We start from the raw sequence: 104107 nt of genomic DNA, 5'->3' as shown, positions 1-104107 counted from the left end.
ATCTTCGATATTCGAGCATAAAAGCACATTTGAATTTTTTAAGACCCTCGTGTGTGTGTGTGTGTGTGTGTGTGTGTGTGTGTATGTATATATATACACACACATATATATATATATATATATATATATATATGTGTGTGTGTGTTTTATTAATAAATATGTACATAGTGCCGTTATAAATTGCTTTAAGTGAAACATTAAATACATATTTTGCAAAATATAAAATATAAAACGATACAATGTGTATAAATAAATAATAATGATTTAATTAATTCATGCCAAATTTAATATAAAAAAAATAGAATGAAATCAATATCTTCGTACGATAGATTATGTAAAATTATAACTTCGTGTTTAGATTTTCTGCCAAACAAATCTCAATAATACGATATATTAAAACATATAAAAGGTAAATGATATAACTTAATTTGTTTTGAAGTCAAAAAGAACCTATAAGAAATGCGCTATAATCAATTTCCTTTAATAAATTATACAAGAAAAACAAAAGATTTAGATATACAGTAATAATATAAATAATTGTAAAATAATAAATTTTCGATCGATCACACGTGTTATATGGTTCATGCCATACATGTATGTATACAAATTTTTAGAAATTTTTTCCTCATTCGCAAGACGATAAATTGTAATATTACCAATAATCTTAATTTTATAAATTATAATTTTATAAAAGGAACAATTATATAAGAGGTTAATATTTTAAATACAGCTAAGTGACTTTATTTTTCTCATATATGATATTTGTATACATGCAGCGTTAAAGCTATTAGTGAAAATAAAAAAAAATGCCAATGAAATATGAATTTTTAATGTATAGAACATTTCCTTCATGATGAATTTAATAAAGTCACATGAATCTATTTGAAAGATTAGATGTATGTGTAGACACACACATACAATTATATTTAAATTTGTATATTTTAGAATATTTATAATATTCATGATATTCAATTGATTATAATTACTAAGGTTTAATCATTAATGCACTATTCCATGACGATTCTGTATATTTATACATATATGATATATTTCTTATTGTAATAATAATACTCAAAAAAACTTTTCATAACATAAACCTATGGAATACATGAACTTTTATTTTGATTGTATAAAAGATTTAAATAATGCAACTGCCTTGAAACTCTTTTTACAAGAAAGCAAATATATGAAGACATACTCTATCATAATTTACAATTTTATATATATGCAAACTTTTACTCATAAATTCGTTTCAGTATAATAGTGATATTAAAACAAAAATATTAAACTTTTTTAAATCAATAATACTCTTGAAGAGATAACATTTGAATATCTATGTCTTATATGATTTTTACTAATATGACAAAATATAGATGCATTTATTTTATAAATCAGTTTGTAACTCAATTCTCACACTTACAAAAACATTTAAAATGTAATTAAATATAATGTTAGTTGCAGTGTATATATAAGCACTTATCTAAAATATTTTTGTGATAAAAAAAAAATATATATATATATATATAAAAGAAATAAAACAATTTTAAATAAATCTATCGGACAAGTTCATTTAGCGCTTTGCACTTGTACAAAATATTAATGATAATATTATCATTATTACCTATGCAATAATAATAAACTGAATAATAATCGTTTAATCATCAGTACAAAAACGTAATAGATAATAACAAATGTTTGTATAATAAACGTATAAAATAATAAAACGTATAAAATATAATAAATGGCAAAATAAACATTACACCATATTTTCAAACGAAGTGATATTTACACTGATTTTATTTATTGGAAAATTATTTTTCCTTTGTAAATTTTTTAGCACGTTTTTCCATGAGCCAAAAGTAAAGAGAAGGACATAAAAAACGTAAAAGTATACCACATTTCGGGATAATCGTAGCAATAATTACATCCTTTTCTTTCTTCAATACAGCTTCCAAAACTTTTTTGGCAACATATTTAGGAGAATAACCTTGCTCGGTAGTTTGATCCATTACTACAAGCACATTACGTTTTTATACAAAGGGATAAAGCTTTCTTTATGCATTTAAACATATTTTAAATAAACAAACCTCCATACGTTTCCCCAGTTCCTGTTAAAGCATTTAATGACAAAGCAGTCTTTATATATCCAGGACTAATTACTGTAACCTTTATATTGTGTTCAGCTAATTCTGCTCTAGAGGAGTCACACCAAGCTTGTAATGCGTACTTAGATGCTGCATATGAAGACCTATTATATTATGATATTTAGCGACTATCTTAATAAAAGATACAGATGTAGACAATTATACAAACCTATGTGGTATAGAAATTTTACCCTGAACACTGCTAATACACACTATATGCCCATTTTGCTGTTGTAACATTGTTGGAAGAACAGCTAGAAAAATATATGTCGTATATTCAAATTAAATAAATTTATTGAATATATATATATATATATATATATATATAAATTTTTATGTTTACCTTTAGTTAAAGCTATTTGTGCAAAATAATTAATAAGCATCACTTTAATGTCCACATCTACATTTGTATTAATAACTTCACCTCGATATGAAATACCGGCATTATTTATCAAAATGTCAATTTTCCCATGTATTTTTAAAACTTTTGACACTTTGGATTGTAAAGAATTGATATCAGTTAAATCCAAAGATAGAATTACAGGTGGATGAGTAGGAACTGTCTGTAAAATGTACTATGGCTAATATAATGCGTGTACACGTATATGCATTGTATATCACAAAATAGAATACGATGAGCATACGCAATGTTTCTCCAATAATGTATTTTTTACTCTTTCCAACTCAGCTCCCCTCCTTGCAATTAAAATAAGTCTACAACCACAACTGTAGAATACATGAGCTAATGCTTCACCTAATCCAGAACTAGCACCTGTTATCATTACAACCTAAATGACATAATAAAATGAAAAGCACACATATGAAATAACAATATTATTTTCAAAATCTTTTCCCAAAAATTATAAAATATACTGATACCTTATTATTCAACATAGCCTTTTGTTTTCTTTGCTGTATAATGTCAAATAAATGATAAAGTAACCATGGTATAGTAATTGGGAATCCAATTAATTTAAATAGCCACCATATAATGTACCATCCTTTTAAGGTTTCTTGTTCTTTCATGATTTTAAATCAAACGTATGTTTAAAAAAAAATTAATGAAACGGCAAGTAATTATATTAAAACTTATGCGAGTACAATCTTTTTCAGTAGAAAATCCTTTTTTCGCTATTACCGTAAAATACGCGATTAAACATAACGTAACGTAACGTACAAAGTTCAGAATGCCGTTATCACGCTGCATGCATATATATATATATATATATATATATATATATATATATATACATATAAGGTTTGTATTTATATTCGTCTTTATCGACACGAACGCCACAGCACGTGATTAATTGTAATTATCTACATGTGTTACGTCATTATTAGATCATAGTATTGTATTTTTTACCGTATGTATTTAAAACAAAATAAATGTATAATGTTGATAAAAATTCTTCAAGATAAACATTATCACATAAAATGTATGTATATGTATATATATGTATATATATACATGTGTGTATGTGTATGTGTGTATACATAATATCGATTCGCGTTGAGCCACGACAATACCGTCAACCGTGAAGGTAGAACGATGCCTTAACCGTTTATTATTTTTTCGTTAACATAAATCAAAAATTAACAGATAACGTTAGAATCTACATATCTCTACATATCTCGACAAATAAAAACAAATTAGTCTTCCATAATATTTCGGCGAGTAAACATCGAAAATTCGTAAGATCAGCTGCAAACGTAAGTTGGATTAAGAATACAACGTATATGTATGTATATCTTTCACTTTATAATAAATATTTAAATATATGTGCGCGAATATAAAATACAATATAGAATATTAAATTATGTTAAAAGTTACATATAAATGAAACAACCTTTAATTTGAACTATAAAGTCTGAAGAAGAAGAAAAAAAAAAGAGAAATATATGCACTTTCTTAAGTACATATTAAAGTTAAGTTAATATTAAATAAAAAAGATTATATGGATAAACATGTAAGCTGTCTTAACGTGTGCCATTGTTAATAAGATCGAATGCAATAATTAATTGTCATCTATGAGAACGTATAAAAATATTCTCTTTATATTGATATAGCTGTAGCTCTAACAGCAGCACTCAGTAATGGATTTGGATCAGGCTCTTCCGTTAAAATATTAACTTTAGCCCATTCTCGGCGTTTGTTACTTTGACGTAATGCATCGATAACTGCTTGTACATATAGGCCGTCTTCAAATGTAGCAGCACAAAAGACGGGTTCTTTTACCCAACCTTTCTTATCTTCGACTGATTGAAAAGCTTCTCTTAATGCAGCAATCATATTTCGTAATCCTTTGATATAAGGACGTGGAATAGAATTAGAAACAGGTAGAGATAATTCTAAATCTTCGGTATCCCTATAAAGAATTTCTTCTTGTCCTCCTTTAAATCCATATAAGTCTCCATTGCAAACAAGGAGATGATTACTACCGCCGCATATTAATACTTCTTGGGAAAGTTGCCCTTGCAAGTGATTACTCAATGTGGCTGTAACCAGTGTTCCTCCGCTCAACTCGATTTGAAAAGTACAAAAATCGGGTGATGTTATATGACGTATACCATTTATATACTTTGTAGTTTGAGTAAAAGTTCGAACAACAGCATGTACTCTTATAGCACGTTGACCAACCAAATGGAATATTAAGTCTATAACATGGCTCCCTACCAGAGCCAAAATACCACCACCCATAGTATCGTCGCATAACCAGTCATAATCTGTATTAATAAATGAAAACATTAGGGAAAGTAAAGAAAAATTATATTAATTATTTGGTAAATATATCATAAAGTTAAAATAACTAACCGTTATGTAATAAACTTCCCATATGTACTCTAATTTCAATTACTGTTATTGGACCTTCTAAGTAATCTTCTTCCAAAGCTTTTTTCATGGTAACAAATGCTGGTAGAAATCTTAAACTATGATTAACTATGCTTATTAACGATGGATAATATTGAGCAGCCCTGACCATTTTTAATGCTTCACTTTGACTTAAGCCAGCAGGTTTATCGCACACTACATGTTTTCCAATGCCCAAAGCTTTGACTGCAATCTGTGCATGTAAACTTGGCGAACACATGATAAAAATTAAATCTACATCCTTTCTAAGAAGTACATCGTCTATCCGACTTGTATGAAATGGTATCTCCAGGTCCGCTGCTGCTTCCGATACTTCGGACAACGTTCTGCCCCATATAGCTTTAATTTTGAATCCCTTCTCTCTTAAAAAGGGAATAATTACTCTAACAATACTTCCTGTACCAAATACACCAATGCCAGGCAATGTCATATTCGCGTTTTTTCAACAGGATTGCCCTCTTCATTTAATCATTGTTATATTATATAAACCTAGCCAGATATTATTTAATTAATTAACAATTGCACCATTTACATACAATCATTTGTTATAAACCGTCGTATAGTTTAAATCACTCGAATCATCATGATCAGTTGTGACATTTTCTTTAACAGTGATTTAAGGCACTCTATCGGTGGGATAGCAGAATCTTTTTATATACCGACTCTTGGTATAGTACCGACTATATGATACTCGCGCTGAAATTATGATCTCTTAAAAATATACAATACATACATACGCATGTAATAGAAGAACATCACTGGTTTCAATTCTATCGAAAAACGTAATATTATAATTTTCAATTTTCAGAAAAAAATGATATATTATAAAGAAAAAAATAAAAGACTTTTTTAGTTTGATGATTTTATTTCTGAATCAACATTAGCAATCGCTAATCGATATCAAAGACCAATTGACCAATCTAATCATCGTCAGAATAAATCGATTGAATAAATTGCACGATATATAGTGTTAAATAGAAATCATAAAATTATTGCTGAAATGACATCTCTTTATCGATATTATCTGTAAAGAATTCTATAATCTTTTTTATTAAAATACTATACTATCGGACTTTTGCGAACTTGATAAGAACGTTGAGAAGGTAATAATACCAAGGTTTTGAGAATTGATTATATATCTATATAAGTTCCATAGGCTATATTAAGTTCTTTATCATCTTTTATCATGATAATATTAAGTTGTTCATTAAAGGATTGCAAGAATCAAGAGTCAATCGTCTATAGCAATCGACATTAATTTAAGCATTTTACCGCGTTGAAATTTTAAATAAAAGAAGTTTGCAATCTCGTAAAAAAGATAGTGGTGCATCGAGAAAAAAACTTAATCATTTCAAATGTGATGAATCTTACAACGTAATATTATAATTTTTATAAAATTTTGTAAATATTTAATCAATTTTTCTATACTTTTTTAAACAAAAAGTGCGCTTGATCGAACGTTTTACATATATCATCCCTGATTACGAATATGGTAAGTAGAATAGATTGAATTGCTTCATTTTGACTTGTAATTTGCCAGAATCAAATCAAATTCGTTAGAGTATTTATCTTCGATGATAGAAAGCATTGTTCGAGGTGTGAAAAATTACTTCAATTAAGGACGAATGCGCATGTACTTAAAAATTTTCTCACATATAAGACATGTCAGATGTGACATATGAGACGTGTCAGTTACGTCAACACCTCGCACCTCTGAGCTCAGGCATAGAATGCGATGTTTAGCAATGTGTCAGTTACTACTTTTTTAACATCGAACGGAAGAAGAATACGCCATAATGCGATGTGGAATCGTACAAATCGATCATTCTTTACGCGTTGGAAAATAGAACGAACGAAATATCTGTGTTTGTTGGTGAGTTAAAGTGATACCCCGTAATAAACATTGAATTTTTATTATTATATTCGAAAGACGTTATAATAATAACAATCATTCTTTGAATTTCAATCAAAGATGCATTGCCATTTTCATCATGTCTTGAAATTCCGTCGCATAAATGTTCTTATTTCCAGTAGCTGAAGAGGCACTAGGTGGTCGGCCACCATAACTTATCTCTTCCAGTCGTAGGCGCAAAGCTAGCGCTAATCTATCTCTTATGTAATAGTATGGGCCTTGATTTTTGTGTTCTTCTTGGAACCACATTATCTACACATTCGAAAGAACCCTTTTTAAATTGACGAATTTGATTGATTTGCGAGATGTAATTATCGTTAAATAAACGCTAAGCATAAGTTTACCTTGCATTTCGGATATTTATTTATTTCATCTGCAACGAGGTGATACGGAAAGGGACAAATTTGTTCGATTCGCACTATTGCAATTTTATCTTCTAATTGTTTTGTCTTACGTTCTGCAATGAGATCATAGTATATTTTTCCCGTACAAAAGAGTATTTTTTTAATGCCTTCTGGTTTGACGGAGTAATCTCTGATCATCGGTTGAAACGTTGTATCAGGGCCTATTTCCTTAAAACTCGATATCACCATGGGATGTCGAAGCAATGACTTTGGTGCCATGATTATCTGGAACAGTTGATCGATTATCATATGAACGATATATTATTTGTCACGGTAGAACTCTGAATGTAAGATCATTAACCAGTGGTTTTCTAAAAGGCATCAATATTTGCCGTCGCAAAACGTGAAATAAGTTCGCCGGTGTAGTCAAATTGCAAACGATTAAATTTGTTTCAAAAAGTTGTCGCGTCATTATTTCTTCCGGAGATTTATCTTTGGCAGCATTCGGTTCTGTTCCAGGTATGTGAATACAATCGTCGTCGCACATTTGCAAAAATCTTTCGAATCTTGCGGACGAATGTTCAGGTCCTTGACCTTCCATGCCATGTGGTAAAAGCAAGACTAGTCCCACTTGCCTACCCCATTTTGATTCGCCAGAAGATAATATACAATCTATGGTAACCTAGATAGTATTCATTGTGATTTTAGATTAATCAACCATTGTGATATATCGGGCTTATGAATTACCTGACAGGTATTACAAAAATCACCGAATTGTCCTTCCCAAAGCGTAAGCGTCTTGTGATTGTAAGCCGAGTATCCCAACTCGAAACCTTTTGCGTATAACGACAATATTAAAGGATTAATTTTCAATAAAATCATTCACGTATATTCTTACGCATGTGTATTTCATATGTCTTCCTAAATTGTTACCGCAAACCCCGTATTCCGATAATGAAGAATTTGAAACGGTATAAAGTGCTTGACCAGGGAACACATCGTTGAGAAGATTTTTATATACTTTGTCCCTCTTCTGATCATGAATAATGTGCATTCGATGGGAAAAGGTTCCGCGTTCAACGTCTTGCCCGGATAATCTTACATGATGTCCTTCTTTCAATAAACTAAGAAATGCTAAACCTTCGCCCATAGCCCAATCAATTTTTTCTTCCGACATCATCTCTCCTCGTTTTTTCATTGTCCTTAACACCTATACACGTACCAAAAGAATATATCAAAGAATATTCAAGATATTAAAGATCTAACTCATTGAAAAAAAAATTGCGCATTTCATATTACGCACCGCATTGTGTATTGTTATCCCTTCTGGAGGAGTCGATAAAGTTTTGCACATAGTTTTAATTGATTCAAAATCAATGCCTGTCTTCGGTATTTTATTTTCCGCAGATTGATTTGAAAAGAATTTGCTCCAAGGTATATCATGCCAATCCCACATGTGTATAGATTGAATGGATTGCGCTTTTTTGAATTCCGCCTCGCAATGGTCTAGGTATTTATCGATTTCCTAAAAATGAAACAAAAAAAAAAAAAAAAAAGAAAAAAAAAAGATGAGAAAGAAAACTTAAGCATCGGGAACCGTGAGATTGAACGCATTTTGACACACTTCTTTTATAAAGGTCTCTGTTATCACACCATCTTTTAATAATTTATCGCTGTAGATAGTCAGAACATTTGGATGAGCTTTTATGTTCTTATACATGATTGGCTGGGTCAACATAGGCTCGTCTAACTCATTGTGACCATATCTCCGATATCCGACAATGTCGATCATAACGTCATTATGAAATTTTGCCCTTTTAGATAAAAAATATTTCGCATAAATATTTGATATAAATAATTTTTTTATTCGAATTAGACCTTTAAAAAGATATTTACCTATATTCACTAGCAACATGACTACAATAAACTACTAAATCCGGATCGTCGGCGTGTACATGAAATACAGGTGCGTTTATGACCCTCGCTATGTCCGAGCAATGCCAACTGGATCGAGAATATCTCGGATCGGTCGTAAAACCAATCTAAAATTGTTTACGTATTGAAAGACGATGAAATTGATATCTTTTTATAACAATAATACAGTTCGACAACCTACCTGATTATTTATAATTACATGAATGACACCTCCAGTTGTGTATTCCGGTAGATTCGTTAGGTGCATCGTTTCAAAAACTACGCCCTGCCCGGCTATAGCAGCATCACCATGAACTAAGAGTGCCAATGATCTTTCACCTTGTTAACGTAAATTCAAGATTTATTTCTTGCGAATTAGAATTGTTTCTTTTTTTTTTTTTGTTTTTTTTCACGATATAGAAGAATCATATAAATTATTCGTTATTTACTTTTAGTATCTTTCTTTTCCACTTGTTCGGCTCTAATTCGACCTACTACAACGGGATCGATAGCCTCCAGGTGCGAAGGATTCGCCATAATAGAAACATGTATTTTTTTGTTACTTCTGTATGTGAATTCAATATAAATAAAAATATATAAGGCGCTCGATATAATAGAAGAAGAAGTGATCGAATCAAAATAATATTATAAAGCGCGAGACCTCTGTAACAATTTCTCAGCGTGCGTTCCAAGATGATATTTCACATCCCCAGATCCAAAGCCGTCTAGAGCTATAGGATTGAATTGAGTCAATAACTGATGGAGAGGTTTCGAACAAACATTGACTAATGTATTTAGACGACCACGATGTGCCATTCCTATCGCCACGGTCTCCACTCCTAACGGATATAAATGTTAACATTATATAAAGTAAAATTTAATTTTTGTTTAGACTTTGAGGGAGGATGTGCCTTACCTTTTTCAGCGGACGTTTCCAAACATTGCATCATCGCGGGGATGAATGCTTCGCAACCTTCCAATCCAAATCTTTTTTCGCTAGCATACTTTTTCTGTAAAAATCCTTCAAATCTCACGGCTTTCATGATATTCATCCAAATCCATTTTCTGTGCTCGGTAGATAATTCCCAGGCATTCGGTACTTCGAATTTTTCTTTTAACCAATCTAACTGAAGATAAGCATATCATCTGTGTAAAAATGTATATTTTAATTTAATTATGATTTTGATCACTTACCATAACAGGGTCATGAATATAAGTGTATTCAAGACCTAAATGTCCGCAATAAACTTTATTTAATCTCATGATGATCTCGCGTAAAGGCAAACTTTTCTTTTCTCCACCGATCATCGTCGATCTCGTCAATAAAAATTCTTTATTCATATCAGCCTCGGTAATTCCCTTTAAATATTCTCTCACCACGATCGCTGGTGGCAAATTAGCAGTTCCTTGAAGCTTAGCAGAATCTGGATTTTGAATGCCCAATGGATCCAAATCAGCTATCAAATGACCGCGTGTCTTGAAACATTGAAATGTTATAATATCGTTGCATTGTAACAAAAAATAATTCTTTCTACCTGATAAGCACGAATCGTAGAATCAATGTCCAAAGTTTTATTTATAAGGCGTTCATTTTGAGATTGATTGAAAGACGACCCGCTCGTTTTGGGTGACAATGAAACTGGTCAAATATTAAAAGTTAATTATTATAAACATATAGCTATAAACAAACGTATATGCGTATGACTATGAAAAAAATTAATAATTACTATTTTGTCCTGCCCCATTTTTCATTCGTCGTGCAGCCATTTTAGAGGTAATGGTGGCAATATTACTTTTTGGTAGAGCAGATCTGATGTTATTCTTTTGAGAATGAATTCGTTCAAAGAATTCATTCCAAGAGGAATGTACGGAGCTTTTGTCCTTCAACCAAGCATTATACATGTTTTGTAGATAATAATTACTTGACGTAGTAAGAAAAGTGTCTTCTCTTTCATTAGAACCAGCATCGTGTTTGTAACGCCCGAACCTTTTTTGACAATGTCTTATCTTTTGAGACAAACGTAATAAAAAAAATTGTACGGTCGTGTGCATCTTTGAATTTATGTAATATCTGTTTAACCCTAAAGGAATTTTAATCAAAGTGGAACGTGTACATACAATTATTTCTCTTTGAACATTTTTACAGAGTAATGTACATAAAACAATTTTTCTCTATTCATATTAAAAGTCAATTTCTTTTTGACACTTCGACTTTCTTAAATATAACGTCAATGTTAATATGATAATATGTTCGTAGCAATCTTCATACGATGAATTTCATTCTGCCAGCAATCCACATAATCGATATTCCTCGTTTTCGTAAATATCCATTATATCTTTTTCATAGTTCCGTCTGATGACAAACAAGATATTTCTATCGCTAGGATGTTCTAGTATTCGTCAGTAAAAGTACGCAGAAATATATTAATATTATCCATAAAAGGAAAAAAAACGAATAGATATAAATGTTTGACGGATTAACCTATCGTATATATGCATATATATGTAGTATGCCTTTCGATGGACAAAAAGGTGGAAGGTGCGTTGTTTATGAAAGAAAGAGCTGAGACATATATATAAAGAGAGAGAGAGAGAGAGAGAGAGAGAGAGAGAGAGAGATGCAGGATGAAGGGATGTACGTGAGAAAAAAACAACGGAGGAATAGTCCTTTTAAGTAGACCAACGAGAAGAGAAAGGGTCAGAGCTAAAAAGTCAATCTATCGTTGCGAGTGATATGCGTTAAATCTATCTTTTTACAATAAACTCTACTTTCGATTATATTTCACTTACATTCTACCATATCCCAAATATATAATCACGAAATGTGACGTACAATATCTTCAAAGGGAAATAATATATACGTATTTTTTTTTATAGTAAAAGAGCAAAAGAAAAATGTACAAATGAATGTATCATTTGTTATAATTCTTTTCAATGGAATTTATTGATTATCTCCTTAGTACGATGTTTCTTTAAAACGTTGATAAATTCTACGCAATGTCGACGCAAATAATGATCTATTGTATTTATATACATATTCATTTTTAGGGCGAGGCTTCTTCGATATTCACCGAACATAGAATCATTAGAATAAGTCCTGACAATGTCCCATCGAACAGCCAATATCCGAGGAATCATATCGTTTCACATAAAGTGAGTGTTTGTAATAAAAGTTTTACGCGAGTTGCGATAAGAAAGATCCTACATAAGTTGTTTAACTTTTCTTTGCAGTACACCTTGTGGAATTTCATCCCTAAAAATCTATTCGAACAGTTTCGGCGAATAGCAAATTTCTATTTTCTTCTTAATACAATAGTAGCATTATCGATAGAATCTCCAATTTTACCAGTGACCAGCTCATTGCCTTTAACGTTCGTCATTTTGGTGACTGCTTGCAAACAGGGATACGAAGATTATCTACGATATAGGGTAGATAAAAGCATTAATAAAAGATATGTAACAGTTATTCGCAACAAATGTGCACAGGTCGGTGTAATATCGTAGTGAAGTATAATTGCCATAATAATTTTATAACAAATATCATTAAATATCATAGGAAATTCATTGTGAACAAATAGTCGTAGGAGATATAGTGAAGGTAAGACGAGACGAAGATGTTCCCTGTGATCTTCTTCTTTTACACAGCGACGAAAGTTCTGGTTATTGTTTTGTTACTACGTCAAATCTTGATGGAGAAACAAATTTAAAGGTATTTACTTATACTTACATCGAGATATTTCAAATTACACGTTGTTCTTTAAAATGAAAAGCTTTTGTTTTACGTATTTAGTCGTTACACGTACCGAAAATCATATCCAAGATGTCCCTGCAAGAGATCGTATCGATGCAAGCGACTGTAACGTGTCAAGCTCCAATGCCAGATCTTTATAGTTTTAATGGAAAAATAGAAATAAAAAATAATTCGAACGAAGTGACGACGAGTGGATTTTTAACGATAGATAATATGTTGCTTCGTGGAGCAATATTAAAAGACATCGATAGCGTGATTGGTTGTGTCATTTACACCGGTAAAGATACAAAGTTATCGTTAAATTCGAAAACGGTACCGAATAAATTTTCAACGGTAGAAAGGTACCTAAAAGAATATAATTTTTTTCGATTCTAAGTAGATAAGTAATTTAATTGCTTTGTTATAAAAAAATGTCGTATCTTTTCGCAGATCCATCAATAAATACCTTACTGTTTTTATCATACTCCTGCTGTTTGAAATAATTATTTCAACGATTTTCAAATTCATAATAGAATCAAATTCAACGTGGGACGTCTATTTGGGGGAGAAAAGTTCCACAACCCCGTTGTCTCTTTTTATAGATTTACTCAGTTTTACCATTCTATATAATTACATCGTTCCTATATCGTTATACGTTACGATCGGTGAGACATTATGCACAATATTTCAACGTGTTATGTATATTTTCTTTTACATTGAGATCTATGTGCTTTTCAGAAATACAAAAATTTCTAGGATCTGTTTATTTCAAATGGGACATCGATCTATACGACGAAGCATCCGATCAACCAGCATTGAGCAACACGTCGGATTTAAACGAGGAACTTGGTCAGGTCGAGTATTTATTCACTGATAAAACTGGTACGCTAACTGAAAATCTGATGGTATTCAGGCGATGTTCCATCAACGGACAAGTATATATAGAAAAAGATTGTGATGGAAATCTTTATTTATTACCACCTAACGGGGACGAAAGGGAGGCTGTAAAATTACAATCGTGGCAGGCAAATATCACAATGATTACATATACATATTTAGAGAAAGTCTATAATAAATAAGAGAATGTATTAATATTACAGTCTGAAATCTGGCACTTCATGATGAGTATTTCTCTTTGCCACGTTGTTCAAATTGCACCACCAAGTCGGAAGTCAACGATTAGTATGCAACGCTTAGAGTATCGTAAGAGTTTCAGATTAAAAACGATTACCAAAGTTAATAGTTCGTTGCTTATGCATCCAGATCTTCCAGAATATCAAGTAAGATGATGATGATGATATTCAAATGTTTCTGGAAAAAAAAAAAAAAAAGAAAAAAAGAAATAACAATAATAGTTTATCGTATTGCAGGCAACATCGACGGACGAGAAAGCCTTGGTAGAAGCAAGTGCGAGATGCGGTGTTATATTTCACAAAGACACGAGGGACACAATGGAAATTAAAATAAACAATAGTATTCTTATTTTTACGAAAATGGACATATTAGAATTCAGTTCTGGTGAGTTGAAAAATTACCGTGATGATCTTCAAACCTGATAGATCGAAAACAAAGAAATTTAATTATTCACGTTCTGTTCGAACAGAAAGAAAAAGAATGTCGGTAATAGTTAAGGATACTGCGGATGATTTGTGGTTGTATTGTAAAGGTGCGGACACATCGATATTACCTTTAATTATAGAAGGAGACGTCGAAACAGCAGCTGCTCATGTAGAAGATTTCTCTATGGTACATCAATGTTCCACAAAATGATACTTATGTACTTACGTGTATTGACTAAAACGTTATGTGTTTTGCATTAGAGAGGATTGCGTACCTTGGTAGTGGCTTATAAAAAATTAACCCAAAGAGATTATACACGGTTAATACGTAATATCGAAGTTGCAAGACAAGTCATCGGACAGGATCGAGAAACGTCCATACAATGCGCCTACGAAGAAATGGAAAGTGGTCTAACTTTACTTGGAGTAACTGCGGTCGAAGATCGTCTTCAAGAAGGCGTTGAAGAAACGCTAGAGTGTCTAAAAGTAGCTGGAATAAAGGTTTATTATTTTTTAAGTAATATGCGTATAGTAAATCGTTTGGTTAACCTATTTATAATATATATATGTATATGTGTTCTATTGTGTAGGTTTGGGTACTTACCGGTGACAAAGCAGAAACAGCAGAAAATATAGCTTTCTTGTGCGGTCATTTTAAAAAGGGTACTGAGATATTACGTTTAATGACACAAACAACGAAGCAAACTTGTTTCGTTACTCTTACCAATTTCGAGTAAATATAATACCATTAGCATATATTGGGCAAATTTTCCTTCTCTTATCCGTATATCAATATAATTTTTGCGAATACGTTTTTTACAGGCGTCAAATGAAATTGGAACCTCATAAACAATATGGATTTATAATTAATGGAAGTTGTTTAAGTTTGGTTATACAAACGTATCCACAGTTGTTCAAAAAAATTGCAATGTCATGCGAGTCAGTCGTATGTTGCAGATTAACGCCTCTCCAAAAAAGCGAGGTAACGAATAAAAAAATCATTTAAATGATATAATGAAAACGAGAAGGAAATAAATCGTTATCTAACTTTTTGTAAATACACACGATTTTATTTTGAATAATAATGTCAAAATTAGTAATGAAATTGAATAACGTAGTATCTTTATAAAGTGCAATAGAAACGTGGAATCGTGTCTTTCAATAGTGGCGGGAAAATTAAATGTTACAGATCGTACAAATGATAAAAAATACAAAAGGAATAATAACCGCGGCGGTAGGTGATGGCGGGAACGACGTTTCTATGATTCAAGAAGCTCATGTCGGTTTAGGAATAATGGGTAGAGAAGGACGTCAGGCAACGATGTCATCGGATTTCGCATTTACACGATTTAAACATCTGAAGAAAGTATTTCTCGTACACGGACATTGGTACTATCGACGAATTAGCATTTTAACGCAATACTTTTTCTATAAAAATTTTGTCTTCATTACTCCACAAGTATTATTTGGTATACACAATGGTTTTTCTACTCAGGTATGTTTATTAAATCATATTAAAGTGAGAACACACACACACACACACACACACACAAGTTTTGGAAAGTATCATTGTGTTATATTTATATTAAATGTTTTTCATGTAGGGACTATATGACAGTATGTTTCTGATGTTATTCAATGCATTATTTACATCAGTTCCAATAGTTTTATTTGGATTATATGAACAGGACTATCCTTCCAATAAACTTTTAAGCAATCCATATTTATATAAGCTTCATAAAAAGAATTTTTTATTATCTTGGAAGCAATTTATATTGTGGTTCACTATGGGTAAATATTCATAACATAATATAAATAAACTGACATATACAATAAATTTCATTGCCTTGTAGGTACATGGCAAACTTGTATAATATATTTTGTAATATATTTTTATGTACATAATAATCCTATAATCTTATATGATAATACGCCAGTAGAACTCTGGTCTTATAGTACATGGATATTACATATGGCTATATTTGTCATTAATTGTCAGGTATAATTTTATTATTTTTATATTATTTTGGAACAAAATGTTGCAACGATTATATATAATTCACATGTTTTTTCTTTTTTTAAGTTATTAGTATGCAGTTCATATTGGACAGTACCATTTGTATTTATCATTATATTATCTGAATTATTCTTTTATATATTTACGTTTTCATATTCTATGACAAACGTGTAAGTATAAAAAATAAATAGTTAAGTTAATAGAAAGAGACAGTTATATTGTCAGTAAGGAAATGATTTTATATTTTAGACGATATGACGGTGATATGCTCTCTGTATTTCCCAAATTGCTATTATCAAGTACATTCTGGTTACTTACTTTTGTAATACTTGTTGTTTCATTAATTCCTGGATATTTAATTAAAATTTATGAGTCATATAGACCAAACAGAATTCTTCGTAAAAATGAAGAAACTCCAGATATTATGCATTTTGTTGATGGTGATAATGAAACAGTTACATCTTATTAACTTCAGGTAATAATATTCATTAATGTTTTATATATATATATATATACACGTTTTGAAAAAAATTTTTAAATCAAAAACAAGAGCGTCTACAGAAAGTAATTTTTTTTTATTTGTAGGATCAAAACAACAGAAATATTTTACCATAGAAGGGTAATTTAGATTTTAATAGAGACGAATAAATCAAAACTAAATGCATTATAAATGCCATTACTGTTTTCTTTATTACAGTAAAATACTCTGTAATATATTATTTATTTTTAACTTCTTTATAAATTTACAAGAATTATTAATTAATATTAGTGAATGTTTTAAAGAAATTATTTTACAAAAATATATGAAATTATTAAAAAGATATTTCAAAAATATGAAATAATTCTCACTCCTTGTCGAATGATATTATTACATGAATGGATATCTAAAAATACATTTTTATATATAAAACAAATATATTTATTTTCAAAAATGAAATATATTTGATAATCATCTGATTCATATTAAATGTCGTAAAAGAACATTTTTTTACTAGTACTTTCTAGGGTCCTTCTTGGAACAGTAATAATTATTGACTGACATTATGACTTTTCACTTAACGATTACGTGCGCTATTATTTTTGAATATCTTTTATGCAAAAAGACAAAAAAAAATCGCTAAAGTGTACTGTGAAGAGAAAACTTCGTTATGTGATGAATTGAAATTAATGCAATTATTCGTAAGTGTCGTGTATTTGCATTGGTTATAAGGATGTCAAAATAGAGAAACGAATTTCGAAATAAATATATCTTGTGCATTAAAACATGTAATTTATCAAAAAGAAATAACACAAAATATATGGTTACTTAGGACCGGCAAAGATTATGTAATCTTTTCTGAGCCACGCCCTCTGCCTATGGTCGCACGTAACACCGAAATTTGGAAAAAATGAAGCATTAAAGGAATGCTTTTCATTGAAAATTTTTAAGGATTTTATAGAATTGTTATGCAGAGACAAATAAAAGCGAAATTTTTGTCACAAACGATGAAATTAATAAGATAGAATCACTGCTGGAATTTTATTTTTATTCGATTACAATTAATAATCTGAATGCAGTTAAAAAATAAATTTTCAAGTATGATCGAATCATTGTAGAAATATATTGTATTTTGATACATTATCTAATCGAAATGAATTTATCAAGAGTATTACTTATCTAAAAAAAATGAAATCCATTTGGAATCAGCCGATAAAGATTATTCGTTATAAAATAATTTGTGGATGTATGTACATTTCATTATTACTTATTTCGTGCATTTGTATTTTTCTCGAGCTATTAAGTCTTATTTTGTGTGAATTTTACACACACACATATATTTATATATATATATGTGCGTGTGTGTGTGCGTGCGTGCGCGTGTGTGTATATGTTTGGTTCTGTGATATTGCACTATGTTAAAAATGTATTGTGACATATTAGATAACAAATATTTTCTTAATTTCATTATTCTCTATTAAATTAGAAGTGCAGACAATATTTTGTATGTATATATTTATGGTGCATCTGTATATTTTTATGATTCAACAAAATAAAAGATATTATAATTATTTATAAATATACTATCATGCATCAATACATTAACTTTTATCTACTATAACGTATATATTTATATATATTTACATGAAAATTGATTAAAAAGATATTAATTTTAAAAACTAATCGATAATTTTCTTTTAGGCATGATAAATTAAATAAACATGAGGATCACATCATGTTACTTTAAAAGGCTCATAATAACTGCATTGATAATTGCAGTAATATTTTGTATTGGTCAAGTACTTAGATCCGTGCCAGGATTTAATGATGACCTTTCAAATTATGACAAACTGTAAATAATAGTTCTTTGATAGTATTTTTTATTGGTAGAAAACTTTGTTAACGTAATTTAATATCTTAACAATGTTTCACTCGTTACTTGTTTCATTGCAGTGTGCATATGTCACAATTGATAAAAGAATCGGTTGAACAAGATACTTTGTATTTGGGGTATGTAGAATCAATTATATGATGAAAAATCAGCGTGATGAACACTATTACTGTTTAATAATAGATACTAAGTCAATTGTATTTTAGAAATGGAATTCCAGCATGTAAATTACCAGAATTAAAAGTTTCCAATCCAGAAATAATGAAATTTATACATAATGTACCTCCCATAATTTGTACACCTGAAGATTGGGTAAAAGTTGACAAAACAAGGCTTATAATCGATAAGGAAATAAAAAATAAGTATGGACGATTAATGTGTACATTTAGTGGTAATTTCAATTATTTTGAAAAGTTTAAAATAAATTGACAAAGCTTTAAATGTTTCATTAATGTGTTCTTGATTTGTATTTTTCATTTATAGAGGTAATTAGGATAGACGATTTTAATATAAAATATTCAGAACCAGTGGAAGCCGATGACTTTTATATTCCCAGATATAGTGATTTTGTAGATGTAAAATGCACTTCAGAAAGTAACAAAAAGTTGGTATAAAATAAATCATAAAACATGACAAATTACAAGACTATATTTTGTAGCTAGTTATATTAGATTGTATGATTCATTATCAATTTAATATTTATTAATATTTTAGATGGCATAGTGTCCTAGCTGGTGTGAAATTAGACTTTGAAATCAAAAGGAAGTATAGTTGGGATAATGTTCCAAATAATTCACTCAAATTAAATGTATTAATGTTTGGTTTTGATTCTTTATCTCGTAATACATTCATCCGAAAATTACCTAAAACTTATCAATATCTGAAGCACAATTTGAATACATTAGTTTTAGAAGGATATAATATAGTAGGAGATGGTACTCCGCAAGCTCTTATTCCCATTCTAACGGGAAAAATTGAACTTGAATTACCAGAGACACGTAAACGTATGGGTCAGAAAGCACAATATGTTAATATATATCCAATGGTGTGGAAAGAATATAAAGAAAAGGGATATATAACAGGATTTATGGAGGATGTTCATCATATTGGAACATTTACTTATCGTTTAAAAGGTTTTAAAGAACAACCCACCAATCATTATATGAGAACATTTTACTTGGCCGCTGAGCGGTATTTTCGTAATTACAATAAGTTTTGTATGGGAAGCATTCCACGCCACGTAGTAATGCTAAATTATATAAAAGCAATTTTCGATACTTACAAAGATGAACCTAAATTTGTATTTGGCTTTCATGGAGAATTATCTCATGATTCCTATAATGATATTGGTGCTGCGGATGAAGATTTGTACCTTTGGGTAAAACAGTTACAAGACTCTGGTCACTTGAACAATACCATTTTAATACTAATGAGTGATCATGGTCATAGATTTGCAGAAATTCGTAATACCTTGCAAGGTAAACAAGAAGAACGATTACCGTTCTTTTCTTTCACTTTCCCACCTTGGTTCAAAAAAGTACATTCACGTGCCTATGAAAATTTCTTACATAATACAAAGCATTTAACAACACCGTTTGATATACATAAAACATTACAAGCTATATTAAATTTTGAGAGTCCAAAAGAAGGAGATCGTTATCAAAGAGCTATTAATTTATTTGACAAGGTATATGTGATATATTTTACGTAATAAATATTAGTAATATTTAAGAATTGAAGAATCAACAAAAACAAAATAATAATATTTCATCCGTTATATGCATACGTCTGTAATAGATACCTTTGGAGAGAACATGCGCGGATGCATTCATAGAGCCACATTGGTGTGCTTGTCTTAGTTGGAAAGAAATAGAAGTTGATAATCCCAATGTTATTGCCGCTGCCAAATTTTTTGTTCAATTCCTTAATTCCTATACAGAGGAACATCGTGATATATGTGAAACTTTAAAGTTAAATCAAATATTGTGGTCTGCTAAACTTTTACCCACTAAAGGTATTATATATTATATGACTATTATTTTATATAAAAGAAAAATATATGCAATAATTTAATATATCTTAGGTTTATTAAATTTTCAAAAATCTGGAGATCAGGATGGCTTTGTAGCAGATCTCAGTGCAAAAACTAAGCTAACATCTGAGATATATCAGATAAAAGTAAAAACAGAACCAGGTGGTGGACTATTTGAAGCAAGCATTACTTATAACGTTAATAACAATCTTTTTAATACTAGAGTAAGTTGATTAAGTGAAACAACATTTTTGATAATCATATTTGTTACTTTTTTTCTTTCTTTCTTTCTTTCTAGATTTCTGATGTCAGTAGAATAAACAAATATGGATCCCAAGCTAGATGTGTAGAAAATTCACTATTCCATTTACGCAAATATTGTTACTGTAAAGATTAATTGTATACAGACACATATGTATGTGCATATATAATTACAATTTATTACAATTTATCACAATTAAGTACATTAGCGAAAGCTATTTATTAGATTAAAAAATTTCTACGTAAATACAAATATAGATTCTTTTAAGTAATATTTTATCTATAATATTATATCAACAAAGATTACAAAATATATTGTTTTAACAATGTCGAGTCTTTTTATAAATTTTGATTAGATGATTTTTATTGAAATATTTCATATTCTTCATCATCATGCATAATCATTAATAATTTTTGAATAATTATAATTATAAAAATTACGTTTACTTATTATTAATATATTCCATGAATAGAATCGATTATTAATTGAAAAACAATATTTCATTGTAATTTATAAATATTTTATGAAAGAGAAAAAGAAATAAATTTTTATATATGAAACGTAGCAAAAGTATCTTCGTACGTTTAGATTGGATTAGTTATGATAATATTCGTTCCGAATTCTTGAAATATAAATATAATTATTAATAAATGTGCCATGCAAATTAAATTATAAAAGCCATAAACGAAACGCATAAAATAGGGTACAAATTAGACAATGTAACTAAAGAAAACGATAATGCCATATCTAATGTAATATGACTTCTTTTATTCATATTTATTTATTTATTTATTTATTTAAAATCATAACTAATTTTAATAAATTTATCGTTAATTTGGAATTAAGTGATTGTAAATTCATAAATGATTATTATTTTTATTCGCGCAAATGATTATAATTCTATATTACAGTTTGTAGTATATAATAAGAACAAAAGGGCTAATTAAGAATATATGTACGTATTTGATAAACAATTATGGGATAAATGGACAATTAAAAATGTTATCTTTTTCCCTTTATCTTTTCTTATAAACAAGCATAAGTAAGTAATATCAATCGCAATATCCTCCAAACTGATGTAAAAATGTTGTTATTTCACGTAGATTTCCATCAATCAATAGAAATCCAACATTCTGTATATTAAAAGGATTATTACTCGGAAAGTATGCTTGATTTTTATTATCTTTTGCTGTAACTTTTAAAACTGTTGTACTGACACATAAATCATCCGAATATTTTCGTTTTTGTACTCTAAAATGGTTAATGATACGATTTAAGATTGTCCTATGGTATATGATTCTTTTAAATGAAGTAATAAACGAAAGCTGTTAAGAACCTTATAAGATCTTTATAAATTCGTTTTGTCGTATCAAGATATGGTTTCAAAGTGTCTTCATATTGGCATAAAATTCCTCCAAGAACCAACATTTGGAAAATGCAAAAGATAAATTCTTTTCTTTCATCTTCTGTATATAAATCATACTGGGTTGACTCTTCATCTAATAACATCTATGGAATATATAAAATATCTTTTAAATTAAATTTATTACATATTATTTAATATCTCTTTAATTTACCTCTCTTAACTTGTCAGAAATAAGGAAATCATTAATTTCACTATCATATCTTTTGCGAATAACACCAGAACTATTTATTATTCCATTATCTGGATTTTCCAATTTATTAAAAAAAGACATATTTATAACAGAACATGGTATTTGTTGCACATCCACAGTTGATGCAATGATTCCTAGAAAGAAAGAGAGAGAAGAAGAGAAAGAGAAATAATATAATATCAGAAAGAGATTTTAGTAGAAGGTAGCTATGATACCTTGTTTTGTCCACGAGCTTCCTCTTTTTGTTAACAAGTTTTCGGCAACAATGCTGCTTTTAAAAAAGGCCTGCGATTTAACAGCATATAGTTAATTTATATTTATAAGGAATTAAGAAAAAAGTAAGTACAACACTCAATTGCCACTATTACTACTATACCTCAGCAAATTGGTATTTATGATATAAATGAAAAGGTTCATTGAAAGAAAAATGTTGAAGAACGATATTTCCCTTTAATCCCCTATTAAAGTAAATAATATTTGTAATATTAAAACAATGAAAGTCTTTATATGAATGTTTTGATAAAATAAAAATTTATAAATATTACGACAAGAGAGATTACCATTTGTTAAATAAATTTTGCGTTTCTTTATCATTTATATTAAAGTAATTCTTATATGCAAGTGGAATGAATGTATATTGCGGAACGATATCCATTTTCAAACATCGCTTTTGTTTCCATAGAAACGCATTGTATTAAGAAAATTAAAGAATCATCTAAATCAACACTTATGTTCGAACGTTATTGATTCTGTTCAATAAATTAAAAAATTATACGATAAATATTTTAAACTATATCCATTCAGGTTTTTATATATTCCAATGATCAATATAACGCGAGAACTTCTTGAACAATATTATGGATTTCATAATGAATCTAATAATGATAGATCTTTGTCAATTCACAAATGTCTTGTTAATAATAGAAACGATTATGAAAAGGAAAATATCGACGAACAAATGATCTTAAATGAAACGGAAGAAATTGTAACGAAAGATGTGGTACTCCTCTTCCTTTGATCACTCTAATTATTTTGTCCTCATAAATTTTGCTTTAATTTAAACCTTTAATGAAAATACAAAATTCATTGATAAATCATACATCCGATTATATTATCTGCACTTTTCATACAACAATTGTAGTTATTACGCTTGTAATAGAAATGCATATGCATACGTTAACACAAAAATTATTTATTATAGCAAAGTGAGAAGAATCATAATGAGGAGGAGTCAATTGATTTATCTACACATAATTTTTGTGGATTGGATAAAGAGGAAGAAAAAGAGGATGGAAGTATAACTTCTGAATCACATGTACTGAAATCCCATTTTGCATATATTTTGAACAATGAAATGACTTTGAAGACTGATCTACATGAAAACAATGCTAATACGTCCTATGTATCTTATGGTAAATAATTAGGAAGAAATTATACAAAATTAGACAAAGTTTTATTCTTTATATTTAAAATAGTTAATTTATCTTAATTTTTTTTACATATCTTCAAGATCCTGAAGAATTATGTATTAACGAGTTGTGCCCTATACTCGCAGAAGATTTAGATACTATATCTGACATTTCTTCAGTAATAACACAAGATACACCTCAGCACTCAAAGAAAGAATATATAGATTTACTACCTATTCCTAACAAAATGTCAATTTATAATTCAACATTTGTGGATTTGTCAAATGCAAAACTTACAGTATTTCCAAATAATATAATGCAACATTTTTCAAGGATACGGGTACTGTATATGCTAAAGTTAGTTTCACCTTTTTTAATATGTTATATCAAATTGTACTACTATATATATATATATGGATTACTTACAGATGCTTTACTTAGAAAATAATGCCCTATCAGAAATTCCTGAAGAGATCTTTCCTTCTTTACAAAATCTTGAATGGCTGGATGTACGGAATAATCAATTGAAAATTTTGCCAAAAAGTATAAAATCTCATTCATCTTTACATACACTTTTATTACAAGGAAACAAAATTCAGGTTTTACCATTAGAACTATGTAAGTATGCAATATAAAAAGATAAAAGACCAATTACCTAATTATTCATATCCAAGTTTACTTGCAGTTTAAATTCTGTTCTTTTTTGCATATGAAACATATATTTATATATTTCATTCATGCATAACATAATATAAATTTGTAGGCATGGTACCAAAATTAAAAAATTTACAAGTAGCGCGTAATCCTCTTACTATGCCACCGGCAAATATCGTAGCACTTGGATGTTCTAATATCTTAAGTTTCTTAAAAAGTGAATGGAATAGATTACACCCAGATGAAGTTGGAATAATACCTGTGAAGGGTGAGAATGTGATCCTTGCTTATGCATTGCAAGTAGAAGCAAGATTCTAATATATAAATCCTGTTTTATTGTCTTAAACAGAAGCAAAGCCTAAATCGTTAACAGTTCTTAATAATGAGACAATTAATAAAAAAAAATCGGATATTTTAAAAGTTGTTAATTGCTATAGTTGCAGTGATATATCAAATAAATTTAATAAGATGTCTATGACAGAGAAAAGAAAAGCTTATAAACCAAGTAACAGGTATAATAATATAAATATGAATTTATCTAATTAATTAATTATTTTAATTATATAGATAATGATCAGTTAACATAAATAAAATATTAAAATTAATTATAACATGCGTGCTTCTATAGATGTAAGAGTAAAGGAACAAATCTTGTCAAACAAAATCAACTTTCATGGATTGATGAAATTACAGAAATGTTGAATAAAGAAGCTTATGTACTTCAAAAAATGAAGTAAGTAGTCGCCTGTATGAATTTCTAATGTATTTTATAGCCTATTTAAAATTGATACTTATCTATTTTTACAATTACAAAGTACATTGTCGTTTGTCACTCATTTTTAATTATATAGTAGCACCAATAAATATTTTAATATTGTATATATTCTTCTGCTTTTAAATAGACCAATTGTTAGTTCTATATATTGATGTTAATAACGTTTGTTTCTCTATTGTTCATACTTTATATATAGAAATAAAATAGCTCTACAAGAATGGAGAGATGATAAAAGCAGTTTCTCTAAAAGTATGGAAAAAGCTACAAAAAGAAGAGAAGGTATAACGATAAAAATGCGTGCATTTAGTTGAAGATAAAATATTTAAATATAATTAATTCATATGTTTGTTAGATGACATTCCATTTGCTATCGATAACGTTGACGACTTATATATATCTAAAGCAGAAAACAAATTGGTAAGATATTTTAATAAAATTACTCATTACATTGCGATAGAAAATTATAATAAACGATCATCTTTTAGAATGATAAAACGAATTTGCAAAGAAGAAACAAAGCAATATTTGTATCGCCTACGTAAGTATAATGACGATATAAAATAATTTTGTAAGTTGTATATCTCAAAAGTTATAAATATGATCGTATTTTTACAGTAACATAAATAAAAAGATTATAGAATTATTGGACTCATTAGCTACAATAAATACAGATGGAATTACAAGCATGACACCAACTTCCAAACAAAAGTCTTTAAATGATACAATTAAAAAGGTTTGTTAGATTATTCGTAACTCCAAATTTCATTGAAAGATTTCATAAGTAACTTGAAAAAATGATTGAAAGTTTGTACAAATATTGTTTACAGATTTGTTTTTTACAAAAAGAAATACATCATCTTCAGCGACACAATATTACCACAATGCCTTAAATCTATATTCGGAAGTATAAATCGAAATGTGAATTTTATGCGAAATTGCTTGTATGTGTATTCATATTTTATAATTTATATTTAATTAATGCACTATGATTGTAGATCTATATGTCAAATAATCTGTTATATAATATAAAATATTAATCATGAGTAATGACAATGACATATATATATATATATATATATATATATATAGTTTTTTCTTTTAACATAATAACATGCAAACAAAATAATAATTACTAGACAACTATATATCACAATTTGAAATGATGTACCTTGCATTTGTAGAACCAATTTATATTATTCATAGTACGAAATTATAAAGTAAATATCAGTAATAAAAAATACGTATGCATATCATTTATGCTTTTATAGATAGTTATAAAGAATATTGTAATATATAAATTTTAGTATACGTTAAAATAAAAAAAGCTTATAAATTTTTATGATCGATTAAACAATAAACAAGAAGTCGTAGAATAGATGCGTAAGTTATATTCGTCCTTAAGTTTAGAATATCCGCTTAAACATTTCTAATATCATTTTTAGGCTCGTATTACATTATAAAATGAATATTGTATAAAATCAATAATTTTATATCGTCAGAATAGTAACTATTTAAAACAGATTATGATCAAAATTGGTTTCAATAGATTATAAATATATCTTGAATAAGAAAATAGTTCTTAACAAGTCATAAGATTTAGACATCCATTATTGAACACACATAATGGCATTTTATCATATAACTCTTGTTTATGTACATATTAGTTGCACAAATGATTAGCTATTAATCATTACAACCATATAATATTGTACATAAGCAGAAATATTAATAATGCAAACAATTCTAAAGATTTGGAAATTTATGCTCTCCTTTACTGACTTTTACCAAGGACACTACATCCATATTTTATACAGTATTTATTTTTAATATATACATGATATATGTATTTACCATTATATTAAATAGACAGAGGAGAGTGAAATCTTATACACTGTGATATTTCTGTTATAACAATAAGTTTTTTTTTTTTGTAATATGTATGCATATTTTTTGTCTGCTATTATTCAAAGAAAAGATATGAATAGTTTATCTTTTTTTTTTTTTTTTTTTTGTTAACATCGCGTTTTTTTTTATAAATCTCTTATAAATTGGACTAAATACAACTAAAAGTTAGGCATTTTGTAAAGGAATTGTAAAGAGTGCGAAGGATTAATTTAGCATTATATAATGAAAGAAAGAAATAAAAATTATTTAATTACACTAAATACTTTTACATTCTTCTATGTATATCTCTGTTAAGACAAAGTATACGTTTTATGTTTTAATATATTTTACTCACACTACCAGAGCGTAAAAAAAAAAATGTAAAAAAGGATAAAATTTTTCTCATGTTTGAATTAAATGTATATATATATATATATACACATATATACATACGTACGTACGTACATATACACATATATATATATAAAAATCTAAAAACAGTTTTAACTTGTCGCGAAATTTTTTATGTCATAAATCCTTTCTTTGTTGAAGGTCCAAGTAAATATACTTTATTTAAAAATAATAGTTGTGTGTTCAGTCTCTGTTAGAAACTTCTACACATTGTTTTTATTCCAGGATGTTCCTCCTGTGCTGGATTCAATTCAACAAATCCTAATTTTGTATAAAATTCATTAGTTTCCTTATCTGTAGAGCACATGGTTGTATGAACCCCGAAAGATCCTATATATAAATATACAATGCATATATCATAGTCGAAAATTACTATTCTTCTTTCGAAAAGGTTCAGATAAAAAATGATTATATAGTTGTTGAAAGAGTACTTACCATTAGCTCTTAAAGCTGCTAAGACACAAGTAATCAATCTTTTAGGAATTGATTGATCTGTTACAGTAGGTAGTATTGCGCACAAAAGTTTTGACGGATGATGTCTACACAGTTGCTCTGATACATCTGGGCTAAATGTATGAAAATACTGTATTGCATCCTTTAATAAAAATTAAAATAATGGTAGATAAAAAATCATTGTATAATAATGTTAAATGTCAGCACATATATTTATTATACTATGTATAAATACCTGAATATCCTGTGGTAAATTATTCATACCATTATCTAAAGGATATTTCATTTTTAATTCGGGAATCCAAGAAACTGCCAACCTCTGGTTATAAGATTTAACGTTTAAGGCAGCTAGTGCATATCCTACTATTCCATTCTCATCTTCAACAATCATACATAATTCAGGACTTAATGTTAAAAATCCACCAACTAATCTAAAATGGTAATAATATTTTTATAAGATAAAATATTCGTTGTTTAGTAAATTAAATATTTTAATAGAAAAATTGATATTGTGCGTGTACTTGTCTGCTACAGCCGATGATCCTGTGCAATTAGAAATTTGATTGCATACTGCATAAACTGCTTCTTCATCGCTCGCTAAATAAGGCCGTATTGTATATATTTTACTACTAGGTATTTCTGGTGCTTTATAAACAAATAAATCGTTACCGCTGTCCACTGGAATTAATCTCTAAAAGCAAATATGATTATATAGTTGCATGATTACTTTATAATGATTTTATAAAACCAAATTCTACCTGTAGGTCAGCAGTAAGACCACCGCGAAAGACCCATGGTTCTTGATCACCACTCATAAATGTTTCTTTCCAACCATTTGAAAACCCTATTTTAAGGCAGAAAATGATTTTATTAGTGTACTATTAAATACATAATTTCATTCGTGCGTAATGTCTACGAACATATTGAAATGGCCTCCACTGCACTGGGCATCAATTTTGCTTATATCTATGTCATGCACAAATGGGTTTTTAGGTATGGCATTTCATTTTCTTTCCTTCAATTATCTTATTAAAATTGGCGTTGTCTAAATACAAGAAAGAAGAGGGAAAGAAACTAATGTCAATTTGAAAAATACGAATTCTCTTATGAAAATGACATTACGAGAATAGTGGTATAGTATTTAGATAAGTGCCTTTCTTTCTAATATATATGTAAAAAGGAAAAAAAAAAAAAAAAAAAAAAAAAGAGAAAAAAAAGAAAAAAAAAAAGAAAAAGGAATAAAAAGAAGATACTGTGCATGCACAGTACTATTAAACAACGAAATACTTCAAATTATTTAAAATATTTATGAGAGAGATGAAACTGCACATTTCATGTCATTTATTTATTATAAAAGAAGAAACGAAAAGTGATAGAATTATAATTGCAAAACTATTTTGCATGATCATAAACTCTTGGACCAATATATATAGTATATTTATTTAGTGAAATTATATTACTTCTCTTGCCAAATTGCACCTGAAATAAAACTCTCATTATCCTGGAAAGAATATAGTTTCTGGAACTAAGCAAAATAAGTTAGCACAGGCAACTTGGCAAAAGAAAATATTTTTCGGGCCATTTACGATTATTTATTATTAATAAAATGTTAATTGTAAAGAAAGTAGAATTACTTATTATGATAAATATAAGATAAACATTACAATTAACTTTTCTTTTCTTTTTTTTTTTTTTTCTGTCGTAACTGACCATATAAATATTATGTTTCAAGAGTTTATGAAATTTTATATATTAAAGTGTCGTTTTACTAAACATAAGGAGTTAAACATACTTTATCTGCAAAACATATTTTAGTCTTATGACATGTTTAAATCAATATAGATAAAATTCAAAACAGTTTAAAATATATAATTTTTACAATCTACTATAAAATGTTCTCTATATAATATAATAGTATACAATAAATCGTGAACACATTTAAATAGTATAAAAACACACAGTTTTGTGCGTCTAATGTAAAATTAATTAGGAACAATGGTTTGATCTATTATTTATAATGGTTGCAATAACTATCACTGACTAAAATAGATGTGCTACTTGTAATATTAATAAGTATGCTCAACTCGCATTATGGTATAATGCGTTAAGATCGCATGTCAATCGCGCATTAATGTCCTGAGACATAGGAATGCAGCTTCTACGCGCGTAATTCTTATTTATATTAAAAAATAATAATGAATGTGTCTGTATTGTGCAAAACCTTGAATATATAATAGAAAAAAATGTGATAGCGTTGCTTTCAGATTCAAGGTCTCGCCAATCGCGCGCGCAATGGTAAATTACTTAAAACTGATGAATCGCATACATGTGTAGCTTCCCTGGGTATACGTTGTCATCGTCGCTGGGAATCTGCCAAATGCTATCAACAGGACAAAAACACAGAGTGGTAGTTAGTCGGCGTATTAAAGTCGTATCATTCCTCATATATTATTATCATAGCAGAAATGTCAATATTGGAAATTATTATTATTATTTCTATATAATTGTTTAATATACTTTCTATGTTATAGAGAGTGTATATATGATAAATACGTTTCTGCTAAGTATTGTCTGTAAAAGAAAGTCAATTAATATGTTAATAGCTGGCACAAGAAGATTTCAAATCCAATATTTGTTCATCCATGAAGAAATGCTGTTGAATGGTTTCCCAGAAATACTTATCTTGTAAGTTTTTGCCGCAGTACTCGCGCAGGAAAGCCACGATATTTCTTTTTATCATTATATTCATTTGTATCATCTTTACGATTTATATTACAGCATTAGATTAAATTTAATTATGCGTGGCTGACCTAATTAAATTAATTCATTCATAAATAAGAGCTTGCTATATATGTAAACGAGAATCTATGATAAATTTTGTTTAATTTTTCACATTCAAATTTGTTTAAATTAACAGATGCATTATACGAGTAAACGTATTTATATGAATTTGATTCAAGTTTATAGCAATCTTATTTATTCAATTTCATGCAATGCCGCATGGGGTACATTCATTTCTAAAGCGCAGAAATAAATGTAAGAAATAATTTCGTGGATATGCGATCCACAGAATGCAATAATTTACCGATCATTACAGATGTCCCCAATTTTACAAACGTATAAATATTTATAGTGACATAAATCTTAAAAGTGTCTAATAATTACATTAACGTAATACACGATGATCGGGTGATATGTAAATTAATTTCAAAAAATACATCATATGTATTATGAATAATTAATTTCTATCTTCTTGAAATGTATTAAGTAAAGGTGTATAATTCAAAATATGAAATAACTCTGTCTATCATCCATCAGAGTATAACTCTGATAATATGTGATGGAACAGCACTGAAGGGTACATCAATAATTTTCGGATTTAATAAAATGTGTTTCAACAAAAATTTTTTTATACAAAAAAAAGAAAGAAAGAAAAAAAAAAAAAAGAAAGAAAAAAAAAAAAGAAAGAAAGAAGAAGAAAGAACTATTTTGAAAATTTAACATCTTTTTGCAAGGAAGACGATTATAATTGTTAATAAAATATAATAATATTTATAATTTTAATTATAAATATGTAAAAGAAATAACATAAATTGTATGAAATATAAAAAAAAAGAAAAATTTAATAAAATTTAATAAAAAATAATATAATATTATATTATTACTGTACTTACACTTTACTTAAATCCATTATTTTACTATCTATGCGTATAACATGATCTTTAATTGTAACTAAAATATTATTATTACGAGCTATAGTAACATAATTATAATGAAAGTATACCTTCCTTGTAAAAAGTTTAATTAATATAAAAGTTAAAAAAGACGCTACGCACTTACCAATATTGTAGATACATCTGTTCTGAAATACAAGTACAGATAATAAATAATAATATTTTTGAGAAAGGCCAACAACAGCATTTGTCTGCAGCTAAATAAATTATTCCATATAGCCAATATAGTTCAAGTACAGTGAGCAGTAAACTGAGAATAAAAATTTAGAATCGAATTAATATATATTAATTTAATTTTTTTTTCGTTTATAACATAAAATTACGATAAATTATTTAGAAATTAAATTACTGTACCAGCATATTAGCATTTTGAGCAGACTTTCATCATTAACGTAATACTTTGCTAATTGAAATATGGAACCACTTTCAATGCATATTTCAATGGATATTACTCATATGTATCGATTCCAAATGTTACATTGTTCTCAAAAAGAATATATTACTTTTAGAAAATTTTACGTAAAAAGATTTGATTTATAGCAGAAATAATGTAACTTACCTAACCATTTTACATAACTATTTAGCAATGATACAACTCCTCTCATGTCCCACATATATGAATATAAATCATATAATAGTTCGCGATTATTACAGTACGTAAGTCTTTGAAATAATCTGTTTACTGCATTACACATATCATTTAATTTAGCTGCACGTGCATGCCATTCTTCAATCTGAAATATATATATATATATATATATATATATATATATTAGAATCATAAAAGGAAAAAATAAAATTGTAACGAAATTAGTTTAAAATAAATTACAAACTGTGTTTGCTTACGTCAGATTGCGAAACAGCATCCTCTTCTTTTGATTTTTTCATAACAACATGAGCATTGCTCTTTAACCAGTTGAATTCTTGTAATAACTGAATACCTTGACCACCATGTTCAAACGGTAAATAGAATAAGTCACACAACAAGCATAGATCCTCTTGAGTCAATTGTTTGTCTGCATCTTTTATCGATGAAGACTCTTGATCTACATTATCAGTATTCTCATGAGTTTCACTATCATTCTCGATTATCATTTGTGTACCATTTACTGTAGGAGAAGTACCATCTACTTCTACTTGCATACCTGCGGAAGCTTCGCTACATGTCTAGGAAAAGGTGAAAAAAAACAAAATGTTAAAACGAATCTACACTTCAAAGTTTTATAAATCCATTTTAAAAGTGACTTACAGAAGTGTTTTCCACCATGATATCGTCTTCTACGTGTATTTTTATTCCATGAGCAGGAGAATCACTTGGGGTTGTGTTACAATCCATTGGCTCAACCGAAGACAAGGTCGTTGTAATTCCCTCATTTCCTACACTGGGAGATATCGTTGAAACAATAGGTTCGCTGATTACTTTGGTATCAGATACTAAAGAATTCATCATGGGTCCAGAAGATGGTTGGGCAAAGCTATCACTACTTGTAACGGTAGAGCATACTTCAGCCAATGCTTGAAGATGATTCGAATTAGTTACTGGTGTAGGAGTTGCAGGAACCGTTGTTGTTGTTGTGGATGTCAAGCTCATACAAGTATTTACAGAAGGAATAATTGGGATCGGTATTGTGGGAGCTACGCATGGCTGTGGTTTCGCGATGACGCCCCATGCTACTTTTTTCTTATTAAATTCTGACAACCATTCATTTATCGCATTTTTGAGCGCATGACGTGGATGATACATATTTGGAGATAATGTTGAAGGTACGTCTTCCCCAACAACTCCATCTTCTGTCTCTGTTTCTAATTTAATATCGGCGGATACAGTGTCGTCTATAAAATAAGATACAAGTAACATATTAATATACTCTTTAAGGTATTTAAAAAATATAATATACTGAAACGTACTCAGACTTAAATCTCTCTTCCCATCAATATTGCACCTGCTCCATTGTGCCAAAGTGTGAATAGCGACAAAATTCGCGCCATATTCACAATTTGGATTGGTCAGAACACCTCTGAGTTTAGGAATAAGATCAGGCGATCTACCTGAATACGGCCCAAGGAAAACTCTTTTTTGATCATAATCATTAGCATGCAAGTTGTCCCAAATGACAGGCGGCCTTCTGAGAACTTCTGTAATTTCTTCGATAGATTCAACCGTTAAGAGCCTTGATATTACTTTAGGACCTGTCCACATTATATCAATTTCTTGAGCTAATTTCATTCCAAGGGTATTTAAGTACTCGGAAGAGGATACATTGGGTATTGCTCGAGTTGCACAATATTGCGTTGGACATAAAAGAAAACGAGGTTGCCCAAGGTGTTGAAAAATATCATTGGTGACAGAAACCTGGATGTGTAAAAAAAAAAAAAAAAAAAAGAAGGAAAAAAAAAAGAAAAAAGAAAAAACATAAATGACATAATGAAATATATTATGGAAGTATAAAAATTTCCAATAATAGATGTAAATACTTGTGCATGCGCGAAAGATTGAAACATTTCTTTGTCTGCTTCGCTCATTTCAGGCTCTATGTCATCGAATAGTAAGGCAAATGCGGTACAACCAAATTGGCTGACTTGTTCTAATTTTCTCTTTAAGGCTGCTACTTCCTTGGCACTAGAATACGTGATATCTAATCCTGGCGATAGAGCATAATAAAACGTGATACCACATTCTCTAGCAGCTGTAATCAAACCCGTTAGATGTTCTGCTTCTTCCACCGTATACAAATCTCTCCAGTAAGCACGATGTTTATAATCGTCTTTGGGTGCATATAAATATGAATCCATTCCCCATTTTTTTAGTCTAAAAATATAAACAAGCTTATGAGTTTCTTTGCGCACATCTCGTGCATTTTAGAAACTTACTTTTGAAACAAATCCTTTCGTTGCTCCGTTGTCCATGGTCTTCCATAAAATCCTATTATAAATGAAATATAACTTAATGTACTGTATGCATGAGAAAAGAGATAAAACGAAAAAGAAGAAAAAAGAAAAAAAAAGAAAAAAAAAAAAAAAGAAACAATAAATAAATAAAAAGAAACCCATATTCACAATAACGTAAAATGACGCTTTCTTTATCAAGATACAGGTAAAGACATATCCTATTGATAAAATAAAAATAATAATTTTATATTGTTTACACACCTTCTACTACACCGCAAATGAAATTTCCATTTTTAGTGTTTAAATTTGCGGCCCCGTTTGTCTCCGCCATTGCGGATCCGATGAGGCACGTTTGTTTAGAATCGAGTTGCTAAGATGGCCGAAGGAAACTGTTAGCGAGAAAAACTCACTTTACGTTAAGTTGAGCAAATAAATAAACGATGAATTTATAGAACTTAAGGCACGTGTTAGCTGGTTGTTATTTTGACATTACTTTTTTAAGAAGATTATTGAAAAAATGAGTTCATCACATAATACACAAGAAAGAACATCTAAATTTCGTATTCCTATATGCTGCGCCCTCACTGTTCCGATCGATAATGAACGATTTTTCGATAAATCGACTCTGCAAAATAAAATATATTTTGATCTGTGGCGCCATCACAAATCCCTCATCTGTATATTAAAATATGCATGATTATCTGTATCAAGAAAATTACAGAAGAAGAACAAGTGTTATGATTAACAGTCGATTAATTTACAATTCGATTAATATCGTTATATGCAAAAAATGCAAACAGTACTTCCTCCCAGTCAAATTTTTTATCAGGTCTATGAATTATTCTGAATTTATAAATTTCGTTCATACAGCTTTTCACTTTTTTAACTATTTATATTTATTTATTTAAAAATAATTAAGCAAGTGTCTATGAATATAAATTTCTATTTAGGATCTTTAGATTCTCCATAGTTTTATTTATTTCTTTTTGCTTTACATTATTGAAGATATTATATTAACTTAATCAAATCAATATTGAATAAATAGAGTAAACGCGTTTATGAGGGATAAATCAAATACACGTAGATAAAAAAAAAAAAAAGAAGAATAACCACATGTGCGCATGCGCCAATGAAAGGTCGTTTTCCTTGGATCTTCGCGCCAAGCGCCATTGTTACGGAATTCATAGTTACGCGTCTTTCGTTGTTGTCATATTAAAATACATTTAAAGATAATTACGACGTCGGATTCTTATTATCTAAATCATTATAATATACTTCAATGTCAAAGTTGTATTTTACGATCTTTGCTCTCAGATTAACGTAATCTATTGATCAAACTTTCAAATTTGAAGTTACCTTCATATGGAAAATATTTATGATAGATCGAAACATGAATGGAACTTGAGGTATTTTTAATATAATATATCTTTCTTTGCTAATACTTATAAAGGCTTACAATTTTTTGCATTTATAATGAATTTCATACCAAAGTTGTTTCTATTTTTTTCCATAATTACTTGCAACGATCATCGGTAGATGTCGTTAGAGCTACTGTATGCGTCGTCACATGCTGCATATATATATATATGTGCGCGCCTGTTGTGTGCGTGTGTGCATATATACCTGGGTTGTATATATACAAGTATGGATAATATTTAGAGTGCACAAAAACGAAACGTTTAAAAATATCTTTTACGAAAATTTTAATAACGATAAATTTTTTTTACAGTTTATTAAGTATACCGTCATTGGATAGAAAGACAGGTTAAACATTGGAAGGATTCGTGGATCTATCATCTAATAAGGGACGTATAACATAAAATTTTATGGGTTAATAATATGACTTTGCTTCGATTATAAGATTAGCGTTTAGTAGGACAAATTTTATGATAATATCATTTAACAGTCATGTAATCAGATAATAACTTTGATAGGTTCTAGTTGAATCACCTAGTTATGAGGATGATTGATACAAAGAATATTTGATGAAATCTTTGATAAAGAAATAATGAAAAGGATCGAAGGTATATAGGATTTTAAACGTTATCGTATTAAATGAAAAAGAGGATATATCGTTGGATTAAGTATATTATGTATGATAATCGAGAGGTCAAGAGAAAAAGTGTCGAGGGGATAAAAGAAGAGAAACGAAAGAGGGTCAGAACAGTATCATATCGGAAGACAATCGAAGAAAGGAAGTATCATCTAGGAGGAGAATCGTTTTCGAGGAAAGTCGTAGTGTGGCGCCCAAATCGTTTGCAAAAGAGGGTTGTGTTTTTCGGCTGGTCGGTACGTCGTCGTTGGCGTAGAGGTGGTCGTAGAAGAGTTAAGAAGGGCGAAGGGAAGGGGCGGGTGTAGTCAGGCCGTGGTTGTTACGGCGCGAGTGGTACGGTATCAGTGCGAGGCCGGCTATCAGCCGCCTAACGTCAAAGTCAATGGTACGTTTGAACGCGTATAACGGTACCCACTGTTGCAGAGTGGGTAATCGCTCAGTGGCTCGTACCGATCGTACCGGAGCTACGTATATTCCCTTTCCGCGTTGATCAGTCCTACCGTTCAAAGGAAACGTTTTTGATCCCTCGCATCGTAGAACATTGGAAACGAAGATCCTTTTCCTACCAGAAAAACGATCGGCTTTCTGCACGCAGCAATGCGTCGTAATCAATAAGGACGATCGGCGCGCATGCATGGCATCGTCTTAGAGCGAAGGAACATATCACGCTCTCTCACATTCGTTTTACGATCGGTGCATATAAACGAGCTTTGGCCGATGGTAGGAAGGGAGGAACGGTGGATAGGTAGAAAGGTAGATGAATGAATAAGCGGTCGAATTAAAGAACGGAAACAGGTAGATGGATGGATGGATGGATGGTTGGATGGATGGATGAGAGGGTGCGAAAGTAGCTTCTTTGGCGAAACGAGTACTAGTGAGAGGGCCAAGTGAGTGAAATGCGCAGAGCGAGGTGGGATGAGAGAGAGAGAGAGAGAGAGAGAGAGAGAGAGAGAGAGAGAACGAGAGGAGATAGGGGATAGGAGATAAATAAATAAAAAGAGGCGAGGTAGAACGAACGAATATAATCGTGAATGAAACGTGTTTCGAAGACATCAATCCGAAAATATTGACGATCGGTAACTTGAACCATAATTTTCCGTGATTCGATTCGCTGTGTCGCGTTATTGCAGTGATAAATGAATGATTTTCTCCCGTCGACACTGTTACCTTTAAAAAAGCACAACGTTCCATCGTTTTGCTCAAGGAGGTAAGAGTGGAATATTGAGATTTAGGGTGTGCTCGATAATTAGAATCAATCGAATCGTCATTCTGTATCTTCGTTAGGGCGTAATTCGATGGTAAGAGAGAAAGGAAAGGAACGAGAGAACGTGAAAAATATTAAATTTATTAATTGTTATTTTTAATATATTTATATAATAAAATCAGGAAATGTAATTGCAGCAAAAGAAGAATGATCCGATTAAAGCAAATCAGACTTGACCGATATATCTAAGAAGGAATACGTCGTTTGAGTTGGAAGGGGAAAGAGGAAACTAAAAAGGAGAAGAGATAAAAGTTGGAAAAAAAGGAAACCGGACAGGATACGTGCGAAAGAATTGAAAGGAGAGAAAGAGAAAGAAGTAAAGAGGAAGTATAATTTTGAGTTCCGGTAGGCGCTCGAGCGACATCTTCTCTTATCTTGTGGAGTTTTCTAAGGAGAAAGAGAGGGTGGGCAAGAGAGAGAGAGAGAGAGAGAGAGAGAGAGAGAGAGAGAGAGAGAGAGAGAGAGAGAGAGAGACAGAGAAAGAGAGTATGAGCGAGGGAGAAGGGGCATGGAAGGATATGTTGGTTGATGATTCTCGATCGATACGCGCCACCCAACGTCTCAAAGATCTGTATCCGCCTTTTAAAGACTCAAAATCGTTCGTTTTGTAATCGTCGTTTCCTCGACGGAAGAGCGCATCGAAAATGGAGCAGGACGAATGTACGATCATGGAACGAAGAAGCACATTCGAGACGAAGGAATGAAATTAATCGCATAGGACTTACAATTAGATACTATCGTCATATAATAGTGCAAAGTAGCAATAGAGGAAGAAAAAGAAGGGGAAGAGGATAAAAAAGAAAAAAAGATAAGGGGGCAAAAGAAAATGGCATCGCTCGTCTCTCGTTTCTTTCGTAGAAGATATAGCCGTGCAATTACGCAGGATCCAATGATTTCGGCGAATGCGATAAAGCGCGGGAAGAATCGCGAGGATTCAAATAGATCGAGAGTTCTTTGATTTTCGCGAGATATCGCGTGCTGATTCGCCGAGTCGACGGAGGGTAGTGCTGGAGGTGGTGGTGGTGGTGGAGGTGGAGACGGAGGAGACGGTGGTGGTGGCGGCGTGGGCGAGGGCGAGGGCGGTGGTGGCGGTGGTGACGGTGCTGGTGGTGGTGGTGGAGGTGGTGGTGGCGGCAGCGACGGCGGTGGTGGTAGTGGTAGTAAAGAAGGTGGTGGTGGTGGTGGTGGTGGTGGTAGTGGTAGTAGTGGTTGTGCCGGTGATGGTAGCAGTCATTCGGTCGAACAAAGAGCACGAGAGCCTCGTGGCGCGAGCCGAGCCGAGCTGAGCCGAGTGAAGCCGGTGAAAGATCGGAAAGGCGGCGAGTATCGATATCGATGAGCAGACGCAATCCGTCCCGTAGGGAGCAACGGTGTGCGAACGACATTTTTTCTCGATCATCCGGATTTCATTATTACGGATAGAGCCTGAAGAAATTCATGCGCGTCAGGAAAGACGACGAGAGCGATAGGAAGCGGTTAGAGAACTATCGCCGTCCTCGCGACGACGCGCGAAGAAGAAGTACTCGCGCGAAAGGGAGGGAGGACTCGGACGACAGGATCCGTATCAATTTGCGACTGTGATTTTATAATCTTAAGGCTAAGCGTAGGAAAATCGTTCATTGTGATACTAAGCTATTACTATTAGTGAAGGTGGAAAAGGAGAAGGAGAAGGGGAAGGAAGAGGAAGACACGTGGGCTCGAAGGGAAATGGAGCAAGGTAGCGCGATGGTTATTTCGAAGGAAGAATCTCGCAAGACCGCGCAGAAATTCGTGGAAGAAGTCGATTTGACGCGACACGCAAAGAAAATTCTTACGGTTCGTGATACGATCAAGAACGAGAATATGGAAATCGCGTTCCCTTGAACGGGCACGAGGGGCTGATCGTACTTGGGCTAATCGTTCTTTTATTTTAATCCATCGATGGCCCCGATACGCATACGCGCAGGTACGTTTACAAGCCGTTTAGATTGAAAATTGGGAATAATCTCTCTGTTTGTCTGAGTTTTCTTGAAAATTCTTACGCATCGCAGGCGACTAGCAAATCGTTGTCGTCGAGCCGAAGACGAAATTTCGATCGTCGTTTGTAGCAAAAGGAAATGCGATAAGCGAGGAAGGACGGATAATTGATAGAGATAGATAGATAGATAGACCGATAGATAGATAGATAAATAGATAAATAGAGAGGGAGTAAGGGAGAATAAAGAAGAGCCAAGGAGGCTGGATAATTCGTCGTGTAGGACGGAAGATAAGAGAGTCTCGGAGCGTTCGGGAGAGCCTGGTGGCAAACTAGCGACAAAGGAGATAGGGAAGAAAGAGGAAGCTTTTGAACGGGTAAACCGTGGTACTTGTACCACCCCCTGGACACGGGGGGTGGGACAGAAATACCGTCAGCGTGGGTGTCGGTGGTGCAGGGGCGCGCCTGGCCCGTCGGCTCGCCCGCAGATTAGCACGGCGATTGTCGGGTACGTCGGGCCCATTCCGGCGTACCACCGTCAGGAGCAGCACCACCAGCAGCACCACTACCAGCAGCACCGTTCTGGCGACCTCGGGGGGCTTCGCGTCGGCGGCGGCGGTGGCCGTGGCACCGACGGGAGACCAACTCGCAGCCTCTCCCGGCTCGGCTGCCTCGCGCCGCGTCACGCCGAACGGTAACGCTGGCGTTGACGTCGCCGCCGCTCCTAGACTCGATCCTGGAACCGATCCTGGAACCGATCCTGGTACCGACGCTGGACCCGACGCCAGAATCGACGCCGGATCCGACGCCGGAACCGACGTTGGAAGCGGGACCATCTTCCAAGCTTCCTTCGGAGGAACGGCCCGCAATAAGAACAGAGCCATGTCCCTCAGAAGCCTTCAAAGGCGTGTCTCTCATCCGTAAGTAAACCGATCTTATCCGAGCTAATTTATCTACCTACCTCTCTTTAGATTCCTTTAATCGACATCTATTCTATTCTTTCTTCGGTTCTATGATTTTCCCGAGCGACGACAATACCATATCTCGATTAAATAGATGCGTTCGTCGTTGCGCATGATGAGAAGCACGTGACGTTTACGTAGTTACGTTTAGTATTCTTTTACGTTCATCTCAGCGTAGCTACATAGCGCGAACGAACGGTCATTAGGAAAGAGCCATTAATGTTTTATCTAATAGAACGGATCTCTTCGACGTTAAATTGCTTTTACTATAATGCCGAGCTAATAAATCGTAAGGATTATTAGGAAGCGCGCTATATGAAATTCGTGCGTGTTCTTTGATAATACTTGGCAGTGCAGCGAGGTGCCTGGGGACGACTCGAGAGATTAAATTCGAACGAAACGAAGACACGACAGCTGCATAGGATATATTTCTTTCGAATTAATAAATATCGAAGGAATCGTTTTTGAAAAAGCTTAGTTTCGCTTCCCTCCCGGCTCAGTCCCGTGAAGGATTATAAGAATATAGTTCGTTTATTCTTTTTTTAACCTTTGGACGCTCTCTTAGAAGGGTTTTAGGTATTAAACGATAATAATTACTACGATGTTATAATTAATAAGGAAACGATTCAACGACGATTAAGAGAGCGCTTATGGAAGCCAGAGAAGAATTCTTCAAATCGGCCGATGATTCGACACCGACCTAGTCATTGACACGCTTGACTTCTTCGGCTTTATACAAACACGTATTTTTATTCTTTGTTCTCTTTGAAATTGTCGTCATTTCCTTCATAGAACTACCTTTTATCGTCGCTCCAATAAAATCGTACCCTCAGGGTTAGCCCACATTTTGCAGCCATTGAGCTGTCATTGCTGCTGCTTTGTTGAATGAACGACCTGCTTTGTTCAAGTAGATCGAACGTTTCGGAGTAAAATGAGGCGCAAACTTTTCTACTTCGTTGTATATCAATTGTGAAGATCGCCAAGATCGAAAGTTTATCGATTTTATCGATTGAAAACGTTTCCTCATTAGCCTTCTTTAAAAAATGATACTTGTTGTTGGGAAAACTAGCCTAAGATTGACAGTAGTTCATTAAGTAGGAGAGTTTATAACGAAACTGCATTCGTCCTAACGATGGCTGCATTCGAGGGACGCAGCGCGCAGCTTAATACATTCTTAACGATGGTCACGTTTCATTTGTATTTCGTATTCAAAACATACTTAGTTTAAGAATTTTTCTTCCTTAATTTACTTCGTTAATACTCTCGTCGCACGAGTTGTTCCTACTTGGCCATAATAACGGTGATTTAACGTGATAAGGGTCAACGCAAATAGGCTGATATCGCATTATGCGATGTTAATATGCGTTTCGTTCTTTCTCGCATATTATAATAAAGTCTTGCGTCCTGCTTTCGTATTTTCGAGAAGTTTCGAAATATTTTTCAAATTAGCATCGTCATTTTTCATAGCGTTGGAAGACACGCTCAATGAGCTGGACCATCAAGCGCTACTTGTGTATCGTTAATATCTAAGACAACATGGATAGAAACGTTAGAGATGAATGGTAGGCATTACGGAGAGTCGATCAGGGAGCAATCAATAACTGACCCATATTGTACTTCTCGCTCTCGCTCTCTCTCTCTCTCTCTCTCTCTCTTCCTCTTTTCTATCTTTATTCTTCGTCCCTTTTTATTTTACTCATTATTTTTATTTACTTATATCTTGTTTATTATTTTTCGCTTTTTACAATCTCCCCCATCTCTCTCTCCCTCTATCCTATTCCCAAAGTTTTCAACTTTTCTACTGCGTTAATTCATCTCAATCATTTTTACGCATGTGGACGTAACAAACTGCAACGTATAACCTTCTCTTTCAGATATAATTGCATTAATCGTCCTTTCCTATTGGAAAACTAATCGACACTCGTAATGACATCGTATTCGTTCTTTCATAAAGCATGTTCTGACGATAATAATATCGTTTTATTTTTTTTTTTATTCCTGAATATGCCACTTTATTCGAGATAACTAATTTTATGCGGTTATTAATCCAATGTTATCCAGTCGTATGTTCTACTGATCATATTAATGAACGACTTTGAGAGAGAAATGAAATAATATAAATAAAAAGGTAAATACGAGATTTTAATGAATCTCAAGTAGAAAAAAGGAGAGAGTGAGTGAGAGGGAGAGGGAGAGAGAGAGAACGTGATATGCGCTTGGTGTTTACTATATGCGTTATTAAACTACTCGTTAATGTGTTTCGAGTGTATTAACAACATTTTCATATGTCATTTCCTGCAAGTGCCATCATATCGTTTGGCACAAGTTCAACGTCGAATTATATTTGAGTTGTACACTTATTTTCCATGATAACGCGCGCGCATGTTATAAATATTTAAATATATAAATATTTAACGCACATAGTTACATATGTAGAGACAGTCGTGTATAGTTGCTCGAAAAAGAATAGTTTATTATAGCGTAAGAATTTCTAGGAAGAGATTGATTAAATTTCAACGTTGGCTGAATGGTCCTTTTTCGAGTCGATTAAAATCGGCGACCTAGATTTTTTTGGCCGTAGCTTGTTCGTGTCTCGTAAATAGGCGGTTGAAGGCGTTTTTCGAGTGGGCATAAAAATGGTGGGAGTCATCCTAGGGGGGTGTACGAGTGGTACGGATAGCGGGGAGGAGCCTGTGGGTGAAGGGGTAACAGAAGAAGTGCTAGAGAATGGCAGCGGTTCATATCTCAGCAATCTCTGTCGAGGTTCGCATCTCGCAGCCCTCGAGGACTCTAGAATCTCTAATATTACGTTTTAACCCACATGGTAAAATCCACGTACCTATGACTTACGTCAATCAGTATTTGCGTTTACGCGATTCGAGCCGAATTACGTAGGTATCTATAAGTCTAAGAAAAATGATTATATGAAATAAACAATCGGGTCCTTTGCGTTCATCGACGATGCTACTTTTTAACATTGTGTTATTAATAGGATATAGCATTGCGAGTATTCTATTAAAAAAGTCACTGATTGTTGTATTATTGTGTTGGTAGGAATTGGCCTATTGTCGGGACTTCCGGGTGATCACCATCGCAGACTATGAGCAATAGGGTACATTAACTCTTATTCTTATTTTTTCACCTTCATTCGTTCTTTGTGCTCGAAATTTCTTTTCCTTCTTCTTCTTCTTCTTCTTCTTCTTCTTCTTCTTCTACTCTTCTACTACTACTCTTTCTTCTATTACTACCACTAACTACTACTACTGCTACTGCTACTGTTACTACTACTACTACTACTACTACTACCACCATCACCACCACTATTACTATTATATTATCATTACTATTTACTATTACTTATTCTTATTCTTATTCTGCTCCCTCTTATCTTATTTATACATATTCTTTCGTCAAGGCATTACCTGTGCGTGTTAATTAAAGAAAGCATCCATTCTTCATTTATTATTCCTCCCCTTTATCCATATTTCTTTACAAGTAATTATCCAGAAAATCGCCCTCGTAACACGATTTTTGCCTTGCATGTTTCATTACGTTTGTCTTTCACCTTGTGTCTTTTTTCCATTCTTCACCATTTCTTCTATATATCTTTCATCGCACCAAATAGTGCATCGAACTATTAGAATTAAATATTGTAGGATGCGCACTCTATTCATTACGATCGTTTTCTCATATTGCATGTCTCGACAATTGACTTTCATTATTGCTACAAAATTACGTACATTATATCTTTTTATTTGTCTAATCACGTTTTCGCTAAGGCATTAAAAACAACAAAAAAAAAAAAAAGAAAAAAAAAAGAAAAATAAAAATAAAAGCTATTAAGGTAAGTTTCACATGGCATAAATTTGTTGACGTAGTCGTTTTGCTTTTTACTCCTCCTCTTTCGTACTTAATTTCTAAATCTTTCTTTTCTTTATCTTTTTGTTGGCGTGATAAGGAGATATCTTGAGGTGAACATTTAAATCAATGCAGTGACGAATTAACAAGGGAAAGAGAAAGCGAAAAAGAATTTTGTACTAATAGGTGAAATTTCAAAGACCTAAGATATGATCGGTAAAGACGAAATTATTTCTTTGTAAATAGTAAGCGTATCTTGCTATCGTGGAAAATAATGGCTTATCGTCGTGTAACGATAACGATATCGTTATATCGTTATACATCGCGTGCATTAAAAAAAAGGAAAAAAAAAGAAAAAGAGAGAAAAGAAAAAAAGAAAAAAGATGAAAAAGGATGAGAGCAAGAGTGTGGGGCGGTGAGAAGAAGTCGAGCATCAACCGAGACAATAGATTCGTTCGTTTTGTAGTTTCAGTGCACTCCAGAGTACTCGTCGAGCCTTCGTTTACGCGGAAACGTACATATATGCACGGTAAGACTCGCTAAGTGTTTCTTTTCATACAGAGGGAGAGAAAGTGAGAGAAGATACCTCGGCCCGAGGCGGCATATTCCGTCTGGCGCGTACTACTTCATTCTCGAGGATGAACGTAAGGACAGCTCTTTTTGCTGTCTATCGTTCGCTAATGACGATTAACCCTCTTTGTAATATGTCAATACTACTTACAAAGATATCTGCGGTAACTCGTAAAAGTTTTATAAATAGTGCTATATAGAACAAAAAAGGAAAAAGATGGAGAGAAAAAAGGACGGAATCGCGATAGAACAAATAAGAAAAGAAAGTAGAATCAGTCGAGGGAGTAGGATCATTCGTAACATGTCGTTAATTGGATTCTTTTATCTTTCGTTTCTTCTTAGATCTACTTTTCCTCTTTCTAGGTCATACGTCATTATTCTTCTTTTCAAATCATTTTCATTCTCATAAAACGATGTCAATGATATATATATATATATATATATATATATATATATATATATATATATATATATACATATATACATATATATATATATATATACGCACGCAGATGTATAAATCATTAGATATAAATCATAGAAAAAATTATTTCTCTATGCAACGACGTCATCGTAAGAACGTTAAATCGTTTCCCTGTACGCTCGTTCGACCATGCAGACGGCCTCACGGGTTTCTCTTTTTCAGTTGCGTGTAGAAGCTCTCGACGCTCGAGTTGCCCTTATATATGAATATCTATATACTGGGTGATTCGACGAAACGTAGTCGAGTTAAACCAGTTTGAAATTTACATTTTCATTTGCAAGCTCGGATTTATATATTTTTTATAAATATAATTAATTTTAATTTTTTTTTTTGTTATTAATTGATTTAAAGATCTGTGCGTTTAGAAGAGATAAACAATTTTTTTTTTTTCAATACGATTAATGCCGCATTTATTAATCGGATAAAGAAAATTCACAAATTGCCATTGATATAAAGTCTTTCAAAGGGAGGAAAGTAGTCGAGATCAATGAATGAAGAAAGAGAGAGAAAAGAAATAATTTTTTTGCAAAGTGTTTCCTAATTTTCTATCGCGCCTTTTTAACTCTTTCACTGGAAGCGTTCGAAAATATTTCAAAGGCGGCTATACCAGCCGTCGTAGAAAAATACAATGGAAGTCTGGCACGCTACAATGAGCGACAACCAGTGCGCTTTCCTGGAAAGAGGGAAAAAAAGTGAGGAACAGCGAGAGCTTTCTCTTCCTTTAATCTTCACCTTGTCTGTCAAAGTCCAACGAGCGTATGCAGTAGAAGATATCTTTGCACTTAAAATCTTATATATATATATATATATATATATATCTTATATATACATATACATACAAAACTTTCTTTCGGCTGACTCTTCTGTTTTTTTTCCTTCTTTCTAACAAAAAAGTAAAAATCGAGTATTAGACGCTTTAAGTCTAACTGATAGAGCTTTAAGCGGACTGGCATATCGGTCAGTGATCACGGTCGGACAAACATCGCCATTAGGACGGCAACTCAATGACGTAAGCGAACTAAAGAACGAAGGTCGTAAGCTTTTAGCTTACCTATAGATATAAAATGTGCGAGTAGACTCGTGTGTAACAGGTACATAACAATAAATAAAAAAATTCGATTAATTTATAAAAAGAATTAAACGAACAAACTTGTAGATAATATATTCCATAGATATAGGTACACATATATATATATATACACACACACACACACACACAAATATAACAATATATTCTATTTGGGATTGGTAGATTGAGTAGACGAAAGGAAATATCTTTTTATAGGACTGGCGATCTAGAATATAGAACGACGGTAGAGAAAAGGTAGCTCGATTCTCGTGTCTTTAATAGACTCGAAAAAGGAAAAGAAAAGAATGGAGGAAAGGAAAGCTCTTCCTTCCGTACCCTAAGGAAAGAGATGGATAGATAGAGAGGAGAAAGAAAGCCTTTATCATCTTAGCGATTAGCTTTTGCTGTTTGATCGATGTCTGGTACAAGGTAACGGCAAATCGCAAATGAATCGGCGATATGTGTTCTTACGTAGATAGGGTGGAAAGAAAGAGAGCGAGAGAGAGGAGAGATAGAGATAGATAAAGAGAGAATAACCGTCGTCATTGTTGTCGTCGTCGTTCGATAGGACTGTCTTTTCCTCGGCTTTCGGCTACTCGATAAGGATCTAGGATTCGAGGCCAAGCAAGTCACTACGTCCTCGAGGCCGTCTTTGGCCATCGGCAAATTTCGAAAGGGCGCTCGACCTCGCGGAACGGGCTGAGAGCAGTCGATTTGGGTAACACGGGGGAGAAAGAGGAAAGGGGGGGAGGAGGGAGAGGGAGTATAGATAGATCGTGTGTGTTGCAAAGGGAAAGTAGTCCCATGAATACGTAGGTACGTCCTGCGGCGACGCGTATATCAAGAAGAAGCTGAATTTAAGAGCGAGCGAGAAAGATTATATATGTATATGTGTGTGTATATATATATATATATATATATATATATATGTATGTATATATATGTATATATACACACACACGTATATATCTAAAGAGAAAGAAAGAGAGAGAAAGAGGACACCTCGGACACAAAAGACCGCTTAATATCTAGGTGATTCGTATTGTAAGCGGGTTTTTAATATGGCTGCTGGCGGCGACGAGGACGACGAAGACGATGACGACGACAACGACGACGATGACGACAATGACGACGACGGAGGAGGAGGAACCACAAGGCAATGAGGATCATCGTATTGGTATACCGATCGTGCTCCATATGTTGAGGAAGGTCAAGCACCCTTCGCGCCAGACAATGAAGCACTTCGAATCTCGCACGTATCTCGATCGAACGAATATCTGTGATTCACGGCTTTACGCGGGGCTGCCTATGCAAATCCCTATACGATGTGCATGCACCTATGTTTATATGCATATTATCTGTCTATGTTGTTGCGATAGTGTATATTGGCAGTAAGGCGCGCGTGCGTGCGTGTGCGTTTGATCGTTGAGAGAGACACCTAGACGTTACGTTCTGTAGGTCAGAGGAACGTTCATATCGACCAGGTTTGCTTCGGTCATGTACCAGCGTCGTTGATTGTGATCGCGCGGAGACTCTGCGCGTCTGGTCGCGCGGCGCTTGCCCAATCCCACCCTTATACTTCCTCTGTCTCTCACTCTCTCTCTCTCTCTCTCTCTCTCTCTCTTTCTCTGTTCATCCGTCTATCCCTTTCTAATCCATCCTACACGCTATGATGCATTTTTATCTTACCTGCTGCTTTCGATCCAATCATCGAGATGTAACGATCAAAGGATCCCCTTGCACGACTCGATCGATTCGAATTCGTCGAAAATTTAATGGCATATCTCATAAGGGATGCGTATACGTTCCCCACGATTGGCGAACTCTATCCCTTTTACGAGCAAATCCTTCTTATTTTTCTCCAATCGTATTTTCAAAAATACCCCGTTCGAGATCGTGACGCGTTCGAGGCAACAAGGTCGGTGTTGGACTATTGATTTTGGGGAGGCGGAGGAGGCTCGAATCGAGTTTTCAAGGATATTATGATTGATAGAAGGCACGGGAATCAACGAGAGGGCCACACCGGGAACTAGACGAAATTTTTTCGTAAGATTTTTCGAAGGACAAACTCGCGGTACACCCCACTTTTTCCTATCCGTATTTTTTCAGAATTAGAAAATATGCAAGAAGTTCAGTTTTTTTTTTCTCGTCTTTTTTTCAATATCATTCTTCTATAATATTCATCAATGATCGTTTCAAATGTTATATTTCTTGATTGTAATTCGTTATACGCGGAAATAGGGCCTTCCATCGAGACGAGCCAGGATTCGTCAGTTGGCGCAGTAATATCATTTTCCATGTATAGTTACCCTTATAATAGCGCTACCATTCTACTTACTTGCTAGATCGTTGAAACTTTTCTGCAAATCATTCGTTACTCAAGGACGGGTACGATACTAGTCGTAGAAAATGGTGAAACGTTTGCATATAATGTGTTAATACTAAGATTTATGTGATAAAATCTGACCGTTCATAGAACAGGTAGTCAGCGTTTACCCCTCTTAAGGGCCTATAATCTTTGCAGGTTATAATCGCGCGTTAACACGAATTTAACGATTAATTTGAATAGACTTCAATGATGTATCGTTTTTTGCGATTAACGTTTCAAGATGATTAACGTCGAATAGTAATTTCTTACGATCGAATGTTAGACTACGCAACGATCGTTTTACGGAAGTAAGTAATTTGATCGTGCTTTGTTGATCGGTGTGAATGATAAGAGAAGATGATGAATAAATACATTATTAATTGATTACTTTTTCGTGTAGTTGCCATGGAATTGAAAGTCGTCATGCTGCGAAACACGAAAAACGTCCGTCGCAGAAGCTGGAAACATCATGGCCGTTTTCATTGTAAGTTGGTCAATTTTTTTTTCACTTTTTCATTGTCTATAAAAGCAACGCTGTCTTTCGTGCTTTCTCAAAAGCCAAAGCAAGAGCAAAGAGAAGAAAGATTCGTAATTTTGGAAGGATATGCTCGAACGATCAATCAAGCACGCAGATTATTGCGCTTTCTAGGGGCTCCTATCTCGAACAAGTAAAATTTGTTCATCGTATCGAGCATGCTGCTGCTTCTGCTGCTTTAATAGATCGCATATAATTATATTTTGATTGATCGAAGATTAATCGTTTATCGGCGCCGTTCGTCCGATCAATATTTTCTTAAGATTCGTTCGGTAGGTCTCTAGATGGCACGCCTTCGTTCGGCTTCGCTATTGCGATCTAAAAAGTTGCTCTCTTTGCCGTTTGATCGCGCCACTTGCACGTTTGCATTTTCAGGAAGATGATGCGTAATTATATCATCATCGAATTAAATCCTCTCGTCGATCCTTTTTATTACGCAGAAAGAAGCTTATCTCGTTATCTTTCCTTGTCGGTTCTCATCCGAAAATTTTACATCTAAATAGATATCTAGAGTATACGAGATTGTTTCTTTGGGTATTCAAGGAAAGTTCCGTTTGAAAAATCCTGAATTCGATCGGTTCAATTTGTTCTTACGACATGGACCATATTTCATTTCGAAATCTCCGTAAGGTATCGTAGGAATTAGCGCGCATTTATGATACCATTAGCTAAATTTTCCATTCGACCGAGTATTCCTCTTATATAGATTTTACCCTTCCAAGGAAATAAGATGCCGATCCAAAATCAGTTTGCAATGACGAACATCCCAAAGTCCTCGGCTTATCGCGGTCGTGTCTGACCTTAACACTGATTGGTCGATACCTGAAAATAGCCGACCCAGTCTATCCGATAATGTGTTTTATTTATAAGTCCGATTCGCGAAGGTACATGCGCAAACGAGGCCTGCATCCTTCTCTACGATTTTTCTTTTCCTTTTTTTTTTTTTTGTTCGTTTTTTGTTCGTTTTTTGTTCGATGAAACCGACATTTTCCCCGACGCGATCGAATTATAAAAACAACGGAGGAGGATAAATCTGTCCTCTTTGAATTTAATCGACATAATAAAAAGGGAAAAAAGTTAATGGAGAAGTTGAACGAAAAGTGGTGGTGCGCGGGGCTGGGAGGGAGGGGGGGGGTGGAGAACGGCGTGTTCGATAAAAAGCCGAAAAAGGGAAGAGAGAAAAGAGTCGTCCGGTCAATCCGCCTACCGTCCTTTCAGCAGAGAAGAAAAAAAAAAAGAAAAAAGGAGAAAAAGAAAAAGAAAAAAAAAGAAAGGAAAGGAACGGCAGGACAACGCCGAGAGCGCCACGAAACGGCGATGCCTAGAAGTTTGGAGGAGCGTCGAGACTAGGAGGCGTCTAGCAACCACCACTGGCCGAGTCGGAGATATCGCGCAAAGCCGTAAAGCGTCGTCGCTTGCGGTCCCTTCAAATAAAAGGCTTTCCTCGCGGTCAGCGAGAAAAAAGAGAAATGTCGGGATCATAACAGCCGTGGGAGACTTTTCTTTTCTTCTTGGTGCTTGTCGCGTTCGCGATAACGTTTGTGCTTTCCCCGAGTTTACTTGTGATCGAATCCTCTCGACGATACTATTCCATCGAATCCCTTCTCGTCTCTTTTCCCTCTCTCTCTCTCGAAAAGTCCAAAAGTCCTCCTTTCTCTCTCTCTCTCTCTCTCTCTCTCTCTCTCTGTCTGTCTCTATTTATCTATCTATCTATTTATTTGTATGGTTCTTTCTTTCTCTCGTCCCACCAACTCTCGTGTGTCATTCAAGACGTCAATGACGAGCCATTCAAAACACCGGAGAAAGTACATGGAAGGAGCATGCGAGAAGATGGCCAAAAGAGTCTAATGAGCGATAAGTCAAACACGGCCGAATGCCAAGCTTGCGCAGTCGCTGTGATCGTCTGAACCTCGATGATGCAGGAAAGTCCTCAATATGGACGAATTATTCTTTCTTTCCTTGGAATTTGAACAACTCCTCCAATGTTCGAGAATGTAAAGTGGAGGGATAAGGTATCTTTACCGTGACAAAGGTTATCTTTGGTTATGCTTTAGATATCGATCGACGGTGGAAGAGGTGAGGCGAGCTCCATCCTGAAGCATGCTTGTTTGTCAGAGCTTACGAGCTTTTCGACGGTCGATACGGAACGTAGTACAATGCAAGGTCAAAAATCGTGGAGAAAGCGAGCTGGCGATGTTCCCGGAGAAGGAAAATAAGAGGATCGACGTAAATGCAATGGAGGAAGGATCTTAAGGAAATAGACAAAAAGCAAGATGGTGGTGGTGGTGGTGGTGGTCGAGAAATTTGGCGTTGGGAAAAGGCGTGGCGGCCTATCATCTAGGTCACGTTCCTGAGCCCTGATATATCGCGCATTCCTCCTACGATTCTCCTATTGCCGATCGATTTTCTATACCGCGATCGTAATCTCGTCGACGAAAAGGAAGAGAGAAAGAGAGGAGGTGGGAGGAGGGGTAGGAAGGGTTGAGGAGAAGGATGGGGAGAGGGAGAGTGGTTCCTTTCGATCCGTCGACGCATCGATAGTCTCTTCTACTTTCTCCGAAGGAAACTGTAACGTGGGGGCGCTTAAACTATTTCTTCGAAAGGATCGATCTCTCTCTCTCTCTCTTGCTATATATATATACACACACACACATATATATATATATATATATATATACACATATATATATTTCGGAGGATGACCTTCGAGTCACATGCGCCATCGAATAAAAAATCTCAAAGTACCTCTGCTCTTCCTTCGGTCATGTCTACTTTCAACGATTTCAACTCTTTTACGAAAAAAAGAAACGAAAGCTATGCGAGTGAGTGAATTCCCGCGAAAGACGAAGAGGAAACGATGGGGGCCTCGTTTATCGACGATAAGGGATATCAATCGATATGGCGCATCGTTAAAACTTGCATCGACTAAAATCTCTCTCGCGCTCCGATTCACCCGAACTCATCGTTAATATAAATTATTGGATATATCGAAACGAAAGCTTTCCTAATGAATATACTTTCGTACGAAATCTCTTTCTTGTTACTCGTTAACTTTTTTATATTCTATATTTTCTATTGAAAAGGAAGAAATATGAAGGATCCACGATACCAACAATGTGCGATTATTATAGTATTATTTATTTTATTTATTTTTATCTTGGTTTCTTAATACCTCTAGTAAAAATCTAAGGGGAGAAAAGAGAGAGAGAGAGAGAGAGAGAGAGAGAGACTCGAAAGATTACGACTGTACGTGTAAATATATGTGTATGTGTGTGTTTGTATCTCCGTGTTAAAGAGAAAGATAAAACGGAGGTATTATTATAGGATGAAGCATTATTATTAGAAGAGCAATACCGATCGAATTTTTCTATTTTTAAGATCGATCGATAGTTCGAGAAATCGAAAGAGAACTATTCGCAGAGTAAAGAAAAAGTGTTTTAGTCTATATATACTATTGAGATTAACAGAAGCGATTTGTTGATTCCCTCAAAGTCGAACGCTGCCATTGACAAAGAAATTCATTTTCAACGCGCATGTCCAATGCCTTGACTACCAAGACGCTCTTCGCCGTTGCAAAGCATTACAGGAAAGAGAGAGAGAGAGAGAGAGAGAGAGAGAGGGAGAGAGAGGGAAAGAGAAGCACATATGTTAAACTTTTTGCCAGGATATTCGCAATAAAGTTGTCGCGATAGAAGGAGAGATACCGAGAGATAAAGAGAAAGAAAAAAAAATCTTTTCGTTTGCTACGAATCTTTGAACTTGATCGACAAATTTGAAAGAAAAAGAAGGAAAGAGAGAAAATCAGAGAGAGAGAGAGAGAGAGAGAGAGACAGAAGTAGACAATGGACGAAGGAAAATTGGTAGACAGCGAGTACGCTTCACTTATACTCCATTATCAATTAAAATCGGCTGTGCTATCGTTTAACCAGAGCTTATCTTGCATTTACCTAGTGTTCATATTTAAACGCCATTCTCTGTCCGCCTTCAAATCGGCAGAGATTGGAGAAGTTAAAGAAGAAGAAAAAAAAGTGGAAGACGAAAAAGAAATATAATTCGATATTTTTGCTACGTTCTTTCCCTAAAATCACATCCATCGAATATTATAAAGGATCGATCAGTTTTTCGATCGAAAGAGAAAGATAAAGAAATATCGATATATCAGTGAAATCCTAAAGACTGATGTTCCCATTTTTGGCTATTCTACTCTTCGTTCTTCGCTTATTTGCAACGAATTCCGCCCACATCCTCTTTGCGTGTACGTCGAAGCCACGAAGAAGACGACACTAGGAGGATCGAGTTACGTAAAGAAAGGGAAAGAGGAAGAGAGAGAGAGAGAGAGAGAGATAAACGATCGGTCGAGCGGAGCAGCGATCGATTTTCACGTCTTCGTCGAGAGAGAGAGAGAGAGAGAGAGAGAGAGAGAGAGAAAATAAACGCCTTACGTCCTTGCGGTTCGTCCATTTTCAAATCCAGTGTAATAGTAGCTCCCACTGAATATAAAATATCGTACATCGAACATCGTCAAGAACGATGATCCTTGAAAGCGAGGCAAGCATCTTGCGAATCGATTGATTCGACGAGAGAGAGAGAGAGAGAGAGTGCACAACGATAAGAGATCGAAAGAAGAGCAGGACCTCGGAGATCGATTATCATCGAATCATGACAAAATACGGCTTGGTCAGACTCGCCCTGTGGCGACCAAGGCGTTCCGTAACTTCGCAACCACCGAACAACCAGGAAAACAACCCTCTCATGTATGCAATAACTTCTTTATTATTTGTTTGCTCGTATTGAGTATCGAAAGATGCTGTTGCTGCTGCTGCTGCTGCTGCTGCCGCTGCTGCTGCTGCTGCGAAAAAAAAAATAAAGTAATACAGGAGAAAAAGCCGAAAGAACGACGTAGATAAAGCGATGAATAAAAATCGCAAATTCTATATGTGTGCTGCTTTTCATCGTCGATGCACAATAGCACGCGGCATATTCTTTAGCGCGGAACACGTTCTTCTTCAAAATGAACGCACACAATACGGGAAATATGTTCATCGCGAATTGTGATGTATCGTATGCTCTTAATAAAGCTCTCGATGTGCTCAAATCCCTGAAACCCATCCTTTATATTTGTTCAATATTTTTTCAATTTTTCATTTGTATTTTTACTTTTTTTCTTTTTTTTTTAATTCTTTTCTAACCGTTTTTACGCTTGATACAAATCGCTTGCACAAGCATTGACATTTTTCATCGTAACTCTCGTCTATATCTATTCATTCGTCCAAAAAAAGCAAGGTCGACATTTTTTTAGCGAACCATAGCCATAAAAAGTAGAATTGATATATAAATTCAATGTATAGCGTAATTTGTGCGCTTCGTTGTTGGCTTTCTATGTTTCGCAGCGTTATAACATAGGAACTCGTGCCCGAGTTCTGGTTTTTGTTCCAGCTGTTATTGCATCTAACGAGAATAAGAAAAGCAATGAAAAAGAGAAAAAGAGAGAGAGAGAGAGAGAGAGAGAGGAGCGTGCTAATAATTGCATTGTAAAGAACGGATCGAACAAGTTTTACCCCGTCGATGTCACCGTGCATTTATTTTTTTGTAGGACCATTTATGTTCGATCGAATCCTAAATAAATTATTCATCATTATTTAAGGGAATTCGTTGCTTGATCAAAGAATTTTATTATGCGAAACGAAAGTGCATCCTTACTCGCTCGTATCATGCGATTTGTCTCTTTCTCTCTTTTTTTTTCTTTTTTTTTTTCATAAAACGCGAATACATCGAAAGATGATTGCAATAGGAATATTTTCTACCGCAGGTTGCATAATTCGTATTATTTCGTTTTATCGCGGTATTAATCAAGTCAGTCTTGTCTAGAATGATCTCGCGCGTCAATGGATAGCTCAATCGGAATACGTACGAACATATGTAGGAGGATAGATCGGACAATAGTCGTCGTTATCGAAGGTAAAAGGAATAAATGGTTGAAAAAGGCAAGCAATAGATAAATATCGCCATAAATTTTGCTTTGGGATCGTGCCTAAAAAGGGAAAAGGAGAGGGGAAGGAAAAGTCCATAGGACATCTTTTGCGTTGGAGCGCAGGTGGCCAGGTTGGCAGCTGATACGAATCGATAAATATTTATATACCTTGGAGCGAGAATAGGCTTATACTCGCTGCAACGGCGTTTATCGACTTCCAAGAAAAGTGCATGACTAATCGAGTGGCCGACATTTGCCATTGCATTAGGCAAAGGGAGGATTAGAAGAAAAGAATTTATTATCAAAAAATGTATGTATCCGTATGCATTTCTTCTATACAAATTTGTAGATATTTCGATGTAGAATCTTTCTCTCTCTCTCTCTCTCTCTCTCTCTCTCTCTCTCTCTCTCTCTCTATCGTTCTTCTCCTTCGAATTTAATATCTTGGAAAGATATAACTCTAGAAAACTACAATATATATTCTGTGGAAGGTCGCGTTAAGAGGGTCAAAGAAATTGGAAAATGCATAGACTTTGTGTGTACTCGCTGACATAGTGCATCTCGATATACATATTTTAAGTACACAAATAGGAATGTCGCAATCGCCTTTCGGCAATCTCGTCGTCGGTTGCGACGTATCGATCGATACAATGGCAGGAAAACCTTCTACTTAAGTATCCAAATAGAGATTATTATATCGTAGAATCGATGTAACGAAGGACTTTACAACGTTTCTTTCTTTCTTTCTTTCGTTAAAAATGATAGACGCGAATTAGATTTTATTTCTTAAGCCATTAAGCAAGGTTAGAGACTTTTGTCGAAACGTAATATTGATACCGCATGTGTGTCGCGGCTTTCGCGAGAGCATGAGAGCTGCTACGCTTTTGTCCGTATTGATCTAGGTTTATCCTGCATTCCTCTCCACCCTTACGCCCACCCCTTTTCCTAGCACCCCCTACCAACGCAACACTCTGCACTTTCGCACCCCTTATATAGATCGTGGCCGCACGCCCGCGCGCAACGACCAAGGTTATTCCCTTTTCCTGCGATTACACGATGTAATCGAGTGACTCTTCTAGCTCCAAAATATATGCGTTCACAGAGACATATATACAAACGTACATGAATATGTATACACACACATACACACACACATATATGTATGTATGTATGTATGTACGCATGCATTTGAGCTCTGGTAACTCCTCGAGCCAAGAAGCGATTTTCCGTACAACGAGGGATCGATCATTCGGTGTTTACTATATAATCTTTATTACGCGTTAGACCACCTTGACGAATTCGATCGGTTTCTTTCTTGTCACGAAAATAAATTAGAATGATTCTTTACATGTCTTCTGAGAGTTTTGCAGGGTGCAAGTGGCTTTTGACTTTTTCATAGATTCGCGTCTTTCGTTGAGCGAACTTAGTCATTGTTAAATGAACAGGCCTAAGAAAACTTTTGTACGTTTCTTACATTCTCTCTGGAAGATGAGAAAAGAAAAAAAGAAGAAGAAAGAAAAAGGTACCTATAGAGAAATAGGCGAGTCTGACTTTTAAAAAGACTAAATCGGAAAAGGAAAATTGTTGTATACGTTTGTACGTTCCATTCTTTACATTTCGCTCGAAGGTACAGCACAGCTGGGTCTTCCACAGCATAGTCCTTATTTGTCGTACATTTTTTTCTCTCCTTCGTTTTCTCAAACGAAAAGCAAAAAGTCATTCCTTCGGTGCATTCGCTTTTTTCTTCAATCGTCGAAGACGAAAGGAAGACGAAAGAGATACGTTTTAGCGTAGGCTTTATGATAGGCTTCTACTTTTATGTTAGAAAGAAGACGAACCTTTTAATTAAACTTAGTGGGCGTGGCAGCTAGATATTACCGTAAGCGGCATCGTATAGTATTCTTGGTGTTCGTAATCGTTGACATTCTACCGCGAAGAATTGGTCTACAAAGAGATACGCGGTATCAAGGCCACGGACGTAGCGGTCGCTCGCTTCTAATCTCATTCTAACTATTCTTTTTCTCTTTCTTTTCCTTTTTTTTTTTTTCATGCTCATTGCCAAATACGATGATGAGAATTGGTTAAGATCACGTTAGAAATGAGTCGTTTTTAAATGGGACGTAAGCCTAATGTCCTTTCAAAAGGGACACACGTACTTATCACGATATATCCTTCTTTATTTAGGACATATTTGTGTTAACACACTTTTGCTTCCTAGTGATTCATGAATGACTGTCAGAGAAGAGAGAGAGAGAGAGAGAGAGAGAGAGAGTCAAAGAAAAATCGCTCTTTGACACTTTGTAGATACGTTTGCGTAGTTGCACGCGAGTTCCAACGGAGTTTGCCTACACACGAACGAGGCCTCTGTCATCGCATTCAATGCACGACCTTACCCCTGAGGAAAAAGAGGGAGAGAGAGAGAGGGAGGGAGGGAGGGAGAGAGAAAGAGAGCTTGATTAATATCTTGAGTCACGTAAGTCGTGAGACCGTACATACGCGACCGTTGGAAATTACGATTCATAGAAAAGTTAAGATTTCATCTTACAAAATGCCTTTGCTTGGCGCATATTTTTACATTGAACGAGACCCGGAAGCTATTAGAATTCAACGTTGAAGATTGGTCGTTTGAGCGTTTAGCTTAGCGAAACGGAGGCAAAGAAAAATATACACTTTTGATCGTTTTGCGAGGAGAGAAAAAAGGAAATAGAATGACGGACAAAGGAGGGCCAATTAATAATTCATGCGTACTTTCCTGCGAAAATCTTTTATAGCGAAACGTGATTTAATCGCACGTTCGTCCCTTTAACGATCTCTTTGCGTTCGGTATAATTCGGCATTGCAATGGTCGGCGACTTGGGTGGGAACGAATATATCGCTCTTTAATACAACGAAACTCTTTTTTTTTTTTTCCTTTTTCCTTTTTATTCTTTTTGTCTCCTTTAACTTTGAACTTTAATTCGATGTAGGATATTACGGTGAAATTATTTTATCGCCCGTTTTCGTTCAATGACGTCCGACCGTTGGATTCCCTCAAGAGAATCGGGAAAGGTTGCTTCAACCACGGATGACCGCAGACCTCGTAATGCCTAATTGAAAAATTGAGTTCCGAAAAAAAAGGAAAAAAAAAGAAAAAAAAAAAAAGGACTCGAACCACTGACCCGAATCTTGCATCACACGGTAGAAAATATTCGCTCGAATAAGCCTCTTTTCGAATTTATACGATAAGCTAAATAGCGTAATCGATGATATTTTCGATCATACAGGATGGACTTATTAAATGTATATGAATGATACTAGTATATCTATCGCTTGTATATAGAAAATATTTTAATAATCGCGTTTACTCGCGCTATTAACAGGCGATTCGTTTTACTCTGATTTATCGGACACGCGATACGATACCAATTAATGCCCGTACATAGCATCGCCTTGCTATAATTGACTTTTAACGTTGTTAAAATAGCAAATCGTTTCGACGATGATCTTATCTTATAAACGACGAACGTTGAAACGCGATCGTATTCTTCCCCGCCTATTTATCTATTTCATCGGTGTATTTTCTATGTGATTTTATTAATCGATCAAAAAACGTCTTTGACTTTGCGATTAAAAGTTTATATTATGGACGTGCTATTGTCGCGGTATGACGCTTTAATGATGTCACGCACGACGAATATACGTCTATATATATATATATATATATATATATATATATATATATGTATATGCACTTTTAACTTTGATCGAAGCGTTTACATTATCATCATCGAAGCTATGGTCGGTAAGAAGGGGAGCTTCCGATTTCAGCGTCATCTATCGAGGAAATCGTGCAGCTATTCTCTACGTTTATTTACCCAAACTTCTCTCTGTCGATAGGGTAGAATTTAAATCTCCGAATAAATTGAATCGGAGTTCGATGCTTTCGAAGCTATCGAATGATTACCGAGAGATCGTTTAGAATGAATAAAGAAAATAAATGATGAAGAAAGATTCGAAAGGTATGGTAGGGGCTTCTTTCGAGGTCCCTTTTCAATAAAAATCCTTTATTTTTTTTCTCGCAAAGAATCAAGTTAGGTAGAAATAAGGTGGGAAGGAAAAGGGCGACGCGTAGTGAAATGGAGAGAAACAGCTGGCCTTCTTTCGTCACGTACCCCACCATCGGATCCTCCATCCTCTCTCCCTCTCTCTCTCTCCCACCAACATCGTTGGTTCACTCTCCTTGCTAGTACGAACGATTTCGTTTCGCATTCGCGCGGAAGGACGTTTCGTGAACGAAGAAGAGCGAGGGATCGTGTCTGTCTGTCTGTCTGTCTATCTGTTGTTTATTTGCTTGCCTATCTGTCTCTTCCTCTTAGTTTTACCTTTATTTCTTTCATTCCTCTTTCCAACAACATCTAACAAAAACAGCAACTAATAACGGCAGTCCGTCGTCGGTCATCGAAGTATACACTCGTACACGCACACATACAGAGACACACTGTTCTCTCTCCAACTGGCCGGCGCTCGAAGCTCTGCGCTCAAATCCTAAGCTGCGCTCGAGCAGCGTGCGTTTCCCTGCTCCTGCGCGCGTTCTCTCTCTCTCTCGTTCTCCCTGTCTCTCTCTCTCTCTCTCTCTCTCTCTCTCTCTCTCTCCTTTCCTCTCTCCGTCGATCTAGCTCTCCTCCTGCGCTTCTCGACGCTCCAGCCAGAGTCGCGAGAGAGTCAGTCTCTCGACCGTCCGTCGGTCCCTCAGCGCGCGAGTACGTCTCGCCACCGGGAGATCACTTCCTTTATACATCCGCTTTTACACGGATCGGAGTTATTCGCCGGCTTCGAAATTGACGTGCACGTGCCCATTCTCTCTCTCTCTCTCTCTCTGTCTCTCCTCATTGAAAATTTCGCGAATTTAACGAGTTCGTGGGCACGTTTCGATACGTTCGCATTCGGTTTGTGTTCGCCTTCAACGCGAGGACACGTCGTCCAAGAACACACACGGACTCGAAGACTTACTATCGTTCTTTGGATATTTTAATCGGCACCGATCGCCAACCACTTGGATGCCACTTTGATTGGAACACCGAGGAACATCAATCTCTCGTTGTTCCTCGTAAATTCACCGATCGACAAAGTGAGATTGATTCCTTTTTATAATTTATTTTTATCTTTACCTTTATTGTACTCCCGTATAGAGACTTTTGACAGTATTTGTCGTATACACGATCAATCGGAAAATGAATTCTCCACGACGAGATTTATTCGAATCGTAAAGGAAATACCTGTATTGTATCGTAGAACGTAAACCGATAGCCAGATCGATAGTAATATTTCGTCGAAGCGAGCATATGTCGTCGTTGAATCGTTTGATCGTAGTAGAGAATCGTTGTCGCGTTAGCGCGGTAAAAGAGGGAGAACTCGCGCTCGGTCGGTCGGAGGCACCGTTTAAAGAAGAACGTTTAATTATTAAAAAGGGAAAAAGAAAAGATATATTTTAAGATAGGGACAGAGAAATGAACGCGTACGAACATAATGGCATTCTACTCAAATGCACAAGCTTAGGACGTGATTCACACGTGATTGGACGATTGGTAACACTCGGAACGTTCAGTTCGTCGAGTGAAATACAACGAAACCTTGATCGTTAAAACTAATTGACTGATACGAGCGTTCGACCGATTTGTTCTCGAGCGTAAAGGGTACGCTTGTTTCTTCATTTTTTCCTCCTCCTCCTCCTCCTCCTCCTCCTCCTCTTTTCCTTTTTATTTTCTTTTATTTCTTTTTTTTATTTATCTTCGTCTCTCTTTGTTTTCTATTTCACGGCGATTTGCGCGAGGCATTCTTTGTCAAAATAGAATTGTCGCGAGAAAGAAAATAAATATAATATTTTCACGAGGCTTCGCTTCCGTCATTTTTTTAGTCTCTCTTCGATCACATCAGCAATTTATCGTCAGCTACGGCGACTTTAGAATTCCAGCTAATTGCGAGACTAAAAAGATAATATAGCCATTGTTGACCCCTTCGTCTTGGCTTAGCCGATTCTTTCATAAGGGTACCTACCAGCAGCGGCCATTCTGAATAATGCTTTTAGACGACGTGTTAAGTTATACTACCCACGCGAACGGGTTCGCGTACGCGTCTCTCCTTACGCACCGACGATTTTTCCATGACTTTGCACAGCGATCCTCGAATCACATATACTTCCTCCTAAACATTTTTTTCTCTTCGCAAAACTCTATCAAATTTATAAATAGTCTGTGAATGACACATGTGTGTGTGTGTGTGCGCAAATATATATCTATATCTATATATATATATATACATAGATGTAGATATAGATATATATAAATCGTTATCTCGCGTAATTCTTCAAGAAAATTAATGATCGAAGACGGTGAAATTAATGTAACCTTCGTAAAAATCGTTTAATTATATTTACGATTAATCTTTTCTTTTTTTTTTTGACACAGAGACGCAATATATCCTGATATCTTACGAATCACATATCACACATTCGACACAGCTGATTAGTCTCCTTACGTACGTCACGATTATTGCAAAGATCATTTTTATTCAGTTACGATTTCAACTTTTTCTTTTTCTCCTCTTTTCTATATTATAGAAATTTCAATAGGATTGCTTATGACTTTGAAGAAATCTCAAAAGACAATTAATGCAAACTGCCTATTCCTTTTCTCTTTCGACACCTTGTAAAAACAGAAAATCGAAGATACATGACCACCGTATGTATCTATTATCAAACGGTAAAAGAAACAAACTACTCGCGAATATAGAAATTGCTTCGTCCCACGTTAGGATTATGCGAACGGTATGCCAACTAACGTAAGCCCTCGTGTAAATATTTACGTAGATATTGAGAAGCAGTTAACGGAGTTTATAAGTTGAAAAGAGATTTTTCTGGAGCAGAGATAGAAGCAGATCGTTTATATTCGTCGAGAGACTCGTTCGCGTTTACTTAAAAGGCATTCTCGGAATCGTCATCGTCGAATCACCGATTATGACCTCGGTTTTACAAGGGACAGACGTCGCTTGATTTATTTCGATACTCTTCGGTACGCTTCTTCCTTGTATACTTTCGCCTCGTGAATAATTCATTAATTAACGTTTCTGCTCTTCGCGCGCGACGAACGCTCGCTCGATGGACTAGATATACGCCCACTTTATTAAGGTTCGATCCTTTTACCAGGGAAAAAACAGGATAGAGAAAAAAGAAAAAGAAAGGGAGGAAGAGAGAGAGAACATTTTCCCACCGTCGAGAAATGAAAATTCAACAACGTCCTTGGTCGGTACTCTCAATCACTTTTTTTCTTTTATTTCTTTTTCTCTTCCCGATATAGCTCGAATCATAAAATCGTAACAATCAAGTGAACGTAATATTGACACTGCAAATAAATCGTTATACTCCTGAGAGTCATTCACGCATAAAATATCGTTTACGAGTATATGTGTATATATATATATACACACACACACACACATATATATATATATATATATATATATAAATAATGTTATGAAACATTGGCTTGTAAACGATTACCGAGGAAGCTTCTTCTTATTTGTATAGAAATAATCAATCGATATATCATAAATGAAAAAAATTACGGGTGATTGTTCATATCTCGAAAAGTGTACGACTTGCAATTGACGGAATACCCAACGTCATACATCAAATTTGGTATATTTTCGATGATCATCTAATCTTATTCTTACTATTCGTACATTTCGTTTTGCCCTTGTCTAAACGAAATTTCTTTAACGATGCAATGCCTTTTCAAAGTCCGAAAGTAGAGCAAATATTTTCTGAAAGCTAATTCAAATCTTAAATTAAATATTGATCGTGAAGACGGCGCGGTACGCTTCTATAACGGCGATGCAAGTGGCATTGCACGGATACAAAAGACGATAAGATAAAAGTTAGAAGACGGAACTGCAACCGGTGTTCTCTTCCTTCTCTCTCTCTCTCTCTCTCTCTCTCTCTCTCTCTCTCTTCCTCTCTGCTTGTTTCAAGCACATTGTTCTCTCGTTAGTTTTCGTTAACAAGCCAGTTTATATCAAAAACGTGGAACTCGAGAATGACGGGATTTAAAAGTTGTGTCGGTCATGAAACCGTGTTATCGGTTGTTATAAGGAAGGAAAAGAAAACAAAAGTACAAAAACAAAAAGAAAAAGACCCGACTACGTAATAAGAAAATAATAATGAAACGTTGAAATGTGTATTTGGTGGTAGGAAAGCGATGTTAAGGGAGAAATGTAAACGGAGAGAAAGAAAGAGGGAAAAAGAGTGGGACGGATTTAATAAGGCTACGCTCTAAGGAGGCGTTCATTTTTAATTGACGTGCTGACATTGGAACAAACACGTATTCCGCGTGCTCAGGTACCATCAGCACGTACCTAAAGGTGTGTACACGGCACGTATACATATACTTACCTATATGGATGGAGGAGAGAGAGAGAGAGAGAGAGAGAGAGAATATCATTTCTTACAGTCAGGGTCGAAAGTAGAGAAAAAGTACTCTTATAGAATGAGAATGAGTTCGAAATAGTTCCGCGATGATATATGAATAGAAATGGAAGTAAAAATAAATGGCGGCTTTCGTCGAATGGCCATCATTCTTCTCGAAGGTTAAACGCAGATACGAGGAATTTTGCTCGTCTGCGTTGTCGTCGTCGTTGTCGGCGAGTATTTAATCGACGAATTTAAGAAAAGAGCGTAAAGACGCACGCGCGCGCGTACGCGTTCAGTTAGTTGCTTTTTATTGGAGTCTCTCGACAAACGGTGTCAATTAAAATTCACGATACTCGGCCGGAAGAACTCGAAACGCACGATCTCGTACTTTTGCTCATATGTGTAATTACGAGACCTACGCACACGCGTATCCAAAACTGCATACGTAATTTCACAAGAACTCAAGAAAAAGGCAAGTCGGATCTTGAAAAACAATGCGAATTTCCATCTCATCATTTTTCTTTTAATCCGTTTCGTCGAATCTGTTTCTTTGTTTTAGATTAAAACGTGCGATTTCACGCATAGTTAATGAATATCGTCGTGGCCGTATGCAATAAAGTGAAGCTAAAGAACAAATCGAATCTTTGTTGCTTCGTATATATGAAAAGGAAACAATGGGAACGCTATTAGCTTTTCTATTTCTTCTCGAAGAGTTGACGCCTTTCCGAGACGCACGTCGACGGATCGACGATGATTAACGTTTATCGACGAAGACGACGTTAATCGATCGACGTTCGGTCCAATTTGACGTCGAACGAGAGAGAGAGAGAGAGAGAGAGAGAGAGAGAGAGAGAGAGAAACTTAGTCGTCCCATGCGAGCCACCGAACCGTAGCTAATTTAAACGAATTGCTGCATTTCAATAAGCCGCTCGTCGATGCGATTCACACATTTTTATTCTTTATCGTCGATTAATACAACATTGTTTTATTTTATCCTTCTGACAATTTTTCTCTCTTTCATTTGTAGAATACTACTTCTCAATCTCCTTAATCTTCTCAAGATATTTCACGTTAATGAGATTTTAAATTGATACTTTTCATAAACTTGCGCGAAACATCCTTCCTTTAACCATTTTTTTCTTATATTCGTTTCTAAAGATTTTTACCTGGTATTGATTGTAGAATCATAGTTAATCAATTAGCAAATGATATACTCGTTCACATTGGTAACGCGACAAAGACTGCAGTTATTATTTTATACCTGATGAAAAACAAATAGCTGCGTCATCGATGTAAACGTAACGAGAGATTAAATGCTTCGTCGACTCGCGTGATTATCCGTCCGTAAGCTACAATTTATTGTTCCTCGGAGTCGACAGTTATTTACAATGTTATTCAATTAATAAGTCGTCGAGCATATTAACGCGAATTCAAATTCCGTGTCGTTTTTTCCTGTCGAGTCTTTCTTCTTTTTTTTCCTTCGACATTTAAAATCACCCTTTTAAAAGTGGTTTCTCTCTCTCTTTTTTTTTTTTTTCTTTTTTTATAAATTCGCATTACTCTTACGTACCTATTGTCTTTCTTTTGCGAAGAACAGACGTGATATCGTGTTTCATAAAAATTTTTACGCCAGTTTATGAAATATTCATTAAGTGGATTAATTACATCACTATGAGACGCGCGAAGATCATATTTGTAAGCGATAGTTTAAGAAGCGAGTGGATGGCGTAATCGATACAATTATTAGAAATTCGTCAAAGAGAATCAATTGATGGATAAGGCGCGTTGTTTATCTCCTCATTCGTCGCGCTAATCGATCTTACCATATTCGTCGATATAAATCTTTCCTCGTATCGTTGATAAATCGATCAGGATCAATCTCTTTTTCTCTCTCTCTCTCTCTCTCTCTCTAACTTTTATACCAATTGCGTTTAGCGAAAGTTTCGTTCGGTTGTCTCTCGTTTTTTACGCTGGATTGACACGCGAGGACTGATTTAATCCTTTAACGCTATGTCATCCTTTCGAAATGTACGCTCGTTTCTTGTTTCCTTTGAAAATGAAAAGTGACGATACGTAAGAGTTATAGAATCTGCCTTGCGAAAGAGGGTTATCAACGACCTAGAGATTTGTCGCGTAGATTAAAGCTTTGCGCGAGCAGAAAGATAGATAGATAGATAGATAGATAGATAGATAGATAGATGGATGAATGGTTGGATGGAGAGATGGAGAGATAGAAAGAGAGAGCAATTTCGGGAATGAAAAAAGATAGAGCAACTTTAAATGCGGGTTTTATTATTCCGGGGGTAGAGGGGAAAGGGAGAAAGGACACAAATAAAAAGTTTATCGGTCGAAAGATAACCTCTGTTGTTCGATATTCCGTAAATGTAATCGCATTCGCGTTAAAAATAAAATTTTAATAGGCAATGTACTTTTATTTCTCTTCCTTCTTTTTACTTTTCTTTCTTTCTTTTTGTTTTTCTCTTAATTTCCTGTATGATTAAACGATCTTGAAGAAGAAGCGTTGTTACGATCGGGCAGAGAGATCAACTTGTCGAACTCTTTCTCTCTCTTTCTCTTTTGATCCCGTTGGCGACCCTGCGCTCTCGAATTCCGCAGCCCCGCCTTATTCTTCTCCGCCCTTGCACTCTACCTCGTACGACCTCGGTAAAAGCCGACGGACCAGTCGAACCTACTCATGGACCATTCTCTTCTTCGATAAATTGAAAAGTTAGCAATCGAAAGCGAACCTTGACACCTTTCTTGTTTTTTTATTTGTTTTCTTTTTTTTCTTTTTTCTCTTTTCTCTTTTTTTCCTAGCTCGCTCGTCGTTTTTCGAGGGCCTAAGCCACTCGACGAGAAAGACTCGCGGATGCTTTCTGCCTCTGGACGAGCGCGTCACCCGGTGGGGAAGCTTCTTCTTAAAATAGATTCTAGTACCGGCTAGAGGTTATTCGTTGTACATACGTTTTGGACACACACTTTAAATTTATATACAATCGTCGATGTGTGCGGCTCCAGTTGTAGATAGATATATATCTGTATACATACATACGTTCATGTATACGTACATAGATAAATGCATACATATGTACATGCGTTGGTATCTTTTGCATCGATCTTACAAGCTTTTCCTACGTAATGTATACGTAAACGTTTAGCGGCACGTCACGAAGATAGCCGAAGAAGAAATGCGTTTGCTCCTCGTGAGAGAGAGAGAGATAGAGACCTTCGAGGGTCAATTTGAAGCCTTTCGAAGAAACGAACGAACAGTCGATCGAGCCCTTATTTTCGCGATGACACACGTTCTAACTATAGATATCATCGGTCGGGCACTTAAATGTATATTATCCTGTCGCCTCTTCATGCACGTGCTTGCATCACGTATACCTGTGTGTTGGTGTCCTACTCCCACGCGACTTTTTTCTTCCTCCCCGCACGTCACGAAGTGGCAGAGCGCTCCGAAGACGCTACCTCTTTTGACGCCGCTCCCTTTGCTTTCTTTTTTCTTCTCTTTTTTATTCTTCTTCCTCCACCTCCTCCTTCTTCTCCTTTACGTTTCCTCGTTTCTTTCTTCTTTTCTTTTTTCTTTTTCTATCAAAAACGCCTCTCGTTCGCGCCGAACAAATATAAAGAAACATATAACGTGCTCCTATTCATTCGAATGCATCATCCATCATTATGCAAATGCGTAGGTCGTGTAGAAAGCGTAAATAGTATTGAAGCGTACATATATATTTAAAAAAAAAAAGAAACAGAAGTTAGTCGTAAAAATTTTATAATTATATTGGGTCGTGTTTACTTAATGAACGCGCACATCTATCTATCTATTTGTCTATCTATTTGGAAAATAAAAAACAAAAGAGAAAGAAAAAGAAGAAAGAAAGGGAAAAAAAAGGAAAAGAAAACAAATGTTTCACTGCTCAGTTAGAAATATCATTAGCGATAAGATCGTCGAATATATCAGTTAGGACCACGTGCTGGCCGTGCTAATCGTTATTCGCGACTAATATTACAAATATTTTCTTTATCGACTAATTATTTATACAACGATTATGCGTTTCAGGGAGGGCGAAGGTGGTGGTGGCGGTGGCGGTGGAGTCGGTGGCCGTTCCGTGAGTAGCACTACCGGTGGTGGTGGTGGTGGTGGTGGTGGTGGTGGTGGTGGCGGAGGAGGAGGAGGCGGTGGTGGTGGTGGCGGAGGAGGTGGCGGCGGAGGAGGTGGCGGCGGAGGCAGTGTCGGCGGCCGACGTGCACCGAGTCTACGATTGGTAAATGGAAGAGCTACCACCGGGATCAGTTTACACACCAGTAGCACAGAATCCGTACGTTCGCCTCATCACCACCTCGGTCAGCAGCAGACCGCCAATAACAACAACAACAACAACAACAACAACAACAACAACAACAACAATAACAATAACAATAACAATAACAACAACAACAACCACAATAACAACAACAACTGCCACGCCGGTAACAACCCCGCCGCGAACAATCATCCAAGACTCAACAAAGATGACAGCATCAAGATTAGCATCGAGAACACCAACACCTGTACAGACAGTCTCGTCACCGCTTTAGACGACGAGGCACTGCTAATCACTGACTTCTTGGGCGATACAGGTAACCGACCTTCTTTACTCCTGACTTTTCAATTTCTATTCTAACTTGTAACATTCTTCTTTTTTTTCTCTCTCTCTCTCTTTTTCTTTTTATTACCTTTTTATAATTCCTATACCGCATTAGGTAGAGTTGAAGTAGGTAGAGAGTAAATGAGCAGGTATATATGTACATATATATCGACGTGCTCGAGCAAGCGTGAAACTTTAAATCGGTCGTTCGGCTAACGCACGTAACGAGCCTATTATCGGCTCGTGAAATATAAAGAAGCTATAGACGCAGTTGCATATTTATTGATATTGTATACATTATCATATTGCTTCGCGTCTCTCGATGTTGCCAGGTGAAATCGCGAAATGATTAGAGGAGCGTATTAAGTCTCTCTCTCTCTCTCTCTCTCTCTCTCTCTCTCTCTCTCTCTCTCTCTCTCTCTTTCCATCATTATATCGATTTCGTAACGCTCGATGATAGAAGTAGTGGTAATATATTTATATTTTGTTTGTATAGAACGAGACAAACGCAAATGCGTGAATTAATGATCGTACAATATGATACAGAGAACGAGAGATGTTGTTTGCAGTAAAAAATAGGCAAACGGAAAATTTTATCCATTAGATGATATTCGAAAGTTTGTCTACGTTCATACATATGTAGATGGATGTGTATATACATGAACATATATATATATATATATATATATATATATGTATGTATATATGTATGTATGTATGTATGTATGATATATATGTATATATATGTAAATACAAAGTCAACGAATCGTTTCCAAAGTATCTCACGTGAGAGCACCGTAGCGCGACGATAAAAGGAATGAGGATACGATAGCGAGAGAACGATGCCACGTTTGAAGCCGGTTCCGGAACATACATATATAATATTATATAGAGAATTTATATACTTATATATCTCTATATGTAGGTATAATACAATATATAATATGGACGTGTTACTTTGAGCTCCACGTATATTATTCTTCCATTCGGTCTCGGTCATTCGTCGTCGAACGCACATCCTCGACGCGTCACGCGAGATAATCTTTGTACGTTCGTCCGTAGTCATCTTCCTTTTCGATCGCGAATGTCACGCAAGGGCGAGAAAAAGGCATGATACGTACCAACTTGAGATTTGCATGAACTTGACGCGCAAGATAAATAAGTAGAAGGCGAAGCATAATTTCTCGATAGAACCGGTCAGTGATTATGTTCCTCTTCTTTCTCTTTCTCTCGTCGTCTTCTCTTTCATCTTCTTCCTTCTCCTCTTCTTATTCCCTGCCATCGTCTTTGCCTTCTTCAGTCGAGTTTCGGTACGTCTTCGATTCTCTGTTTGCTCGAGTCTTTTCGTTCGACGCTCGCTTGCGTGCAAATGCCAAGGTAGAGAGAGAAAAAGAGTGAGAGAGAGAGAGAGAGAGAGAGAGAGAGAGCAAAACATGGAGGATTTTCCAAAGTTCCACGATAGCCAGAGTTTCATTTTAGAGGGACAGAGGACACCGTTGTTGTGCAACGGTAAAAACATATCCTTAAAGTCCGAATCTATTTCGAACGAGAACGTTTACATTTCTCGTGAGTCTTGTTCTCGAGTAAAAAGAAATATCAAATTAAACGATAAACGATCATCGATTTTGTTTTTTTTTTTCTTTTTGCAGGCAACGAGATGAATTACAAAGGCAGCGGTAAAGTCCACTTCGGAGTGGACGATGTGTCCCTCTATGGGACGCCGAAAGAGGAACCGGGCCCGGGTCTCCCGGGCCAGGAGGTTAAACAGAGCTTCCTTAAGAATCAACTTCAAGCCCTCTTTCAGCCGACGGATAACAAGCTTGCGATGAAACTCTTCGGCAGCAAGAAGGCACTTATGAAGGAAAGGATCAGGCAAAAGGCGGCGGGTCACTGGGTCATCCATCCTTGCTCCAGTTTTCGGTAAGATCAATCATTTATCATCGATCGCGCACACGTTACATATATATCAATTTACTAGGCATATATATATATATATATATATATATATATATATATCCCGATTCTTGATCATTTTCGAGAAATACCTTCGATAAGCCAAGAGAAACGATTGAATCGATTAACATTCCATGCTCCTTGTTTAGCGTGGAATATTATAAATACGTAGCGTCTTATCTCTTATGTACCCGTCATCCTTGTAATCGTCTGCTTTTTTTTTCGAATCGTTTTCACGTTGCGTAATACATCGATGATTTTTTTAATACACTCGGCGTACATAAATAGATATGTGTAAGTGTAAGAGTTACACAATAAAAACGCGTAACCTTAGGATCCTTTTTAAATTCTCGGTCTCACACGCTTTGACGGATCACGTGAGTCATTTATACCTATCAGAAAATTTATACGGTATATATTTACTTGTGTATCTCTTTGATTTAAAAGACGTATAAAATGTCAATTTCTCCTAGGCAAATAGACTAGGCAAATAGCTAAATTCATCGGAATAAGAAAGATAGTTTCAGGTAGAGGAACGAAGGAATTTACGATTCTGAAATAGGATCTAAGCTTGCGCCTACTACTAAGTCGGCGTCCTTCTAAGGTGGACGTGTCCTTTTGCCGTACACGGATAGCTCGGATTACTCATTAGCGATAAGGGACAGTTTACGAGAATCCGCTCGAATTCGTCGTCCTTCTTTCACGAATACACTGCTCGTATTATCAAACGAGCGGAATTAGCTCCGATCCAATGCCCATTCTATAATGCATGAAACAGTATACCTCGGCCCAATACGCGTTTGTCCTTCTAATTGTTTGAAATTACTTGGCGTTTCCATTCGAAATCTTGGCTAATTACCTACGCAGCGCGAACGATCTCGCTCCGTACTTTTCCTTAAGTACGCGAGTATCTACGATCCCGGTGCATCAAGATACTCTCGGTCGAGGGATAGGAGGTAGACAGGAGGAGGAAGTGGAAACTTTTTCTATGACTTCGAAACAGATGAAACTGAAACTTTTATTCGAATGGCCCTTGACGATACTCGTATCTTTTCGTAGGCAGAACTAACGAAGCTCTTTATGATATTAGAAGCACATCTGCGAACGAGAATTTTCTTCCCTCGTGGCATTCAGCCTATTCACGTTTTTCCTCGTTGTAATAAACTTTTTAACGAGGGGATAAAATAGAAAGTACGTTTAGTATAAATGGATAGAGTCGGTAAGATGCTGATATGATTTTCGTCGAATCTCTTTAAGATCCATACCTCGATTATCGATTACGGCTAAGAAATAAATAGCCGGATATATATCTATTACGCGGCGAGCATTTGGAAATCCCATGAATGTCTGCAAACTATTTTTATCCTTCCAGGAAGCAAAAGATATTAGTGCCAAGCGATTCGACATATAAAAGTGACCCTTGATCTCTAAGAAGACCAGATGTCAGTTGTTTAAAGCTTGCACTGAAAATAGTTGCTTCGATTTTGCCTTCGCTTATCGAGTACCGTTTCGGTTATTAGAATAATTTATTTCGCAGATAAATTTTATCTCACATCAATTATGTCATATTACAGAAACGAAAATCTCTCTCGATCGAAAGGCATCTGCGATTTCAGGTGTGGATTTTCTCGTTTCGCGATCCAAAGATATATAACGTTCTCCGTATACATACATAAGTAAGGTAACGTACACGTTTGGCTCTCGATCGGTCCTACTTGACTATAATTGATCGAGTCGTTATAACGCCCAGTAGACGATCAAACGTATCATGTTGCGTTAATTATCGCTATATCTCTCTCACTTCCTACGGCTTTTACTTTCAAACCGAATTTTTTTTTTTTTGTTTTTCTTTCTTTATTTTATCATTAACAGTAGAGAGATGCTCGAAGATAAGAATAAATAGAAAAAAAAAGAAGAACAGAGATTTTACGATAGATGAGTTTTATTTTAGTTGGTTAGATGGGAATGAAAAAGGTGTGAGAAATGCGGAAGGACGAATGGAGGTGTGATGAGAAGAAAGAAAAAGGAAAAAAATGAAAGAGGAGCGCGTAAAGAAGGAGGAGGAGGAGGAGGAGGAGAACAGGAAAAAATGAAACGGACAAACGTCCTCTTCTTGGTCGACATGGTAGGCGTGGGTCAGGGTCACTGGAATTAACACAGGAATAGAGACGTATTAATTAATTAAGTCATCTTAATTGCGCCCCCGGTTAAATTCATCTTCCTCTCTCGCTCACTTGTAAGCGTCCCTCCGATCTTCGCACGCCGCCCTCCATAAGACGTGCTTTCATTAATTACAATCGTACCGTGTAAAAACAGGCAAACAGGCAAAAAAGCAAGCCGATAATATGAGAAAATTCATTCGTCGTCGTCGTCGTCGTCGTCGTCGTCGGTAAGTTTTTCTCGCGGCTCGGAACCACAGCTAGAAATGTATCGTGTCAATGAAACAATCGACTCCGGTCTCCGGAAGGAACAAATTGACCTACACGATGTTCCTTCTCCTTTCCTCTCTCCCCCCGAATTGCCATCGGTGAAGCAAACGCGAGCGTCTCTTTCGCTCTCTCTCGTTTCTTTCATTTTTCCTCTTACGTTAGTCTTTTTTTTTTTACCTGCATACTTCAATGACGTCGTCTTAATGTCTCGACAATGAGAGAATATCGATTCTATGAGTATATTATGCATATATCGTACTATGACGAACATACTTATCTACGTAGATGATGTATGAAGATATACAGAGAACTAAGACATTCTATGCAAATATTTCATTCTCCTTCCATCGGACAACTCTTTTCTCGGTTGTTCAATCTTTTCGTTTCAAGTTTTAACGCTCGCAAAACTCGTTCCGTATCGTTCCTTTTTCATGCATCATTTATTACTCGACCCCGAACAATCTACGATTCAGGCTGACAATCAAGGTTGTGAAAGCTTAGAAATAAGGTATAGGGGCCCTTCGTACGAAGTCTTTCTTTCGTTTTTCCCTGTAAGCGCATGCACATCTCTCTCTCTCTCTCTCTCTCTCTCTCTCTCTCTCTCGCTTTTTTTTCTTCTTCCTCTTTTTCTTCTATTTTGTTTTATCGTCTTTTTCCCTTTGTCGTGAAAATTTTAAAAATATAAAATAGCGTCAGCGTTCCATTTTCGTTTTTTTTACGATAAAAAAGAAAGCAACCTTTGGAGAAAACAAGTGCCTACCCTGTGTAATTGACGCTCGCGAAAGGAAGCTTTAGAATTTCTAATTATCCCCAGGTAGAATATAAAAAGCATCAGGCATATATGCGTGCAAAGAGCGTGGAAATATTTTTTGTTTCAAAGGAAACAACGTCGACGGGAGGAAAGAGGGAGGATGATAAAAATAGAACGATAAAAGTCTATTCGTCGAATCTAATGATAGCCTGCTAAGAGAAGAAGGGAACGAACCGGAAACGATTAACGTTAGTTTCAACGTACGCACGCGTTGTTCCTTCGCCGTTAGAGAGGATCGAAAAGGGCGGAAGGAGGTCCGTTAATCTTGAGCTAATAAAATATTTGATGCGGCCCTCGTTCGTTACAGCAGCCTCTGGGCGGCCATGGCCCAGTGAGATTGAGCGTAGACATTGCCAGCTCACCAATACGAGAGCTCTTTCGATACTTGCATGTCCACCAACGAATACGCTTACTTACCTACATAGGTAAAGAGAGAGATGGAGAAAGGAAGAATCTGCTTCGTTCTACTACGTATATGTATAACGGTTAAAATATTATATGTACATAGGTATATAATATCTGTGTATACGAAGTGCATGGGAAACTCTCTCTCTCTCTCTCTCTCTCTTGAGATTAGATGGAGGCGGAAACTCGAAAGCGAATCATTCAGGTCGGGAAGTTGAAGCAAAAGCTCCTCCCTCTCTCGTCGGAATCAGGACGAAAGGGTATTTCCGACCTGTTCCGAAGGTTGATTCGCTAAGGTCGACCTTGCGTTCGAAGAAGTCAGGGCCACAAAGAAGAATCCGCCTTTCGCGGATTATAACCTCCATATAATAACCTGGATGCTTTGAACAAGACCAGTTTAGAAAGTGGCAGCCGCGCCTTCTTGACGGAGGCGCGACGTTTGTACGCAATATTTTATTTGGTCGTATAATTTCAACCAGATATATTTTCGTACTTCTCGAAACTTTCAGGCTCGAGGAGTTATCATTGTATATTCGCGAAAGGCAGTAGCTTGCGAGAACGTTTACGAATCGTATTATATCTTACTCGAACGCAAAAGAGAGAAAGTCGAATTTAAACTTTGGCTAGTTCTCTCTGTCATTCTCTCTCTTTCTCTCTAGTTTTGGGAAAATTTATTAAAGTCATCCGAGAAAAATTCAATAAGGAATAAAGTTATACGATCGTTAAAGCAACGTTCTGGATTTAATAGAGGAACCCCTAACAAGGCGAAAATTCAGCATTTTCGTTTATCGACGTTCGCATGCATCGAAATAACTGTTTAATCGTGAATCAATATGCAAAAGCGCGCCAAACAACAATGTGCCAGGTTTGGTAGTGTATTTGTGCGAACGCGAACGTACAAGCAAGACGCGTTGGCTCCATCAGAGAAGAGAAACGAGCTCGGAAACTTACTCGGGGATCGATCGTATCGCTTCAGGTTTGCGGCTTGACTCGATTGAACTACATTAAGCGGCGTGTGTCAACATGCTATATAGACAACTACCGCGAATAAAGATCCACCTTGGGAGCCACCTCTTTTTCTTCCTCGCGCATACGTACGTATAAATACGTATGTGTCGCATCGCATCGCATCGTATCCTATCTTATCGTATCCTATACTATCCTATCGTATCGTATTGTGTCTTGTCAGCTTGGCGTTTATGCTAAAATATTCCTCTGACTCCTTCTATTATTCAACAAGGATCGTTTTGTAATCTCGTACGATCATATTTCTTTCCACCCTTTATCTTTTTCTTTCTGAATATTTAATCTAACTCTTTGCTTCTTTCTTTCTTTCTTTCTTTCTTTCTTTCTTTCTTTCTTTCTTTCTTTCTTTCTTTCTTTCTTTCTTTCTTTCTTCCTTCCTTTCCCTCTCTCTCTCTCTCTCTCTCTTCGATTTATCTTTTTTCAAAGAATAATCCGTCAACGTATACGATGATAAATCTTTTTGTCGAAAGTATTTTATTAATAGTCGTCGTTATATATTCAACATTGACATCGTAGTTCACTCCAGTTAATTTTTCTGTCTTTAACGTTCTCCCTTTATATACTGTTACGGGTATGTTGTATTTAAAGGCGTCTGACGCATGAAAGTTTTGAAGCCGTATTAAATAGCATCGCAAAATTGGATCCACTTGATACTCCGTATAATATTCTCTGAATGTGGATTACTCCATTTTAAATTGTTGGAATCTCTCCTGGCTGTAAGGCAATACCTCCGGATCTCGGGAAAACGAGTTAAGAGGAAATAATACGTGCTTACGCCTCAATCGGCGTTTTATGTAACGCGTGCTTTTATCAATGCGCATTTGTCAAAATTGCTCACGATTTAATCGTGAGATTAAAATTCATTACGAACGTCTATATTTTCGATGAATGATTTTATGATCGATCCCAATCAACGCGTTCTTCTCCTTTACTCGAATCTTGGATCATAAAGATCAAGAGAGAGAGAGTGAGAGAGAGAGCCGGCAGTTGAAAATTGCAGAGGCCTTGTTCGGGTCTGCCCTATCATTAGGTAGTTTGCAAATTTAAACTATGGTTTCCTACTGCTGCGCGAACCCGTGCGCAGAGCCCGTTTAGTCCTCTTATGTAATAGCTGTTCACGTGATGGCTTTGATTGGATGCAAAGTTCTCGATCGGGAAAAGCGTCGAGCGAACGACGAAACAATTTTTCCCGATGGTCGAACGTTTATCTCTTTTATTTTCTACGACAAAAAATAAGAAATTTTACGATGAAATTGTTAGCTGGCTGACTGGCTGGTTGGCTGGCTAGTTAACTAGCTAGCTAGTGAACGAGCGAGCGAGCGAGCGAGCGACAAATAGCGGAAAGAATACGACGAGATACAATAAAAAGGCACGATTATTTTCACGTAGTGCAGAAATGTACGAGAGAGAGAGAGAGAGAGAGAGAAAGAGAGACTAGAATCTCTTTTCTACGTACATTTGCTCGTAACGTCTAACGAGAAGCCGATCGAAATGGCTCGTTATTGCGCCTCGTTAAATTTCCTTCCAGTTTTCGTTATGGACAAAACCACGAGGAAAATGGCACACTCCCATTAAAGGAAATAATTGATAAGGAAAAGTGATCTCGATCTTCTCCCTGCGATCATCATTTTTCATCCCTCGTAACGTTAAGCCCATTATATTTATCCGAGGCAATTGATATTTTTTTTCACAATCATTTGTTCGAAAATCGATCTTTCCTTCGAAATTCAATTGGAGTCAGATAAGTAAAACGTATACATTCGGTTAACATCGTATCGTACCTAATATGGCCGCAGCATTGTCTGGCATAGTAGAATAGCTACTAGATGTCTTAATTGACCCGAGGGAATGCGCGGGTACACGAAGCACGCGTACATGCAAACGTTGATACGAGACGCGTGTATAACGCATCTCATATATGTTCTCGTCTATCTAAAGGCAATCTCTGTTATCGTTTTAGAGAAAGAGAAACGTTTTCGTGATGACTCCATTTGACAAGATTTAGAAGGTCCAATCTTTTTCGTATCTTTCTTTCTAATAAAAATTAATAGAAAAATCGAAGGACGTTCGAGAATGGAAAAAAATTGGATTCTTTAAAAGGAGGGAAGATCGAGATCGCGCGTTCATGATATATACATATGTGTGTGTGTGCGTGCGTGCGTGCGTGCGTGTATACACACATAGACGGATCGTTCGACACAAGGGGAAACATCGACGTGTACAATAGGTGTGTACACATAACACAGGAGTACGCGAGCGATCACGTACCGACTCGGCAACGTGTCCGCACTGACACAGTAGCCTCTGGCTTAATCAGATGATTATTCTGAGATCATTCTTACAGCTGATACTAGGCCAACAGCGACTACACGGTTCCAACAGAGCTATCACACGTCGAATATTACCTATATATATATATATATATATATATATATATACATATATCTACGTACATACATAGAACGCGATTTTCCTATCTTATTCGATCTTCTTCCTTAACGCCTTTCGTTCTTCTTCTCGATAAATAGATAGGTACCTATCATTATCCGTTTAAATGTCTTTTCCAATTAATCGGATTACCCTCATAATCTGATAATAGAGTTTAGCAGAAGTCCGAGCAAACACGCAAAGAGATTAGTACCATCGTGTAGCGTCGATCTATATCCCATAAAAATATTCTCTTATCTTTAAATTTGTTTTTAACTCGATTATTTATTATAAACGATCAAATCCCATCGTAAAGATTTAACCAAATAGACGTGTAAATAGTTTAAATCGTTGAAAAGAAAAGGAAACCAAAAGTTTCGGCTTATTCTTGCGGGCTACGATACTGCTTACGCGAGAGCACGCGTGTTGAGTCTATAAAATTAATGGTCGTGCTTCTGGTTATGTCAGCATCCTCTGTCAGACAATGGACGACCCCGCGTATTGTTCGAGTACACGTGTATGCAGTCGAGTGTGGTACGGCCACTGTTTCATGGTGATCCTTGCTAATCGATGTAATGGCATACGTTGTACGTACGGAGGCGCACATACAAATTCATCTTTGAATTCATCAACGAATCTTTGTTAGTAGAACGCCTACGTTCGGTTGACAGCCTTTAACAAGACTGGCTATCTGGTTCGATGTCTCCTTAGGGCATTATCCGAAACGAATACGAGAATGTACCTACCTATTCATTATAAACCGTTCAATCGTAAATTATAATTTATGCTTTCAATTTTAATCCACGATGATAATAATAAAAACGCTTATAATTCGTATCGTTTTCAATATTTTTCTTTACATAAAAAGCGTACGAAAATAGAAGGCGTCCCTTAAAATAATCTGTTTCAGCATTACATATATATCTCCTGATATCCAGATATAGGTACGCAAGTGGGCGTATGAATTCTCATTCGGTAAAGTGCATACTAAAAAATTCATCGAGTCTCTGTACCTAACTCCGTTGCGATTTATATAAACGTGCAACCGTTAGATATACTAGCATCGATAATATGAAAAATATAATACGATGTATGGGATTTTTCTGTTTTTTTTCTTTTCTTTTTTTCGTTGCACGATGATCCTTTCGTCGAAGAGGCGCGTAAAATTTAATGAGATGGTAAAAATAAACGTGTGTTTTAAAAAAAAAAAGGAGAAGAGAAAAGAAAAAAGAGAAAAAAAAAAGGAAAAGAAAGGAGACAAGGCAAAGTAAAAAAAGTATATTCGTGAAGGCTGCGAAGCCGATAAATTGTCAGGAATTCCCGAAAGGGTCGTAGTCACAGCATCCAGGGAAGCGTGCTCGTTAGAGAGACTCATAAATTTCAAGTAAGGTATCGTTCTACGGTTAAGGCGTAATCTTTTCGGGCTTTTAGGTCAGTTTATATCACGAGAAGAATACGAGCGGAGCGTTCGCCTTCGAATACGATTAGAATAATTTTCTTCTCTTCTCTCGCAGTTCTTTTCTTTTTTTTTTTTTTCTCTCTTCTTCTTTTCCTTCTCTCATTTTGATGAGTTCTCTGACATCGTTACTTATTAAAAGAGACGGTGAAAGAGAGCGAGAGCGTTAATTAATATACATATTCACATGTACGTGCGAATATTTTTATTTGGAACGCAAGAGGTGTCGGGCACGTGCCCCAACGTTATACGCATCAACTCACGCACTCTTCATTTCACGAGTGTGTCGGCTTCAGCGAGTTGACGGAGCTCTCAAAGTTTCGAGTACTTCCAAGTGCACAAAAAAGCCGTGCACAAACTCGTCTTACCCTCTCGATGTGTTTCATAAAGGCGCACACTATTACCGTGCTTCTCTATTTTTAATTTAATTCTAGAATTAATTAGTACGTATACATATATAGATACGTACGTGTACGTATGGGTGTGTGTGTGTGCGCGTGTATGCACCTATTGTGCCTCTTCATTATCAAAACCGCAATAGATCCTCCCCGTAGAATTCGGATGATAGGACATAACCGAAAAACATTGTTCGTTTGCGAATATTACATGCGAGGGCATCCATGTATCGAGTCTTCCAACAAGCACGCCAAGAGCACGTACATACATATACCTACTCATATTGGTGCCGGTGTAGCAACGTTATTAGTTGGAAAAGTGGGCCAATGCTGTCGGTAGGACCAGAATCGAACTGATTAAAGCTGAACTTTCAGAAATTGGCTTTTATCACGAAAGAGAACAGAAAGAGAAATTCTTCTCTCTCTCTCTCTCGCTCTCTCGCTCAACAAGATCACGGCCTTCTTTCTAACTTCCTTCCTCTTCAGACTTAATCCAAACTTGGCTCGCTACTCGAGATAACCGCGAAATGAAGGGAAATGAAATAACGCTGACACCAACGATACTTATCTCTGATTTCAGATTTTACTGGGACCTCTGCATGCTCCTCCTTCTGGTTGCTAATTTGATAATTCTGCCAGTTGCCATTAGTTTTTTCAATGACGACCTAAGCACTAGGTGGATAGCCTTCAACTGCCTTTCCGACACTATATTCCTCATAGACATCGTCGTAAACTTTAGGACCGGTAAGTACCAATATCCTTTCTCCTAATGGTTATATCGACGTATCGAACTTTTCCCTCGAAGAAGTTTGACTTTTATCAATGATTTACACGTGGATGATCCGTATCGCGATAGTTGGCACGTCAAAGAGTTATCGATATCTCGAAGGGACCAGAAAAGCAAAGGAACGAGGATCGTCTTAAGCGCCACCTGCGGCTCGGGCCAAATTGAACGGGGTGGGGAGGGGGGGCTGGAAGAGGGATCTTAAGTGCAATATACAACGATGTTATTGTCTAGCAAGTCGAGAGAACGTCACTGATTCCAACTACAGCAACTCCTTGACATTTCGTTATTGCACAGGGATTAATTTGAACCACGTTCGAGTTGGTACAAGGGCGGAATTAGGTCACGAGCCTGACACCGATGGAAAACGTTACGTATGTGCACATCAAGCTGTGTACGCGCTTGGCGTCGATTCGCAATTGTTATAAATTCTTGATCCAGATTATTGTCAGAGTCCGCGTTTTCGTATCTCGTTGAGGTTATCATCGTCGGACGATCACGACGACGACGATGCCGACGACAACGACGATGATACTACTCTCAAAGGCTAATTAAATTGTTCGTAGGGTACGCGCAATCAAAGGCTCCGTTATGATTTTCAAATCGAGATCACGACGTCATTGCTTTTATTTTTCACTCGAGTGTAATTAAGGGAGAAGAAAAAGAAAAAAGTATGGAAGAAAAGCGTAGAGAGATAGAGAAAAATATAACGTGAATCGATTTCCTTCTTTATTTTTGTCATGCAGGTATAATGCAGCAAGATAACGCCGAACAAGTGATATTGGATCCCAAGTTAATCGCAAAACACTACCTCAGGACTTGGTTCTTTCTCGACCTCATCTCATCCATACCGCTAGACTATATTTTCCTCATATTTAATCAAGTAAGTAATTGGCTATTTTTAATTTACTCTCCCTCTCTCTTTCTCTTTTACGTTCGCACGTGCTGAATTAGGAATTTTCGAAGGAAGAAAAAAGAAGGATCACGATCGATGGGATTTTTAGTTTCAGGACTTCAGTGAGTCCTTCCAGATCCTGCATGCTGGACGTGCTCTCAGGATCCTCAGGCTTGCAAAACTGTTATCACTCGTTAGGTTACTACGCTTGTCAAGACTGGTGCGGTATGTCTCACAATGGGAAGAGGTCTATGTGAGTGTTTTATCGTTTATTATTATATATGGCATCTTTTCTCGATCACTTACTTTTTTATTTTATATATATACATATATATATTTTATATATATACATATATATATATATATATATATATATATATATATATATATATATATATATATATATATACACATAAGATGTCCCTTGTATAAAGTCAACGTCTCAAAATGTCGCCATTTATCAATTATAAAAAGTGACTCGATCCAAGGTAAAGTTCGTGCTCCGTTTACGTCATTACCACTTCTCGGAAATGACAATTACGAAAAGAATCGTCATCGCGTTTATAGAAGTAGAGAAGGAGAAAGGAAGGGAAAGAGGGGAAGAGAATACGAATAAGAAAGAGAGAGAGAGAGAGAGAGAGAGAGAAATTAAAATGTGACAGAAATTTTGTCGATAAATTTATTTCTTTGCAAATTCTCATTTACGATAATATAAATTATTATTTCTGTCTCTAATTCGATCGTTTTAATTTATTTTTCTTTGTTCGCCTCAATTATCACGCAGACATGAATATTTGAAATTTTTTGTCGAGATCTTATCGCCATTATTAATTTGTTATTCGAAAAACGAACTTATATTTGGATCGAGATTCCGATATTTATGAGCGACCTTACCTGATACAAGGTAACAGGTAATTTGCATAATTATGAATGATAAATGCAAGGCGAACCCGTTGGTCTCGTGTACATTTAGCTCTTTCGATAAGTATCCTTTTCTTGTTATTATTATTATTATTATTGTTATTATTATTATTACTATTATTATTATTATTATTATTACTATTATTATTATTATTATTATTATTATTATTATTGTTTCTTCGATATATATATCTCACCTAATATAATACATATATAAAGTCCAATGGATTCACCTTGCCCGAATAAGGAATTACGTTAATGAGATCGATATCGTCAGGTTGGTGAGGGACAATGTCGATTTCTCAAAAACGTCCAAAATTTAATATTATCTTATTTTTATTATTTTTTTTTCTCTTTTTTTTTTTTTTTTTTTTTTTTTTATGTAACGAATTATCTTTCTTTTTTTTTTGACATTGCTCTTTAGATAATAAATTCAACGAACGTTGAGTTTATCCATCGAATTCCAATTCGATCATAATATGATTTAGGCTTGAAAAAGAAAAATAAATAAATAAAAAATAAAGAAAAAAAAAAAGAAAAAAACAGAAAAAGAAATTGAAAAAAGAGTAATAATAATAAGAAGAAGAAGAAGAAGAAGAAGAAAATGAAGAAGAAAAAGCGCGGCATGTTTTTACCAACCTGGTAGATAAACGATCGGCAGGCAAAAACGAAGAGAGCATGTTCCGTTTTTATGGAGCTTAACATTATCCAATAATAGATAAAGATTTCAACGTCTCTTTATCATATCGTGGAAGAAAATATATAAAGTTAAAAAAAGAATTTTCATCTTATAATCGATCGTGTGAAAAACATTCGTGCGGTATCGTGTAACATACTACTAAATCGTTGATCGATTTAATATATACGTATTAATGGAGGATATATTTATGGAATTTTACGTTTTTCCTTATTGTGTTCTGCCCGTAGAGTGTACCGTGACGCAGCGAACAGACCAACGAATCAATCAGGCTTTTCGTCGAATCGGGGAGCAGTCTGTTATTTATTCTAAATGTTATTGCGCTTTCGTTTTATATTATCCTATTGCCTCCCCTCTGCTTTTACCTCTCTTTTCTCTTCTGTTCGACACTAAAATTCGCCGAGATAAGATATCGCGTTATCCTACCTCGAATTAGGTAAACGTTTTATCGACCCATTGGCTACAGTACGCTGAAATAGATCGACGAGAAATAAAAAAAAAAAAAAAAAAAAAAAAGAGAAAAAAGAAAAAGAAAACAAAAAAAAAAAGAAAAATGAAAACCTCACGATAAGAGTTAACAAACGTACTGCTTTTAGAAAGTATAAGTACATGTTAGGTGAGTCGAAAAAAATTATCAAAAAGTTTTACAATAGCGATATATAAGAATCAAAGGCAAACGACAATAGAATCAGTAATCCTTTTCGAAATAGATCGAACGTTCTTAATTTTTTTTTTTTTTTTATTTTTATTTAATTATTTATTTATTTGGTTATCTATTTATTTTTTTTTTCTTTTTTTTTTTTTTTTTTTTTTTTTTTTTTCCAAGAAAAAGACCGCCAATCGGCATAATCCTTATCGTCATTGATTCGCATACGTACAACGAGTTTATCGACATATGTATATATTAGAATATTATTTGTCATATCTACGATTCGCGCGTAAAAAAAAAAAAAAGAAACAGAAAAGAAAAAAAGAAAAAAAAAATATAAAAAAAATGAAAGTAACTCCCCCGTCATCCAGTAAGAAGCAAAGAAAAGAAAGAAGCTCGAAATATTCCTCTGTCTCTTACACGCACGCACATACACGTCGAAACCAGATAACGAGAACAATTATACAAGTCGTCCTACTCCTAGGCGCATTGCGAGAACACGTTTCCGAATGGGTTTGCAGATCCCCCTTTATCAACAGCCGGAGAGGCACTACGAGCGTCGGGCGACACCGCCCCAACCAGACCGAACCAGCAAGGTGTGCCTGCCTAGTAATCCCGAAACCAAGGCCAAATGCCCTTTCTTGATTCAAGCGTTCGTTAACTTCAAACTTAATGTTTCTACGTATAAATATATATATATATATATATATATATATATATATATATATATATATGCATATATTTATATTCGTATTTGCATATAAATATATGTATGCATATACATATGTGTGTGTATATATATATATATACATATACATATGTATACACATATATATATATAATGTATATTTTGCTAGATCGTTATTATTACAACCTTTGTTATCGTTGATTATTATCGTTTCGTTCCTATTATTATTATCGTTACTATATCGTTATTCAAAGCCCTCTTCACCTGTTACTTTTTAACGTTACGATTGCCATTGTTTAATATTGTCGTGTTTTGCTTTTCAGTTCGTTTCTTCTCCCTAATAGGGGTATATGCATAAACAATTAGTTTGCCGTGTGTTCTTTCGAATTTCGGTATTAAGACGCCTTTAGCTACGACACATCCAACTTGAAGTGTTCTTCTTTTCTTTTCTCTTTCTCTTGAAGCTCAGTAAATTCCTAATCTATTCCTGATTTGTCGAAAGGATAAGGCGTGTATTGTTTCGAAAAGAAAATAAAAAAAAATTGGATGTGTTTGGCCTAAAGACGATCGAGAACCGTGTATTCCAACGTACTGTGTCGATGTTTAACACGACTAGAGCTAGTTCCTTTGTTGAAAATCCCTGAGAACGGTTTTGGTATGACGTTTGATCTGATTTTTCTACGAATATTTTTCTTAAAATTTACGTTTCTTGCTAGGCATACATTCGAGTTTTGAATTGAAATAGTTAATACGGGGTAAACCCTGCCGAATACCGGCGAATCAAGGTCGACCATTAGCTTGACACATCTGTGATATTTAAGGAAAATGACGAATTCCATGACGATCCGCCTCATAATAATTCTTAATCGTTTACGATCTTGATTACCACCGTGTATCCTTATTTTAAGCCTGAATAATTTCACATTGACTTACTTGCGCGACAAGCGATGATAAACGTGAAGCATGTGCATTTTAAGACGAATTAAATTGGACAAGGAATCTTGAGTCTTTCGTTGTTTCTTCTTTTTTTTTTTTTGTTTCTTTCTTTCTTTCTTTTCTTTTTTTTTTTTTTTTTTTCTTTTTCCTGCAAGGGGCATCCACGTGACTTAGATACGTGTGCATGTGTTTTTTGTATCTCATAGTAAATGCATATACGGATCGAATCGCGCGATGGCTATTCTTCTTGATACATTATGATGTTAACGATGTTAAGAAGCAAAAAGGAAGAGATAGATAAAAAAGATAGGAAAAACGATACATATATATATATATATATATATATATATATATATATATATATACAGAGATGAAGAAAGAGATATATGTACATAAATATAGAGGACGGTGATAATCAGGAGTAATAATCGAGAATCGCGTGGAAGAAAAAAAAAAGGAAAAAGAGAAGAAAAAAGACAGAGATAGATAGCTAGATAGATAAAGAGAGAGAGAGAGAGAGAGAGAGAGAGAGAGAAAGAGAGAATAAGAGAAAGAGAAAGGGAAAGAGAAAAAGAAAAGGTAATCGCGATGACACCGCTTAGAGACAGACGACGAGACGCGTTATCTCGGCTCTAATAACGAAGGAAGCGATGAGAGAAAAGAATCCGAACAAAAGGAGAAAGACAATGGCTTATATTCTGGCTCCTCAATCCGTATGGTATTCGACACGGGTTACTCTAAAGAGACAAGAAAGTTGATTGGTCTGACCGTAGGTCTGCCTGTGCTGTGTGTGATTGGTGTGTGTGTTAGGTGTATATTAATCCTATTTGCCCGAGATTTTTTGGCAATGTGCCCGTGTTCAGTGTGTGTGTCCCCATTTCCATTCATTATCTCTCTATATCTCTCTTTTTCGTTTCTTTACCTTCTTTTCCATCTGTCCTTTTCGTCTTCCCTTCCCTTTCTCTCTCTCTCTCTCTCTCTCTCTCTCTCTACTCTCACACATTCTCCATATCACGTCACTCGACTTTCCGATCCGATCCAATGCCGTTCGAGCCATATGGCTGATTTCCGAGTTACGTTTTGACCCGTTGCTTGCTGTTTTCCTTCGTGTTTTTAGATGCCTGAGATAGAAAACAAGAAAATTTCTCATTATATATATATATATATATGTGTGTATATATATATCATATCTTTCCATTCGCACAATTTTCCTTTTGCCAGGATACGGAGAAAACAAGATACGCGTTCTTCGATTTTTCCTATTTTTCCTCTTAAGCTGACGTGCATATCATTTTTTTTCTCTCTCCTCTTTTTTTTTTCTTCTTTATTCTTCCTTATTCTCTCCTTACTTCTTCTCGTATCTTTCCCCGATTATCTTTTTCCTCGGGAGAAAATGAAACGATCATGTGTCCGTCTGTCCTTTCAATGTCTTTTCTTCTTTCATAGCCCAACAATAAAAAAGACATATAATCCCATATATCTGTCTCTCCTGTACGTGTTATGCTAGACGTCATATCCAATTTTACAAAATAATCGTTAGCTCTCCTTTTACTTTACGATACAGTACAATAGGTACTTAATTACTTACGTGTAGAAGAAGGTTAGAGATTTATATAAATATTACATATATTTAGTTGTAAATTGTTTATTTCATAGATCGTGAATTCGATATATATATATATATATATATATATATATATATACATTTATATATATATGTATATATATCTCCTATATACTCGTCACTGTTTATGCAACTTTTTTTTTTGAAATTCGCATGAGTTATTCTAGTAAACGCGCGCGCGTGAAGAAGATGAGTATTACGAGGTAGTAGTATTACGGTTACAAGTGCAATTTGTTGCTTGCTCATCGAACCGAGTGTTAAAACAAGCGCATCAAATGGACGCTCAAAGGCGCGAACATTAAGAGGCGATAACTCACGGGCGATGCGAAAAAATGACAGATCACATAGACGATGATTAATAGCATTCGGTCCCTTTAAGATCGTTACACGCACACACATATTAACATCGCCAGAAACGATGTGTCTGTGTGTGCGTCTACCTCGTTTGCGTGTTCGTGTATGCGTGCGCGTGCGCGTGCACGTGTGTGCGTGTGTTGTGTACGCTCTTTAACGCTAAAACTAAGAGGAAACACGTATATAAACACATTGCACGTTTGTCCATATGTCCACCACGCATGTATACACATATATGTATGTGTATGTGCGTGTATCCATTTTATTTTTATGCAACGATCCGCGCACACAGTTGCGCGCGACGACTTTCCAATCTCGCAGCCAAGATCTACATACGTAGAAAACTATGATAACGTTTTCTATACGAATCTAATAACGAGATTCGCAACGTACAAGTTGACCAAAAGCGTCAATCCAATGATTTAAGACAGTAAGTTTCTCAAGTAATTTACTTTTCTCTAAATCATTTTTCTTTATTATTTTATAGTTTCCTCCTCGTATATTCATCAACAGTGTCGTCATGGGCGAGTGGACTCTTCAATCTGAATTTTATATTATTTATTTGTTTTTTTCACGTCATTGAAATATCATCGATCGAGTATTCGTCATTCGAATGTACCATAAAAGAGAAGACACGGAATAGAGAAAAGTCGAGCGAGGATACGTCAAGCCTTTTTATTTCTTTCTTTTTCTTTTTTTTTCTTCTTATTTTGTTGTTCATTTATTTTTTCTTCTTTTTTTTTTTTTTTTCTTCTTTCTTTTTTTTCTTTTTTATTCCATTTTCTTTTTCTCTCCGTTGAAAGAATCCTAACGATGGTCAAGCGGAAATATTGTTGTGTTTTTTGCTATAATTATATTCTTATTACTAACTCATCGAAGCATAATCCAGGCTTTAATAAAGAATCGTGGCTTTAACGCTTGCGCGTCTGCTAAATCGAGAAAGCTTTTTTTTACTAACGAATGGCTTATTGGTTCTTGATTATTAATGCTGTAAATCATCAATTTTTCTCTATCTCTCTCTTTTTCTCACTACGGTCAACTTGTACCATCCATTCTTATCCACTCGCCAGAAACTATTGTTTTTGCTCGAAGATCCATCATACGCCCATCCTTCGTCCGACACGCATCTGCCATAAGCGGGATCGGTGATGTCGACCGATCGGATTAATTGATAGTAAGCGAAGAGAAAAAAAGAGATCTAGATCTAGAGAGACGAGAAGAAGCGAAAACGTAACGGCGACGATACCATCACCGTTCCAACTTCAATTTTATATTTTTCTATGCGTTTTAAGGCTGCAGCAGTGTATGAGAAGAGTATGGAGCTTTTATCAATTTTCCCTCCCTATATCGATCGTATCGTACGACGAATCGAGCAAGATAATTAAATTTCATTGGCTTCGGCCACGTTTAAATAATTATCGGGTGCTTCCAGCGCTTTGCCTAACGACGGATATTTGCGGATAACAAGAAAACGAGAAAAAAAAAAAAAAAAAAAACAAAAAAAGGAAAAAAGACAAAGAAAAAAAAAAAGAAAAATTAATGACGAAGGGATAATCCTAGTATAAAAGAAAAAGAATAATTAATTTCCAAATTTCTATCCGTAGTATCTATCACGAGCCACTCACGTGCTCTTTTACATTCGATCTTGCATCTACTTAAATACATGGAAATTTCTTTTTCTTCAATGTGAATGGAAAAAAAAAAAAAAGAAAAATAAAAAAAAAAAAACAAAAGGGATACGTTCCTTTGTCTATAAATTTGCTCCACTTGTTTTCTTTCATCTTTGCCTTGCACTTTGTCTTACACAAAAAAAAAAAGAAAAACAAAAAAAAAAAAACAAAAAAAAAACAAAATGTCTTTCGATACTAATACACCCGATCTCTTTATCCACGTCGAGTTCTTTCCTTCTTACTTTCTGACTTTCTTCTCTTCTCTTCTCTTTTCTTCTCTTCTTTTCTCTTGTTACCTTCTCTCTCTCTCTTCTAATTATACTTATCTTTCTAATTTATCTATCTATCTATCTATCTCTCTATTTCTCTTTCTCTATACACTCTCTTCTTCTTTTTCTATATAAACTTCTATTACCTGTCCTTTACTTACTATGTCTTGCTATGTCCCGGCTTTCTTTTGTTTCTAGATATTGCAGAACCTACAAAAAAAACGCACTGAGCGGAGGGGGCGCCTAAGTTCTGACAATATGAGTAAAAAGAAGTCCGGTTTCAGCAAAAGCGACCTTATTTTTAAGGTAACTCGCCCTAAAGAATGCGCGAGCTCGAGTCCATTCGATTCGTTCGCGAATCGACCTCAGATTAATTCCCGTACCCAGTTTCATGAGAGTCGATAGAACGATGTGTTCGCTTTCGTTATTTTATCAATCGACGTTACGTTTATGTATTCTACGTGGATACATACACATATACATAGATTTACGTCGAGTTACGTCGAGACTGGCGAATGAACAGGATAAGCGAGTTAGCTTTACTGCAATCGTTCCCGCCTCGAACCAATTCTCTTGTCTTTCGAATCGATGGCGTCACGCAAATATGGCGCAAAATCTCTTTTTCAATTTTCCTTTTTGTTTTTTTTTCTCTCTCTTTTTCTTTCTTTCTTTCTTTCTTTCTTTCTTTCTTTCTTTCTTTCGTTCTTTCGTTCTTTATTTCTTTCTTTCTTTCGATAAACTCTCATTTCTTTGCTGCCCAACCAAAAGCAGCAGCTATCGAGAAAAAGTACAAGAAGAGAGCCATAAAGTTACCTGCTCTGTTATATTGTACTTTGACCGTTCGAAATTTACGCCAATCTTCGGTCTATCGATTCCTTGCAAATTAGGAACGTTGGTTACGGAGGCAATGGCGGAGCTGTACGCTGATTGGCTCGTTGGTTTATACTTACAAACATTCGCTTTTACTTTCCGCCGCATTATACATTACATATTACCCGCAGCAAATATAGGCCATGCTTTGTATTACACTCACCATCGGCACCCGCCTAGCGATGAGAAAGTTATATACCTCTGTACGACCGATCGCGTTAATGCGCGCGAGTAGATAAGCAATTTTGTCTTTTGAGTTTAGACGTAGCGACGATGACGGCGACACAACGAATCCAAACGACGAGCTTGACGATGAGCAAATATGTGTGTGATTTTCGAGATTCGTTCTAAGCTCGAATTTATCCTTAAATATTATCCTCAATCTCCCATCCTCATCCCTTACGACACCACAAACGTCTTCACTTTTCTTTTTTGATTTATTTCATTCAGGTGTCCGGTTAACCAACGATATCCTTCCACGTCGATCGTCGATAGTTGCGCGTCCCTTCTCTCTCTCTTTCTCTCTCTCTCTCTTTCTTTCTCCCTTACCCCACCCTATGAGCCAAACCAAATCTCTCTCGATCGATCATAAGTCGAAAAAACTTCTACGAATTTTCCTATCGCTCCAAATCCCACCATCCTGTCCTCCAATCAAGGCACTTTCTTCAAAACGCTTTTGATCGCTAGACGGTGTGCACGATCCTTAATAACGAGTGCACGTGATTGGGCGTCCCTTCTCTGTCGCTTTCTTGCAAATCGCGCATATACAATGCCTTTTACATAAATACATACATACATATATACATAGATATCTATCTATCTACATACATACATATGCGAGGCGTATCGTTATATTATCGTTATTAGAGGAGAGAGAACCTGAAAAAAAAAAAAAATAATAAGAATGGATATCATGGAAAGGAAAGAAAATCTGAATTAGGGCGCAATGTTTGAAAGTAGAGAGCTTGCTACCCCTGCCGCTGCTCTGCGAACGATTCCTCCATCTCTCCCTCCTCCCCCACTCACGGTCCCTCATCGTCTCGCGGGAAAAACCTTTTCCTTTTTTTCCTCTCGACTGCTTTATCGGCATAAGAAAATCGCATTTTATTGATATAATCCTTCTTGTAATACGGATTGCTGTCTCTCTCTGTATGCCATTTTTCAATTGAAAAACGATGATAAAAAGAACAAAAAAAAAAAAAAAAGGAGAAAAAAAACAGACGACAAAAAGAAATAACGCTTTTCTCGCTTTCAAGCCTGGCTTTTCGCGCTTTATTGATTATCATTTTAAATCGACTGTTTGTCCAATTTTTCTTTTCACCTTTTTTTCTCTCTCTCTCTTCTCTGCTCCTTTTATCTCTCTCTCTCTCTCTCTCTCTCTCTCTCTCTTCCTATCTTTTTCTCTTTCTCTCTCTTTCTCACTATCTCTCTCTTTCTCTCTCTTATACTCTTTCCTCTTTCCTCTGTTCTTTCTCTTTTTCTTTTTTTCTAATCCGCCATCATTCTTTCTGCTTCTTTTTCATTTCTTTTTATTTTCTTCCTTTCTTTTTATCTCGCTCCATCCGATTTTCCTTCTTCTTTATTTTCTTTTTTTTCTATTTTTTTTTTTTTTTTTTTATATATTTTCTTCTCGTTGCTTAAACTGTCCAGGACGGACGGCACGTAGCCTCCACCCCCTCATCCCTACTCCAATCCCGCAAATAAATTCTTTGTTGGTCGTTTTCTCGTTGTATTTTTTAATTCGTTGCGTATCTTTCGTTCGTTTGTGTATGTTGTTGCCATATTACATGCCAGCGTTATTACTATATACAATACTGACCATCAGAACGATAATCGTTTATTTGACGTATTATCGTGAATAAACAGACGCTTTCACCTTTACAGAACTTGTGATTGTCTAGTAGAAAAGAAGGTTGATGTTGAGTTACGATACATATGTAATATATATATATATATATATATATATATATATATATATATACGTATAGAGAGAGAGAGACGTGAGTTATATATATATATACACACACACATACACGCATATATATATATATATATATATATATATATATATATGTATATGTGATTTCGTGTGCGCCCGCGCGTACGTACATATACCTATATGTTAAACGTATATTTCTTTCTTTTCTTTTTTTTTCTCTTTGTTAGTTTTCTACCACATCATCGAGAATAAATATTACGGAATTACAAGAATGTGGAGCAAAAGATATAAAACAGATGAAAACAAAAGAAAAAAAAAACACATATATATATATATACATATATATGTATGTACGTGTATAGATGGTGAGCGTGACTACTAATAAATACAACGTATGGTATATGTACTTACGTTGTTTATTGTGTTCCGTAGAGCAGGTAATGTATGGAAGTATTTGTGACTTAGAAGTGTAAGTTTCTATCACCCTGTTTTTTACTACCCGTACCCGTAGGCGTAACGACAATACGTTGACTATCAGCCATGGACTTATTACCACGATGCCCAATAGACATTAGCAAGTAATCGTAATCGTTTTTGTCGCATTATAGATTGTCAGACCAGTGCGCTTGATCCCGCTACGAGATATCGCCGGTTCCGTATTAACGAGCTTGATTCTTCGCCATTTACGTAGCTAAAGTCGATTTTGTTAATATAGCGATAGATAATAGCCAGACGGGATAAGGAGGAAGAGGGGAGTGTCGCGAGTGTTCGTTCTCTTTGGTCAATTCCAATCTTTTCTGCTCGCGTATTGTCAAAAAAAAATTATATATATATATATATGTATTATCGAGATGTACATCTAATAAATATGAAAAATAATTACGACGGACAAAGAGCGACACTCCGAGACGTACTTACGTAGAACTCGATTGATAAAAAGCAATTCGTCTTTATCCGTAACGATACTCTGTAGTTACGTCAGCCCTAGACGCGAAGTCCTCCTCGATGGTTCCTACCCACGTAACACGAAACGTTAATTAACGACATACCGAGAAATTAACGTGAACGCTACGTGGATGGATTAAAAAAGCTTTTTATGTATGTTATTTACAAAGCGCAGAGAGTTCTCTCTGTCTCTCGGAGATCTATCGCGTACGGGCAGCTTTTTTATTCGCGATAGACGAAACGGATTACGATTTTTCTTTTCAACGAAGCGCCTTTCTTTCACATCGATCGATTCGCAGTCACGCTGGAACAGAAAAGAAAAGCAAAAAAAAAAATAAATAAATAAACAAACTATATAGAGTCTCGTTGATTCATCGATTCGATATAAAAGAACGTACGATAAGTAGATCGTATATTTGTATTATTTGCTTGATATGAATTATTTGTTTTGCATTATAATAAGCTTTGATACTGATTTATGATTTTGCGACTGGACGTTTTTTATTTCTATTTTGTTTCTCCCCTTTGACATTATTCATTATCCGTTATGCTTTTTAATGTGTCATCATAATACTCTCCGTTACTCGTTCGAATGAGAACGGAGAGCTTAATGATCTACGATCTCTGCGCTTTCCTAGCTTACATATTTATTATTACGTTAGTAACTAGTCAATTCTTGTATCGAGCTAGCGATGCTCGTCGAAAGACACACACACACACGCACACACACACACGCACACACACACACACACACACACATACACATGTATTTACAAGGAAGATCGTGTCGATTGTAATCGGGCGCATAAGCGGTCTGAGAATCTTGAGCAAACATTGCAAATGATTGATATTGTTTTGTTAGAGAGCATTAGTAGAAGAAATTATTATTATTATTATCAACGTGTTAGTTGAATTATTCTCTTGTGTGCCACGTGATGCGTATCTTTTAATGTAGCATGCTTTTATTTTTAACGAGAAAACAAAAAATGTCGGTAGGGCGTGCAGCGAAAAATTCTTCAAACATAGAAAAAGATGTACTTTTTGCCTCGAATCGATGCCATTAAGGTCTGACGAATCGTTTCCAATACATCCTAGAGTATCGTCTTCAACGTCGAACTTTCAAAGCCTTTTGTCGGACCTTAATGACTAATTTTTCACGTAGAATTTATTTCCTACCTTTTTTCACATTGATCAATATGAATGAAATGATAGAGAAGAAAAAACAACAACAACAACAACAACAACAACAACAACAAAAAAACACGTATTCGAATAAATTCCAATCCTGAGACGTTCTACGTGCAACACTCGCTTGTTTGCTGTACACTACGCAAGAGAAAGGAGCTTCGTATCGATGAGAAAAGTCTTGACTACAAGAAAAGAAAAGAAAAGAAAAAAAAAGAAAAAAAAAGAAAAAAGAAAAAAAAGAACAGAAAAAAGAAGCCTGACCACTTTTCTACGTGCACGAATTGGCACGAGAATAAAGCTTTATCGTTGTTGTTGGCAGTTCCTGAATATGGCGTCGGTGTTTATGCGGATTTTTAACCTGATCTGCATGATGCTACTGATCGGCCACTGGAGTGGCTGTTTGCAATTTCTGGTACCCATGCTTCAAGGATTTCCCAGTAATTCGTGGGTCGCCATTAACGAATTGCAAGTGAGTCGTCCTAGGGTGAATTTAATCCTCCCATATATTTATTTATTCAAATATCCAAGACAATTATATCCAAGGTAGACCGATCAAATGCAAATAAAAAATGACGTGAGTAGGCAATACAGAGTCGAGTTGCCTGGAATACTTGAAGGAAAACTTTTGCAGGACTCGTTTTGGCTCGAGCAATATTCCTGGGCCCTCTTCAAAGCGATGTCGCATATGTTGTGCATAGGTTACGGCAGATTCCCTCCGCAATCGTTAACGGACATGTGGCTTACGATGCTCAGTATGATCAGCGGTGCTACTTGTTACGCGCTATTCCTGGGACACGCGACGAATCTCATTCAGTCTCTCGATTCCTCGAGAAGACAATACCGCGAAAAGGTAATTAGGTCGTTCGAATCCGTTTTATCGATTATCAAAATGGGCGCTTCGCACTCATTTTCTTCCTTTCATATAGGTGAAACAAGTGGAAGAATATATGGCCTATCGCAAACTACCGCGGGAAATGAGACAGAGAATAACCGAATACTTCGAACACCGATACCAAGGGAAATTTTTCGACGAGGAATTAATACTTGGCGAGCTGTCGGAGAAGCTAAGAGAAGTACGATAACTGTTTTCTTATTCTTTCCTTTCTTTTTGCCCCACAAAATATATCCAACGCGGAGCGTAGTCATTATATATTTCCTTATGAAATATATCTACGCGACGTAAACGTATAGATATATATATAAGGTGAATAATACAAATTTATTAACACGTATGCATTCTCATCGACTAGGATGTAATAAACTACAACTGCAGATCGCTCGTCGCCTCCGTGCCATTTTTTGCAAACGCCGATTCGAACTTCGTCTCGGATGTGGTCACCAAATTGAGATACGAGGTCTTCCAACCAGGTATCGATCGACTATTCGAACTACGACCATGACCGTTTCTCATGTATCAACCACAACCGCGAACAAACGGAGGATATTTCATCGTGACATTTTTTTTCTCTTCTTTTTCGTTTTCTTTTTTTTCTTTTTTTTTTTTTTTCTCTCTCTTTTTTTTTTTAGGTGACATCATTATAAAGGAAGGTACCATCGGCTCGAAAATGTACTTCATACAGGAGGGCATTGTCGATATAGTTATGGCGAATGGCGAAGTGGCGACTTCCTTGTCGGACGGTTCTTACTTTGGCGAAATTTGTTTGCTGACGAACGCAAGGAGAGTGGCCTCGGTCAGGGCGGAAACCTATTGCAATCTCTTCAGCCTCTCGGTGGATCATTTCAACGCCGTATTGGATCAGTATCCACTTATGCGTAGAACCATGGAGAGCGTTGCCGCCGAGAGGTATAAACTTTGGTTAGGTTTGTTCTATCGAGTTGGTGTGCTAATAGGTGTCAATCATCAATCCCACTTTCACTACTTTCTTTTCGAACATTATGTACTGTCCAATTCAATCAGTAATACTATTTCATCGTTTACCGTTCGAATCATAATCGTTTTTCTCATATATGCGTACAGCTTTTCACGGTTGATTTTTCTCTTTCCATTTTATTTATTTATTTTCTTTTTTTTTTTTTTTATCTCTTTCTTTCTCGTCGTTCTTTTCGACCTCGAAGATTTTTTTTACCTTGACTACTACTCTCTGTCTATCTATCTATCTATCTGCCCCTATATCTATTTATCCTTTGCTCTCTTTATTTTACTTTTGCTTTCTCTATATATTTTTCTTTTCGTTAGTCGTTTACTTTTACTATTTAAATTTCGTATGTGCTGTACCGAACGCGATTGCTTCTTATTTACACAAAACACTGAAAACTTTACGATATACACATTGTCAATTAATGCTATTTCTCCAATACGCTGTATATCGTTTACATTAAACAATTCGCGCAAATCTATTTGTTCGATTGATTGTAAAGAGACAGTGCAAAAAAAAAGGGGGGTGGGTGGATTTGTGATCGATTAATAACGAAAAAGCGCACTAACTTTGACGTATACAATTAAAATGAGTTGAGAGAGTTCAATGAGTATTCGCGGAACGAACAGACTTTTTCGCGATATTACATTATCATTAACGTTAATTTTGTTATTCGAACTTTACGCGACATATATACATATATATATATATATGTATATATATATATATATATATATATATGATATCGAAGAATACCTTCGATTGTCTCTAAAATAAAGCAAAACAAAAAATAAAAGACAAAAAAGAAAAGAAAGAAAAAATAATGAAGAAGAAAAGATGGGAAGAAGGAAAAAGGAAAAAAAAAAGAAAGAAAAAAGAAACATTGAATATAATCAAAACAAAATACTTCTACACTCTCGACACATTCACTACATGGTAATGTTGTATTCATAATTTCTCGCAACATACGTTATAAATCAGTTGCACTTTTGGTTGTGCGACAGTTCCACGGGAGGCTCGACGTTATCCGGGATGATATATTTCGAGATACATTGTCGATAATGGCATATTACGTTATCGATCTTATAAAATCGATTGTCGATATCCCGTGGAAACTGTTACAAAACTAGTTGGATTTTTATTTATCCAGTTTTATATGTCATATTGAAACGTTTAGCGGTGCAAGTAAGCTATTTGATAAGTGCTAATTGCACGTAAGTCATAATTTTATATAGCGTCACAGAACAAAGACCTGTTCAGCTAAACGTTTGGTAAGCAAATGTGAATTATCAATGGTTGTGCGATGTGCGACATTCCCTACGCTTAATTATGCTTCTCCTTATAGGTTAAACAAAATCGGTAAGAATCCTAACTTGGTCGCGCACCGGGAGGAGGATCTTGGCAGCGAATCAAAAACGATAAATGCGGTGGTGAACGCGCTCGCTGAACAGGCAGCGCATGCCAGTGCCAGCGAAGAATCGGTAAATATTATATTACTTGAGGTATCATACATGTATGTATGTACCTATCTAGGGGAAAGTGCTACCGTTACTCTTAGAAACGATCCTAGCGGCGATATCGCAACCCAATTTTTCTTCAGGTGCATAGCATGGAACTTCGAACGATGCCAACGTGTCTCCTACCGAGGCCAAAGTCCGAGAACAATTTTGCGAGTCAAGAACTTACGAGAGAGGGACGTAGGATCTTCCACAAGAGCGATACTTTCCACAAGGATTCGTATCAATGACGACACTCGTTATACTAGCACACGGAGAGATATTAATGGCTCCTCGCTAGACACTGGGTCTTTTTCCTGCGCTATTCAAAGACGATATCAGTTTATGTGCCGATGACTGGACGATATCTCTTTACGATTAGGTGAAAACGGTCTACACGTAGTGATACGCCATGCCAATAGTCGTTTTAGCGATCGGTTTATAGCGCCTTCTTCTATTTTATTCTTTCGTCCAGAATTTGTCCATAAAACTGTCAAAGAGGAGATAAGACCCAAAACTCCAACAGCAACATCGACCGCCTTTCCGTCATTTTAGACTCGTCGACTTCTTCTGTGACTTTGTCTCCGTCGTTGCCCTAATCGCAGCGACCCGCGCCTATGCACATTTCTCTTTCTCTCTCTCTCTTTCTCTCTGTATATATATATATATATATATATATATATATATATATATACATATATATACATACACATATATATATACACATATAGTATATTCTATTATTTTACTTTGTGATCTTTCATTATTTCTTACCTTATCAAAGGACCCTATTGCAATAACGTAGATATGACTAGAAGAGAATAAAACTAATTTTTGAAATTTCAAAAGAAGAAAAAAGAATATGAAATGCGACACGTTTACGATAGCGACGTCGAGCTTAAAAGTTAACGATCAAAGGTGCGTTTAAATTTTCCTATCATACTTGTAAAAATTCACGAATAGAGCTGTAAATATATTTACTGTGCGAAATGATAAACGTACTTTTGACGATATGATCAACGTTCAAAGAAATTCGAAAAGTACATTCATTCTTTTGCAGTTTCCAATTTAGGCCACTTGTCATTACAGAGTCCAGCGCGACAGGAATTAACGATAATATATATATATATATATATATTTATGATTGATTTAGATATATTTTCTCTCGTAAGCTTTTCTGATTTGAAAAAGTCGTTCGCGAGGGTGAAATTATCGGAGACAAAATGTTCGATTAGCTTGGAAAAGATAATAGAACGAGGCTACTTTCTAAGCTGACCATCACCAAGTCTACGAATTCACAGAAGAAGTAGGACTATTGATTCGCGAGTTGTATGCCGTTTGGAGAACGTGGAGCCGAGTCTGTGCCGCGAGCTTCTTCATCGATATCATCTATTGGCATCTTTACAAACGTGCGCCCCTATAGCGCTACGCGACGACCCGACAAAGGATGAAGATCTCGTTAGACGAAAACAGCAGGCCTAGAAGTTTGTAGAAAATATATTATAGTCCATTGTGAAAGTAGGTATTACCCTGGTAAAAATAGTATAACGACGCGTAATTCTCTGTGATTTTGTAATTTGCCGTTTCGCACTTTAGGAGAGAAAGAGTGTAAACGAACAATATTAGAATTCACTATTTCTTAAGGCAAGAGGTAACATAAAATTAATAAACAAACAAACAAACAAACAAACAAACAAACTAACAGAAAAAAAAAACAAAACAAAAAAAAAATAAAACACAAGAGAATAATTAATACTCGTGATACGAGAAATACTATCGATAAGTTTGCGAACGTGTTTTATCCTTAAGGGCTTAAGTCGCACGTCCACATCGAAGTGACATTGTCGGGAAACGTCAATCTGGAAAAACAGGATCAATTGCCGAACGGTATATTTCTAACAATAAGGAGAAAAAAGAAGAAGAAGAATTTCAAATAAGACGTCCACGCAAAGATAACGACATTTCTGGTCAAAAAAGAAAAAGAAAAAGAAAAAAAAAGAAGAAGAGTTAAACAACACCAAACGTCCACATTGAACCAACAACAAGTTAGTTGCCTTTGAGAGATGTCTCCTTTGAATTTATCGAGACGCCGTTTTTCCTTCGCTTACTTGCGTTTCTCTATGCTCCGTCTGAGAGTGCCTCACTAACGATGTTCTTATTCCTATTTTTCTTCTATTCTTATTTTAGGTACTAAAGATATTGCAACAAAAAAAAAAAAAACAATAAAAATAAAACAAAAATGAAGAAAAAAAGAAAAAAAGACAAAAAAAACCACGATGATGTCGCGCCTAGTGGCGTTTATACCAATCAAAGATCCGATGACAAAATATTGTGAACGTCAATTAATCTCGAGTCTTTAACGAAACTCTATCGTCAAGACGTATCTAAATACCTATGCGCGATATTTAGAACAAGTAAGTTTAGTCAGTCCAAATACGCGGGAACGTGTGTAAATATATAAAAAAAAAAAAAAAATTATAATTAATACGACGAGCAATTCACACCACCGTGTGCAGAGGGGTTCTACTTTTTTCTTTTTTCTTTCTTTTTTTTTTTTTTCTCTTTTTCTTTGTTTCATTCTTCGATTTCGCCTAATCTCATATCGTCTTTGACCTTTGTCATTCGTAATTAGGCGTACGAATTAACAGGAGTAATATTAACGAGCGAACACGTATACACATATACATACACACATGCGCACGCACACACACACACACACACGCACACACACACGAACATTCCTTAAATAAGAGCACATCTTTCTTTCTTTCTTTCTTTCTTTCTTTCTTTCTTTCATTCTTTCCCTCTCGTTAGTAACGTTGTCAAGGAGACAGCGTATTAAGAGCGTATCTTCAAACGTATTTCCAACGACGTGACTTCGGTATGGACGCGGCATTAGCTTCGTACTTTGATAGGACCCCGCGTAAAACGATAAGACGAATGCCATGCAATACTCTAAGAACATAAGGAATAGGTTGGAACTTAAACATTCCAAAGAAGCTTACTAATTACGGCGGGACTTTTTTCTAATTTCGAGACCGATAAGGAGCCTTACGTTCGGAGCTTGCTTACTTAGCATGATTCCTCGGATCTCCCCCTTTATCCCTAGTCTCCTATCCCCTTACGTCACTTTTCCCCATCCCACGCTTTCCTGTCTTAGGTCGCTTCGACAATTTAGTGGTATCGCTAGATAACGCCGGGTTGTGAATTCGAATCGTTTAAAAAGAAAATGATTAAAAAAAAAAAAAAATTATTGGAAAATTCGGGAGACCGTCCTGTAGTGAGAGGCGTTTAACGCGGAGTATCGTGATTATATCCGTGGACGCATTGAAATGCGAGATATACGAGTTTAAGGAGAAATTAAAGGGAGAGAGAGAGAGAGAGAGAGAGAGAGAGAGAGAGAGAGAAAAAGGAAAAAGGAGAAAAAAAAAGAAAACATTATGGATGAGCTGGTTCTACAAAGCAAGAAGAAGAAGAAGAAGGAGCAGAAGAAGAAGAAGAAGAAAAGTAATAAAATAATTAATAAAAAAAAAAAAATAAAAAAAAGCTATCAAGTGCCCAAAGACCGTGTTAACTTGTTGAGAGTCCTTTGGGTCACCGCGGCTACAATATTGATGAATGAAATATTAAGTGATACGCGAGAGAAGTATCTTTTTACGTGGTGAATAAACGCGATGTACTATAAAAAGAAAAAAAAGAAAAAAAAAAAGGAAAAAAAAAAAAAAGAAAAGAAGAAGAAGAACTATAAATAATATGTAATAAATTATTATTATTGTTACAGCTACTATTGCAATGATTACTACATCACATACCGCATAAATAGGCAATTACCGAGACATTAAGAGAGAAGAAATATTGTACATATATACATATATGAATGATTATATACGTACGTGCGTACTTACATGCATACGTATACGAACACCCATATATACGTATATGTATTATACAAAAAATATATTATAAATAATACAAAATAGTAATCAGACACGCAAACGGACATAAATACACACAACATACGCACACGTTACCATGTTGCAGTGTATATCGAATGGGAAAATTTCTTTAGGTATTAAAAAGAGAAAGAATAAAAAGCGAGATCAAACGTTAAGCATAACAATATTGTACGATGTACATCCTAATTTTGCTTAGAAACGAGCACACACACACACACACACACACACACATACAACACAACAAACAATTTTCCTTTGGCATCTACCCACTCTCTCACAGAGATTCGTTTATTTCTATGTCGTATCTTTCTCCTTCTCTTCTCTCCCTCTCTCCTTCTCTCTCTCTCTCTCTTTCTCTCTCTCTCGCTCTCTTTTACTCCTTCTCTCTCCTTTCCTCTTCTTTATTCCTCTTTAAGATGCGACAAAGAAAACGATTCTATACTAATCTAAATATTTTCCGATAATCTTAACGCGTTTCTTCTCGCATAAGTTAACAAAAGGGAAAAGAAAATAAGAAGAAAATTAATAAAAATATGCAGCATTTAGCGCTGCCTTAAAAAATATATAATTTCAATACTCAATGATAGACGGAGGAGAGACAATTATTAGTTATCTAAATATTCGCAATAAATCGATTTTAGTGATATATAACGGAGCCTTGATTAAAAAAAAAAAAAAGAAAAAAAGATAAAAAAAAAAGAAAAAAAAATTGCTTTTTTTGCGATGGATCGTCGTTCTCTCTCTTAAGTACGTACGTCGTCGTAGTAGTTCTTATTGCGCACATATACGTACACGTACACACGCGCACACACACACACACACACACATACACACACACACATCTATCCGACACTACGTTCAAATATAAAATAGTCACTTTATGCCGCCGATTCGTTCGTTTTAGTTATTCTTTTAACTTCACATCTTCGAGTTTGTTGATAGAAAGAAAGAAAAAAGCGGGTTGATCTTTTTTCCTAGCTGACGATGGCGCGAATAAAATTTATGCACTAATTAATATCCATATATGTACATACTACGTGTATGTAGGTATATGTATATTATGGATTCAATAGAGTTACACGCAGCGTGCACATACATATATATATATATATATATATTAATGTGTATGTAGGTATATACATACATATGTATACACATATATATATACATATATATATATATATATAAAAATTACATATTGTAAACATATATACATACATCTACACACACGCGTGCGAGGAAAACAAATGTACCTATTTTTCATGTACAAGAGAGATAGTTTTTTGTCGCTGTTTTACATCCTCACGCGTTCATTCCGAACATGTAGTTACGATTGTGATGTAGAGAGAAAATGAGAAAAAGAAAAAAAAAAAAAAAAAAACAGAAAAAGAAATGAGTGCGTTAACGAGCGGAGAAAAAGATCTTCCGGCAGAATAAATCTCGGTTTGCGATATCGATAATTTTGTAAATCGGACCGCATGCAGTTTAGGACTAACCTGCTGCCAATGTTCTAGACCTATCAAGTATGCATTACCGTGCGTGTATGCGCGTCTGTATATGTGTAAGTATGTCCGATACATAAATATATACGTACCTAGAGACGTATAGATACGTATGCCGTTATGTGCACGCGTATGCATACGTCTTTACGCGTACGCACATGTATATGTATGTATGTATGATGTATGTATGTATGCATGTATGTATGTATGTATGTATGTACGTACGTATGCATGTATGTATGTATGTATGTATGTACGTATGCATGTATGTATGTATATTATTGTTGTTACTTCGAGATGAGAGTGAAAAGAAACGAAAAGATTATATACAAAGTTGTACTCTTACTATCACTGCTAACTGATAGGTACTATTAGCCATTTTACTAACGTTAAAATACTGATGCTGCTGCGACAAAGAAAATGATATAATGATATTAGTTCTATACACGTTATACACACTTATACGCGCGCGCGTCATACACAGGGTCCGCCCAAGTTTTCGTGGCGTCTTTGCGTTCGCGAAAGAAAAGAGTTAATACTTGAAAGGGCCGAAGGATGGTGTCGAGAGAACTGCCTTTGACGATGCTGATTTTCAACTGACAACGAAAAAAAAGAAAGAACTGTGTAATAAATAGCGAAACCGAAGAAGAGATCCGACTCTGTGTAAAATCGTGCGACAACGAAAGCCGAAACTAAATTTGCCCAGACCTCCCCGCCCCCTTGAACCCCCCCCCCCTGCCCCTAGTCCGTTGTAATAAAAAGAAAAAAAGAAAAAAAAGAGAGAAAAAAAACAGACAAACAAG

At 35.3% G+C, this 104107-nt stretch overlaps 9 protein-coding genes across 32 annotated transcripts; 4 read left to right on the top strand and 5 right to left on the bottom strand.

Annotated features, from left to right (window-relative positions):
* Window positions 1-460: 460 nt before the first annotated feature.
* Window positions 461-3358, bottom strand: LOC124424994 (dehydrogenase/reductase SDR family protein 7-like). The gene is made up of 6 exons (XM_046964709.1): window positions 3024-3358; window positions 2789-2932; window positions 2488-2707; window positions 2314-2398; window positions 2088-2248; window positions 461-2011 (listed from the first exon to the last, which is right to left on the bottom strand). The coding sequence occupies exons 1-6, from the start codon at window positions 3168-3170 to the stop codon at window positions 1812-1814; spliced, it is 957 nt and encodes a 318-aa protein (XP_046820665.1). The 5' UTR covers window positions 3171-3358; the 3' UTR covers window positions 461-1811.
* Window positions 3359-3657: 299 nt separating this feature from the next.
* On the bottom strand, window positions 3658-5737 carry LOC124424993 (glucose-fructose oxidoreductase domain-containing protein 1). 2 transcript variants are annotated; one of them, XM_046964708.1, is made up of 3 exons: window positions 4960-5737; window positions 4716-4871; window positions 3658-4643 (listed from the first exon to the last, which is right to left on the bottom strand). In XM_046964708.1, the coding sequence occupies exons 1-3, from the start codon at window positions 5444-5446 to the stop codon at window positions 4201-4203; spliced, it is 1086 nt and encodes a 361-aa protein (XP_046820664.1). In that variant the 5' UTR covers window positions 5447-5737; the 3' UTR covers window positions 3658-4200. The 2 variants fall into 2 exon arrangements, with proteins under 2 accessions (XP_046820664.1, XP_046820663.1); XM_046964707.1 differs by having other exon boundaries at window positions 3658-4871; window positions 4960-5731.
* A 258-nt stretch (window positions 5738-5995) lies between these two features.
* Window positions 5996-17240, top strand: LOC124424989 (phospholipid-transporting ATPase IF-like). 4 transcript variants are annotated; one of them, XM_046964695.1, is made up of 19 exons: window positions 5996-6508; window positions 12235-12339; window positions 12418-12672; window positions 12743-12895; window positions 12977-13278; window positions 13367-13765; window positions 13830-13941; window positions 14017-14196; window positions 14272-14434; window positions 14520-14662; window positions 14737-14976; window positions 15066-15208; window positions 15298-15457; window positions 15665-15970; window positions 16080-16266; window positions 16329-16474; window positions 16559-16662; window positions 16742-16967; window positions 17078-17240. In XM_046964695.1, the coding sequence occupies exons 1-18, from the start codon at window positions 6506-6508 to the stop codon at window positions 16959-16961; spliced, it is 3321 nt and encodes a 1106-aa protein (XP_046820651.1). In that variant the 5' UTR covers window positions 5996-6505; the 3' UTR covers window positions 16962-16967; window positions 17078-17240. The 4 variants fall into 4 exon arrangements, with proteins under 4 accessions (XP_046820651.1, XP_046820654.1, XP_046820653.1 ...); XM_046964698.1 differs by having other exon boundaries at window positions 5998-6508; window positions 14287-14434; XM_046964697.1 differs by having other exon boundaries at window positions 5999-6508; window positions 13367-13581; window positions 13655-13941.
* On the bottom strand, window positions 6900-12220 carry LOC124424990 (2-oxoglutarate dehydrogenase, mitochondrial-like). Its single transcript, XM_046964700.1, has 15 exons — window positions 10914-12220; window positions 10722-10825; window positions 10381-10662; window positions 10103-10313; window positions 9848-10025; window positions 9636-9751; window positions 9389-9525; window positions 9169-9314; window positions 8897-9086; window positions 8576-8797; window positions 8206-8482; window positions 8020-8105; window positions 7634-7954; window positions 7273-7557; window positions 6900-7180 (listed from the first exon to the last, which is right to left on the bottom strand). Exons 1-15 carry the CDS (start codon window positions 11236-11238, stop codon window positions 6983-6985), a joined length of 3078 nt encoding a protein of 1025 aa, XP_046820656.1. The 5' UTR covers window positions 11239-12220; the 3' UTR covers window positions 6900-6982.
* Window positions 17241-17410: 170 nt separating the features above from the next.
* On the top strand, window positions 17411-21344 carry LOC124424992. 3 transcript variants are annotated; one of them, XM_046964704.1, is made up of 10 exons: window positions 17411-17671; window positions 17803-18216; window positions 18672-18822; window positions 18924-18980; window positions 19068-19252; window positions 19345-19465; window positions 19576-20548; window positions 20659-20875; window positions 20945-21117; window positions 21192-21344. In XM_046964704.1, exons 3-10 carry the CDS (start codon window positions 18692-18694, stop codon window positions 21288-21290), a joined length of 1956 nt encoding a protein of 651 aa, XP_046820660.1. In that variant the 5' UTR covers window positions 17411-17671; window positions 17803-18216; window positions 18672-18691; the 3' UTR covers window positions 21291-21344. The 3 variants fall into 3 exon arrangements, with proteins under 3 accessions (XP_046820660.1, XP_046820659.1, XP_046820662.1); XM_046964703.1 differs by lacking the exons at window positions 17411-17671; window positions 17803-18216 and adding an exon at window positions 18224-18474; XM_046964706.1 differs by lacking the exons at window positions 17411-17671; window positions 17803-18216 and adding an exon at window positions 18459-18592.
* Window positions 21345-21591: 247 nt separating this feature from the next.
* On the bottom strand, window positions 21592-23465 carry LOC124424751 (cilia- and flagella-associated protein 300-like). Its single transcript, XM_046964225.1, has 6 exons — window positions 23332-23465; window positions 23148-23229; window positions 22987-23056; window positions 22733-22905; window positions 22492-22664; window positions 21592-22406 (listed from the first exon to the last, which is right to left on the bottom strand). The coding sequence occupies exons 1-6, from the start codon at window positions 23424-23426 to the stop codon at window positions 22208-22210; spliced, it is 792 nt and encodes a 263-aa protein (XP_046820181.1). The 5' UTR covers window positions 23427-23465; the 3' UTR covers window positions 21592-22207.
* Window positions 23466-24407: 942 nt separating this feature from the next.
* Window positions 24408-27646, top strand: LOC124424750 (leucine-rich repeat and death domain-containing protein 1-like). Of its 2 annotated transcripts, XM_046964224.1 has the most exons (9): window positions 24408-24537; window positions 24609-24798; window positions 24944-25102; window positions 25184-25346; window positions 25463-25567; window positions 25806-25888; window positions 25962-26026; window positions 26095-26147; window positions 26225-27646. In XM_046964224.1, the coding sequence occupies exons 2-9, from the start codon at window positions 24609-24611 to the stop codon at window positions 26349-26351; spliced, it is 945 nt and encodes a 314-aa protein (XP_046820180.1). In that variant the 5' UTR covers window positions 24408-24537; the 3' UTR covers window positions 26352-27646. The 2 variants fall into 2 exon arrangements, with proteins under 2 accessions (XP_046820180.1, XP_046820179.1); XM_046964223.1 differs by lacking the exon at window positions 24408-24537 and having other exon boundaries at window positions 24594-24798.
* Window positions 26408-35587, bottom strand: LOC124424749 (protein O-GlcNAcase). 2 transcript variants are annotated; one of them, XM_046964221.1, is made up of 13 exons: window positions 35242-35587; window positions 34963-35014; window positions 34567-34900; window positions 34000-34444; window positions 33341-33924; window positions 32938-33258; window positions 32651-32825; window positions 30684-30737; window positions 29116-29201; window positions 28879-29048; window positions 28593-28788; window positions 28340-28499; window positions 26408-28234 (listed from the first exon to the last, which is right to left on the bottom strand). In XM_046964221.1, exons 1-13 carry the CDS (start codon window positions 35309-35311, stop codon window positions 28098-28100), a joined length of 2784 nt encoding a protein of 927 aa, XP_046820177.1. In that variant the 5' UTR covers window positions 35312-35587; the 3' UTR covers window positions 26408-28097. The 2 variants fall into 2 exon arrangements, with proteins under 2 accessions (XP_046820177.1, XP_046820178.1); XM_046964222.1 differs by lacking the exon at window positions 30684-30737.
* Window positions 35588-39449: 3862 nt separating this feature from the next.
* LOC124425000 (potassium/sodium hyperpolarization-activated cyclic nucleotide-gated channel 3) lies at window positions 39450-101588 on the top strand. 16 transcript variants are annotated; one of them, XM_046964718.1, is made up of 16 exons: window positions 39463-41171; window positions 49963-50046; window positions 68575-69134; window positions 70792-71062; window positions 80625-80788; window positions 81575-81711; window positions 81833-81976; window positions 84512-84586; window positions 89730-89837; window positions 94793-94942; window positions 95105-95323; window positions 95400-95546; window positions 95724-95841; window positions 96001-96289; window positions 97696-97831; window positions 97951-101588. In XM_046964718.1, the coding sequence occupies exons 1-16, from the start codon at window positions 41134-41136 to the stop codon at window positions 98095-98097; spliced, it is 2787 nt and encodes a 928-aa protein (XP_046820674.1). In that variant the 5' UTR covers window positions 39463-41133; the 3' UTR covers window positions 98098-101588. The 16 variants fall into 16 exon arrangements, 14 of the variants coding, with proteins under 14 accessions (XP_046820685.1, XP_046820686.1, XP_046820687.1 ...); XM_046964720.1 differs by having other exon boundaries at window positions 39464-41171; window positions 96001-96277; XM_046964719.1 differs by lacking the exon at window positions 39463-41171 and adding an exon at window positions 49619-49870.
* Window positions 101589-104107: the final 2519 nt, after the last annotated feature.

The sequence above is a fragment of the Vespa crabro genome, chromosome 6 (genome assembly GCF_910589235.1).
Source record: "Vespa crabro chromosome 6, iyVesCrab1.2, whole genome shotgun sequence".
In the NCBI taxonomy this organism is placed as follows: Eukaryota; Metazoa; Arthropoda; class Insecta; order Hymenoptera; family Vespidae; genus Vespa; species Vespa crabro.
This window is presented reverse-complemented; position numbering and strand designations above follow the sequence as displayed.

Bases quoted from the DNA above. Each gene is read 5' to 3' on its own strand.
- LOC124424994 (XM_046964709.1), bottom strand. From the start codon at position 3,170: ATGAAAGAACAAGAAACCTTAAAAGGATGGTACATTATATGGTGGCTA. The intron at 2,708-2,788 runs GTATGCTCATCG...TACATTTTACAG, and splicing joins CATTATTGGAGAAACATTGC to ACAGTTCCTACTCATCCACC. The intron at 2,012-2,087 runs GTTTGTTTATTT...ATGTGCTTGTAG, and splicing joins AACTGGGGAAACGTATGGAG to TAATGGATCAAACTACCGAG.
- LOC124424993 (XM_046964707.1), bottom strand. From the start codon at position 5,446: ATGACATTGCCTGGCATTGGTGTATTTGGTACAGGAAGTATTGTTAGA. The intron at 4,872-4,959 runs GTTAGTTATTTT...TTATTAATACAG, and splicing joins GGGAAGTTTATTACATAACG to ATTATGACTGGTTATGCGAC.
- LOC124424989 (XM_046964695.1), top strand. The intron at 12,340-12,417 runs GTGAGTGTTTGT...TTTTCTTTGCAG, and splicing joins ATCATATCGTTTCACATAAA to TACACCTTGTGGAATTTCAT. The intron at 14,435-14,519 runs GTGAGTTGAAAA...CTGTTCGAACAG, and splicing joins CATATTAGAATTCAGTTCTG to AAAGAAAAAGAATGTCGGTA.
- LOC124424990 (XM_046964700.1), bottom strand. From the start codon at position 11,238: ATGCACACGACCGTACAATTTTTTTTATTACGTTTGTCTCAAAAGATA. The intron at 9,752-9,847 runs GTCTCGCGCTTT...ATTCACATACAG, and splicing joins GCTGAGAAATTGTTACAGAG to AAGTAACAAAAAAATACATG. The intron at 8,106-8,205 runs GTAACAATTTAG...TATACGCAAAAG, and splicing joins ATCGGAATACGGGGTTTGCG to GTTTCGAGTTGGGATACTCG.
- LOC124424992 (XM_046964704.1), top strand. From the start codon at position 18,692: ATGAGGATCACATCATGTTACTTTAAAAGGCTCATAATAACTGCATTG. The intron at 18,981-19,067 runs GTATGTAGAATC...ATTGTATTTTAG, and splicing joins CAAGATACTTTGTATTTGGG to AAATGGAATTCCAGCATGTA. The intron at 20,876-20,944 runs GTATTATATATT...AATATATCTTAG, and splicing joins TAAACTTTTACCCACTAAAG to GTTTATTAAATTTTCAAAAA.
- LOC124424751 (XM_046964225.1), bottom strand. From the start codon at position 23,426: ATGGATATCGTTCCGCAATATACATTCATTCCACTTGCATATAAGAAT. The intron at 23,057-23,147 runs GTATAGTAGTAA...GTTAAATCGCAG, and splicing joins ATAAATACCAATTTGCTGAG to GCCTTTTTTAAAAGCAGCAT. The intron at 22,407-22,491 runs GTTCTTAACAGC...TAACCATTTTAG, and splicing joins ATTTATAAAGATCTTATAAG to AGTACAAAAACGAAAATATT.
- LOC124424750 (XM_046964223.1), top strand. From the start codon at position 24,594: ATGGATTACTTACAGATGCTTTACTTAGAAAATAATGCCCTATCAGAA. The intron at 25,889-25,961 runs GTATAACGATAA...TATGTTTGTTAG, and splicing joins AGCTACAAAAAGAAGAGAAG to ATGACATTCCATTTGCTATC. The intron at 26,027-26,094 runs GTAAGATATTTT...ATCATCTTTTAG, and splicing joins CTAAAGCAGAAAACAAATTG to AATGATAAAACGAATTTGCA.
- LOC124424749 (XM_046964221.1), bottom strand. From the start codon at position 35,311: ATGGCGGAGACAAACGGGGCCGCAAATTTAAACACTAAAAATGGAAAT. The intron at 34,901-34,962 runs GTAAGTTTCTAA...TTATATTTTTAG, and splicing joins CGAAAGGATTTGTTTCAAAA to ACTAAAAAAATGGGGAATGG. The intron at 33,925-33,999 runs GTACGTTTCAGT...CTTATTTTATAG, and splicing joins GAAGAGAGATTTAAGTCTGA to ACGACACTGTATCCGCCGAT.
- LOC124425000 (XM_046964718.1), top strand. From the start codon at position 41,134: ATGTCCCTCAGAAGCCTTCAAAGGCGTGTCTCTCATCC. The intron at 69,135-70,791 runs GTAACCGACCTT...TTCTTTTTGCAG, and splicing joins TGACTTCTTGGGCGATACAG to GCAACGAGATGAATTACAAA. The intron at 80,789-81,574 runs GTAAGTACCAAT...TTTGTCATGCAG, and splicing joins CGTCGTAAACTTTAGGACCG to GTATAATGCAGCAAGATAAC.